This window comes from Microcaecilia unicolor, chromosome 10 (genome assembly GCF_901765095.1).
Source record: "Microcaecilia unicolor chromosome 10, aMicUni1.1, whole genome shotgun sequence".
Lineage (NCBI taxonomy): Eukaryota > Metazoa > Chordata > Amphibia > Gymnophiona > Siphonopidae > Microcaecilia > Microcaecilia unicolor.
In genome coordinates this window covers 77489720-77633898 of record NC_044040.1, presented here as the reverse complement: position 1 = coordinate 77633898, position 144179 = coordinate 77489720, and positions in this window count along the sequence as shown.

Here is a 144179-nt window from a genome sequence, read left to right as displayed (position 1 = left end):
CTGAGAGTTGGTGCCATGTTTCCACTTTAATACTGAATGATGTGAGTGCCCAGCTTGCTGACTTAGACACCAGTGTAGCACTTGTGGAGGCCTCCATTCTGCATCAGGATGTATTTCCAAGGGCAGTTGGGGCAAAGGGCAAGTTTTCAGACCCGTGGTGCCCTTCTCAATTGGCTTTCCTATCTAAAGCCCCATTTCCTTGTCTGCCAAGTGTACAGTGACTCTCTTACTTGTTAGGCATTTCAATGATAGGAACATGATGAATGTCATGCTGAAGCAGACTGATGTTCTCATGAGGTGAGCATCCTGTCTCTGACAGTCATTAATCCAGGTTATTTGGAAGAACCCAGCAGATCCTAACAGGAAAGTCCATTCCTTATTGGTTAGTCCTATAAGTGCAGATATCCAAGTCTCTGTTTAATAATACATTTTAAACTTGTCCTCCAAGAACTTGTCCCCTTTATATCTGGTACATATAGGACTAGATTCTATAAATGGTGCCTAAAAATCTACACCCAAAACTAATAGTGCTTGGCAGTATTCTATAAATCACATTTAAAGTTAGGCGTGGTTTATAGAATAGCACCTAGAGCTGGGAACCATGACTGTATGACCATTTACACCAATGAAAACATGGTGTAAATCTCCATGTTTAAACTAGGCTAATCCTATAACAGCACACTTAAATTTTAGGAATGCCCCTGACCCACCCATGCCCCTGCCATGGCCAGGCCCCCTTTGGATTCCATGCACTAGAATTTACATGCACCACTTTATAGAATACGCCTAAAAGGATGCATGCATAAATTCTAATTATTGCCAATCAGTGCCGATAATTGTTTGTCATTGCTCAATTATTGGCGCTGATTGGCTGGTTAATCAATTAAACTGCATGCACAAATTAGATGTGCATCCAAATTTGCATGCGCAGCTCAAAGCGCCATATATGGAATTTGGGGGATTGTACATTTTTCACGGGAATCTCATACCTGTCTCCAGCAATGGCAGTGCATCTTAGTCATCCTTGCCATTTTCACATTATAGTTATTGTGTTTCAGTCTACAAGGAAGACTTTGTCTCGCTGTATTCAATCTCTGTCCAGAATTCTTTATTGCATGTCATATGGCTGATTGCTCCTGTGTCAATACACCAGTTTTATGAGCTGTCTCTGTATATGATTTAAAAACTGCACTTCCACGGCACTTAAGTGTTTCTCTCAGCTTCTAACTGGTTATTTCTAATACTAATAGTTTCTTTTTTCTCAGGGGCTCTTATGTACTTCTTGGATTTCTACACTAGATGATTCCTTTTAAAATATCTTGCCTATTTAAGGGCCCTTTTATTAAAACTGGCTACAATATGGGCTTAGCGCATTTTAACGTAGGACTTTCCCACACGCTAAGCCCGTATTTAAGGCACCAGTATTGTTTAAAATGTTTTGCTTTGCTTTTCTTTTTATTGCAGGTCCCATATTAATTTTTCAATTAGCGTGGTGACTTGCAAAAAATTAATGAGGGAGCATTTAATGCCTCCTAAAGAGGAGATGGTAAATACTCATTAATTTTTGCATTTGTTGTAAGTCTTTTTCCCATATTAAGCATGTGTTAGTACTTAATGCAGTTTAGTAAAAGGGTCCCTTAGACTGCAAAGGCCCATTCACTCTACTTCCTGCTTTGAAAAGGAGAGAAGGTGATTGGTCGTTTCTTGCATTTGCCTGGCCAGATTATTGTAGTGTTGGAAAATATCAACCTGGTAAGAAAGTATTGCATGTTCTATATCAGCAAGAAGATTTCTGTATACAGATTCCTCTCAGTTCATTCAAATATGGTGAAATTTTTGATGGTAAAACAAATGCATGATAGTAAAGTCTAATGCTCTGCTCCCATCTCCTTAAACCACAAGAAGAAAAGGTGAGTTTTCCAAACATGTGTTTTTATGATGCTTTAAATCTCTGTTGTTCTTTCCAACACTAAAAAAAAATTATTCAGGTATTGATTTAGTCACGAATGATTCCAGGAGTGTGGAAAGGTAGGTAAGCAGCACATTAGCTTTCTGTTAGGATCTTGCCAGGTACTTGTGATCTGGATTGGCCACTGTTGGAAACAGGATGCTGGGCTTGATGGACCTCTTGTCTGTCCCAGTATGGCAACACTTAGGTTCTTATGTTACATAACAGCATAAGAAATACCAGGCTGGATCTGAAAAATAGTCAATTAAGCCCAGCACTTTGACAATTGAGGTCACCTGAAAGTAGCCAGCAGAGCATCTATTCCATGTTGCTGACTCCCAACAGTAAAAGGTAGAGACATCAGAGCCTATCAAGATAATACTCATGGATGTTAACAGATCTGTCCTCTAGAAACCTGTCCAAACCTTTCTTAAACTAGTCATAATATTAGCCTTGATCGCATTCTCTGACAGCAGATCCTGTACTTATGTATTGTATTCATTGAAATACACTTTCTTAAACATGTTTTAAATATTATACTAATTGATATCATTAAATAAACTTACGTCCAAGCACTATTTGAATTAGTAAGTAATCGTTCCCTTTAACTGGTTTCACATCACATATTGGGGCCTTTTTACAAAATGGCGGTAGAGCTACAGCTGCTTTGTTGCGCACCAATCCGGCACTACTGCTGGCCTAACATGAGAGCTGGTGGTAGTGCCACCCCCAGCACGTGCCATTTATGGCGCAACCTGAATTTTTTTTACAACTGCCAGTTGGTTACCGCTGGGTTAGTGCGGGATCCCTTATCGTCACCTAAATAGGTGGCAGTAAATGCTCCTCTCAGAAATGGTCATGTAGCAAGTGTTTACTTATCACATAGTCATTTCCTGTTTTGGCTTTTTACCCCCTGCGGTAAAAGGGGCCTCAGCATATGGCAAATCCATGCACCAATGGTACCGCAAGGCCCCTTTTACTGCAGCATGGTAAAAGGGTCCCATAATTATATAAATCTCTATCGATTTTTCTTCAAGCTGAAGAGCCCTAACCTGTGAAGTCTTTTTATTACAAGGCAAGGGAGCTATTACATCACCTTTATCATTCTAGTTGCCCTTCTCTGTTCTGCTGCATCTTTTTAAAATAAGGCAACAGAAATGTGCAAAGAAAAAATATCAGGTCATTTCTGAAAATTTCCCCTGATTTTCAGACAATTTTTATTTTGTTTTATGAACTAGGAATATGCATTCATTAGCATGCATTAAGTTTGCATGTTACCTCCCTGTTACAAAGCTGCGCTAGCAGCTGCTGGTGCAATAATTCCGACCCAGCCCATTCACTTTTAATGGATTGTGTTGGCATTGCAGCTAGCAATGACTTTGTAAACAGGGGGGATAGTGTGGGCAAACTCAGTTGTATACACATAGAACTGCTAATTAATATGCATGTAATCAATTTGTAGACACTAAAAAACAGTTTAATATGTGCAAAGAAAAGCTACAAAAATGGTATAGGATTTGTGTTACAAGATGTACGAGGAGAGACTAGCTGACCTGAACATGTATACCCTGGATGAAAGGAGAAACAGGGGTGGTATGATACAAACGTTCAAATATTTGAAAGGTATTAATCTGCAGACAAACCTTTTCCGGAAATGGGAAGGTAGTAGGACATGAATTGAGGTTGAAGGGGGGCAGACTGAGGAAAAATGTCAGGAAGTATTTTTCACAGAGTGTTGGATACTTGGAATGCCCTGCAGCGGGAGGTGGTGGAGATGAAAATGGTAACAGAATTCAAAAAATGCGTGGGATAAACACAAAGAAATCCTGTTCAGAAGGAATGGATCCACAGAAGTTTAGCAGAAATTGGGTGGCAACACCGATAATTGGGAAGCAAAGTTAGTGCTGGGCAAACTTCTACGGTGTGTGCCCTGAAAATGGCAAGGACAAATCAAGGTCAGGTATACATACAAAAAAACTCATACAAGTTTATCTTGTTGGGCAGCCTGGATGGACCGTACAGGTCTTTATCTGCCATCATCTACTATGTTACTATTAGGAGCTCATTTTCAAAAGAGAAAAATGTCCAAAAATGGTATAAATCTGCATTTGGACGTTTTTCTTACAAAAAAAGTCCAAATTGGTATTTTTAAAAACAATTTTTAGACATTTTTCTATGAAGTCCATCAGAAGTGCTTTCACATCACAAGGGCAAGATCTGGGCATTCCTAACACTTGGGACATTTTTCAGCCAAAATGGAACAAAACAAACCATCCAAGACTAAAACTAAGACGTTTTAAGCTAGACCTGTTTTTATAACGAATAAGGCACAAAAAGGTGTCCTAAATGACCAGATGACCACTGTAAGGAATCAGGGGTGACCTCTTCTTAGTCCTCCAGTGGTCACTAGCCCCCTCCCACCCCCAGAAAATGTGATTAAAAACATTACTTGCTAGCCTTTATGCCAGCCTCAGATGTTATACTCAGGTCCATTAGAACAGCATGCAGGTCCCTGGAGTAGTCTAGTGGTGGGTGCAGTGTACTGAAGACAGGTGGACCCATGCCAATACCTTCCCCTACCGGTCACACTTGCGAAGGAAACTGTGAGCCCTTCAATACTCACCAGAATCCCACTGTACCCAGATATAGGTGCCCCCTTCACCCATAAGAGCTATAGTAGTTGTGTACAGTTGGGGGTAGTGGGTTTTGGGTGGGTTTTGCGGGGCTTAGCAGACAAGATAAGGAGCAATGATGAGATGTGTGTCTGGGTGCATTTTATGAAGCCCACTGCAGTGACCCCTAGGGTGCCCTATTGCTTTCCTGGGATGTCTGGGGGACCAGTCTACTAAAATTCCTGGCTCCTCCTACATCCCAATGGCTTGATTTTATGCGTTTTGCACTTGGACATTTTTTGTTTGAAAATGAACCAAAAAAAACAAAATGTCCAAAGCACAAAACATTGTTAGACACAGTATTATCAAAAACAAAAGAAAGACGTTTTTCTTTTTTTGAAAATGAGCTTCTTTCCTATTCAGATTTTCGACATTTTTTGCAAAATGTCTAAAGTTAGACTTAGATGTCATATCGAAAATGCCCCTCCATATGTACAAAATAAGGGGCCTTCTTACTAAAGTGTGCTACAATCTGGTCTTAACATGTTGTAATGCAGGATTGTGTTGCGCACTAAGCCCATATATTCCCTATATGTTTTTATTGCAGGTCATGCATTAATGCTACTGTTGGTGCTTGGTATCTGCAGAACGTTAATATAGGAGCACTTACTGCCTTCTATTTAGGAGGAACTAGATGGTCCTGCATTAACAGTGCAATAGTTAGTTGGTGCACAGTACGAATAATGCACTAGCTGGCTAATGCTTCAACGGTCACTCTCCACCCATGCCACACCCCCTGAAAGAAACATTCTAAAAAATTCAACAATGCACGGTTTAAAATGCAAAAACAGGGGAACTGTTGCCAAATGTCTTAACACGGTCACACAATATTCTGTTTTTGCATGCTAACCACGAGTTAAGTGCATACCCACTTAGCCATCTCTCTCCTCTTCAATCTGTTCAAAATTCTGCTGCATGACTAATATTCCACCAGTGTCGTTATGCTCATATTAGCCCTCTCCTCAAGTCACTTCACTGGCTTCCTATCCATTTCCGCATACAGTTCAAATTCCTCTTATTGACCTATAAGTGCATTCACTCTGCAGCTCCTCAGTACCTCTCCACTCTCACTTCTCCCTACATTCCTCCCCGGGAACTCCATTCACTGGGTAAATCTCTCTTATCTGCACCCTTCTCCTCCACTGCTAACTCCAGACTCCGTTCCTTTTATCTTGCTGCACCATATGCCTGGAATAGACTTCCTGAGCCGGTACGTCAAGCTCCATCTCTGGCCGTTTTCAAATCTAAGCTAAAAGCCCTCCTTTTTGATCCTGCTTTTAATGCCTAACCTTATTCACTTTGTTCAGAACCCTTATTTTATCATCCTCACTTTAATATTCCCTTATCTCTTGTTTGTTCTGTCTGTCTGTCCTAATTAGATTGTAAGCTCTGTCGAGCAGGGACTGTCTCTTTATGTTCAAGTGTACAGCGCTGTGTACGTCTAGTAGCGCTTTAGAAACGATAAGTAGTAGTAGTCAACACAGGTCATATTTCAGCTCAATAGACCTGCCTCGGGAGTCTGAAAATGTTTGTCCAATAAGTGTGGCACTTGTTATTCTCAATGAACAGAATGTTCTCAACAAACAGAGATAAATCATCCAATAATATACTTTTCAGCAAAAATTGCTGTGATTTTTAATTCAAATGCTGCAAATCCACCACTGAACTGCTGCCACTGAGTGCGTACCATCAAAATTTGCAGTTCAGTGATAGATTTGCAGCATTGAATTAAAATTCACTATGAATTTTGTAATCTCCACTGTTTTTGTATTGCTTTGTGAAGTGTGGAGTTTTGCTTTGTTTTGGTTTTTTTTTAAATGTGATTGACAATATTTTCAGTTTTAGCCTCTATTCCCTTCTAAATAATTTCTAACATTCTATTTGCTTTTTGGCCACTGATACACCCCAAGCTGAGTTTTTCAGTATTGATCCCAATGATTTCAAAAACCTTTTACTCACCGATGATGGCATCCAATCTGGAATCTAGAATTGTCTGTGTACCGGAGGAAATATTCAGTGAACTGGTGTCAAAGTAAAGTTATTTGATAATTATCCAAACAACTTAAACCAATATTTGATCAGACTGCAAATGATTACAGTTATTTAGATATCTAAACATGGCTGGATAATTTTAGACAAGATATTTGTGCAGCCCACATACCAGATTCAGTTTAACTGAACAAAATTAATGTGTTCTCTAGGTGGGGAAGGTGGGTTTATGAAACATCAAGATTTGTCCAGGTAACTCCCCAAATCATCTGGACAAATTAGTTGAATATGAGCCTCATAGGTAGAATTATTTTTTACCTTGTGCATCACTTTGCACTTGTCCTCATTTGCTTTTGAAACTTGTATAGTACTGTGAGCTGCTGCGAGAGGTCATGGCAGGAATGAAAATGTTTCACTATTTTGTTAGAGTTATAAGAACAATTATTGATCTTAAATAAATCCTAGAAATCAATTACATACATAAAGTGCAGTCTGAAATACTCTGTTCTCCTTGATTGTGATAACGTTCCAACAGGACTTTGGCAATGTCTTTTCTAAAATCTTTCAGGACAATACTGTCATTCACAATAAAGAACTCTGGTGTCTTAAACTACTTTTTTTTCCTTAGTCATAGGGTGACCTTTTTGCTGCTTAAATTACATAGCATTGGCATCACTTGCCTTCATTCCATCATTCTAATAGTTATCTGCTATTTTTGAATGGCAACATTTATAGAAAAGGAAAAATAAGCATGTCAGTATGTAAAGGAATGTAACATTAATGAGTTACGGCTAAAATTAAACAATGACGATCCTGGCATGATACGTTTTTGTATAACTATAAATATGTGTTTAGTTTTTAAAAATCTTTCAGTCTAATATTCAAGTTTAGTGGCAGTTGCTAAGGGGGGGAAATTCTATAAGTGGGGGCCTCATTTCAGGCACCCTGATTATGTGTGGCAAGAGCCTAGTTCGCAACCACTGTTCCCTCTAAGCTAAGCGGGTGTCCTCCACCTATGGTTCTGCCAGTTGGGGGTGCTGTTTCACTATCACATTTCCAATAGTGAGGGACAAGAAAGCTCTCCAGGACTCTAGGAAACCTGCCTGTTCCTAGTCATTGAATACACAATATTGAAGCATCACTCCCTACAGACAGCAATATAGCTAGATTGCTCCCACTCAGCTTAGAGGGAACAATGTCCATAACAAAATCTGAGCACCCAGATTCTGTTATAATGTAACCTGGTATCAGCATAGCATATATTTACACTCCCACAGTTAGACCAGCCATAGAGCTGGCGTAACTGCAGTTGTATAAAAGTGGCAGTGATGCACGGAACATAGTATTCTATAACTTACAGCATGGGCGTAGCCAGACCTTGAGGTGGGAGGGGGCCATAACCCAAGGTGGGGGGCACACTTTGGTCTGCTGCCCTGCCACTGCCTCCTCGCCGCCCCCTCTGCTCCCCACCCATTGACACTGCTGCACATCTTGGCTGGTGAGGGTCCCCAACCCCCAATAGCTGGAGCACCGCCGCCGCAAATACCTTGGCTGGAGGGGGTCCCCAACCCCCACCGGACAAAGGCTTCAGCTGGCAGGGGTTGGGGACCCCCGCCAGCAAACCCAGATGCCCAGAACAAATTTGGGGGGGGGGGACCATGCCCCTGCGGCCCCATGTAGCTATGCCACTGACTTACAGTATTCTGTAAGTTATATACGTGAGTGGGATCACTGCCTATGCTCCATCAATGTGTACACTCCCTCTTTTGCACTTACGTGCTATGTCACTTATATGTGCCATCAACAATAAGGAAAAGCAGAAACAACCACTTATGTGTGCCATTACAGAATAGGACTTAAGCATCCTGCTGGCACTTTTACGGGTAAGTGTACACTTAAAACACATAAGTATTAGTTTTCTGAACATTTACCAGTTATTTCAGCAGCCCTGGGACCAGTAGCGTTCCTAGGGGGGCTGACACCCGGGGCGGATCGCCGATGTGCCCTGCCCCCCATGTGCAGCGCCCCCTCCCCGGATGCAGCACGGCCCCCCGGCAAAAGGACACCTCCCGCGAAGGAACCCCCCCAGGTGCACGCCACTGGGGAAGTGCCACGTGCGCCTGTCCTCCGCTGTTCCATGCTTCTTCTCTGCCCCAGAACAGGAAGTAACCTGTTCCGGGGCAGAGAAGAAGCATGGAACAACGGAAGACAGGCGCATGCGGCATCCCCCCAGCGGCGTGCACCTGGGGCAGACCGCACCCACCGCCCCCCCTAGGAACGCCACTGCCTGGGACTATCTAACAGGGAGGATGGGAGGGGGGGGGGTCCTAACTTTATCCAGACACTGAATATTGGCTGACACCTGAATAATTTCCAGCAGCTTTCAAAAACTGTATATTCAATACCAGTGCCTGGATTAGGACTGGCATTGAATATCTGAACCATTTTTGACCCATGGTGGTCAGCGTCTCTGTAATTGCTGACAACTACAGAATCAATATTGGATTGTTAAGTTTTCAGTCAAAAATTCATCTTACTTTCGGAGCTTAGGACTAGGTTCCATATATGGCACCTGAAAAATTGGCGCCAAAAATATTTCTGCCTAGGTATATTCTGTAAACTGTACCTAGATTTAGGCATGGCTTATAGAATACACCTAGCAGGCATGCCTGAACTTAACTCTAGGTGTGTCTATTTACACTAAGTAAAACTTGGAGTAAATACCAGTGCCTAAGTTAGGCATGGAGCAGGTGAATTCAATAACTTTGCGTGTACATTTTAAGAATGTCCATGATCCACATGATCGGCACCTGGCTGGTTAAATGCCACATAGCCAGCTATCTACCAATATTCAGCGGGACATGACTGGTTATATCACCTAGTATAACTGGCTCTCCAGCGATTATTGGTGCATCACTGCTGAACCTTAGCGTCCATATTTGGCCATGAGTAAGGCAGTCCTATCTTTGGTTGGTTTAACTTTGACCAGTCAGTGCTGAATATCGGCTTGGCCGGTCAAACTGGCCAAAAGTAAACTGGATATTCACTGCTGGTCACTGGAAATGGCTCGGCACTGAATATTCAGTTTTAGCACCAACCATGGGAGTTAACCTGGCTAAATCCCATTATCTGAATATTGGCCTCTTTGACTATAAATCTAGGCTCTCAGCTCTAATAGATTTTCAAAGAGGCCAGTTTAGCAATATAGGACAAGATTCTATATGTGGCGCCTGAAAAATCGGCACCAAAAATATTTCTGCCTAGGCGTATTCTGTAAACCATGCCTAGATTTAGATGTGGTTTATAGAATATGCCTAGGTGAGTTTATAGAATACACCTAGTGGCTATGCCTGTGCCTAACTCTACTGGCACCTAAGTTAGGTGTGGAGAAGGTATATTCTATAACCCTGCACATAGACTTTTGGAATGCCCATAGCCCACCCATACCATGCCCAATTTTTGGCAGCATGCATTAGAATTTATGTGCACCACTTTACAGAAAACGTCTAGCAATCTGTGCATGTAAATTCTAATTAATGCCAAATAGTGTCAATAATTTCTTGCTAAATTGCAATTATTGGCACTAATTGTCTTGTTAAGTAATTAAATTGTATGTCCAGAATGGGACTGAATTTGTGTGCGCAATTTTGGTTGCGCTATATAAAATCCATGGGATAACATTTAAAGATAGGAACATAAAACTTTTCAATATTGGGCCCCTTTTTTCCCCACAGTCATTTACACCAGTCTCTGACTGCTTCTATAATTTGATCCTGCATCAATACTAGGTCTCCTCTGATATCATCACTGAGTGAGTTAAAGTTGTATCTTTTCACTCACACTAATATTGTCAGCCAAACATAGCATGTTTGCAGTAATCTCTAAATAATTTACTAATCAAATACTCATCTCAGAAGAATTTCCAACATTTTCTCAGTCTCTCCATCACACACATTCATGTAAAGGGATCTCATTTTAAAAATCAAGTTAGAGTCTGCTAGGCAACTGTTCCAAAGTAACCAGAACAGAAAAGTTTTCATCTGCACTGACATTTCAGCTGTGCTCAGGATATTCCTCTTTGGTAATTTATCTGATCTTAAATTAATGGTTTGGCTAGTGCTTTGTCATTTTTCTCTCTGTTACACTTTCTTTCTCTCTCTGTTTTATCAAATATTTTTTAAATGCCTGTGTTCACAAATTCAATCACTCTCCCTAGAACACCAACACACCTATTATTGCTTATGTTTATTTTTAATGGCACTTCCAGTGAGAACAATCACAGCAGTTTAAGAAAACAAACAGAGAAAAGGAAAGGAACTATAAATAAGAACATAAGAATTGCCAAACTGCTTCAGGCTGAATGTCATCTAGCCTAGTATCCTGTTTCAAACAGATGTCAGTCCAGATCACAAGTACCTGGCAAAATCCTAAAGAGTTGCAAGTTTCTATACTACCAACTCAGGGGCCTTTTCCTGTGTCTACCTTAATAATAGTTTATGGAGTTTTCCTCCAGGAACAAGTCTAAACCTTTGATACACTAACTTGTTTAACCACATCCTCTGGCAAACAAGCTCCAGAGCTTAACTATTGATTGAGTGAACAAATATTTTCACCTATGTGTTAATTTTTTATTGCATTCAAAATTTAAAGTAGAAAAATAAACTATGGACAAGCAATTCAGGAATTAATACAGAGGAAATATTTTCCTATAATTCAGATGCATCCCATTATTATAGTCCACAATTAGGGAGGAAACCAAAAAAGAAAAATTCCATAGGAAGATGGAAATAGACAGAAAAAAAGCAAATTATAGGAAAAGGGAGGAAAATCCTTCATCAAAATTTAACAGACCAAAAATAACTAAGTAGAAGTGATAATTTCCATGGAAAGAGCTCCTTTGCCCTCAAGAAAAAAATTGCAATTGTGAAGGTTCAAAAAATATGTATTGATTATTTTGAAAGGAAACAAAACATTTACAAGGAATAAGTAATTTAAAGGATTCTCCCATAGAAACAATGGCTTGAAGTAAAGTCAAAAACTTTTTCCTTCTAAACTGCATCCATCTAGACATATATGTGAAAATGAAAACTTTTGCACCTAGGAAAGTAGTGTCTAAAGATCTATAATAAACTATCAAAACAGCTTCTTTGTCTTCTAAAAAAGCAAGTAATAGCAATGCACTCCTCCCAGAAATCTCAGTATCAGATGAGTATAGAATACGTGAGACAGCCAGTCCAGCTTGAGCTTCATCCTCCATATTTGTCCCGGCTTTACTTGTTGTTAAATAAGAAATCTTTTGCATTAGTGGTAAATTTGTTTCAGATAATTTTAACCAGATATATAAAAAAATGATTAGATAGATATTTAGGAGTAGCAAGCCAGGACACTGGGAAATTCAAGAGTCTTAAATTTAAATTTCTATTAGTTTTTTCCAAGTTCTCGATTTTTCTTACCAACATATTTGTATCCTGCGTACTTTGCACAGATACGTTTTTCATATCAGATATAGCCTTTTCCATAGTATCATAGTATGCAGATCACACAGCTATGGTGTTAGCCATGTGCAGCCTACCAAAAAAGTGTCAGGATAGTGAACCTATACCTAACCTCCTAGCAGAGACTTTACCGGGATGTACACAACAAGTTGTAGTGGGAGAGCAATTAACCCCCACTCAGATGACTAAGATCAATTAGAAATTATTCGGATAAAGAAGTAATACTTAATTACTTTTATGCCTTTGTGAACTCTAGATATGATTACTGTAACATTTATTTATACTGGCATATCCAAGGATAATCTTAAACATCTATAAACTCTCCAAAATACCATCAAATTATTTTTTTTAAATTATTTTTTACCACTAACACGTCGTATTTTAAGCCCGGTCCCATTTTATGCAATGATGCAATCATGCCAGAGTCTAAAAAGTATTATATTGCAGGAAAAAATATTTATGTGTAGCAACAATTTATATGGAACAACAGCATCAAAGGGAGCCTGTTTGTCATCTGGAGAAGCAGCTGGCATCAGGGAAAGTGAGGATGCTTTTTTGGAGAACTTGTGCTCTTGGAGGACTTTTGTGCACAAGCATGATGTCAATTGTAGGTGCTACCAAAACACCTTAAAACTGAGTGACCCCGTGGCCAAATGGGCATACTAAAAGGGCATGCCTTGCCCTTTGGAGCACTGAAGAGCACTGAGGCAGCAGTAACTATGAGTACTCCTCTTCAAGGTCCTATAGATAAACATATTACACATGCTGGTAGCTGAGTGGCTTTACTCTCCTTTCCTGAAGGAGCTTCTATTTGCTTGCCAGAGAGGACACCCTCCCCCCCAAAATGCCTAGCACCTCATTGCTTCCTCTAGTTTGTAATTCAGTTTCTGATGGGATTGTGATGACTGCAACTGATGGTCTGACCTTGCGTTCTTCTTCTGGAATTCCTATGCCCGTCAGTTTCCTTTGTGGGGGTTGGAGATATTGCTCCCCCAAGTCTGGACAAAATATTACCCTGCAAAATATGTGGACTGAGTTGGAGTGGAGGAGTGGCCTAGTGGTTAGGGTGGTGGACTTTGGTCCTGGGGAACTGAGGAACTGAGTTCAATTCCCGGCACAGGCAGCTCCTTGTGACTCTGGGCAAGTTGCTTAACCCTCCACTGCCTGCCACATAGAGCCTGCCATGAGTGGGAAAGCGTGGGGTACAAATGTAACAAAATCTCAGTTTCAGCAGTTATATACCTTCACTCATGAGACTGTTCAAAAGCTAGAGGATATGGACATTATGGGGTCCTTTTACTAAACTGCAGTAAAAGGGGCCATGCACCAGCATTGGTGGCCATTTTTGCCACATGCCAGGGCCCCTTTTACCACAGCAGGTGAAATGGCCAAAAATAAAATGGCCTTGCAGTAAGTTTGCACTTGCCACTTGGCCATTTTAGGGGGGAGCACTTATCGCCACCCAGAAATGGCACACACTGGGTGCGGAACTATTGCTGGCACCCGCATTAGGCCAGCAGTAGTTCCAGGATACCACGTAGGAAGCCCATTGCCATGCAGCAACCATTTAGTAAAAGGGCCCCTAAAGGTCTTTCAATGGATAAGAGACTCCAAGGATTGAAGCCGTAGATTTTCATTCTTCAGGTTTCAGGAGTTTCAGTGATTATAGTCTCACATTGCATTGTGCAATGGTGAGGCTAGAAAATTCATTGCATTCCAAAAACCTGAGATTTTTGAATTTTCCTCAAACAAGATTGCTCCCGTCTGAGATTCTTTAGGATAAATATTTTAAGAAAGGCTAGAAATTTCAACTTCTCAAGAAATATCAATTACTCAATGTTATATTTCTCAATGCTTCTGTGTGGAAAAACCTATTGAGGGTGGCCTTGACTCCCTTGGTGAAGCAAGTTTAGATTTGACTAAGTTCCTTGAAGATTTTAATGATGATATTAAAACTAGAGCTACCCTCTTTGTTATGTTTTCCTTGGAGAAGCATACATTGATAGTTCTTAAAGCTTACTTTAAAAATAGAAATTACTTTTTTTGTGGACAAAGAATTCAGGTCTTTCCTGATGTGACTAGATTCACTCAACTGAGAAGGAAGCAATTCCAGGAAGTACAAGTTCATATGTCTGCTTTGGGAGCAACCTTTTTGCGGTCCTCCTGGATGTGCTTAGTTGGTTGGCAGAGGAAGAATCATGTCTTCTTTGATCCTACACAAATTGAAACTTTTCTGAATAACAATAAAAGTCCTAAGGTTTTATTTTCCCTATTGGGTGAGGTTAGGTTCTCTGATAATTAATACTCCTGGTATAGTTTAAAATGGTCCTACTGTGGGGTGGGATTAATTCTATGTATGTTTTGGTTTTTTAGATTATTTTTCTTGGGTAAGGGGGCTCCTGTAATGCTTATTGTAGAGATATTTCTGTTAATTTCTATTTATTTTATGTAATGGAATATTTTCTTTGCATATTATGGCTATGTAAACTTTGAATTTTCCAATAAAAACATTAAAAAAGAACAACATGAAAAGGTCTATAAAGAATACGAATATAAGACCTAATTCATATAATTAATGCAGGGCAGATTAAAAATATAATGGAAAAACTTCAAAGCCCAAACTAGAAAAAATCTCTGACATCATTGGGTAAAAAAAAAAAATTGGAATCCATGCTATTAAAATGTTAATTACATTGTATTGGGTTTTAAAATTTTAGCAATTTAATTGAATTATTTAATTAATAAATTGTGGGGGTTAGAATGAGTACAAATAAAGAGAATTGGGGTTTATTCTAGTTGGAATAACAATTGATGAATTGAGGGATAATTTAAAAATTAATGATAGTTAAGGAATTTTAAACAGGTTCTATAATTGAAGCTTAGGGGGCGGGCCTTAGGGAGCACAAGGAATGCGATAGTTTTGGCGAGCAATGGGCTGTGGAGATTTGGATAGTGGGTGGGTACTTCTACCTTGCTTAGCAGCTACAGCACTGTCATTGGGGCTTGTGTGGGAAGGCTTGTTTCTTAAGTGTTGTCATTTGGGGCTTTGAAGTTTTGCCTGACTAGCAGTTGACAGAATTAATTAATTTGTAAATTTAAATGAATTTATTTCTTCAGTATGACGTGTAAAAAACAGCCTACGAAAAGATAGGGTGAAAATAGAGAAGTGCTGGAAAAGAAACTGCAAAGAGAAGTAAGGTACCTCTGAGGTCAGCTAAAATTGTTGCAGGAAAGGCTGTGCAGCAGTTGATTGCTAGTGGGGCTCAGAGGAATAAAAGGCAGGAAAGAACTATTGCTTTAGCTGCACCAAGGAAAAGTTGGAGATGGGTGGTAATCTCATCCTGTGGAAATGGGAGAAGCAGATGGGGAAGGTGCTGTTTCTTCTGGTATATCCATGTAAAGTTCTGTTGGTGAGCTGCAACATATGAGGGAAGGTTTGGGGAAAAGGAGGTTCATTAGGTGGGATTGCTGAGGATAGGGGAAGAGGTAAATCACTAAAAAAGAGATTGAAAGATACAAAAATTTTCCCCTCCGAAGGGACACCACCTTGTAGTGGTGGAGGGGCTTCAGTGTTTACATGACTCAGAGGGCTATGCTGAAGGGTTACCCATATCAGACAGGCCTCTGAGGAGAAACCAGACAAAGAGTGTCCCAAACTGGGAGAGTGGTAAGATAGTGACCTGAAATTCATATGCTCAGTGGCCCAGCTGCCCTCTGAAGTTTTGTCTTCTTTATGTAAATTCCCTCTCTGCAAATGCACTTTCCTTAACTGAGAGGAAGGGAACAACCGGCGGTCAGCCGCTGATGGTCAGTGTTTTGTCCCCTGAGCAGCAAGTGCGGGACCGCTGCGTGTCGAACTGTCCACAGATGAAAGGGTTGGCGAGTCCTTTGATTAGTGCCGGCAAAGGAGCGTCGAAGCTCTTGGACCTGGAAAAACAATTCCATCACTCCTGAATTATTCAACCACCATGTCCAAAGGAGTGGAGGAGTGAGTTAGAGGCATATGCTGAAATGGAGGACGTTTACAGCAGAACCCGAATCGGCAGATCCACTCCTAAACACCTCAAGAGAAATCACCTTGGAGTTTTTGGCTTCCGTGGAGGTTACATTGAATGCCATTTGGAAGGCGCTTCGGGATCTGACGGCGGTAGAAAAGAACTTTGTTTCAGATATAATCTTATTGGAGAGTTACATGGACAATTTGACTGAACCCTTTGAGAGTGAAACATTGATATAATAAATGAAGTTCTACACAAGCTAGAAGTGGTTATGATCCTGAAAATGATAATGGACCAGAAATTTTGAATGATAAGTTGGATGTAATTGTGGATGATTAATGTCGAGATTATTGTTTTTCCCAGAGTTCCAGGTATGACTCCTAAAAGTTTCCTCAGAAATATTTCCTTAATTATTACTTCGAAAGGAGTGAAGTCTGTGAAAACTGGGATTGCTTTAATCAGTGGGATTTGAATTAGAGACTTAAGCATATGTATTGTTAAATAATTTCTGGTTTTTAAAAGAGAATGTAATCAGATGTATTATTATTTTTTTTTTTATTAATTTCCAATAACATAACATATACAAGAAATCTTGTTTCAGAAAATCAGACAGAAAAATTCAATGGATTTACATCATCCCTTAGATACATTAATTAAGAAAACATAAATATCTTTTTTATATCACAAAAAGGAGGGAGGCATTACTAAAGTATATGGGGAATACATCAAGCAAAAATAACCGAAGAACAGGCTTCGCACGCAATATCTATCCTATAGTATTCAATTTGAACCAATTGCTAGAGCGTGGACTTTTATACCTTTCTTGAATCAATGAACACTCTTAACTGTTCCGGCTGGAAAAATATATATTTTAACCCTTCATATTTCACTACACATTTACTTGAATAGTTCAAAAAGAAAGAGGCTCCAAGCTCCTGGGTCTCTTTTCTCATAGTCAAAAACTTTTTCCTAATCTCATGTGTTTGTTTTGTAACGTCCTGAAATATACTTATTGTTTTACCATAAAATAAATCATTCATTTTCCGAAAATACAATCTTTTTATAGCTTCAAGATCTTGCTGAAATACAAACTGCACCATTAAAGTCATTCTTTCTGAGTGTTCTGATAATGTCACTTCCAGCAATTCGGATAAATTTAAAGTTGTTCTTCCCACCTCATTTATAGGTTTATCAGTTGTAGACACACCTTCAGGAAAACTTTTATTCCTTATATAATATATTTTATTAACTGGAGGCAATGACTCTGAAGAATATTTCAATATTTCAATTAGATATTTTTTAAAGGCATCCAGAGCTGATATCCCTATTTCTCTCGGAAAATTTAGTATTCGCAGGTTTAATCTTCGATTGTAGTTTTCGATTTGGTCAATTTTTCTAGATATAATAATTTTGTCTTTTATCATTTCTGAGGAAAGATCTTGTAACTTTTTTACATCTTGATTAGTCTTTGTTATTTGAGTAGTAAACTCTGTTTTTATACCAGTCAGAGATTCAGAAAAAGTGTTCATTGTACTTACTAACGATGAAAGTTCCTTAGAAGATTTTTCCACACTCACAGCCAGTTGTTGGAGAACAACCCATATGTTCTCCAATGATACCGTCCCAGGAGCAGAGTCTAATTGCTTCCAATCCATGCTTAGGCCCGCAGGCCCTTGCAAACCATCTGGCTTAGCCATTCCAGCAACCTCAATATGGGGCTCAATAGCGGCAACCTCTTCGGTTCCGGTAGAACCTCTCTGGAGTTGGCGTCCTTCTGGGTGGGGCGGAGGTTCAAGCGCCGGAGGAGAAAGCGTGACTTCAAGGCCCAAGTCCTCCAGAGTTTCCCCTATCTGGTGGACAGCGGGCTCACTCAGATGTATTATTTCTAACTAAAATCTGGACAATAAGTATGTTCACAAAGAAATGAATTGACTATACACCGTATTTGGTCTTGAAGAAGCCAACCAGATTATCAATGTGGAATAATGAATTAGATGAGTAATATCTGGGGATAATCAGGTTAATACCATGTTTTCTGTTTACTGTTTAATTTATCTCCTTGACTTATCTCACTCTCCCTATTTTTCTTCACTTTGTAGTCTAAGAAAGAGAAAGATTGTATATAATCAATATATCTAGTTGGGATTGTTTTTTTCTTATTTTGTATTAATTTGCAGTCATCTCTGTATTACTGTTTGCAAGTGACCCTTGTAAAATGAAAAATTATAAATAAATGATTAAAAAAAAAAGAAAGATACAAAAAGTTTTAAGGCAGCTCCAGCATGTAGTGAAAGGATATGGATATAGAAGAGAGTGAGGAGGAAAGTTCCAAGTGACTCTGTGACAGTATAGGAGTCATCTGAATCTTGGGACTCCTCTGTCTCATCTTCATCTGAACCCTCTTCAGATGATGAGAGATTACCTCAGAGAATATGTTTCATGGAATGGGATGCTGGGACTAGTAGTGAGGGTGTACATGTTTCAAGGAGAGGGCATACATTGAGTGAAATAGCTCCTTTGGATTGTCAATTATCTGCAAAAATGAGACAAAGAATCCTTAGAGGTAGACATGCTAATTTAGTATCATTATTGAAGAAAGAACGGGAGAGTGGGGACAAAAAGAAGAGTAGCAATGGAAGAATGAGGGTAAGAAGATAAAAATGAGAGTGTCAAGAGCAATTTTTAATTGGATTTTAGGGTTTAATATTTATTCTAGTATGCTGGAGCAGGCAAAATCAGCATTATATCCTGGTTTGTTACATTATCCTGATTCAATTTTAAGAGCTTATAGAAAACGTGGTAGGTGGGCATTGATTAATTATGATGAATAATATTCATGGTAGTTTAGTGAAAGATAAGGTAGATTGTTGGGGGTGGAGGGATGTTGACATGTTGCTGGCTGAAATGATGGGATCTAGAGCATCATTTTTTTTTAGCTGGCACCTCCTCAGGCATGGTCCTTGGGGGTACAGCTTTGGTCAAAGAGCAAGAAAAATTGGACAAGGTACAATGTGGGAGAGGCTATGGGAGTAGTAGCAGGCTGGTGGAGTGGATTGTCTAGTAATGCCTGCTTTCAATTTAATAATGGATGATGTGATCGATTGGGATGCAAGTTCCATCATTAATGTAGTCAATGCAATGGGGGACACCCAGCGATCCATTGCACTGCCTCTTGGAGAATAGGGCAGGGAGTGCACTCTTTTGGATCAAATGCTCCAGGTATGCAAGGTCAAGGCTCTCTGCCCCATTACTTTAGGTGGTATGTACCCTTGGTTGTCAATTTATTGTAAAAGGGATGATGCTGAATTATTATTGAATGGCTTGTCAGAAGGTTTTCCTATACCATATTCTGGCCCTGAGCTTTGGCACAGCTGCAAGAATGATTATTCGACTGTAACTCATGCAGAGATTATCCGGGTGAAATTACAAAAAGAACAGGATCTAGGCAGAATAGCAGGCCTGGTTTTGAACTCTCTATTTGATAATTTAATGGTATCGCCATTGGGAGAATTTCTAAAGAATTAATGCATAACTTGTCATTAATTAGATTATAAGCTCTGTCGAGCAGGGACTGTCTCTTCATGTTCAAGTGTACAGCACTATAGAAATGATAAGTAGTAGTAGTAATATCCTGAAGGATCTAGTGTTAACTCTTTTGTAGATCCTAGATTATGTTCGGTACAATATGCATCATTTGGTAGAGCAATCGAGATGTTACAGTAGCTTGGTCATGGGGCCTTAATGGCAAAACCTGACATAGAATCTGTGTTTCATCTGCTTCTGGTACATCTGAGATCTTTTCATCTATTGGGGTTTTGTTTTGAGCAGCAATACTACGTTGACAAATGTATGTCTTTTCTGTGGCCTTTTTTGGTGCAATGAGAATCAGTGAGCTAGTGGCACCATCAAAAACTTCAAAAGTGGGGCGTGGTGCTTGGTTATATGTACATACAATTGTTTTCCTGCCCACTCCAGTTGGCAAGGCATTACATGCAAATTTGCCCATAGGAAGATTTATTTTAGTTAATTCATGAGGACGGTTGTCCTTTGACTCATTTTCAATTTGCAGTTGTTTTGAAATCTGTCTTAGCTTATGTTTATTTATTTAACACATTTATAACCCAAATTTTCCCACTTAGTTGCAGGCTCAATGTGGTTTATACAACACCATAGCAGTAGGCTCTGGTTCAATAATATAAGTACATAGTAAATTCATAGGCATGTAATAACATTAGTATAGGCAACAAAGAGATAATGAGGGGATAGTGATAGAAGTCTAGTACAGTCCATATTTTCCTGTGTCGCGGAAGTAGAGGATTAGTTTGGGTCTTGGGGGTAGGCCTTCTTAAACAAGTTGGTTTTCAGTAATTTCCTGAAGTTAAGATGGTTGTGGATAGACCTTACGGTTTTGGGCAAAGCGTTCCACGGTTGTGTACTTATGTAAGAAAAGCTGGATGCATAAGTTGATTTGTATCTAATATATACTTGGCTTAGATCCCTCATTGTTTGGGACTCATTCTTTTAGAAGTGGTGCTGCCTCTTATTTAACTTCTCAGGGTGGGACCTCTGATTTGATTTTTCAGGTTGGGCATTGGGCTTCAAAGAGATACTTAGGATATGTTAGAAATATATATATATATATATATATATATATATATATATATATATATATATATATATATATATATATACTGTATATATATATATATATATATATATATATATATATATATATATATATATATATATATATATATATTCTAATTAACAGTAATCTGTGTTACTATTTTATCGTGTTCCTTTGTGCTAGGTACTTCAAGCCAAGAGATGTCTGCATTTGGTTATGTGGCCATTCTTATATATTTTGGGATGTAACGCAAGCTGAAGAAACCCATTGGGGAAGACATCTTAGCCTGATGAGTTATAGAATTAACGTTTGTTGGTTGGGACAGCGTGGAATGCAGTGGGACCAGTTATTACCCACATTATTTAAAGCCCAATGTAATTCTTATCCTGATTTGTTATTGATTCATTTGGGGAAGGGATGATTTGTTTTATGTTAAAGGTATAGAATTAATTAGTGCAATGAAACAGGTTTTTATGATTTTTAGCATGTCAATTTCCTGGCACTCGCTTTGTATGGTCTCAGATTATATCACTTTTAGTGTGGAGGGATTCTAGGCGAGTGAAGGCAATTGAATGTTTGAGAAAAAGGGCGAGAAGGGAAATTTCTAAATTTGTTTTATGTTTGGATGGTATGGGTCTCACACATGAACTATTAACATTGGATTCTCCTGGGCACTATCGTCCTGATGGGATACATTTATCCAACATTGGTTTGGATATATTCTTGAATTCATTACAGGAGTTATTAGAAAATTTTAATGCTTATTTAGCTGCAGCTCAGTTTGGGGGAAACGGTGATATGCTATAGACTATCATCACTTTGGTTGGAAAGTTTGACATGGATTTAAGTGACCTTCACTTAAGGACAATGGTTCAACTTGATTGGTGGATTGACATGAGGTAATCTGCTTATGTGCGGAACCGCCATAAGCAAAAGTGAGGTCTTGATGTCATCACAGGTCACACTATACAAGTGGAGTGTTGAGAATTAATCATTTGACGAAATATGTATGTAAAGCTAGGTCAGTACTGACTAGCTTTGGAAAGTCAAAGTTAAGTAAAGGTCGTATTAAGTTTGACAAGTTAATCTTATATGTTATGATTATAATATTGATTTGTTAATAAAGCTGCGGCCAGATTAATTTTCCAATAAAACAACTTGTCATTTGATTTACTCATGTGTGAACTCTGAACGGATGCAGTGCAAGTGTCAATGTTAAGAAAGCCCATAGATTTAACTATGGGCATACAACATTGGCATTGCTGAAGCAGTGCAATTAATATTACATTGCGGATGAAAGGGGGGGGGGGGGCTAGTGGTGATGGTTTGGGGGAGGTGGGAGAGAAATTAGTAATGATAAGAAGAGTTTATTGAATTTAAATAAAAAAATCCTTTTTAGCAAAAACTTTGTTTTCCCTCTGTCCATTGGTCCTGAAGGGAGAAGCCTATGAGGCAATGATTGTAGCAGGTCTTTAACTTTGCAAAAAACTAAAAAGAATGGGGGATGACCAATGGACATGTGGTAAAATAAAAATTGGCATGCATCCATTTTGGGCCTGAGACCTTACTGCCACCCATTGACTTAGCGGTAAGATCTTACGCGTTAACCGGGCGATAGTCATCAACGCACGTACACACTGAGTTCTGCCTAGTTAGCACCATGCAGTAGAAAATTAAAAATATTTTCTGCCATGCGTATCAGAAGGGTGTAAAAAATGGAATTACTGCACGGTGCACTCTGTAGTTGTGCGGTAGTTCCAAATTGACGCATGTTGGACGCACGTGGAGGGACATAATCGAACGAAAACGTCTATCTCCATGGGCGTTTATCTCCAAGAACGGGTCCGTGAAGGGGCGGACCGAACCATATTTTCAAAAAAAATAGACGTCCATGTTTTATTCGACAATTTGTGAGCTGGGCGTTTTTGTTTTTCAGTGATAATGGAAAATGAAAGCGCCCAGCTCAAAAACGAATAAATCCAAGGCATTTGTTCGTGGGAGGGGCCAGGATTCGTAGTGCACTGGTCCCCCTCACATGCCAGGACACCAACCGGGCACCCTAGGGGGCACTTTTACAAAAACAAAAAAAAGGTAAAAGAGCTCCCAGGTGCATAGCACCCTTCCCTTGTGTGTTGAGCCCCCCAAATCCCCCTCAAAACCCACTGCCCACAAGCCTACACCATTACTATAGCCCTAAAGGGTGAAGGGGGGCACCTACATGTGGGTACAGTGGGTTTGGGGGGGTTGGACGACTAAGCATTAAGCAGCACAATTGTAACAGGTGGGGGGGGGGATGGCCTGGGTCCACCTGCCTGAAGTCCACTGCACCCCCTAACAACTGCTCCAGGGACCTGCATACTGCTGCCAGGGAGGTGGGTATGACATTTGATGGTGAAAATAAAAAGTTGTGAAACATCATTATTTGTGGTGGGAGGGGGTTAGTGACCACTGGGGGAGTCAGGGGAGGTCATCCCCGATTCCCTCCGATGGTCATCTGGTCATTTAGAGCACTTCTTTGGGACCTGTTCATGTGAAAAAAGGGTCCAACAAAAGTGTCCTAAATGTTCGCTAAAAACGCCTTAATTTTTTCGATTATCACCCTAACGCGTACATCTCTCCTCGGCCGATAACCACGCCCCAGTTCCACCTTCGCCACACCTCTGACATGCCCCCATCAACTTTGTCCGCATCCGCGACGGAGTGCAGTTGAAAATGTCCAAAATCGGCTTTCGATTATACCGATTTATTCGTTTTTGTGAGATAAACGTCTATCTCCCGATTTGGGTCGAAATCTAGGCGTTTTTCTCTTTCGATTATAAGGTGGATAGGCGCCTACACACTTTAGTAAAAGGGCCCCTAAAAAGCCATGTCAGTTTTTCTGAAGTATGGATAGAGGACTATCCCCCCTTTTACAAAGTCGCATCAGAGAATGCCATGCGGTAGTGCCAACACAGTCATTCATGAATGGGCTGTGTCAGCATTACCGCATGGCAGCGTCTGGTGTGGCTTTGTAATGGGGGGATGGAGGTAAATTCCTATCATGCTAAACAACAAATGTAGCAATTAAAGTTATTTTTTCAGTCACAACTTCAAGAGAACTTTCTAGAAAAACCCTGTCAGTTCCGTAGTCTGTTGAGACTGTTCTGTCTTGTTAATTTTCCTCCCTTGAGGCAACTTAAAGGGGGCTGGTGCTTAGTAAAATAATGTACCCTGGACTCTATCTACCCCTGCTACCTAGAAGGGATTTCTTGACTCCTGATTCCTGAACCTTTAGGTGGTCTGACCCCCTAGTAGCACTGTCCATTTAGTAGTTGCAGGGCCGGTCTTAAGGCGAGGCGACCGAGGCGGCCGCATAGGGCCCCGCGCTCAGTGGGGCCCCGCGCGCGCCTCAGGTCGCCCCGCCTGCCAGAGCTCCAGTCCGTCCTTCCGTCCTCCCTCCCAACGAATCCGATGCGCGACGGCGGCATGGAGGGGGCGGTCCCCCCCCGATGTCAGCGGGTAGGGGGGGGGGGGTGCTCCGAGTCGCTGCTCCTGTCTCCTGCCTTTAAAAACGCAATTTGGAAGCGCCGAAGACAGTGTCAGGCAGCGCCTCGCGTCTGCCCGCCCTGCTACAAAAATCTGTTCGACGTCATTGGGCCTTCCCACATTGAGTCCCGCCCTCCTCTGAGGTAACTTCCAATTACCGCGAGGGCGGGCGGGACTCAATGTGGGGAAGGCCCGAACAACATCGAAGAGATTTTTAGTAGCAGGGCAGACGCGAGGCGCTGCCTGTCACTGTCTCTCCGATGCTTCCAAATTGTTTTTTTAAAGGCAATGAGGGTGGTGGGCGGCAGAATGGAGCTCAGCTTGTAGGTGGGTCGGGGGGGGGGGGAGGGACTCAGATGGGAGAAGGGTGGGGGTGGGTGTTCTCAGGTGGGGGAAGGGTAGGGTGGGGGTTCTCAAATGGGGAGGTGGAGAGGGGGGTCACGGGTGGGAGAAGGGGTGGGGAGGGGGTTCTTGGATGGTTGAAGGGGACAGGTGGGGAGGGGACTGGGGTTCTTGAATGGGATAAGGGGACTGAGGTGGGAGGGGTATTCACGGATGGGAGAAGGGGTGGGGAGGGGGTTATTGGATGGTTGAAGGGGACTGGGGTTGGGGAGGGGGTCACGGATGGGAGAAGGGGATGGGTGGGGAGGGGACTGGTGTTCTTGGATGGGATAAGGGGACTGAGGTGGGAGGAGTATTCGCGGATGGGAGAAGGGGGTGGAGTGGGGGTTCTTGTATGGTTGAAGGGGACTGCGGATGGGGAGGGGATCACGGATGGGAGAAGGGGGCAGGGAGGGGGTTCTTGGATGGTTGAAGGGGACGGGTGGGGAGGGGACTGGGGTTCTTGGATGGGAGAAGGGGACTGTCACTGGGGTCTGAGAAGGGGCCTGGGGCTGGTGGGAAAATGGGGCATGCGTGGGTCAGGTGGGATAATGGTTCTGAAAAGGGGGCCCTAATACAAGGCATGTGGATGAAGGGGGCTGGAACTGGGGGCTGAAAAGGAGGGTAGGTGGGATAAGGGGGCTAGTACTGGGACTGGAGGCTGAAACTGGGGGCTGAAAAGGGGACAGGGAGAAGTGGCTGGGGGGCTGAAGCTTGGGACTGGTGGGATAGTGGGGCTGGAACTGGGGGCTGAAAAAAAGGGGCGGAGAGAGTGGCATATCCTGGATGGGGAGCGAGAGGGAGGGCAAACCCTGGATGGATGGCAGAGGGAGGGCAAATTGTGGATTGAAGGAGCAGAGAGAAAGGGCAGACAGTGGATGGAAGGGATAGAAAGGGCAGACAGTGAATGGATGGGGGAGAGAGAGAGGGCAGACAGGGGCAGATGGTGGATGGATCATGGAAGGGGCAGAGATAGAGGGCAGATGTGGATGGAAGGAGCAGGGAGAGAGGGCAGACATTGGATGGTGACAGCAGAGAGGGCAGACACTGGATGGCAGAGAGAGACCGAAGACAGATGCTGGATGGAAGGAAGACAGTGAAAAGAAGATGAGGAAAGGAGAAACCTGAGACAACAAACTGTAAATAAAATATATATTTTTATTTTTTTGCTTTAGGATAAAGTAGTATTGTAGATGTGTTAATAAATGTTTATAATATAGAACATGTAAACAAGGTAATCTTTTGATTGGACTAATTTTAATACATTTTGTCTAACTTTCGGAGAACAAAACCCCCTTCCTCAGGTCAGGATAGGCTACTGTAACAGTACTATACTATATTGACCTGAGGAAGGATGTTTTGGCCTCTGAAAGCTAAATCTATTAGTCCAATAAAATGGTATTATTTTATTTTTTATATTTGTTTTATTTCTATTTGTTAATTTGTAAAGTGGTGATTGGTATTTGTTAGGTTTTTTTTTTCAAATTTACATCTGCTGTCTTTATATTTTGCACAGTACTAGGGGACATTTTCTGTTTCTGTGGTGTTGCATTGTATGCAGAGTCTGGCATCTTGGGGGTTCAGTTTAATTTTTGTCTAAATAGAAAGTTTTAATATTACTACTTATTCTATCGTGGATTAGGGTGTATCTGTGTTTGTGAAAAAGACATGGCTTTCACTTGGCATTGACTGTGTAGGATCGACGACGATCTGTACTATTCTGTCTGGTTTCATTTTACAATAGGTGAATTGATGCTCTAGTGCTCACTGTAGTGTTTTAAGATGTTTTCCTTTCCTTTGTGTGATTTAGTAGAAATGACTGCTTATGGTATGGTAGAATTGCTCTATAGGTCCTGAGTGTTTTGTATTCTCGGCATACCTAGTACTGGATTTTGGAGGGGGATGTTAAAAAATGACTGGGAGGGAGGGAGGGGGGCCTTGGAGCTGGGAGGGAGGGAGGCCCTGGAGCTGGGGGCCTTGGAGCTCGGAGGGAGCGGTCTGGGAGCTTGGAGGGAAGGGTGGCCGGCCCTGGAGCTAGGGAGGGGGCGGAGCTAGGGGCGGGGCTAGGGTGGGGCCCCATCAAATTGGTCTGCATAGGGCCCCGCACTTGCTAAGACCGGCCCTGAGTAGTTGACTATCACTGTTAAATGGGTAACATTTAGGGCTACCTTCAGCCTACTCCTAACCTCGCCCACAATAATAGATATAATCTGACTATTTAGAGATTTAATTGGCTGATTGTATACATATACTTTTTGTAAACCAAATCACTTGAAACATTCTGAATAATCAAATTAAATGTCAGCTGTTGTCAAGCATATATTTTTATTTAAATATTGAGTGGTTTATGTAAATTAATTTATACAATCAGGAAAAAAGAAAGCTAGATCTGTGCTGAAGGTATTTCAGTTTATATTAAATGGATGAAAAGCACTTTTTTCTTGAAGAGTGAATAGCAAAATGCAAACTATAATAGTTCACTTGTCAATTAATTTCACTATTTTCTTAACTAAATACATTATTGTTCAAATGTGATTGAGCACCACATGACGGGGGACTGCATTTGTAGAATTTCTCTTTTGTGTAGATTTGCACAGAAGTTTTTTCACGTGATTAAAAGCAATTATTCTCACAGTAAGGACACTATAGAAATTGTTGTAAGAAGTTTAGACATGTTCAAATACAGTCCTAAAAATATCTGGAAAATCACTTGAGTTTTCTGCTTTTCTGTACGGTTGTACAGAAGTAATATGCATTTTCATAGGAATATAACAACTGTAAAACTAAACATCCAACTAAGCCAGCATCTTCTGTTGACAATGGCAAGCAGCAGGTGCAAATATTTATTAAAAGGGCATGTATTGACAAGTCCAACCCCCATCATACTTCTTCAGTAGCAATGAAACCAGGGTACTGCAATGTGTAACAGTCTATTAAACTGCAATAAATATCATATCAAATGATTTGATATTGGAACAAAATAAAATTAATTAATTAAATTGAAAAAAAAAACCACAAAAATTAATGAAAGTCACATTTTGCATAGTGACTGTTTGTGGGAAATGAGATATCTTGGTTGGGAGGTTCACACTTTCCCAGTGTATATTATAAAAGGTTCTGCTGAATGTGGAGTATTATGGGAAACATGTATAAGGACATATAGGATTGTACACACATTTTCTGGTATGTATAATTGGAGCATCCATTTTACAAACCTTCACACAGAGAGTGTCATCATTTGGGGCTTTACATGTGCAAGTGCCAGTATCTACATCTGTAGGCGCTATCTTGCAACATACTCATGTATTTTTCAGTAACTACACATGTATGTGCTGGAGTTTACAAAGCTGAGGAGCCAATTAAAAAGTTGAGTGAAATAGTTCTTTTTAATGGGTTTTGAGATGGTGTTGCAGTTCACAAAGGTTAGAACAACTACTCCCTTAATCACTGGTAGATAATCAGGACTAAATGAGCAGATAGCTGACACTAGTGAATACCTCAGAGGAGATGCAAAAGTTGGCATACATTTTTTGAAAAAAAATATATAACATAGTAACATAGTAGATGACGGCAGAAAAAGACCATATATATTACTGTGGCACTCATTTTACAAGCCCTATTCGTATTTGATATGTGCATAAACTGGAACTTACATATACATCTAAGTCCCCATTTTAGAAAGATGAGATATATACATATCAAAACCAAATGCGTGCAAATGGCAAGGGAGCATTGTCTGGGCATGTTTTGAGTGAGTTCATAGATATTTATTTCCCATTTCAGAAAGAGATTAAATGTCTCTGTCCTAAAATATCAACGGCAGGAGTTAGCATGCTACCAAGCACATTTAGGAGTGGCCAATTTGTGTCGGAAGATGGCCGGCCATCTCCTTTGAAAATAAGCAGGATAGTTGAAAAGTGGGTATGGTTATGGGCGTGGAATGGACTGTTTGACGGTGTTTCTAAAATCTACCCACATAGTTATAAAATACACCTGCTCCATGCCTAATTTATGCATCGAGATTTACACCAGGATTTAGTTGGCATAAATTAGTCAGATTGACCAGCATTCAGCGTATTCTATAAAGTGCGCCAAATTTAAAGCATACTTTATAGAATACGTTTCAATTTCTACACTGAAATCTCAGCATGATATATAGAATCTAGTCCTTAGTGTTTATTTTGGACGTTCTTTTTTACATGCAGAGGATCCTTAAAAGGATAGAAATGAATCATTGGGTAATGTGCAGAAGCAGCCAATCTTTGTCTTAGTGGTGCTCCTTGAAATAGTTGAATAGAGCAGAGTGATGCAAAATAAAAGAAACCTGGCAAGAGCTTCTTTGAAATTCTCACGTGGGTATATTCAGCGAATCGTAAGACTTTCTTTTTTTGGTATCTACTATTACCCTTTAACGAAGTTGCATTAGAACTGTATGTGTGCAATCAATTGCTTTTGTTAGACAAACTTGGACTTGACATCCATTGAGATCCTCCTATTGCATCCATTATTAGAACGTAACTGCCTTTACAAGTTCTGAAAGACAGTGTATCAAATAATTAATAATAAACATATTTAATATGATTTAAAATTCATCTTTTTAGGTTTTAGTAGCTGACTGTAGCATCTAGAGTAGGTAGGTAACCCCATTAAACCAGATATAGCTACTGCGATTTGAAAAGATCCAGTGACTAGAATTTATAAATAAACCAGCAGCTTGACAATTCCAGTTATGTCAAGAAATCCGTCAAAGCATCAACATCATGTTTAATAATATTTTATTCCCTGAGCTCATACAACAATTGCAGACTGCTCCATTCAGAAGGAAGGGCATGGTGGCCTGTATGTTCTTTTCTGTCCTCTCTCTCTCTCTCCTTCCCTTTCTCTTACATTTCTTTTGTCTCCTTCATGCAGCATTTCCTGCTCTAGCAGCCACATGTGCCCACAAACTGTTTTCTGACAGCTGAGCACTTTTATAGTGCCAGCAATCAGCTTTTAATATGAAGTTGGTAGGTTATGATAAATGTTTAATGTTAGCACATTTCTGCACACTAAATAGCAATCTATATGGTGATTAGGGTGATAAATCAGAGACAGCTCATTCACTACTAATTTACATGATATTTTCCTTATTTAGATGCAGGCTAAATGTTTGCAGATGTATGCTAAAACTCTTTCATATATGCTAAGGGTTTAGAGGGCAAATCTCAATTAGCTTGTATAGCTGTAAGGTAGGCATTTAAATGTGTATACTTTACATTCATGTTCAAAGAAACACTATCTGGATTGTCTGTCTTCTAAAATTTGCATAAAGTATACCTTTACACATGAAGTTTTTAGGTGGCTAATGGGTAAAATAATGGGAATGATAGTTTATTAGTAGTCAGGCTTTATGGCTGGCAGCTGAGATATGTCATTAGCAGGATAGATGGGAAACAAAATGGGCAATCTGAATGGACCAATTTGAATTTTTCAGCAATTTGGATACATTAAGTTGAATGAGGAACATCTAAGGTACAAGGTCGCTAGATAAAACTTAGCAAAGAAATCTAAAGCCATGTTGAGTTGCAATAACTTGCAGCTGGAAAATTTACCCATATCTTGTCAGTAAAAATCTGCATGGTTAGATTTGGGATTATATTTCCATGGTTTAAATTGGCATCATAATTTACCCATTTATATACAGCTAGATTTAGGAACCCATTTATATACAGCTAGATTTAGGAACCTTGTGAATTTCAGTAGATAAATTTAACCACTCAGTAGGTGGACATTTCTAAAAGCAGTGGTCAAACTAATTCTATTAGGGATGTGCATTCATTAAAAACAGCATAAGAAATGCCAATGACATTTCAAATGTTGTTTCATGTCAGCAAACAAAACTGTCTGGTATTTGTGTGAGCAGTTAGAGTGAGCATTGAGAGGATTCAGCACAGCCAGAGTTACCTTGATTTGGGTTCCTTGAGACAGCTCCAGTGCGAAACATGGTCCATGTTGGGATCCAGGAAGCTTGGAAAATTAAATAAAGTAATTTACAGTTGATCTGTTTTTGGAAACATTGATTTTAGCACTAATGGTGAAGAACATAGTAACATAGTAGATGACAGCAGAGAAAGACCTATGCAGTCCATCCAGTCTGCCCAACAAGATAAACTCATATGTGCTACTTTATGTGTATAACAAGAAGTTTTATAAAAATAAAGTGTGCAATGATTAAAAAGATGGGGCGAAACGTTTAGACCTTTATGGTCTAAGAGAGTCCTTTGACGACATATGAGCACATAAAAAATATAGTTAAAAGATCTTTTTAATCAGATGACATGTATAGTTTGAAACCATTTCAGTGGAATTTTTTGCTTTATTGAGGGGCCCTTTTACAAAGATGCGTAGGCGTCTACATGCATCCAATACGTGTCAAATTGGCACTACCACCCGGCTACAGCATGCCTCGGGTGGTAATTTCATTTTTGGTGTATGCCCAAAATACGTGGTAGAAAATATTTTCTATTTTCTACCATGGGGCCCTTACTTGGCGGTAATTGGCAGTTGATGTGCACCTCAAATTTACTGCCTGGTTATCACATGAGACCTTACAGCTAAGTCGATGGGTGGTGTTAAGGTCTCAGGCCTCAAATGGATGCATGCTGGTTTTCATTTTGCCGCATGTCCATTTTCCGGCACATTAAAAAAATCCCCTTTTCTCCAGGCGTGCTCAAGAAATGGATCAGCGTGCATCCAAAACCCATGCAGGCCATTTTTAGGCGTGCCTTAGTAAAAGGGCCCCTAAATGTTGTAATTTTGTTCCCTGAGGTTAAATTAGATGTTTTCCTCTTATTTTTGGTTTGGTATCTCCAGCAAACAAAAGTGAGCAGAAAATAAACATGGGGGGATTTGTGTGCCATCAGTAGTGCACTATTAATAAAGGGGCCCTTTTACAAAGCAGTGCTAAAAAGTGGCCATTAAAAAAGATTGCAAATGAGTCCTTACTGCCACCTATGTTGTAAGCAGTAAGGGCTGTGACAAGGTAGTAGTCAGGGCTTGTCACAAGAGTGGGGAAAAAGCCTACTACATGTCCCAGAAGGCATTGAGAGCATGAGCTCAAAACCTGGAATGGTGCTGCCTTAATGGAATAGGAAACTGCACTTTCAAAGAGTTCCTCTAGAGGGCAGGGACCTGGTGGAATGGCCCTTGGGGATAAGATTCTACACCTAGGGTACATAGGGGGAAAGCTACCCATTTTGACAGCCAGGAGGAGTCCTAGGGACATATGCTAGTTCACATAGGGGAAAAGTCATACTGAAGCTCCTCACTGAAGAGGGTGGAGCATGCCCATTCCCAGCCAGCTGAAAGCACGCTGAGCTGAGCAGCAGAGATAAAGAGCCCCAACTCAGAGAAGGGGAGAGAGCCCCCAGACAGTGAAGCCCTCACACAAAAAGGCCAGCCCGAGAAGATGTGTTTTGCTGGAACATTGATGCACTGCCGGTGCAGTGAGAAGCTACAGGTGTGTGTTGGTGGAAGGTACAACTAGGAAAGGGGCCCACATGAGTGAATTTTTGGAAGCCTTGGGTAGGATACTGCAGAGCTAACCTAATGGTTCATGAGAAGAATGTGTTTTATTATGGGACACTGCAATAAATTTATGTTGAGCACTGAAATAAGTGACTTCTTCATACTCACGCTGGGGGAGATTAGGTGGAGCGGGCTGTTGGCCGAAGGGGCCCATCACAAGGGTCATGTGCTAATCACATGCTAATCAGTTAGCCCCCTGTTTATTAAGCCACATGGCAATGCCGACACAGCCCATTCAAAGTGAATGGGCTGTGTAGGCATTAGTGCACCACTAGCCAGCCGCTAGTGCAGCTGAGCAAATAGATGGATTAGTGTATGGCAGTGTAGCTGTGCCAACTGATTACCACAGAAATGCCAAATCTATATGATACATCTAGTCTACTCAATTTTGTTCCCAATGCAATGCCATATACTTTAATTGATCTCTGACTTTTCTCTCACTTCTTCACATTTAGGTATCCTCTATGCTTACTAGAAATGTATATTTATACCATAGACCCAATATAACGTAGATGACGGGGTTCAAATTTTTATACCGCGTTGTTAAACTGCACCAGCACCTGCATGCCAGTAAAAGGATGCACGTTTCATTGAAAAGTCAAAAGGACTTTATAGAACATCATATCCACACATTAAAAGTGAATGTGGATGCAACACAGAAAACATTGGCTAAAATTAACATCCTGCTTTAGTAAATGAGTGCAGAATTGACTGTTTTGAAGGTTTTCATTTCTTCAGTTTTGCAATTTCAATAATTGATTTCAAAAGAAGAATATGAATCATATCCCCATTTTCAGATTGCAGCCATTGAAGAATAGTATCCATTGCCGCTAAAGCCAATATAATTTTTGGTGGTGGAGGTGGAGACTCATCTTCATTACTGCTGTCCTGAGATTGATTTTAAGTATGCGCATGATTACTTAAATCATTCATTGCAATTGTCTGGTCATTTAGACGATCATATGTAGGGCACTTGTCATTAATATGAATACATTCCATACTGCCCTCGATACCACACTGTGTGAACCGTTCTTGACATAAAGTTTCCATCTTGTCTTTGGACTCCAGCTCACCTTCTGGTTCCCCTGTTTCTGGTGCAAACGCTTCATGAAACCCTCTCTCCCAGCACGTTTCAATTGTAGATGGTGTTATTACATCGCATGCCATTCCTGCTAGATTGAAAACACTGACAAGTGTTAGTTTTTTTCAGACATTCAGTTCTGGTTATTTCCTCATCAATGATCAGTTTTATTAAATTTCTGTGATAAATGCATCTAGAATGTTGAAATGGCACTTTGGTCCACAGGTTGAATCTTGGAGGTGGTGTTTTCTGGGAGGTAACTGACCTTAATTTTCCCATCATGGCTGATAAGGTATTCTTCCGAGCGATGGGCTGGGCAGTTGTCTAGTAGCATAAGTGTTTTAGGTTCTAACTTTTTGTTCCTTAAATGTGCATGCACAGATGGCACAACAAGTTTGTGAATCTACTTCTCAAAAATGTCAGCAGTCATCCATTTTTTGAAGTCATGCCTGTTTTTAAAGTGGGTAAGCCAACCCTTACTTGCTTTAAATTCCTTTTCATCTGCTTGTAGCCTACGCTGTTAGTCTAGTTCCTTTTTCAGTTTTTCTGCTTGACTCCTGGTTATTTCTCCGGAGACAGGTGTTCCTTCTGCTCATTCTTGGGTAAACCAAGTGAATACGGCTTTATTCGGTGAGCCATCGCTTGTTTGGTTTAGCTGTTTTTGTTGGAGACCCTCGTCTGTGTCAAAATTACTTCTGGCTTGCCATAAATTTGCTGCTTCGTTGATCCATCTCCGTAGAGTTCATTCACCGATGCCCATGTGATTTTAAAAGGTCTAAGACTTGTAGCTTTTCTTGTACTGACCAAGCTTTTCTTTTCCTTTTTTTTTTTTTTAGAAATTTCCATGCTAGCCAGTACTGCCTTGCACCAATTTGATGAACTAGATCAGAAATACTTAGTTCACACCTGAAACACATGAAAATTCTAGGGTCAAAGCTCTGACCACGTTGTAACTGTTCCCAGTTTATATCAAGCCACTTTATAATGGGTCTATGATGTATTTGAAAACAAATTATAAAATGAAATGAATAAGACCAATTATGGTTTGTTCCTTCTAAGTGAACCAATTGGTCATGAGTCCAAAATGGACCGAGAACTCATTTGAACTCAACACCATTATGGCCTAGGTGGACAGGAGAACAGAATTGATTTCAGCTTAGCCAGCAGAAGGCTCAACAAGGATTGAAGTCATGACCTTTGCAACTGAAAACTACATGTTTGCAGCTGAAGTCATAGGAGCTGCACCGTCAATGGTGATGCTAGTGAATACTTATCCTATAGGCAGCAGAAGGAGAGGCATGCCCCAGAAGGAGCCCATTGGACCACCACAATATCTAAGAATGCTCCCCATTCTGGTCCAATGATCATCTCCAGAGGCATGTCTTCCCTTCTGCTGTCCAGTGAATAACCATCCATTGGCATCACCATTGCATGTGCAGCTCCCATGGCTTCCAACTCTTGCATGTGAGAGTTATTTAATTTAAGTTAATGTCAACATTTATAATCCGCTTAACCTTTAAGTTCAAGGCAGAGTATAGACCAGTTTGAAACTACATTATACAGTGGAAAATTTTAACATATTCATACATAAGAAATGAAAGTACAATTAAACAGAATAAAGGCGATAAAAAACAAATGTGTTAACAATCAAATCAATCAAACAAGGGGGCTAAGAGTCTATATTCATAATCATATAAGACCTTAAGCATTTAAGTGACTCTGTGATTGTGGGTAGGAGATAATAGTGTCAATTGTATGGCAATTGTATTGCTTGTCTTAGGGGTCAGTGAGATTGCTCTCATTATTCCAACTGTTCTGTAGTTATGTCTTTAATCCCCAGTAAACTTGGCAGCCTGTCATGCTGGTCAGGAATAGTGAGCCCTTGGGCCACTGCCGAGGAGTGGCAGCGGCAGGCGAATCACCCAAACAGGAGGCAAGGCAGAACAAACTGGTACCACCAGAACTGGAACAGCCGGACTGAAGCTGCTGGACTGGAACAGAAGCAATACGCAGTAAGCAGGAGAATAGTTCACGAGCCAAGCAGAGTCTTACTGGCAGGCAGCAAAGCAGAAGGGAAACCAGGAACCAAACAGAGTCTATAGGCTGGCGGCAATCAGTAGTAAACCAGGAATCAAGCAGGGACTTAGGCAGGCAGCAAACAGGAGAATAAGCCAGGAAAAGAAGCAGGGTCAAGCTGACAAAGAAAGCTTTCAGGGTAGGAACCGCAACAGACCAACAGGGACAGGAACACAACTCAAGACCTCTGTTGGCAAGGCAAAGTAGAAAGTTTCCAGGTGGTTAATAAAGGCAACATACAAGAGAGGTCACCAGGTAAGGGCGCTGCTTAGTTCCAAAAATCCCAAGACAGTCTGGAAGGCTGGAAAATCTGGACCGGCATGACTTCTGGAACATGGGAAACAGCAAACAGTCCATCACAGCCACCAGGTCTAACCACCAGGTGGCGAGATGCATGAGAGCATGAAACATGGGCACAATCGTGACAGTACCTCCCCCTCAAGGCTCCCCCGGTCTCCACGGGTGATTCAGGTCTCCATGGGTAAGAATGATGAAACCTACGGAGGAGTTCCAAAGCATGACCAGGGGTAGCTGGGCTGGAACTTGAACAGGAATCAGGACTGGAACCCAGAGTGAACTCAGCATCTTGAATGGACTCAGAACTCGACCTGGATTCAGCATCTTGGCTGGAGCTAGAACTCGGACTGGACTCAGCATCTGGGCTGGAACTCAGCTTGGACTCATCATCTTGGCCGGAACTGGAACTCGGCGTGAACTCAGCATCTGGGATGGAACTGGAACTCGGACTGGACTCAACGTCTGGGCTAGAACTGGAACTCGGTCTGGACTCAGCATCTTGGCTGGAACTGGAAATAGGAGTGGACTCCGTATCTGGTCTGGAACTGGATCTCGGTCTGGACTCAGCCTCCTGGCTGGACCTGGAACTCGAAGTAGACTCAGCATCTTTGCTGGACTTGGAACTCAACCTGGACTCAGCATCTTGGCTGGAACTGGAAATAGGAGTGGACTCCGTATCTGGTCTGGAACTGGAACTCGGTCTGGACTCAGCCTCTTGGTTGGATCTGGAACTCAGGTTGGACTGCAGGTAAGCCCGGAGCCTGGAATTCTCAAGACGCTTTATTCAATGGCAGCCTCCTGATTATCCCGCAGGGCTGGATAGGAGACAAGTAGGCGGCGGTATTCGCAGAGCAGGGTCAAAGGATCAATGGCAGAAACTGGGTTTTCAGCAATCATAAGCTCCCAGACACGCTTTCTCTCTGTTGCCGCTTAATGAAAGCTTCTTCAAGGCTGGATCAGACAAAAGCATTCCATGATACTTAAGTGTCATGAAAGGATCAAAAACCATAATTAACCCTAGTAGCGCTTTAGAAATGTTTGTTAGTAATAATTAAACTGGAACCGAACTTCACCTGAGAAACAGGAGCTACACCCGGGCAGTGACCCGGATTGCCAACAGGCGAAACAATCCTAGGCTGGAAGGGTGATTTTACCGAGCTCATGGCCTTGGCAATCTGTCACGCTGGTCAGGAATAGTGAGTCCTTGGGCCACTGCTGAGAAGCGGCAGCGGCAGGTGAATCACCCAAACAAGAGGCAAGGCAGAACAGACTGGTACCAGCAGAACTGGAACAGCCGGACTGAAGCTGCTGGACTGGAACAGAAGCAATAAGTAGTAAGCAGGAGAATAGTCCACGAGCCAAGCAGAGTCTTACTGGCAGGCAGCAAAGCAGAAGGGAAACCAGGAATCAAACAGAGTCTATAGACTGGCGGCAATCAGTAGTAAACCAGGAATCAAGCAGGGACTTAGGCAGGCAGCAAACAGGAGAATAAGCCAGGAATCAAGCAGGGTCTTGGACAGGCAGCAGACAGTAGAATAAACCAGGAAACAGCAGGGTCTTGGGCAGGCAGCAGACAGTAGAATAATCCAGGAAAACAAGCAGGGTCAAGCTGACAAATTAAGCTTTCAGGGCAGGAACCACAACAGACAAACAGGGACAGGAACACAACTCAAGACCTCTGTTGCCAAGGCAAAGTAGAAAGTTTCCATGTGGTTAATAAAGGCAACATACAAGAGAGGTCACCAGGTAAGGGTGCTGCTTAGTTCCAAAAATCCCAAGACAGTCTGGAAGGCTGGAAAATCCGGACCGGACCGGCATGACTTCTGGAACATGGGAAACAGCAAACAGACAGTCCATCGCAGCCACCATGTCTAACCACCAGGTGGCGAGATGCATGAGAGCATGAAACATGGGCACAATCGTGACACAGCCAGACAAAAAGAAGTCCCATTGGGAAGGGATAAGGAAAAAGCAAGAGTCACATGACCCACCATGTTAAAGTTTTTTTTTAAAAACAAGCCTATCCTAAACTCATTTCTTACTACTCTAATGGCTGACGTCATCATGAATCTGAGACTAGCACCATTTTCTTGCTATTTCTCTGTTGTAAAGAAGCTTGTGTAAGAATAAAAAAGCCTTCAGAAGGAAAAGGAATGAAAATTATCAGGCATAGATATAGAGAGAAATCACATACCAGGCTCAGATACAGAGGGTAGACATTGATTGAGTTTGAATGTCAAAGAAAAATGAGGCTCTGTGGTGCAGAGCAGACAGAATCCTTTGTGATAAACTTGAGAGAATACATACTGAAACGAATACAGCAGAAATGGGGATGCACAATTGGTTTGTGTGAGTCACTTCACTTTGAAAAGCCTTGGCTGAAGAATTCGCTGTTGTGCTACTCTAATACTGGGTATGGTATGTGCACTGTATGGAGACACCCCCCCCAGGTTAGACTGGGGGGGGTGATAACATTGACTGAGACAGTCAAATAAAGATAGTTTAGGGGAAGTTGTGGGAGCGGGGTGGGGGAATGAAGGTTTATTTCAAGGGTAGAGGTGGGATATGAGGATCTGAGGATTCAAGGGAACTATGGGGAAGCTCTTAGAGTTGTAGGATAGGGGATAAGATAGCAACAATAAAAAGTGTGATTGGTGGTAATGTGAGGTTTGTGATTGGCTGAATAGGGTAAGGATGGGAGAATGGATAGGGGAGATTTTGGTGGGCATTGGCCATTTTGTAGGAGGGTAGGAGCGGGTTTGGGTGATGAGGGTAGATTGGGAACTTTTTTGTCCCTCCCTCCCCCCTATTTATTTTATTTTGTTTTGGGGTTGTTTTATTTTTCTGCTTATTTAGTATGTTGTTACTGTTGTTCTTTCTTAGCTGACTGGTTGACTGTTTTTGTGGATGCAGTTGGGGGTGGGGGTCGGTCGCAACTTTTGGACATCGGCCGGGGATATAAAGATAAAGAGGCACCATTTGAGGCTAATATAACTGTTTATGGGAATGAGATTTAATGGATAAGGGTAACTCATGAGCAGCACCACCATCGGTGAAGGGTAATGTTTTGATGATAACAGTAACTCGTGGACAACACCGCCATGAGTGAAGTGTGGCTTAACTGTTCCGTAAGTCACAGGGATAGAAGAGGGGTGGAATTTTGGCAAAGGAAGGGAGCTAGTTTCGCTACCGATTGGCTCTGAATTATTGTAAGTCACTCCGGATGCTAGTAGACTATTGTAAATAATTTGTATTGGTTTAATAATTTATTGGATATAAGCGTGTTTATATATTTAATAAAGCTGCGGCCAAATTCCATTCTAATCTGAGATGAGTTTGGAAGATTTATTTATAAACTTAAAGTTGAAAGTATGATTGTATTACTGGCTGTGTATATGCATGTCAATGTTATGTACATTATCAGCAAAATCCATGACTGTCATTTTCAAAAGAGAAAAACGTCTCAAAAGTGGCACAGAGCAGCTGATGAATGTTTTTCTCGTGATTTTCTCGAAACTCAGAATTGATACATTTTATGCTGCAGTTCATCTAAATTGCAAAGTGGGCATGCCAGAGGCGTGTTTTGGGCGGGACTTGGGCAGCCTTAAAATCTGGATGTTTTTCAGCAAAAATAGAACAGAAAAAAAGGTCCAGGTCAAAAAAGTATATGTTTATCTAGACCTGTTTCAGTCACGACTAAGTCACAAGAAGGTGCCCTAACTGACCAGCTGACTACTGGAAGATTTAAGACATGACCCTACCTTAATCCTCCAGTGGTCACTGACACCCTTCTACCACAGATGTGACAGTGACAGTAGATAACCAGGCTCTATGACAGTTCCAGATATTATGGGCATTCCCACAAATGCAGGAAGCAAGTGGATGGAGTAGCCTAGTGGTCAGTGTAGTGGACAGTGAACAAAGGGACCATGGTTCAATTCTCACTTTAGCTTTTAATTTCAGTTCTCATATGTGAACCTTCCTGGAATATAAAAATACCTCCTTTACCTAAATATTTAAGTGACTTGCAAGAGTAAATTCTAAGTCGCATAGTTGAAAAGGGGGCATGGCCATGGGCGTGGAATGAGCGGGTTGTGGGCATTTCTAAAATCTATGTGCGTGGTTATAGAATACACCCAGGTTGTTGGAACTGCCCGCTACTAAATTTAGTCATATGTGGACAGGCGCTCGGCGTACTCTATAAACCATGTGGAAATTTAGGCTTTCTCTGTTCCTGGAGGGTTCACAATATAATATGAAGAGGGTTAGGTGCAGGGGCGTAACTGCGTGGGGCCTTGGGGGCCAAGGCCCCCAAATTCCTCTCTCAGGCCCCCTCTACTGTGGTGGCCAGTCAGGTGCCTGATTTTAGGCACCATGTCAAGAAAATTTAATTTGCTGCCGCTGCTGCTGTTTTAAACTAAGGACATAATTTCTCGTGTGGTCCAGCTTCACAACAACACTAGCAATTACCTTTGTGGCCCCCACACACCGGCTCCTGCACCCCTGTGACTCAGAACGTCACTCACAGCCACTGTGCTTCCTGAGCTACAAGCAACCTCGAGTGATCCACGAAGAGCCCTGCCCCCACAGCACGATCGGACGCAGGCACAACACTACTCACGAGGCATGCGGAGCTGTTAATTACGAAGGAAGTCTCTCCTGTGCGGTGCTGCCTGCCAGCGCTGTGAGTTGAGACCGCTTGAAGAAGAAGTAGGACTGCCCTGCCGCAAGACCCGCAATTCCGCAAATCTTCTTCAGATCGCCGACGGCAGCAGCGTATCACTTAGGCTGTCTCTGGCCAATCTGCGTTTCTTCTGCAAGATCCTGCCCGCCGAAAAGAAGGGCGGGAACTGGAAGAGAAAAGGCCCCATGGGTCAGCCGGAGACAGCCTGAGTGAAACGCTGCCACCATCGTCGGCAATTAATCTAAGGCAGGTTTGGAGGGCAGAGGCTCAGATGGGGTAAGAGATGACTGGACCACGGTAGGGGGTGGCAGAGTAAAGTAAAATGAAGGAATAGTGAGGAGGGAAAGAGAAGATCTTCAAAATGAGGGTCAGGGATGGAGGAGATTGATGAGATAAGGTGCAGGAGAGACAGATATACCTTCTGGATTCTTAGAGAGGTGGGCAGGAAGAAGAGAAGAGAGACAGCGAGCTGCTGAACCTAAGAGAGAGGGACACATGCTGGCCCTGAGGTTGGGAGAGGGGTACAAGAGGGAAGGAAGAGAGAGTGAGAGATGCTGACCCCAGGGGTAGTAAAAGAAGAAAGAAAAAGACATGTGGCCCAGGGGAGGAGAAGAAGATAGAGACAGATATGCTGGCACTGGAAGGGGGCGGTAGTGTTGGAGAATATGGAAAAAGCAAGAGGAGAAGGTGACTATAAGGAGGGATAAGGGACATGTTTGATGTGGGGGGGGGGGGGGACATTGAGACACAGAGGAGGGTAATGGCCATGTGAAGGGGACAGAGACACAGAAGAGCAATGCTGGACAAGACAAGAATAGGAACAGAGAGAGTGGAGATGCTGAACATGGTGGAAGGATGGGGCAAAGAGACAGGGGAGATACTGAACAGGGCAGATAGGAACGCAGAGGGAAGATGGATGGTGAACATGGAGAAAGAAATGTCAAAATGGACAAGAAGACCATGGTAACAGAGTTAAAATTTAAAAAAGCAGAAACCAGTGGCTGAGACAACACAAATAGAAAAATAAAATGACAGACAACAAAGGTAGAACAAACAATTCTATTTTCTATTTATTTATTAGAATATGTTCGTTTTTGGAATGTATATCTGCCATATCTGGTGTAAGACAATCCTGGGACCTCTGAAAAAAAATACTCACTTATTGGCCTGAAATCTCCAGCATAGCAGTGACAAATCTTCAGCTTTGTCATGGGCTACCCTTGTCATCTCTGCTCCCCCTCCATTGGCAGCAGGAGAGCCATTAATAAGATGTCATCTCCTGCTCCTGCAGGACCAGTTTCATAATAGAAGCTGCAAAATCTCACAGCTCTTATCGTGAGACTAGTTCTGTGCCTTTTTATTTTTATTTCTCCTGTGTTGTTCTGCTTATAGAGAATGTGATTTCTCAGTGTTTCCTGTTCTAAATTTTAGTCTTTTATTCTGTAATTAGTGAGGGTTAATCTGTGTTCTGCATGTGACCAAGGTGAGAGATTTGCTGGTATATAGTTTGTGTGTGGATCCATAAGAGTCTGACTTGTTTGGTTTTTCCAATAGGAAGCATATTGATGTTCTGTATTTTTACTGCTGCCTTTGTAAAAGTACAGTTATTAGTATTTGTGTGTTTCAGAATTGGTGTTGTTTAGTTTGCTACATGGGCTCTGAGAAGCATCTTTGCAGGATTTACTGTTATTTCATAAAGTATGTGGCATTGAAGAGTTTTTGTGTTGCTATTATTGAGGTGCTGCCAGAATTTCTGGTGAGTGATGGGTAGCGGAAGCATTGATAGGGTCAAAACTGCTGCTTTGTGCATGTGACTTCTGCTGCACATGGTGTCATTATATTATGCTTCCACTACCCACTTTTTAGCAGGTAAGGATCTTCTGTGTTTATCACAAAATTTATGGAAGTTGATTATGATTTTAGCTTCCAAGAGAGACAAAGTTCCTGACAGTGCTCCCAAGAAAACATCTAGTCACCCAGTCTGCCCAGTTATGTTGTCCACACTGCTATGAACACTTCTCAGCTGCTATCACAGTGAGACCATTTCAAAGAATTTCCCTATTTTATATTTGTTATAAAGCAAAGTAGAGGGATATGTCCCACTGCAGTAATTATTTATGATCTGTGTTGAGAAGGTGACCAGACTCAGGTCTGCTATAATGGCAAAGTTTAAGTTATGGGATAATGCAGCTTTATTTTAAAATGTCAGTTTCCAAAGTTTCCATGTGTGTATGTGGTTTATGTTGATTGATGTAGGACAGATTGTTTACTTAGAAATCCGTTATCAAGTGCACTCTAAGGCATTATTTAGGAGTATACCAAGGACTACTCACACTTATATGCCTAGTGCCCCCTCAAGTTAACTCTGCCCACCCCCCCAAAATGTCAATTCTGCATACGCCCCTGGTTAGGTGAGGTTTGTATCTGAGTCCCTTTATGTGAAGTCCAGTGCACTGATCACTAGGCTGCCCCTCTGCACTGCTGGGATGTCTGTATGACCAGTTTACTAGGAATGCTGCCAGGCAGATGTGATGTTTTATTCAAACATTTTTGGCAAAATGTCTCAATTCAGACTTAGATGTCATATATGTATTCCACAATCAGTGTTAGGCAAGTTACTTTGTAAAAACAAAATTTGTGTAACTACTAGAATTTAAAAAGAGAGAGAGAGAGAGAGAGAGAGAGAGAGAGAGAATTATGCTGTAGAGTTTGTTAGCAACCACATTAAATATTTTAATATATTGGGTCCAATATTTTCAATCATGTAAATACCTTTGTTGCTCGACATAGTACTTTTGCATAGTGTTCATCAGATTATTTTAATGAACTTGTTAAACACACCGTAGCATATTAATAGGTAATTTATTAGCCATTATGTTTCTCAATTGCATGTCACAGTCTGTAAATGATCTGTCACTGGGTGTCACCAAAATGATTTAGTTTTGATGTGCTCCATCTAACTTTTCATGTTTCTGATATCTCATTAACATAGCTTTCCAGGTACATTTTGTACATCTTTCTCTTCAAATTATAAAGTTGCCACCTCATTAAATACTAGCAGGAGTGCAGAGGTCAATCTCTTCCTTTTAACAAGTCAGTAGTGTGAGACCAAATGCTAAAGCCTTCTTTCTTAAATTACTCTACAAGTGCCCTGTAGAGTGGGAAAAAGGAGTTAGAAGCCTAGAACATGATTTTTAAATCAATGCTGATATTGTGTCTGTAGTTCTTTGATTGTTTTGATCTTAAGCATTTATTACATTTTAATAATTGTACCTTTTCAAATCAAATGTTTGAATTAAAAAAGAATATGCTTACAAAGATTCATAGTCTGCACAGAAGTCTGCTGTGTGTTGAGGTCAAAAGCTGATCAATAACTGGATAAGGCTGTGCTTTTGTTGGTTTCAGAGTAAGAGGTTTCTCACAGAATGCAGACAGTATATTGATTAACTAGTTCTCTTGCTACAGAAAGATTATGAAAATACCAACACCTGTATTGCTGAAATAAAGCATATAGGACTAGATTTTATATATAAATATCACGCTGTTACGGAACACCTAGCACGCACCTGGGGTTAACCCTGTGGCCACCTGGAGGGTCTGTCCCCAGCACTGCTCAGTACCCACCTGCACCTGGGCATGTGCTCCAAACTGAACTCTCCTCCCACCAACTGGGTCCCGCTTGCCTCTGGGCTAGAATACCACTCTCAAGTTATTCCCTGGTGATTTCTAGATAAACTGGAACGCAAGTTCAAATAAACAATATGTCCTCGAATGAAGTCGGCTATCACAGCCAAGCTAGGAAGAAATGCAGAATCCATATTGTTGCAGAAAAGATGATTCATGGCCTAACCAGGCCTCAGGCCTAACAAAGATTAGAAACAAGGAAATACTCATATAGACCAGTGCACTGACCACTAGGCTACTGCAGGGACCTGCTTGCTGCTATAATAGGACTGGCCATAACATCTGAAGCTGCCATAGAAGCTGGTATATACTGTTTATTTCACATTTTGGGGGTGGGTAGGATGGGGTCAGTGGGAGTAAAGGAGGTTATCTTTAATCCCTCCAGTAGTCATTTGGTCATTTGGGGCACCTTTTGATTACTTAATTGTGATTGAAACAAGTCTAGCCAAAAATATCTTAATTTTCACCCTAGAAGTTTTCATTTTGTTCCATTATTGTAGAAAAATGTCCATCTTTTGGTGCCACCCTTGTTCCGCCTAAAACATGCCCCCAATATGCCCTCTTAAAACTCAGATGAACTGTGCAGCAAAATAAAATCATGGTGTTAAATATCACAATTTGGATGTTTTTAAGAGTAAAACGTTCTTCTGCCACCTCATGATGTTTGTTTGTTTTTAAATAAACCCCTTAATCTTAGTTGTCAAATTCTGTATCATTCTTCTGGCTTAGCTAGGTCCTTCCTTATGTTATCCACACCATCAGGGTGTCTACCTTTTTGCAGATTTTGGTATCATCCACAAGTTAGTTATAAAGTTATACATAGATTCGGTTATTGAACATAAGTAAATAAATAAATAAATAAATAACTTACTTTAAGTGGATTATGCAGTTCGTACCATGAGATCTGACCCAAAGACCGCAGGAAATGATGTGACATAAGTGTTTCTCCTGCTTCTGGTGCTACTAGGGCAATTGAAAAGGAAGCATACAGCAGGGCAACAATATGGAAGTAAGACTAGTGTCTATCCTACTTACCTCTTCCCAGTGTGCTGCCACCACTAAGACCATCTGGATGGCGAAAGAAAGAAAGCCTTACTAACCTTGTGATGCACTTGGGTCTTTACAGCACACTAATGTATTGCCATACCCCATCTGAGAACCACTGTTTTAAATTGATAATGTTTTCTATGTAAAATTATGTGGTACCCATTCCACTGATTATATACATGTACTCTAAAGGCCTAAAAATTTCTCTTAAGCCTTCTCATCTTAGATTAAGGAATATGCACATACAACCAAGATGCATGATATTAGGAGGTGAATAACTTTTGTGCATGAAAAAGGAGCAGGACTTGGATTTGATCATATGTGATAATCTTAAGGTGGCCAAACTGGTAGAAAAGATAATAGCAAAAGCTTGGGTGCATAGGGAGATGAATAGCCTTCAGTGTTTGGTGTCAGAAATGCTATTTAATGGTGATAAGATGGAGGAACTGAAACAAATCTCCGCCATGCGGTGCATGGGAACCAATTAGCAAGACTTTCTCAGATGAGTTACCCATAATTTGTTTTGGGTTCCAACGAGTCCCTCTAGGAGCAACAGACTTGCTTCACTCTTCCTATCACACACTTCTGGCAATTCTGAATCTTGGTTTCAGTGTACTGATTCCTACAATCAGATCACTTTCTGGATACAAGCGGTTTCTTATTTAATATTTGAGAACTGTTAGATGAGAGAAGCTGGTTTCACATAAGTGTGCTGAAGCAAAAGGAAGAAATTCTGTAAGAGTAATTTTTCTTAGCGTATTCCCTTTTCTGCCTCTGCCAAAATGCAGCAACATTTCCCAAACCCTCAATTTGCAGTATTTTCAGCACACTATCAGAAGAAAGTTTAAACAGTTTTTCTTTTGTATCATCTGGAATCCCTGCTTCCTCAATAGCATGGTCGTAAAAGGATTCAGAATCCAAAGTTTGTGTGTGTCTTCTTTCTCATCAACACTTGGAAAGTAATATATAAAATTTGATTCCAAATTTGTCAAAATGCTCCCTGATGCTGTCTTTAACACTAAATAGAGGTCATTCTCTTCACAAAATTCTGTGAGCTGTGGGAAAGAAATACAATTTCCAGATAAATCCCTGGTTTTCCAAAACTTCAGCTTTTTTTTTTTAAGGCTTTCACCTTATTTTGCAATGTGAACGTATTTGTGGAAAACCCCTGCAGTTGCAGGTTCAGGTCATTGATTTTATAAAAAATGTCAGCAAGGTGAGCAAGTTTGTAAATCCACAGTTCATCTTCAAAATGAATTGAGTTCACTTCTCACATCTCTCAGGAAAATGATCACTTCATTCCTTAACTCAGTGGGTCAATTCAGAAGCCATCCACGTGATAACCGGCAAGCTTTCATTAGCCATCAGAGAACCTGAACCCTGCTCCATCAGCATCCTGATTGCCTGATTAAAAGAGACATACTGAACAGAGTACTACCTCAGATTGATAAAAATCATTTCACTCTCCTACCTTCTGAGAATGAGATATTATAAATATAGTAGTTTTTACATGTTCCTAAGCACAAAACCCAGAAGAGACACTGCCAGTTTCTCAAAAGGTGCAATAACAAGCAGGTCCACAATCCTGTCCTAACACACTTTTTTTCACCAACTTCTCTTGTGTGAGTAGGGTTGCCATATTTGTGGAAACAAAAGAGAGGACAGAAAAAAAATGAACACACATCGAAGTGACTTGCTTACAATACAGCAGTAGACATTCTACTTTTCAAGAACTTCTGGATTTGAGTACGACTGAGTCTGAACCTAATTGTACTTATCATAAGAGTGCATATCCCTTTGTCTGGCTTCTGAGATACGTGTGCAAGTCTTTGCATGACATATGCTTAAAATCATGCTGCACGAACAAAATTCCTTTTTAAAGATTCAACCAGCAGGGGATCAGCAATGCCTTTTTCTCTCTGTAGCACCCCATTGTGTCCAGATTGACTAATAAGCCAGAGATGGTTTCTCTCATTATGTGGGTAGGTGTGTTGGTCATAGGCACATAAAAGAAAAAGAGGACATTTCCCTAAAAATTAAAAATCCTGGAGGACATAGCTGAAGATGTCCAAAAAGAGGGCATGTCCTCTTAAAAGAGGACATATGGCAGGGCTTTTTTTGAGGGGGTACTCGGAGGTACTGAGTACCAGCACCTTTTCCAGTGTCTTCTAAAATTGACCCATGGACCACAAGTTTTAATGAAAGAGCTCAGGCTCAAGACACCAATTCTGCCTTGTCATAGATTCTGTGACTGGTTGCAGGGGCCTGGCTATTGTGGAGTAAGTCCCTCAGTGATCACCCCCACCCCTGAAGGGTGGCCTAGCATTTGAGTACCGGCACCTTTTTTGCTAGAAAAATTGCACTGACATATGGTAACCCTACTTGTGAGCATTCATCAAAGATGCAGTATTAGAGCTTCAAATGGTATAACAAAGCCCTTATAATCAAGTCTTCTCCCTAGCAGAGTGCACCTGCAGCCAATTGCTCTATCACCCTCAGCTTAATGGATAATGAAGCTTTAAGCAGGCACTCTGATGGCCACCAGCAAGGAGGCCCTACCTCTCTGAACCTCTTCCCAGATCTGCTAGTGGGGAAAAACACATGAAGGAAGAGTATGATCCTCCACATAAGGAGCTTCTGTTCATAAAATGACTGGGTGAGCCCAAGAGCCTTGGCAACCCAGAACCCATGTTTGAGCTGGTGTCATCTCAAATCAATAACATTCTTTGTATCCATAGGCGCCCGGTATGAGAGGCTTGGGGAGGCTAAGCCTCCCAAGCTCAGGTCCGCTCACTTGCAAAATCTTTTACCTGAAGTTGTGATTTTCCTCTCTCCCCTGCAGCACAGCAATGCTCACTGAGGCAGGCATGCTCTGCTGAAGTTGCTTAAAAGAATACAACCAGTGCTACATATGTCTTTGGTGTAGGAAGAACTCATTCGGGGTGAGCTTGAAGTGAACAACATTCAAATTAAAGAGAACAGGTTTGGAGGGAGGTGTGCAAGTGAGACTGGGGAAAAATAAAAAATAAATAGTGTAATTGTTAAAATCTTTAAATGGTTCAAAGTTTTTGTTTTTTTTCTGAGCATGTACACCGAGAGGAGGGCATGACTGCAATGATGTGTGCATAATTATCAGGTAACCTGGGATAGCTACAGCTAAAAGCCATTTCATTGGCTGATGGTTCCAACAGTATGTTCAAAGAGGAAGTTTAGCTGACATATAGTGTTGACAGAGCCGGTAAGTGAAAATCTGATTGCTTTTTTTGGATAGGAAGAGTTTGTGATATGTGAAAATACATTTTGTTTTAATGAAATTGCTAAACTTTAGAGTCAGAGACTTATCAATGAGGGATACATACAGTGCTTTGTTTGTGCCCTTACTGAGTAGGGAAGGCTCAAGGCTGGTTAAGAGTGGCTGTCTGAGGTGTTCCCACTTCCTTCCCAGACCCAGACCATAATAATTTGAGGAAATTGTGGGACACAGCGCACGTTGGATTTCAGGAGAGGTAGGTGCTGACTCTGAAGGGTTTAAGTCAAAATAACAAAATTAATATTTTGTTTCATGCAGATCTCTTTTGTTTAAACATAACTAAATGGGCTATAAGCCCCTAATGCTTTTGGTTTTCCTATATTTTGTTTGTGATGACTTATACTATGCCAAAATTGAAATTTGAAAACTCTTATCTCTATCTGGTCATTAATAAAAGGAGCTCATTGTGAACACTATCCACCCTAAACGGGTTTTTTGTGGCTCTACATGACAATTGTGATATTATGATCCCTTGTTTCATATTGTTGATGGTCTGCATTTTCAGTGTGAGTAGTATATTCGTTGCCAGAGAATGTGGTAAAGGCAGTTAGCTTAGCAGTGTTTAAAAAATGTTTGGACGGCTTCCTAAAGGAAAAGTCCATAGACCATTATTAAATGGACTTGGGGAGAATCCACTATTTCTGGGATTAGCAGTATAGAATGTTTTGTATTTTTTGGGATCTTGCCAGGTATTTGTGACCTGGTTTGGCCACTGTTGGAAACAGGATGCTGGGCTTGATGGACCTTTGGTCTTTCCCAGTATGGTAATACTTATGTACTTATATTAGGTGTAGGTTGGATGAATTCTGTATTTACATGTGTAAAATTTTAGAACACCCCTTTAATGGCCCTAGCCACGCCCCCCCCCATTTGCACACATTAGGAATTTACGTGCAGATTGTTATAGAATACGATCTGTTTATAAATCCTAATTAAGGCTGATTAACATCAATAATTGGTTGTTAGCAGCCAATTACTGGCACTGATTGGATTGTTAAGCAATGAACTGTTCAAGCAAATCAGCTACACATGCTAATTTTGAGCACAACTTTAATCACTGTTTGCAGAATCCAGGGGATAACACAGAGAACTGTAAGATACGCATTTTTTTGCTGCATTTAGTGCCCGTAGTTATTACAAATCTATGGCTGGTGTAACTGCAGGTGCCTAAATATAAGGTGGAGCAATGCCAAGTTATGTTAGCATTCTATAACAGCATCTGGGTGCCCAGATGCCATTATACAATGGATTCTCGATGTGTGCTATTGGGGTGCCTACTTATAGAATTGCCCCCCTAAGGGGATAATTCAATAACAGTGCATCAATATGTAGGTGCATATTCTATAAAGGTAAAAATGCATCTACTTTCCTTTACAGAATACTATCTTATCCAGATATATATGTACAGTACAAGCACCACTGCAATATGTGCACTTATGTTCCATAGATATGAATGTAACTTATAGTATTCAATAAGTTATGTGTGTGTAGGTTCTGCCCATCCTCTGCCCATGTGTACACCCTCCTGCAAACTATGCACTTCCAAAGATACACATGGTAGATACTTACAGTTGTGCTTAAGATTATCAAAGGTATTGTACCATTTTATTTGTACGACTTTGTGCAGTTTTTGCATGGTAATCTGACCATCAACAGGAAGACTTGTAATCACATGTTATTAAATTTTCCATCAGTCTGTTCAACAAGGTTTAAGAAGTTGTTTAATTCTTCTCTTCATTATTTGGTTGCTTCTTGTTGGAATTCTTTACTCTTAGAAATGTGTATGCTTAGGAATTACCAAATATTTCGTAAAGTTTTCAAAAAAGACTCTTTTTCATGAATATCTGGATTAATTAGGTATACTTCTGTTATGTTTTTTTAATATTATGATTATTTTGTTTTCTTTTTGATAGCATGTAATTCTGAGATTATGCCTTGTTTATTGATTGTGATCCTCAATGAACTATGTCCTGGTATTTGCGGACAACAAGTCATGTATAACATAACAAGATTACCACTTAAGCACACTTTTGACATGTACATGTCTACATGCACACATACATGCATTTAAGCTAGTTCTCTAAACATATGCATATAACTGGCGCATAAATGTTAGCCCCTACTTTATAGAATTATATCCTTGGCAAAAAATACATTATTCCTTAATGCACATTAGTAACATCCTCATTTAATATATGCATTTCATCAGTTAAATTTTGCTAGTAAAGGGGGGTTCTTTATAGTTTCGCTAGTAAAGGGGAGGTTTAAATGCTTAACTTCCAAAGTTAAACTTTTAGGAGAGAATTCTATAAAGAATGCTAAAAGTTAGGCACCCAAAAAAACTGGGTGATAAGCTAGTATTCTACAGTGGTAGAGTAGGATGCCAAATCTGTTATAGAGTACTAGCATAAGTCCACAGTTACATGCCGTATTTTAGTTAGGCATAACCACTTACACCATGTCTATGGTTAGCATAAATCCTTGTGCCAAAAAGGAGCAGTTGGTGTATAAATGAATCTATTTCATTTATACACCCAACTGCTCCTTTTTGGCACAAGGATAAAGTTCTATAAGGTACACTCAGGAATAGTCAAAAGGCTCCGACACGCCCATGCCCCTTCCACATTAATGCTTCCTTTGCAGTTTCATGAGAGAGGAGTTAAGTGCTGAGTTTACAGAATAGAGACTTAAGTCAGTTACACACAACTGCCGAATAGTTCTTGTTAATGCCAGTTATTGGTACTTACCTGAAATTCAGTGGCAATAGCTAATTATGGGGGTCTTTTACTAAAGCTGAGCTCGAGTTATTTGTAGCAGGGCCCATTTTATTCCTATGGGCCCTGCTGCAGATAACTCGAACTAGGTTTTAGTAAAAGACCTCCTATGTTACCAAGGGTAGTATTCCGAGCTTGGTACAATCAATTGTATTAAGCCACCTAGATTAATGCAACACAATATATGCTGGATGCAAAGAACAAATCATCAAGAAACTCCAAACTGCCCAAAACACAGCAGCCAGACTCATATTCGGAAAAACTAAATTCGAAAATGCCAAGCCCCTAAGAGAAAAACTACACTGGCTCCCACTCAAAGAACGTGTCACATTCAAAATCTGTACTCTAGTTCACAAAATCATTCACGGCGAGGCTCCGGTCTACATGTCAGACCTCATAGACTTACCACCCAGGAATACAATAAGTTCTTCACGCACATTCCTGAATCTCCATTACCCCAGCTGCAAAGGACTAAAATATAAATCAACATATGCATCCAGCTTCTCCTACATAAGTACGCAACTATGGAATGCACTCCCACATGCTATAAAAACAATGCATGACCTAACAAACTTCCAAAAATCACTAAAAACCAACCTATTCAAGAAGGCATACCACAATAATCCATCCTAAATTTCAGTTAGTGAATCCTATACCAGAACTGGACATAACCGAACTCTCTATACCTGATTGCCTCATCAACTTGTCACGAATGAACTGTAACACTACATCACTCTATTTCTTATCCCGATAATGAATACTCTATACTTGAATACTAATCTACTTGTTCACTTATGAACATTTAAAGCAAGACCAAGTTGTATTTCCTCATGCAGGAATAGCGATTGCCATTATGGAATGTTGTAAACCACATTGAGCCTGCAAATAGGTGGGGAAAATGTGGGATATAAATGCAACAAATAAATAAATAAATAAATATATGTAACTGATCATATTCTATAATTGGGCATGCATTTTAGGCACCATTTCTAGAATTTGGGAGGTTATTGATTTGAAAATGGACCTCAATGAAGATGAAAAACTTAAAAAAAATATTCAACATACTTTGGCCTTAAATGTAAGCACTTCCTCATATGTCCACTTGCTGAGGCATAAGCAGCTTGTATTCTTATTCTAATATGCATTTCTTTCTATAAAAGTAAGAAATGGAGTTCTATGAGCAGGCATTTTTGCTCTCTACCATTTAGCTTGTGGTGACATCATTGCCAAATTCAGTGCACTTTCTCTGCCATTTTTTAAAGGGGTTGACATCACCCAAGGGACTTTGCATGTCTGAAATGGTACAATGAGGTGTATGCAAAAGGAAATGAGGCAGCTAATATATTCCATGTCTTGGAGAAAGGCAGGCATGAAATGCTTCATTATGCATCTATTAGCATTGCTGATATTTGGCCTCCCGTGCAGCCTGTACTCCAGCTTTGAATACAGTTATTTTTTATTTGACAGGTATTTCAACTAGGCATTCACCTCATCTTCTCTTACAGTCTCAAAACTGGTGACTCTAACCTTTTTCTTAGATGACAGATGTCAAATGCTGACAGAGAAGTAATAAAGGAGGCATGTTCTTCCAATGTTTGCAATTTTTTTTACTGATCAAACCTTTTTGGATAGCTTTTACATTTCTATTTTAAACATGAGAAGGATTTTCATTCCTAGCATCAATTTTGGGGCCACTAATGTGGAATATTCACTTTAGCAACTTCTATAAAAAAACATTATTTAATGTTGTTAGAGATTGCTAGACACTGAAGGAAAATGCAGCTGCCCTCATTCTTTTAACAGGTTCTGAGATTCCTGGAATCTTGCGAATATGACAATAACGAAAAAAAACATTTTAAAAAGAGAACTCAAAAAGTCATGCATTTAGGAGACCTTTTTTAAAATTCAGAATTCTAATAGGTGTGGGCAGAAAAATAATGTATTAGTACAAGTTTAAACATGTGATTGATTCCCCTGCGGCAAATGAGAGGAAGCCCGTAGGAACAAAATGGGCTTCCTCTCATTTGCCATGCCGGGAATCGCTAGTGCTGCTTAGTAAAAGAAGCCCTAAGTGACTACCTGACAATAGTAGTATTATTTAACAAAATGTTTCTGTTTTAATTTATATAAAATCAGTCTGTTTTGTTTTTGTATGTGGTGTCCACATTTACAAACAAGGCAACAGAGGTAACAATCAGACAAGAGATGAAACAGCCCACTGAGGCCCAGATGCATTAACCCTTCATAAAAAATCTCGAAACGTAAAACTGCTTACCAATTTCGAAAGTACGAGCATTGCAGGAAAAACGCACCGTAGAAAATTTGGGAACGGTACTCAGAAGTCGGATGCATGAAAATTTCGGAAATCCGTTCGAAAATGCATACGCACGGATCAACGTGGCTAACCTACGTGTATGTAACGTCATAGGCGTGCGTCCACGGTGTGTAATAGTTGAGTCGCAGCTTTTTAAAATCACAACTACCGAGCGCTGCGACTTGATTGTTGTGTGTTGTTCTCTGTGCTTGCAATATTTAATTGGTAAGAAAGACGTTTACAAAGTTAAAATTTTGATTTTTAGTAAATTGCGTTGTTTTCCACATGTTTGGGTTTTTTTTGCTTTCGCTGTGTACCGTGTGGTTTCAGGCACTCTGCTTTTTTATGGGTAGCATTCCTACTAAACAGATGATAAGTTTGCAGCCATGCTCCTGTTGTTTCATTTCACATTTTCTTGCTTCGAAGGTGCTGCCATGTTATTGTTCCTTTATGCTGCATTTTATTATTGTCCAAGGTGTGTGGCGTGTAACATATGGTTCCCACAATTTTTGGTCCATAAGTGTTCCTAGGTGATTAAATTGTTTTGGGGTGTATTTTTGTGCCATTTTGTGTGCATTGACGTGTTACGATGGATTTGTCTGACAGCTGTGGCCTGAAAGACAGCTTCAACTCCTCGTTAAATCTTTTGCGGTAAATGAATCGTTGTAAGCGTCGGTATGGTTGGTGCATTGCGATTTGTTCATATTCAATTGGAAGTGACTCGTTTGCATCTCGTTTTCGTTGTCTGCTATCGGCTTCGGAAAAGGGCCCTTAATGCATGAGATGGTGGGAAATTTAATCGTTCAGCGGCCGTTAAAGGGTCATTACAGTTTTGTGCATCTAGGCCTGAGTTCCAATCAGTGTGATCCAAAGTCCACATTTATGCCAGCCATAGATCTAGTATAAATGTGAGCACTTAAATGTGGCAGCAATGCTTGTAACTTACATTATTCTATAAGTTACCCATCTAAGTGGGAGCCTCACCAGTGCCCTACTCTGCCCATGTAAGTGGGAGTCTCTGCTCCGTCCATGTGAATGCCTCCTTGCAACATAAGAACATAGACTGGCTAACTCCTGCGGTCGGTGCTGATCCCAGATATTCAATGCCAGGCTGTTTCCTGAATATCCAGTTTATTTTTGGCCGGTTTAAAGATAACCCGCTAAGCCGATATTCAGATTTAACTGGTTATCTTTAAACCAGCCAAAGATATCCCATGTTTTTATGCGACCAAACATGGCAGCTAAACCGGCTTTAAAAATTGACGGATAGCTGGTTATATCGGCTGATATAACCAGCTATCTGTTAGCTGCTAACTAGGGATATTCAGCGGGGGATAGCCAGTTAAGCGCTATTTAACTGGTCAGCCGCCATTCTGGCTGGATAAATAATGCTGAATATTGGGGGGCAAGGTTACTATGAAGGTTATTTTTGATATGACATCTTAGTTGGACTTTGGACGTTTTGTGCTAAACTTCCCAAATCCGAATAAGAAATATGGCCATTTTGAAACTGCAAAACATCTATTTTTTTATTTTTATTTTTTAAATACCATTTGTAGTAAGGTTTTGTGCTCTGTGCATTTCTTTTCAGGCTATTTTCAAAAAAGAAAACCATCCAAGTGAAAATGTAGAAAATCAAGCCATTGAGGTATGGGAGGGGCCAGCATTTTTGCAGACTGATCACCCAGACATCCCAGGAGAAAAATGGGGCACCCTAGGGGCCACTGCTGTGGACTTCATACAAATGCTCCCAGGCACACATCTCACCATTGCTCTCTTACTTTTTTTTTAATATCTTTATTGAAGAATGACACACCAAACAAGTAGTTAGGTACACAATACCATGAATCTCCGAGGAGTAAACTAAGAAAACAAACAAACAAATAAAAAAACTACAGTCACATTACCACTCACATTTTCATGTTATAACTTTGTCTGCTGAGCCCTCCAAAACCCACCCAAAACTCATTACTTCCAACTGTATACCACTACAATACCCATATGGGTGAAGGGGGCATCTATATATGGGTACAGTGGGTTCCTGGTGAATTTTGGATGGTTCACAGTTTCCACCACAAGTGTAACAGATGGGGGAGGTATGGGCCTGGGTCCACTTGTCTACAGTGCACTGCATCCACCACTACACTACTCCAGGGACCTGCCTGCTGCTCTACTGGAACTGGCTATAACATCTGAGGCTGTCATAGAGGCTGGAAAGTACTATTTTTATTCACATTTTTGGAGCGTGTGATGGGGTCAATTACCACTGGGGCAGTAAGGGGGGGATCATCCCTGATTCCATCCAATGGTCATCTGGTCATTTAGGATACCTTTTTGTGCCTTATATATTATTAAATCAGGTGTAGACCAAATTTTTTAGATGTTCACTCTGGTTGTTTTGTTTTGTTTCATTATGGCTGTAAAACATCCGTTAGGCATGCCCTAAGACCACCCTAATCCTACCTTCAGAATGCCCCCCCCCCCCCCCCCCCGGTGTTATTTAGACACACTGCTGTTGAATTGTATAGACATTTACAAAACAGGTTTCGAAAATACTTATTTGGATGTTTTGAGAAGAAAGTCCTCCAAATGGTGCTCTATGACACTTCTTCAATGTTTTTCTCTTTTGAAAATGAGCCCCTATGTAACATTGTAAGTCTAAGTGCTTTGAAATGAGCACATGAAAGTGTTATCAGATAATGCTCCAAAACAGTTGAATGTGCTTGGAGGAGTACAGTAAGTCCCTCAATGGCATTGCAGTCTTCAGAATAATTTGTTAGATGTACCAGATGTTGCAGCGTAAGGTTACCAAATGAGCTTTGTAGAAATTTAACATTATAGCAATTTCCTAGGGGACTTAAATGTTATTTATACCCATCTGGGATAGCTGAGTAGTTTGAAGCTGAGACAGAGAGGGGCATAATTAAACGGGGTGTCCAAGTTTTCCTGAGGGCGTCCCCGCAGGATGGCCCCGTGAAAGGGGGGGGGGAAATGCTATTATCGAAACAAGATGGGCATCCATCTTTCGTTTCGATAATATGGTCGGGGACGCCCAAATCTCAACATTTAGGTCGACCTTAGAGACGGTCGACCTAAATGTTGAGATGGTCGACCTTAGAGATGATCGTCCCCGGTTTTCGGTGATAATGGAAACCGAGGATGCCCATCTCAAAAATGACCAAATCCAAGCCATCGTGGAAGGAGCAAGAATTCGTACTGCACTGGTCCCCCTCACATGCCAGGACACCAACCGGGCACCCTAGGGGGCACTGCAGTGCACTTCACAAATTGCTCCCAGGTGCATAGCTCCCTTACCTTGGGTGCTGAGCCCCCAACCCCCCCCCAAAAAAAAACCCACTCCCCACAACTGTACACCACTACCATAGCCCTAAGGCGTGAATGGGGGCACCTAGATGTGGGTATAGTGGGTTTCGGGTGGGTTTTGAAAGACTCACATTTACCAGCACAAGTGTAACAGGTAAGGGGGTGAGCCTGGGTCCACCTGCCTGAAGTGCACTGCACTCACTAAAACTGCTCCAGGGACCTGCAGACTGCTGTCATGAAGCTGGGTATGACATTTGAGGCTGACATAGAGGCTGGCAAAAAAAAAAAAATATTTTTATTTTTTTAAAGTGGGAGCGGGTTGGTGATCACTGGGGGAGTAAGTGGAGATCATCCCCGATTCCTTCTGGTGGTTATCTGGTCAATTCAGGCACCTTTTTGAGGCTTGGTCGTGAAAAGATATGGACCAAGTAAATTCAACCAAATGCTCAACAGGGATGCTCTTCTTTTTTTCCATTATTGGCCGAGGATGCCCATCTCTTAAGCATGCCCCAGTCCCACCTTCGCTACGCCTCGAACACGCCCCTATGAACTTTGGTCATGGACTGCAGTTGAGGGCGCCCAAAATCTGCTTTCAACTATGCCAATTTGGGCAACCCCTAGAGAAAGATGCCTATCTCCCGATTTGTGTCGGAAGATGGGCGCCCTTCTCTTCGAAAATGCCCTTGAGAGTGATCCAGGTCATATTATTTGAGATTTCAGGTTAGTAAATGTGTTTCTATTGTACTGTTACTTTGCATTACTTTTAATAAGTGGTTTTATTATTTTGTGCACCATCTAAAATGGAATTTTCCAAGGAAACAGTATTAACAGTTTATAAATAAATACAGTGACACTGAATATAAAAGTTAATTTAAATGCTACAGTTAGTAAGTAGGTTCCACGACATACACTGGGACCTGTGGTAAATAAGCAAATAATACACATTAATATAGAATTATACAGAAACAAAGGAAATTTATGACAGAAATAGACCATGTGCCCTATCCAGTCTGTCCATCCATACCAAGTAATAAGCCATACAATCTCTTCCCCAACTGTAAAAGCTTGACTGATTAATATAGATCTGAGAGCAGGAGGGGCTTGATTGGGAAGGACAGGGGGTTGAGTCTAGAAGTGGGGGTGCAAATTTCTAAGATGCTTCTAGGACACTCAAAGATGGTATAATCTTTTCATGAAAAATACAGCATTCAAAATTCAATATAAGCTGCATTATACATGTTGCATAATATTGGCAAAAATCATGTATTTTCCCTTAACACACATTAATGCCTACCCTTCTTAAGTGATATATGCATGTCCTTTCAAACTGGATCTTCGGAAGGAAGCAAGAGAATTAAACTATCTTTCTATGTTCATGCTTAAACCTCTTCCTGTATGGATAAAGGATTCTTGTTCTTCACTGAAGCAATTCAGGTGAGAAAAGGAAAAAAAAACCTTTTCATGGGAGTCAACCCCTTTTAATGGTACAGAAAGTCTACACTATCTTACTCACACATCTTATCTCACATATGTTATATCACTCACTCTTCTAATCCTTTCAACCAAACTTGCTGACTTTTCTCTATCTCCTCCTCCTATATCAGGCAGCTTTAACTTGTTTTTCTTTTTCTCTCCATCTCCATTCTGTTCCTGTTCTGGGAACACTGTGTTTTGTTTCACTAGTGATCTCTCTCTCTCTCTCTCTCTCTCTCTCTCCCTCTCTCTCTCTCTCTCTCTCTCCCTCTCTCTCTCTCTCTCCCTTTCCTTCTTGATGCGAGGAGATCCTTAGCATTAAATGTCAGTCCCAGATTGCATAAATAGGTAACGCAGTCTACCATTGAATAGTTTTATTCATAAGGCTGTCTGTTACAGTCTATTAACTTTATATACAAAGCTGTTTCTCAATGAACTTTATTTGCAGTGCATTTTTTCTAGCAGTATCTAACCTTTAACTTTTGAATCTTGAATCCAAAGAGGAATGCAGTACACAATGCCCATGCTGATGTTGTTTTGAGGCAGTGATTATGTATGCACATAATTCATTTATTTTTTTTTATTATTTATTTAATCAGACCTGAATGGAGGTACTCCTGGGAGTAAGTGTGGGTATTAGTTTGGTCATGCACACATACTTTTAAAATTAAATTTGTGTGTACCAAAGAGCCAGATGCAAATGTTTGTATGTAATTTGTATAGGACAAGTTTCAAAAAGAAAGTATGCGCATACTTTCTTTAAAAAAATAGTATAATTTATGTGAACCACTTATCCTGTATTAAAATTACACTCCCTAATATTTTTGTAAACCACTTTGTTTTGTAATAGTTAAGTGGTATATTAAGTTTTAATAAACATAAGCATAATGTCTATTTAGATGCCTCACTTCATTTAACAGTCCTTCAAACATGTTTTAAAATACATTCCATTTGGGGTTTAATTCTCAATTTGCATTCCTTCCATAGGCTTTAAAGTGTATTTCCTTATGAATTTCCAAAAAATGCAAGGCGATCTCTATGAATTTGAAACACATTTTTGTTTTATAGCTCATTTCATCAGAAAAGAAGTGGAAAGTGCACAGTACATTGAAAGATGTTTAGGGCAAGGAGATATTTCTTCCTCAGTATACTGATATGAGTTTTATTAATCATTTATTGTATCCCTCTTGGACCCTGTATTGATTTATCAGTATAAACCTTATATATCACTGCAATGTTTATCAGTCCCACATTACAAATAACAAGGAATAAGACTGTGACACAGTTCAGATACACAATGATACTTCAGAGCAGATCAATGAACTCTTAATCCACTGAGACAAAGAAGCTATACTGTACATGATCCTGAACAGCTACATTTTAGATGCATTTTACAACAAGATATAGCACCTGTTGGCAAAGGTGCCGTCTGTCTGTCATCCATTCCTAGATATGTTTACAATTGTGCCTTGGTTTCCTTTTGAATATCCAGCTGGTAGGAGAGAGACAGCAGTTACTAAGTAATCACATATGTTTGTATTATACAGAATGTACTTTCCTTCCACTAATCTTACCTCAACCTTCCAATATTCCTTTTTGGATGGAGATAAAAGTGGTCACACTGTCCACAGCCTAGGCATGTATAACCACAATAAGTGGGGGTGATTTTCAGCAAGTCTGTTTTAAGGAGTAAGTAGCAGCTTACAAATCACTGCACTGCAAAGTACCTTTTATATGTAGATACTTTGTGGAGAACAAATTTTTGTTCCATGTACTGCAACAGTTAATATGAGGCAATAATAGCAAAGTGAATCCAATTACTAAATGCATGTTTTTCTATCATACCTTCCACACTGCTGTTCTAATCTGCTTTGGTTTCATTGAAGGGCATAATTGAAAGGGGCGCCCAAGTTTTCCTGAGGACATCCTCACAGGACGTCCCGGCGAAGGGGTGAGGAAACCCGTATTATCGAAACAAGATGGACATCCATCTTTTGTTTTGATAATACAGTTGGGGATGCCCAAATCTTGACATTTAGGTCGTCCCTAGAGATGGTTGTCCTTAGACTTGCTCGTTTCTGATTTTCGGCGACAATGGAAACTAAGGACACCCATCTCAGAAACGACCAAATGCAAGCCCTTTGGTCATGGGAGGAGCCAGCATTCGTAGTGCACTGCTCCCCCTGACATGCCAGGACACCAACCGGGCACCCTAGGGGGCACAATGACCAAGGCACAAAAAGGTGCCTGAAATGACCAGATGACCACCGAAGAGAATCGAGGATGACCTCCTGTTACTCCCCGAGTGGTCACTAACCCTCAAAAAAGATCTTTCAATATATTGATTGCCAGCCTCAGATTTCATACTGAGGTCCATGACAGCAGTATGCAGGTCCCTGGAGCAGTTTTAGTGGGTTCAGTGCACTTCAAGCAGGCGGACCCAGGCCCATAACCCCCTTACCTTACGTTAGTGGAGGAAATAGCGAGCCTTCCAAACCCACCACAAACCCATTGAACCCACATCTAGGTGCCCCCCTTCACCCATAAGGGCTATGGTAGTGGTGTACAGTTGGGGGTAGTGGGTTTTAGAGGGGGGGGGGTTGTGGGCTCAGCACACAAGGTAAGGGAGCTATGTACCTGGGAGCAGTTTCTGAAGTCCACTGCAGTGCCCCCTAGGGTGCCCAGTTGGTGTCCTGGCACAGGGCCGCTGAGAGACTAAGCCAGGCCTGGGGCAAAGCTGCCCCCCGCCACTCCCCCTGCCGCTGCTGTCCCCTGTCACTCCCCCCACCGCTGCCGCCCCTGTCACTCCCCCCTCCTCTGTAGTCCCTGGTCTCACCTGCCTGCTTCCATGGCTCTGGGCCCCCTGCATGCGAAGCAGCAGTCGCAGATCGCCTCTCTTCTGGCCTTCCCTCCCTGTGACCCGCCCTCATCTGATGTAACTTCCAGTTTCCACGAGGGCTGGACACAGGGAGGGAAGGCCCGAAGGGAGGTGATCTGTGACTGCCACTTCGAATGCAGGAGGCCCGGAGCCGAGAGGGCAGGCAGGTGAGACCGGGGACTGCAGCACCGGCGGCCTGACCCCGGCGTCGGGCCCCCCTTGGAGGCCCAGGCTCGGGGAATTTTGTCCCCCCTGCACCCCCCTCTCGGCGGCCCTGTCCTGGCATGTCAGGGGGACCAGTGCACTAGAAATGCTGGCTCCTCCCACGACCAAATGGCTTGGATTTGGTCATTTCTGAGATGGACGTCCTTGGTTTCCATTATCGCCAAAAATCAGAAACAACCAAGTTTAGGGACGACCATCTCTAAGGATGACCAAATGTCAGAATTTGGGTGTCCTGGACCGTATTATCAAAACAAAAGATAGACGTCCATCTTGTTTTGAAAATATGGGTTTCCCCACCCCTGGATCGGGACATTTTGCGAGGATGTCCCTTTTGATTATGCCCCTCTTTGATGTGCTCAAGCTTATAGAATTATCCCATAAGTGAAAACACTAACTGGAGAGTTGATATCACAACTTGCTATAAGCAAACTGGACCTGATTCTCTGAGCTATTTTTTTAACACATACGGCTTGATATTCACCCACTGCTGATCGCTGTGTGCGTCTGGTAGCGCTATATAAATGCTAATAGTAGTAGTAGTATATTGGTCCTTTTCTTCCCCCTAAATATTACTGGATAAACATCCATTTAGAGAAAGGCAGAGTTAAGGCTGGAATAGAAGTTTAGGGATAGGGAAAATAGATAGCATGGATGGGCAGACTAGAAAAGCCATATGTTCTCTGCCTATATTTTTTGATGTTTAGCTAAATGAGAGGAAATATTCAGATGCTGAATATCCATCCGAGCAGAACCAGACAAATTGCAGGTCTGTCTTTAAATGGGTAAGATACCCATTTAAATTTATACATGGATTTCATTGATTCTAATCTGAGCTGCAGAAAATCTGCATAACTTTAAATGAATATCCTATATGTTTAAAGCTAAGCTGAGGCTACAGAGCTGAAAAATTCTCATAGAGGGAAATTTGATAAAAGGTCACATAAATGGGGAAGTTCCATGAATGGTGCTGAAAATTAGGCACCAATAAAAATCAGTGCTCATTGTTATTCTGCAAAGGGTCCACTGGGATGAGCACCACATTCCATGTTCAAATTTGGGCAAAAGGATTTATACCAGCTGAAAACTAGCACACAAGTTGGACATAGATCCCTGCTGTTCTGCGACACTACATGCATCTTTTGTGAACTCCTGTGACCCACCCATGCCCCTCCCATGGCGAAGCCACCTTTTGAGTTGCATGCTATCCAATTTAGGTGCCCATTGTTACAGAATAGTATGAAGCCAGACTTGTAAAGGATTCATAATTAGTGCCAATTAAGTGCTTATTAACTCCAATAATTAAATCTTTGGAGCCCATTAGGTAATTATTTGGGCAACCCAATTTGGGCACCCTTTATAGAATCCAGGGGAAATTGGGCAGTAGATATATGCATCGTTATGCCTATTTTATAAAGGGTCAATTTGAGATAAATTTTCAATAAATTTTTGAATATTATGGAACATCAAATTTAAACAGGTCTTCTGCTATTTTCAAAAGCATGTATGAACTCCCCCTTTATATCATCATGGGTCCATAACTGCCCTCAGGCTGATACTTATGTGTCAATAACAAAAAACAATTTGTGCAAAAATATCTACATAGCTTCTGTGAGGGGGTTTATAGAACACTGCACCTCACCCTTAGGAAAATTTCCTCTGATAGCCTGGGCCACCTTAGGAGAAAGTAAGCTGGGGGGGGGGGGGGGGGGGGGGGGGAGCCTATACCAGAGAGTATGTAAGACAGGGCCAGGCTGAGGTTAAGAAGATCCAAACAGGGAAGAACTGAAGCCCAAGTTGATGCCCTTACTGTAACCCTATGGGTTAAATTTGAAAAGATTACCTGGCTCCTTCTAGATCTGGTGTAGAGACAGTGAGCAGTGCAGTGAAACTGAGTAGTCTGTGTGCATGCGCTGAGTGTTCCGCATGCTTATGGAACTCTCAGGAGAGTGACAAACAGCTCAGGCTGGCAGTTGGGAGAGAGCTCTATTGGTGAGAACATGTTACTAGGGAAATACTGGAAGAAAGTTGATGCTGGAGATCATCACCTGAAAGAAAAGTCGCCCACCGTTCAAGAGAGCCAGAGAGAGAAAACAAAGAGAGCAGCTAAGTGACTGAAACTATTTAAAAAAGTGCACATAAGAGAAAATAGTAAAGGAAACCTGAACAATAAGTGAGAGATAACTAAAAGAAGAAAAAAAGAGTAGAGGAAAACTTACATGTTGGGATCCTTGGGGGTCTCCGGGGGTCTGAGGGACAGGAGAGGGGAGACTTTGAAGAGTCTGGTGTTTTGAGGAATTGAATGTACCTAAATGATTTATGTAACTAATATTTATACTTATCTTCACTTGACCCTACCTGTCCCTCCAGCTACCGCCCCATCTCCCTCCTACCCTTCCTCTCCAAAATACTTGAACGCGCTGTTCACAGCCGTTGCATTGATTTTCTCGCCCCTCATACCATCCTCGATCCGCTTCAATCTGGCTTTCGCCCACTTCACTCGACAGAAACGGCACTATCCAAAGTCTATTATGACCTGTTCCTTGCTAAATCCAAAGGTCATTACTCCATCCTCATTCTCCTCGACCTATCCGCCGCTTTTGACACTGTCAATCACAACTTACTTCTTGACACACTGTCCTCTTTTGGGTTCCAGGGCTCTGTCCTCTCCTGGTTCTCCTCTTATCTCTCCTATTGTACCTTCAGAGTACACTCTCATGGTTCTTCCTCCACCCCTATCCCGCTCTCTGTTGGAGTTCCTCAGGGTTCTGTCCTTGGACCCCTTCTTTTCTCTATCTACACCTCTTCCCTGGGCTCCCTGATCTCGTCTCATGGCTTCCAGTATAATCTCTATGCTGACGACACCCAGCTTTATCTCTCCACACCTAACATCACTGCAGACACCCAGGTCAAAGTATCGGCCTGCTTATCCGACATTGCTGCCTGGATGTCCAACAGCCACACCTGAAACTGAACATGGCCAAGACCAAACTTCTTGTCTTCCCACCCAAACCTACTTCTCCTCTACCTCCACTCTCTATTTCGGTTGATAACACCCTCATCGTCCCCGTCTCTTTTGCCCGCAACCTCGGTGTCATCTTCGACTCCTCCCTCTCCTTCTCTGCGCATATCCAGCAGATAGCCAAGACCTGTCGCTTCTTCCTCTATAACATTAGCAAAATCTGCCCTTTCCTCTCTGAGCACACCACCCAAACTCTCATCCACTCTCTCGTTACTTCTCGCCTTGACTACTGCAACCTACTCCTCACTGGTCTCCCACTTAGCCACCTATCCCCCCTTCAGTCCGTTCAGAACTCTGCTGCACGTCTTATCTTCTGCCTGAACCGATACACTCATATCACCCCTCTCCTCAAGTCACTTCATTGGCTTCCGATCAGTTACCGCATTCAAGTCAAGCTTCTGCTACTAACCTACAAATGTACTCGATCTTCAGCCCCTCCTTACCTCTCAACCCTCATCTCCCCTTACGTTCCTACCCGTAACCTCCGCTCTCAAGACAAATCCCTCCTTTCAGTACCCTTCTCTACCATCGCCTCACCCCACTCATGGAACAAACTCCCCGAGCCCATACGCCAGGCCCCCTCCCTGCCCATCTTCAAATCTCTGCTTAAAGCCCACCTCTTCAAGGTCGCCTTCAGCACCTAACCTCTACACCTCTACCCAAGAAATCTAGACTGCCCCAACTTGACATTTCATTCTTTAGATTGTAAGCTCCTTTGAGCAGGGACCATCCTTTTTGTTTATTTTGTACAGTGCTGCATAACCCTATTAGCGCTCTAGAAATGTTAAGTAGTAGTAGTAGTAATCTGAGGATGCTCTCAATGTTTCTAGAGACTAAACTGATTTGTGTTGCAAACCTGTAAATGAAATACATATGTTAAATTTGCAAGTTGGTAAAATTTCATTAGCATTTAAATATAATTCAAATAATAAAAACATATTTTCTTTTTATTGTTAAACTCCCTGGTTGGTGTTGAGTCATTTTGGGGAAACACTGTGACATATTTGGTACCATCATTTAATACCTTGCTCTGCCACCAGGGGGTTTACATTACTACTACTGTGACCTGGCTGAAGTAAGCCATTGCTACTACTGGACTGAATATTGCAAGTATTGCCTTGAGATCTGGCTGAAGCCAGACCTGGATCTCTGAGGGAAACCAAGAACTATAGGCTATGTTTGGACCGTGGCAACCTTGGCAGTCACAAACTGTGTTAGACCTGCCGCTAGAGGCCTGCTTAACAACTGTGTTCTCTGAACTACAGAGGTTTGCCCACACTATGCCTCAGGCCCCGTGAAGGAACAGGCCTGGGGGATTCATTTAAATAAATACTTATTTTCTGTACATCCCTTTTGTCCAGCTGCGTTATTTCACTGGCCCACTCCTAGCCCTCGCTCAGGATCTCATACTTCAAAAGTGGAGATTTTCTGAAAGAACAAGCACTCTTTTGAAGGAATGTGTACTATTTGCAAAAAGGCTTATAGAATTCTGGCTGGCTTAGCTCCACCTTATTTAAATTGTTTATGCTTTCTTCAGAAAAGGAAATCTGTAAATCTGCCACAAATTCTTTTAGGCTTTTTTTTTCTAGCCCAAAACCTTATCGTTCAAAAAGAGCTTATTGAACTGCTACTATTCATTATCAAGTTGTACATACAGTATTTGTGTGAGTAGACCAATGTTAGTTGGTACACCGGTTAATTGGGGTAGCTGTTTATTATTTGGTCCAAACCTGAGAGAACAAAAACAGTATCATGTTAAGAGCAAACCACTCTTCTTCAGGAAAAAAACCCCCTTTCAAACCATTTTAAACAGAGCTTCAAAAATTGTCTATTGCACCATCCAATAGTCTTCTATGCTTCTGAGGGGCGATATGATAGAGGTTTATAACATAATGAGTGGAGTGGAATGGGTAGACGTGAATCGCTTGTTTACTCTTTCCAAAAATATTAGGACTAGGGGGCATGCAATGAAGCTACAAAGCAGTAGCCTCTATGCCAGCCTCAAATGTCATACCCAGCTCCATCACAGCAGTATGCAGGTCCCTGGAGCAGTTTTTAGTGGGTGCAGTGCACTTCAGACAGGCGGACCCAGGCCCATCCCCACCTACCTGTTACACTTGTGGTGGTAAATAGGAACCCTCCAAAACCCACCACAAACCCATTGTACCCACATCTAGATGCCCCCCTTCATCCCTAAGGGCTAAGGTAGTGGTGTACAGTTGTGGGGAGTGGATTTGGGGGGGGGGGGGTGGGGGGCTCAGCACACAAGGTAAGGGAGCTATGCAACCGGGAGCAATTTTTGAAGTCCACTGCAGTGCCCCCTAGGGTGCCCGGTTGGTATCTTGGCATGTGAGGGGGACCAGTGCACTAGGAATGCTGGCTCCTCCCATGACCAAATGGCTTGGATTTGGTCATTTTTGAGATGGCGTCCTCGTTTTCCATTATCGGCGAAAACTGAGGTCGCCCATCTCTAAGGTTGGCGATCTCAACATTTAGGTCAACCTAAATGTTGAGATTTGGGTGTCCACGACCGTATTATCGAAACGAAAGATGGACACCCATCTTGTTTCAATAATACGGAATGCCACGCCCCTTCACCGGGACATCATTAGAGATGGGCGCCCTTAAAGATTGGCGCCCAGATCAATTATGCCCCTTCACATATCAAGTATTTTAATAAACTATAAGATTCAGTGACTTGCCCAGAGTCAGAAAAGGCTGCAGTGGGAATTGAACCCAGTTCACAGGCCAATGCACTAACCATTAGTCTACTCTTACACTCTACATTTAACATATTTACACATATACACATTTAACAGCACTGTAGAACAATAACAGAAATATTGATAAATGTCAGTAAAATACAAACAGTACCATAATAGCATAAAAGTAAATTCAATTACAAAGGGACATCTTACTTTGTAGCCATGGCCAAGTACAGATATATAGAGGGGCATTTTCGAAATAAATATCTAAGTTGGGATTTGGACGTCTTTGTAAAGCATCCAAATCCGGAGGCGGGGAAAAGCTCATTTTCAAAAAAAGATGGACGTGTACTTGCCTCTTTTCAAAAATAAATCATGTTGGTAATTGATCGCTGAAAATGTAGGCAAGATGGTGCCAATTCTATAAGGGGGTATTTCATTGTAGGTTCCCTAATGCCATGCAGTGAGAGCCTATTCTATAATGACATTTGTGGTAATGTGAATGAGGGCAGTTTGGCTGCTGTCAGTTAGCAAGTTTCCCAAATATGTAGTCCACATATAGCCTCCGGCCAGCTAGCCATGCAAGCAGTCCTCTCAAAATTTACCAGAAAATGATCCAGTTCTTCTGTGGCTATTTTAGGCAACACTGGGACAGATGTTCATATAGAATGCAGGTTTTTGTAGTGTTGGAGATCTCTGTCGCAGATCTACCAACTTCTGTGAAACTTATTGCTGTAGCTACTGCTGTTGTCGCTCCACTAATGCCTGGATCTTCTCCATGGTGGCATGCAGCCCTAGCATGCACTTAGTGGGAGGAACAAACCAAAACAAAGCCTTCCTGCAAGGTGCCAAAATTGGACAGAAACAGAATATCTGTGTGAAAGCACACGTATGCACCTATTTATAGAAGTGTTTTTGTGCAGGTCTGTAGAGAGATCGTGGTCATGGGCATTCCCTTAAAGTACACACAGTGTGATAGAATAGTGCAGAGCCATGCTCAGCATGCATGCTGGGATTTACACCTGGTTTCAGTTAGTGTAGCTCCTCACCACCAAATTTGGGTGCAGATCCTGGCATTACTCGCTATTCTATAAAGGACACCAATTCTGGAATGCCATTATAGAATATCATTTGGTGTCAATTTTTTTGTTGATGAATTTTAAGCCCCATTTACTGAATCCAGCTTATAGTGCTATTCCCTTTAGATGCAGCTGCATTATTCTGATATTACCTGAGCAGAGTCAGCATTCCATCTAACTATACATACATATGGCTGAATTCAGCTGGTGTCCATACTGCTACACAAACGATCTTAGGCAAGTAAAAAGGCAGTCCTAAATAACACCTATCCATATAGCAATATTGAATATGCATATTTTAACATAGTCTGGTAAAGCATCATACAAACTTTGCTGGAGTAAGAAATTCCAAATACCACCCCACTCCCAAAACAAACAAACAATCAAACAAACAAAAAACACAGTGTTCCCTTTGCAAACAACTCATAAATATGCACATTTACATTTATTGTTATAAAATTATGAATGTGTTCATACTCAATGAGAGTCTGGCAGAGTAGTGCAGATCAAAGGTACCAACAGTACTAATCATAGCACTTCGAAAAGCCAAATATTGAAAATTATCTGCATTAATAAACAGAAAAATGGTTAGAATGTTTTTTTAAGCCCACTTATATGTTTTCTGTTCAACATACGCCAAATCGCTTCCAGATTAATCTCCGCTGGTTGATCCGGGGTAACTGTCCCTGCTCCCAACGCTCTCTCCGACAGTTGCAGACCCATGCTGGGAGAGAGGCCCACAACACTTCCGGTATGGCCTCGATCTCCCTCCTGAACTGCCATCAGCGCTGGACACGGAGGAATGTTTGATGTAGATGGTGGAGAAAGGGAAGTTTCATCTCCCAATAGGGTCTCCGTTTCCCCGGTAGACCACAAAACGGGATCCGGTCCCTTTGTAGTTTGAGAGGGAGATACAAAAAAGCACTCCAGGCTCAGCTGAGTAGGGGCAGAGGTTGAGACAGGCGGGGGAACTGATCTCACTGCTCCCTTTCTCTTAGAATGTGGCTACCTTTACAGTGTCTTCAACCCCTGATTGCTGTGTGGAATTTGAAGATTTAGCTCAAGAATTAAACCAAGGTTCACTGCATGGTACTGTGTAGCACAGACACTGAGAACTAGATTCAGTAAATGGTTACATTTGGGTGCAGAAAAAAATGAGCACTGGGCACTTTTCTATAAATGGCACTGCAAGTTGGGCACCGTTTATAGAATAGCTTTTAGCACCAGGATCCATGCCCAGTTTGGGGCATGAGGCTTTACACTAACTGAAACTTGGTGTGAATTCTCACATCTAAAGTAGGCACAGATCTCCAGTATTCTATAATATTGTGTGCATCATTAGTGAATGCCCCTGACCAACCCATGCCCACCCCATGGCCATGCTCCCTTTTCAGTTGTGTGCTAATAAATTTAAGAGTACATCTTTATATAATAGCACTTAGGAAGATGCTTGCATAAATTCAAATTGTTGCCAATTAACACTAAGAAGTGATTGTTAATGCCCAATTATTGATGCTAATTAGCTCGTTGCTCAATTAATTTGCATACACAAATGTGTGCACACAATTTTGAGCATCATTTATAGAATTTGGGGGTAAGCCACTGGGTCAAACTCAAAAAACAAATCTTATTTGACATATCAGCATTTATTATTGCTTGTTTCATGCAAAAGATTTACTCTTGCAGCATGTGTATACAAACCAGACACATAGTACAAGACTAAAGTTAACATATTTACCAGGTATTCTTCCTACTACGAGGAAATTCCTAACAAGCTGTATACATTCTTTTATTTGATTCTTTTTTCCTGCTGTTTACCAATTGCAAAATGTTTTATTATATCTTGTGGAACTAATTGTGTTCTTTTTGTGGTGAAGAGGGGCTTTCAACTTCTTATTGGTAGCTCTAAAAACAAGCTAATGAATAGCACCTGGGAGCAGGTGTTATTTTGGTGAGTTATTGCCACCATTGTTCCACTTTAAGAGCTTTCACTGAAACTTTGATTAGAGGCTATTGTTTGTTAGCTACTGCAGGTTAAATTGGCAATAAGCCTATTTTATTCAATTTATGCCAAGAAAACTGCCCATCAAAATGCACTCCCACCTAACAATTTTATTTACACTGGAAGTAGATGTGATTATTCATTTGTGCTGCCAAATAACACTTTTCATTACTGTTTTTGTTCTCTTAGTCCCTCTCTGTGAAATATTCTTCCTTTGATATAATTTCAGATTGGGAAAGGTTGTTTACAAGATATTTCTATTTGTCACAAAAACATTTCAACAGGTAAATTCATTATGGGAGGGGGGATTCATCAAGGTGCTGTAAAAGATGGCCTCTTTCCACACCTTGATTCTCTGCTGGATTCAGCAACCTGTGGGATTTCAAGTAGTAGTATTCCCTTGGCCTGGGAGCATCAAGCCCCAAAGCTGTGGCCCAATTCTCCTGGACCAGCAGAGTAGGGACCCTAGCTGAAGCTCCTCCCTCCTGAAGCCCCATTCCCAAGATACCAGCCCCCAGCTGTCAACTCCCCAAGATACTAGCACCCACCATCTGACTCCCCACATCTGAACCCCCCCTAGAGTGGTTACCTGTAAACTCATTCATGGTCTGGGGGGGGGGGGGTCCTCAGGCAGGAGCAAATCTCAACCTACCCCCACATGTGAAAGACCCCTAAAAGGGTTACCTGTAGTACCATTGGTGGTCTAGTTCCAAGGAATCCTCATCTGACTGCTGCTAGGGGTCATGTTTCCATATAAGGTAATATGACCCATAGAAATAGTTGTACTTGACTACCAGTATGGGCACCATTTTGAGAAAGGCGCTGGACTGGGCAGGAATGACTTGGCATCACTCCTGCCCAAGGATCCCCTGGACCACAATTGAGTTTATGGGGAATGGGGAATGGGGGGTAGATACTGGTAACTTGGGGGACTGGGGGTTGGGGGTGGGCAGGGCTTTAGGTGGGGGTGCCTCAGTCAGGGGGTGCCTCAGTCAGAGGACCCTGCTTGGCCCAAAAGATGGGGTTATTTTACCTGATTTTATGGCTCTCATCCAACAGTGACCAAAATAATAAAGGGGATGGAATGCCTCTCTAGGAGTATAGGCTAGGGGCTCTTCAGCTTGGAAAAGAGATGGATGAGGGGAGATATAAGACTACAAAATCCTGAGTGGGGTAGAACAAATAGAAGTAAATCAATTTTTCACTTGTTCCAAAAGTACAAAGACTAGGGGACACTCAAGGAAGTTACATGGAAATACTTTTAAAACAAACAGGAAATATTTTTTCACTCAACAAATAGTTAAGTTCTGGAACTCTGCTGGAGGATGTGGTAACGGTGGTTAGCATATCTGGGTAAAAGGTTTGGACAAATTCTTGGAGGAAAAGTCTATAGTCTGCTATTGAGACAGACATGGGGAAGCAACTGCTTGGCAGGGATTGATAGCATGGAATGTTGCTGCTAATTAGGTTTCTGCCAGGTACTTTTGACCTAGCTTGGCCACTGTTTGGAAAACAGGATACTGGGCTAGATGGACCATTGGTCTGACCCCGTATGGCTACTCTTCTGTTCTAACTTGCTGTGTTTCTTTTTAAAATTATTTTATGTATAGAATTATATATTACAAACCAAGGAAAACAGTTGCACAACAAAGCCAAATAAGAAATTAAAGGAGAAAGAAAAATTATCTTCTTCCTTCAACAGGAAATTATTAACTAAGGAAACTTGAATTAAATTATCATAGTTTACAGTCCACAGAATATAGTTTGCCAAATGCAGATGGCTAAATCAATTGTAAGGGCTATAATAATCTTTTTTAAATAAAAAAAAAGGCCTCAAACTCAACGAGCATACAACTGGCCAACTCAGGTCAGTGTCTCTACATAGAGTCCCAGATTATAATCATTGGCCTTATCAATTGAACTCCAGAGAAAAAAAGGGGCAACCAAAAAAAACTCAACTAACTGGAGACAAAATTGTTGCTCTCCCCCCCCCCCCACCACCCCCCAATGGAGAAAAATAGCCAAAACTCTCACAATCTGAATCAGTCTTCAAAAACGCCCCCAAAATTCCAAACCCTACCATGATCATTTCCAAACAGAGCTGGTAATCATCAAATTGTAATAGAATACAGTTCCATAAGTACTTAGCATTAATTGAAAGAAGTCAATTTTATCATGTTGACACATATCCGATTCTCCAAAACATTACAATCTTCCAGCACTACAGCTCCCAAAATGGGTGCTTCTTCAATGTGTTGTTTAGATTTAAATAAAAGTAAGTAGAGAATATCATAGTTTCAGTCCACCATATATCTATTTCTGTGCATAGAGGAGGTAATTTATTCAGAATACCAGCACATACATGTGCACACGGTTTATGGTTTATTGTGTTTAACTTTCTGCCTTTCTCTCAGTAGAGCAGAACAGTTTATAATAAAATAAAAAGTGAAATGGATAGGAGCACCATTAATAATAGGAAAGAGGAAAATATAGCAGAGAAGAGTACAAACACTCAAGGTAAAAGAAGCAAGCTAATCATCACTCATTAGATTAATCAATTGTCTAGTCTCTTTCAGCTATTCCCCTTCTGGGTTAATGCCAATATTCTTGCTACAACACTGTTCGATAAAATGGGCTCCTATATGCAATGGTGCATAGTTTGAAAGAATTGAAAGAATTGACAGTGTGCTTTACCAAAAGACAGATACACTCATTGTTTCATATCTTAAGTTAAAGCATTACTTTACTATTACACAAATCCTGTCAAACAGTGCACGCTTAATAACGCAAGAAGAGACCATCATAAATCAAATCAGGCCATCAATACAACCATATGCGTAGCTGTTATATAAGCTAGATCAAACTTTAAATCCCTGTACTCTCCTAGGATTAGTATAATTTAAAATCATGTCTATACAAATGAAAGTGTCCATATAAAACACTATCTCAAGAATTATAACTAACAATCCTTGCAAAAAAACTTATCATATGCAGCTGTGACCGTGGCGTGTGCAATCAGGGGGGAGTTACCAAGATGCAGAGTAAGCCTGTCAGTGTTTGTAGGGTTTCTTACCTGCGGTTTCAGCATTTGCTTCTTTTTTCAATATGTCCCATACTAAAGGAAAGGGGTGGAAAAAGCTGTTCCCCAGGACTGGCAGATCCGTTTCATCAGTACAGCAGTCGATTGCACGATACGCAGCCAAGACCCCCATTCTGCAACCTGAAGGTGAATACCTTTCGATGTCTTTAGGTGAAGAAGAGCCCTTAGCCCTTAGGTTGGATGTGTCACTTTCCTTTCCAGTGTTCAATCCATTGCCATGTCCTTCTGACTTCACGGAGGTAGGGGTGTCTGACCTCTGCAGAAGTTGCTTAAGTTTAGGCCCCAGTAAGGGGCAATTCTGCCACGGATCTTAGTAAGAGAGAGAAGCTTGTAGCAGTGAGTCACTGGAGGTAGTACCTGCAGCTGAGGCTCCCATGGTGGTGTTGTAGGAAGGTATTATGAATGCTTTCTAGAAGCTGGACGCTACAGTTGAAAAATGCTCAAAGGAAGCATCTGCACTTCTGAGTAAATCTGATGACTTATCTAAGAACTTGGAAGGGGCAAAAAAAAAAAAGTTTTCTGCATTTATTGACTCTCAACGATTAAATTAAATCTATAACTAAAGAAGGAAAGGAAAATTGAACAGATAGAAAGTTATAATAGGAGATGTGGAAAGGCATTTTCGATATCACTTCTAAATCTGATTTTGGACAGTTTGCTGAAAATAGAGGGCTCACACTTTCCATCACAATCATAACAGGCCTCGGTCTCCTTTTCTACAGTGCACTGCACTGCCAGGTCCCTGCTATTCCGAGTCCAGGGCCCTGCTTGCTTCTCTAATAGAACTGGCCATAACATCTGATGGTATGTACTGTTTCTTTCACATCTTTGTGGTGTGTGCGTGGAGGGGTGGTCAATGACCACTAGGGGAGTAAGGGAGCCATACTTTAATCCCTTAAGTAGTCATCTGGTCATTTATTGTGATTGAAACAGGGCCAGACCAAAATGTCCAAGTTCTATCCCTGGACGTTTTTGCTTTATTTCCATTATGGCAAAAAAAAAAATCCAAATTGTGGGAAAGCCCAAATCCTGCTCCCGACATGCCACCTTGTGAATTGGATGCACTGTCGATGAACTACATAGAAAAACATCTTTGAAATGTGTTTCAAAATGAGTGATTTGCACATTTTTGCAAGAAAAATGTCCATCTGCTGCTTTGTGCTGCTTTTTGGATGCTTTTCTGTTTTGAAAATGAGCCCCTAAATCTGAGTCTCATGAACTTGGGGATTTCATCAGTAGATGTTTAAAGAAAATATTTTATTGAAGTTCTATAATTTTCCCCATTAAATATTTCCCCTTTGAATAAGTTGTATCATTATTTCTTCAACAAATTAGATGGCCTCATAGACCCCCCCCCTTTTTTTTTCACAAAGCCATGCAGTAATGCTGACATATCTCATTCACTTTGAATAGGCTGTGTTGGCATTACCACATTGGCAGCCACTAGCGCAGCTTTGTAAAAGGGGGAGAGACTTTAGTTCAAGAGGAGAAATTGGGGAGTAAAATATGTATTTTTTTCAACCAGAACAACTAGAGCTTTCTTGTACTAAAAGAAGATCTCAACTGCAACAATTGTTCCAGTTTAATTTGATCAAGAATATTGTAATTGATGGGGGATTAACTTACATTAATGGCCTTGTGATTGTTTAGTTTTTGTATATTTTCTCCTTATCTTATTGCTGCAAAATTCTGAGTGGTGTACAATGAGTATAAGTAAATTGATTTTTTACTTGTTTCAAAATTACAAAGACTAGGGGACACTCAAGAAAGTTGCATGGAATACTTTTAAAAACAAATAGGGGGACATATTTTTTACTCAATGAATAATTAAGCTCTGGAACTTATTGCTGGAGGATGTAGTAACAGTGGTAAGCATATCTGGGTTTAAAAAAGGTTTGGACAAGTTCATGGAGGAAAAGTCCATAGTCTGCTATTGAGACAGACATGGGGAAGCAACAGTTTGCCCTGGGATTGGTAGCATGGAGTGCTGCCACAATTTGGATTTTGCCACGTACTTGTGACCTGGCTTGGCCACTGTTAGAAAAAGGATACTGGTCTAGATGGCCATTGGTCGTGACCCAGTATGGCTACTCATATGTTCTTATGCTGTGGAGGACTTGTAGCCCATCCCATATCCTCCCATCCTTCTCTGGGCTGACTCCCAGGTTTACTCCGAATCACCCAGGGCCTCTGCTCCAGGTGCGAGTGCTTCCACCAGCTGCCTTCCAGGTGCTGTGGAGGACTTGCAGCCCATGTGAACATCCTCCCAGCTTTCCTCCGGTGTGATTCCAGGGTCTCCTCTTCAGGTGTCAAGCGCTCTACTAGCTGCTTTCCAGATGCTGCATGCTGAATATTTTCTCTCTACAGGGTTTGATTTTTTACTGCTATTCCAATGACTCCATTACAATTTGTTTTCTTGATACTGTCTATTCCCAATGTCTTTCTCCATCTGAAACAACTGTTTATCTCAGGACCACTTGCCCACCTTCTGCTTTCATCACCCCCACCATCCTTTGTCTTCTCCCTTCTTCTCAGCTCACAAGCTTCAAGTTTTTTTTCTTTCATTCAACAATTTCCATTCTGTCTGAGTACATCCTCATCTTCGTCATTGTAATCATGCCTCTCCTCTTTTCCATACTCTCCTACTCCTCCTGCTCTCTGCTGGGTATATAAATCCCAATCCGGTCCTACAAATAAGCTCTCACACTACTCGTGCAGTCACACCTCAATGTCTCTATCTGATTTCCGTCCTCTCCTCTCCCCTTCTTTTCTGCCTTTCTCATGTGCCCTTTGAAATGCCTGCTCTGTCCTCTAACAAGCTTTCTATATCCACAACCTTTTATCTCTCATATTCTCCATCTGCTTGCACTAACTGAGACCAGGCTTTGCCCTGAAGACTCTGCTCCAGCTACCTTTTCTCCCATATACCTCGTCAGGTTGGCCACCCGAGGTGGTGTCAGGCTACTACTCCTCACCTCTTGTAGATTTCACCCTTTCTTCCACCTCAGTCTCACTGCTACTCCATCGTCTATTCACATCCTCTACCTCTCCAAGTAGCAGTCATTTATCAACTCCCTTATAAGGCCCTTTCTTTTTTCTCACTGACTTTGACTCTTGGCTTTCCTTCTTTCTCGAACCCTCATCTCCTTCCCTCATTCTTGGAGATTTAACATTCATGCTAACGATCCCTCTAACTCTAATGCCTCTCAGTTTCTTGCTTTAACATCCTCCTTCAGTCTTCAGTTGTGCTCCACTACCCCTACTCACCAGAATGATCACTGTCTTGATCTTGTTTTCTTTTCCAACTGCTCAATCTCCAGTTTCGTACCTCAGTTCTTCCTCTCTCTGACCATCATCTGTTTGTCTTCACACTTAAACACCCTCTTCCCCCCCCCGCCCACCGTCCCATCCAATCTCCACCTATACATTTAGGAATCTTCAGGCAAATGGTGCCACTTCCCCCCTCCGGAGTCCATGCAGGGTCCCAGGGTCTACCTTAATCCTTGTTGGTCCAGTGCCACTTGGCATGCCATAAATAAAATTACCGCAAGAGCCACATGGTAGCCTGGCATTACTCCATTTTGCTGTGCATTGGGCGCATGTAGATGCTTACGCGGCTTAGTAAAAGGGCCCCCTAAATGAATTCCTAAATTTATAGAGTCTCATCCATCCTCCCACAACCTCCTTTCAATACAAATGACATAACTCAGGCATATTTACTATTAGATTCCCTATCCATAAATTCACACTTCATTGGCAATTATATCTGGGGAACAATACCCTGGTCAGACCACAAAAAATCATATTCACACTGAACTGGGAGGGGAAAGTCTCAGAAAGTTACTTCTCCCCAACCCCTATCTACTTATATTCAGAATTTTGGATCAATCACAAGATAGCTCTTGAATATTATTTGATAACCTAAGCAACTTCACCCAGTACTGGGATGAAACAACAATAAAGACACTAGATCAAATAGCCCCGGAACAATCAAAGATAAACAGGAAGTCAAAAACATCTCCTTGGTTAACACTAACATCCTAAATGCAAAAAGACTTTGCAGGAAACTTGAAAGGAAATGGTGTAAACATAATACAGAGGAAAACAAAATCAAATGGAGGAAAACCATCAGGAATATAATTACTTATAAAACAAGCCAGATACAAATACTATGAAATATATTGGTGATGGTCAAAATCCACAACTAAACTATTTAAATTAGTTAGTAACCTAAATAACACTGAAGACCTTCAATCATCAAATGAACCTGTTCCTTCAGCCGAGGACTTAGCAAAGTTCTTTGAACAAAAATTACCAAAATAAGAGCTAATCTGATTGGACCTAATCATTGTTATAACTTTGATCAATCTCAGAACATCATACTTCAGCAAAATGAAGTCATAACAGCTGATAAGATCTGGTCTTGTTTTAACCTTCCTTCCACTATGGAAGTTAAAACTTTCCTACATAAATATTCACATTCTCATTGCACATTAGACATATGCCCCAGCTATATCCTATCAAAAGCTCCAGACTTTTTCATCAGTATCTTCCATAAATATATATGTTTTATGCTACAGAATGGTTCCTTCCCTACAGAGAAAGAATATGTAATTCTGACTCATATTACAAAAAAATCCTTTGGAGAAGAGGAATGATGTAACAAATTACAGACTGGTGGCCTCTTTAACCCCTGTTCATAAAGGTCATGGATGATCTGGTAGCTAAACAACTAATAGTCTATCACACTTTCCTTGCTTTATTACTCCCAATCTGTGCTTATCACATTATTATCCAAATTCAGATGATTACTAAGCACAGGAAGAAAAATCATCCTATTACAATTCGATACCCAATGCTTTTGACATGGTAGATCATATATATCATCTATACTACTTGATAAGATGGGCATATGTGGAAATATTCACAAACGGTTTATGGGTTTTCTCAAATCCAGAACATGTGGAGGGGCATAATTGAATGGGGCACCCAAGTTTTCCTGAGGGCGTCCTCGCAGGATGGCCCCGCAAAGGGGCGTGGAAACCCATATTATCGAAACAAGATGGGTGTTGATCTTTTGTTTCAATAATACGGTCAGGGATGCCCAAATCTCAACATTTAGGTCGACCTTAGAGATGGACGCCCATCTCAAAAATGACCAAATCCAAGCCCTTTGGTCATGAGAGGAGCGAGAGTTCATAGTGCACTGGTCCCCTTGACATGCCAGGACACCAACCGGACACCCTAGGGGCACTGCAGTGGACTTCACAAATTTCTCCCAGGTGCATAGCTCCCTTACCTTGGGTGCTGAGCCCCCCACAACTGTACAACACTACCATAGCCCTAAGGGGTGAAGGGGGGCACCTACATGTGGGTACAGTGGGTTTTGAAGGACTCACATTTACCACCACAAGTGTAACAGGTAGGGGGATGGGCCTGGGTCCACCTGGCTGAAGTGCACTGCACCCACTAAAACTTCTCCAGAGACCTGCATACTGCTGTCATGGAGCTGGATATGACATTTGAGGCTGGCATAGAGACTGGCAGAAAAAAATTAAGTATTTTTTAGGGTGGGAGGGGATTGGTGACCAATGGGGGAGTAAGGGGAGGTCATCCCCGATTCCCTCCAGTGGTCATCTAGTCAGTTCGGGCACCTTTTCACGGCGTGGTCGCAAGAAAAAATGGACCAAGTAAAGTCAGCCAAGTGCTCGTCAGGGACACCCTTCTTTTTTCCATTATCAGCCGAGGATGCCCATCTTCTTAATCATGCCCCAGTCCCACCTTTGCTACATTGCCGACACGCCCCCATGAACTTTGGTCATCCCCGCGACGGGAAGCAGTTGAGGATGCCCAAAATCGGCTTTCGATTCTGCCGATTTGGGCGACCCTAAGAGAAGGACCCTTATCTCCCGATTTGTGTTGGAAGATGGGCACCCTTCTCTTTCGAAAATAAGCCTGATAAAGTCAGTGGAGGAGTGGCCTAGTGGTTAGGGTGGTGGACTTTGGTTCTGAGGAACTGAGTTTGATTTCCACTTCAGGCAAGTCACTTAACTCTCCATTGCCCCATGTAAGCCACATTGAGCCTGCCATGAGTGCAAAAGTGCAGGGTACAATGTAACAAAAAAATGTCTGGACCCACTTCCTCTGCTTGGTCCCCAAATTGTGGAATTCCCCAAGGTTCTCCCATGTCTCCTATTCTCTTTAATATCATGATGGAACCTATAAGACATCTCCTGGAACACAAGGATTGCAGTCTTTTATTTATGCAGATGATGTGACCATCTACATACTTTTCAATACTCAGTTACGAGATATCCTACATATAATTCAGACCACCTTAGACCTGATGGAGAACTGGGCATACTCTTTCATCCTAAAACTAAATGGGGAGAAAAACCAAATTTCTTATAATCCATAATCCAATAAATTCCCATCCCAGTCTAGCTTCACCATCAACCAAATAATCTACCCACTGGAAACATCTCTGAAAATTCTCAGAATCATTATAGATCAACAATTAACAGGAGAAGACCAAGTTAACACTGTGCTATCCAAGTCCTTCACATCGTTATGGAAGCTAAAAAGAATTAGATCCTTTTTCCTATCCAATTCCTTCTGAATAATTGTGCAAGCATTGGTCCCATCACAACTGAACTACTGCAGTGCATATTACCTAGGGAATATAGAATCTTTAATCAAAAAAATGCAAACTACCTTAAACACAGCCAAGAGGCTTGTATTGAGAGCTTCAAAATTCAACAGAACTTCTTCCGTACTTTCCAAACTACACTGGCTTCTAATCAAACAGAACATACGAGTAGCCATATTGGGTCAGACCAATGGTCTATCTAGCCCACTATCCTGTTTCCAACAGTGGCCAAACCAGGTTACAAGTACCTGACAGAAACCCAAATCTTGGCAACATTACTTTTAAACCCAGATAGGCTAACCGCTGTTACCCTCCGACAACAAGTTCCAGAGCTTATCTATTCATTGAGTGAAAAATAGTTCCCCTTATTTGTTTTAAAACTATTTCCATAAAACTTCATTGGGTGTCCCCTTGTCTTTGTACTTTTGAAACGAGTAAAAAATCGATTCACTTCTACTCATTCTACAACACTCATGATTTTGTAGATCTCAAGCATATCCCCCCTCGGCCATCTATTTTTCAAGCTAAAGAGCTCTAACCTCTTATCTTTTCCTCATACGAGAGCAGTTCCATCCCCTTTATCATTTTGGTCACTCTTCTTCAATGACACCTAGATCTTTTTCTTGAGTGCTGACCCCCAAGGTGGACTCTAGCATCAGTTAACTATGATTCATTTTATTCTTTCCAATGTACATCACCTTGTATTTGTCCACATTAAATTCATCTGCCATTTGGATGCCCAGTCTTCCAATTTTCTAAGGTCTCCTGCAATTTTCACATCCGCACGTGCTTTAACAACCTTGAATAGTTTTGTGTCATCTGCAAATTTAATCACCTCACTTGTCGTTCCACTTTCCTTATCATTTATAAATATGTTAAATAGCACCGGTGCCAGTACTAATCCATGCAGCACTCCACTGTGCATCCTCCTCCATTGAGAGAAATGATCATTTAACCCTACCCTCTGTTTTCTCTCCAATAACCAATTCCCAATCCACACCAGAACCTTGCCTCCTATTCCATGACTCTTTAATTTTCTCAGGAAAAACTTTATGAGAAACTTTATCAAAAGCTTTCTGAAAATCTAGATACACTACATCAACTAGCTCACCTTTATGCACATGTTTAGTCACACCTTCAAAAAAATTAAGCAAATTGTTAAGGCAAGACTTCCTTGGCTGAACCCATTCTGACTCTGTCTCATGAAACCATGTTTGTCTATGGGCAGCACTCTGATTTTAGCATTTTGCATTGTTAGTTGTTTTTACTTTAACTTTTTAACATGGTGATTCATTAGCTCTTCTGAGATGTCATTTTGACTTTTTTAAAACATTTTTATGTCTTTTAAAAATTTTTTAGGTTCTCTTGCTTTTAGTACCCATCTAGCCTTCTAACAGTGGGTCTACTGCAGAATGTCTATCATGGCATTTTTTGGTGTCTTTTGGTTTTTTCCGCCTCTTTGGGATTGCATCATCTCTGTACTTTCTTATTGTGTTATCTCCGCCTCATTCACAGTCTTTTCATACTCCTGTTTTTCATACACTATGTGTGTTGATTTATTTTTAATAGGTTTTTATTTTCAACACACTTCCTTTAGTAGTGCGTGTGAGTAGAACAGAAGTATTATATTTGAAATGCCTTGAGGGGCATTTTCGAAAGAAACTTCTAAATCAGAATTTGGACGTTTTACAAAGATGTCCAAATTCTGAACAGGAAAGAAAGTCATTTTCGGAAAAGATGGATGTCTATGTTTTATGTACGAAAATACTATGAATGTCGTGTGATTTGGATGTCCCTTTTTTTAGTCCATTTTTGAATAAAAAACGTCCAAATGCAAGATGTCCAAAACGGAGGATGAGAGGCTTAATGGTTAGTGCAGCAGGCTTTGATCCTGACAACATCCCACTACTGCTCCTTGTGACTTTGAGCAAGTCAAATGCACAAGGGGCTTTTTTGTATGTGACATCTAAGTGTGAATTTGGACGTTTTTTTATAAAAGGTCCAAAATCAGAACAGGAAAGGTCATTTTGAAAATGCTGTTTGGAAAAATGTTTGTGATTTGGATGTTTTATTTTTTGGTCCATTTCAAACAAATACATCCAACTGCAAACATACAAAAACACATGAAAAGCCACAATAAAGTGAAACCAGTTCACATGTTCTAAGTGTAGTAAAAACTTGTTTGTAATGTAAATCTCAAAGTGCATCAGAAAGTCCACATGGGACAGAAACCATTTGTATGTATAGAGTCTGGTAAAAGCTTTGGTCAGAAGCACCAGAGAATACACACAGAAGTGAAACCATTTACATGTCCTGAGTGTGGTAAAAGCTTTGGTTGGAAAGAAAGCCTCACATGGTATCAGAGAATCCACACAGGGATGAAACCATTTACATGCATGGGGGAGGTAAAAGCTTCAGTTGCATTGGGATAGGTAATTAGGGAATGTACACTCTTGTTATTAAATATGGAAAAATAGCACTCTGGTATTTAGATATATGTAATGAAACCTCCTTTTCATCTATAGATCTGAACTCAAATCCCAAATCTACTGATAAACAAAAGACACAAGGCTCAGATGTTAAAAAAAAATAGAAAGCTTGGCATCAGGTAGAATAGTGGAAAAGTGACATCCCAGGAAAGCAATAGGGCTCCAGTGACAAATGGTTCTTTTTCTTTTCCTTTTCTTTCTCATTTCCTTTTCACTGTGGTTTCTATGCAATAAATGTTTGAAGTATATTTGTTCCTATTGCTCCTGATGGTCCATTGATAATTTTGTCAATAGTGTTTTATGATTTTATTATATTGTATTCAGTATTGTCAACTAAAATGATTCTTTTATTATGTATGACTTTTTTTATTGTGCTTACTGTGTATTGTGCTTATGCATTTTATATTTCTGATTGAGTTCATATACCCATTGTGTCTTTTGTACTTCTATATAAATGTATGGTTTATGTATGATATATATATATATATATATATATATATATATATATATATATATATATATATATATATATATATATCTTTATAGAGTACTTTTGTGACCCCTGAAGCAGGCATCCTGTGACGCAAAACAAGGACCATGTTGGGTCCTTCTGTATTCAGCTACTATAAAGCATCCTTCAAGCATCATTTCCTGGTTTGGATTGTCCTTTGACCAATCTCTACTTATTGTTGCTCATACTGTCATAGTAACATAGTAACGATAGTAACATAGTAGGTGACGGCAGAAAAAGACCTGTATGGTCCATCCAGTCTGCCCAACAAGATAAACTCATATACGCTACTTTATATGTATACCTGACCTTGATTTGTATCTACCATTTTTAGGGCACAGACCGTAGAAGCCTGCCCAGTACTAGCCCCACCTCCCAACCACTAGCCCTGCCTCCCAACCACCGGTGCTGCCACCCAATCTCCGCTAAGCTTCTGAGGATCCATTCCTTCTGAACAGGATTCCTTTATGTTTATCCCACGCATTTTTGAATTTCCGTTACCGTTTTCTAACTATTTAATATTCAAAACATTTCTGAAAACTTTGAAAAATTCCTGAATATGTATGTTATTTATCTAATTCTAATAGTTATGTAAAAACCTATGAACTCTAGCTAAATTGCTCTAACGGATCAATCGTTACATCAATATTTGTACCTGCCTTACTTAACTGTTGTAAGCCACATAGAGCTGAATAATTGGTATTCGGATTATGTGGGATGTAAGACCCCAAATAAATAAAATAATAATACAGCTTAGTAAATAGGTCTCTAAATTGTGCTTTGCTTTGACAGCTCACCCATCTTGTGCATTAACTTTGAGAATGGCACATATACTGCTTAAATCAGGTTGGCACACAACTAATGGTAGCTGGGCACCTAAATGACTCCTTTCCATAGCATTGTGCCTAATTTATGGGAATGCCCTTGACTCGCCCATGCCCCTCCCACACCCATTTTGAGCTGTATGCTATAAAATTTAGGCATGCATTTTATAGAACAGGGCGCAGGGCAGATACATGCATAAACTCAAATGACTGCCTATTAACACCAATTATTGACTGTTAATAGCTCATTTAGTAATTAGTTTAGACACAGATCTGGGATCCACACCTAAATTTGCACTCTCAACTTTGAGTGACATATATAGAATCCAGGAGTAAGTTCTTAATGGGATTTGGTTTGTGTACTGCCAGGAACCAGTGGATTGGAAGGGGAGAGAGATGCCATTCAGAATTTAGTCTTCAGTCTGGTTGCAGGATGGAAGTGGAATGGCTGGTACTACTGAAGGGTTTGGTTTTGTTTCACAGGGGTCAATAGGGGAGGTAAAGGATTGAAGTTGTGCTATTTTTTTCTTTTACTATAGAGAATTACCAGGAAAAGGTAGACACTGCAAGGTTTGATCTAAGAAAGGGAGGGAGGGTTGGTTTCTCCTGGGTATGGGGAAATATTTGGTGAGTAGGAAGGACACTCAACAATGCCTCCCTCCCTCCCTCCCTCCCTTTGGTATATGAATAATTAGGTCATTACCATGTTATTTGAATATTTTGCATATGCAGGCACATCATTTTTTTTAAATATGCCACCGTATATAACAAATAATAATAGCTGTGAATGGCACTTGGGACTTTGCTCATCAAGCATTATAAACCGCTGAATGATAGCAGTTATTTGGATATAGCAGCTGAATTAAATATATTTTTCCTTTTGTAGAGATGGATATTATAGGTAGGATTTCCAGATATAAGGTAGTGATTTGGTATGCAAAAAGCTCTGTACCATTAAGGTGGGGGGGGGGGGGATGAACTTTTAAAGTAAATATTTGTGGATACAAAGGACTACATTTTAGAAATATGTACTAGCTGAGAGGAGTTCAGCTTGACTTTGATATTTGAATCAACTAAGTTGATATACCATTTTATTTTAAAATTGCTTACTGAAATAACTTAATAATTGTCTCAGCTGGCATAAAGTTCCATAGCTTAACCGTGTATAGTACAAAGCAACCATTGCTATGAATGAGCTTAAACCTCCTCCATCCTGTCTCTGGGCTTGATTTTTTTTCCACTATAGAGTAAGAGAAATGCTTATTAAATCAAGCTTTCAATTTATAAGACCTTTTTCCATAGATAAGCAAGACTGAAACAAGCACGCAAGTGGGTAATGTCATCTGAGACTTTTGGGACAGAAGAGCCTCTCCCCAAAATTCAGAATTAGTGTAAAGTTTAAGGGTGTACTGTTTATTTAAAGATGTTAAATCCTTAAATGCATAGAAAGAGGCTACCATTTTATAGAGTTACAGAGTGTTGCAGTAGTTTGCCTGTTTCCATGAGTTAAATCACACATTACTGCACTTTTTAGATTTCTTTCAGATATCTTTCTTCTCTGGATTTTTGGCTTTCGTCTCATAAATTAGTTCTAAATCCAGACACAACAATTATGTGCTGGTGACAGGTTTATTATCGAAATCTGATCTTGCACCAATTCTTTTTGACTACTCATTACTCCAGTTTCTAATTTTAAATATCTAGTAATCTAGTTTGACTCACAAATAGCATTCAAACAAATTTCTGAAGTTAACAATTCAGTTTTGTAACATTATGTACACTCTGTTACATGATTTCTTAGTTTTCCATTGTTACTTATAGCCTGTCATTTTTGTTTGACTTCATGAATTGGACTTTTCTAGTTCAGTTTATGCAGGTCTACCCAAATTCCACATTAAATCTCTTCAAACCCTTCAAAAACACAGCAGTTAGACTGCTCTGTAGAGCTACGGAATTTGACCACATAACACCACTCTTCATCCATCTTCATTGGTTTCCCATCAGTTTTCAATCCTTTTCAAATTTTTTATTCTTAAAGTGATTATTCTCTATAATCCTATGTGTGCTCTCTGTTTTCTAGATTCTCATTACTTAGTTTTACCTAATCTCAAAATGGCCCGCTAAGATACTATTAGGCATACAGCTTTCTTTTTTATTTCTCCTTAATTGTGGAATGACCTTCCCCTTTCTGTTCATAATGAACAATCCTTTGGCCTAAATTCTCCCTATATCACCTGGATAATTTGGCAGCTCTGTTTATTAGGTCTATACTGCACAGCTAAAATCCATTAGCCAAATTCAGACTTATTTTTCTTGTAGTGTAGTAATTCTCAACCCAGTCCTTAGAGCACATCCATCTAGTTAGTTTTTAGGATATCCACAATGAATATTCTCAGATAAATTTGCATGCCCTGCTTCCTTGATATGCAAATCTATCTCATGCATATTCAAATGAATATCCCAAAAATGTATTTGGCTGGGTGTGTTCAAATGAGTAAGTTGATAACCACTACTATAGTACCCAACCCTCACGGCGGATACACTACTGATTAATAGATTAATACAAGGGGCAGAGTGGGGCTATATTTTTTTCTGTTAGTACCTAGATTATATATATATATATATATATATATATATATATATATATATATATATATATATATATATATATATAGTCAGTCTCTATAATTAGCTGCATTTAAAAATTGAACACTTCTTGTACAGTTAATTGTTTTTAAAACACATCTCTGGGTGTCAAATGTAATCTGACACCTACTAACAAGGCTCAGAGGAGGAAAGCTAGCCTAAGAAGGTGAATTCCACCCAGGGAGAAGTTTGATTCCTGAACAGGGAGGTGAGGAGGCACTACAATATGCTCTATGCAGGTTGATGAGACCCAGGTCAGCACCAGTGGCATGTCATTTGCAAGTGTCTAATGCCATATTCCACCAGAACTGTGATGTCGAGGACCTCAAAAGAAATGGGGGAGATATGTGATGCAGAGCCCATGAAAAAGAGGCCAGTCAACATCAGAAGTGCCCACATTCACTCTTCTTGAGGGAGACATATTGACCACCGTGATCAGGCCACTGTTACAGAGGTCAGCAAGCATGGACACGTACCCAAAACAGCATATAGAATTAACCCATTGGTACATTCCATGGTGCACACATGCTATATGGTTATGCTTATCCCTGTGTCTTCCTTTGGGCACCAACCCATCCCTCCCCTCCATGCCTTCACATGTTCCCCAATCCCTCATCCTACCAACCTTGCCTCCCTCTATCTGGGCTGTACTAAAATGCTAAGATGTGAAGACTGCATAAAAAATGTGATTATAATCATTCTGTCAGATTAACTGAGAATCATAATCACCATGTCTTGGCAAAAGGACAATAATATGGGAGGAAAATGTAGGGTTAGTCTTCTCGCTGCTGGAAAGATCTTGTAGAGACTGAAGCAATGCAATGAGGTCTATTGTTTCCCTGGAGACTGTCGATGCCATGACTGATGAGGAAGACATGATGAAGATAGAACAGAAGAAGACATTGTTCATGATATAAAGATGTGTAGAAATTCATTATAGCAACATGACTACAGATCAATCTGTTTTCCAGCTTTGATGAGAACATTCCAAACCATTCTAATGAGGTCTAGATAGGTATTGTGCAAGGATCTGGTGCAAAGGGAGGCCACACAGAGGTGAAGGTGCGCTGGTTCCCCCACGTAATAACAATCAAAGCAGAAAGGGAGTAGGGAGAATTGGCTCTTCTCAAACACCGAAGGAGACTTATAGGTGGATAAGAGTCTTTATTACAAAACATCAAGAACGACTCAACACAGCAGCTGTGTTTCAGCGCCTAAGCGCCTACCTCAAGAGTCTTATGATGTAATGTCGATATTAAGAACGTTATTCTTATCAAATGTTGTATGTGAAATAGGTATCAACATAACCCGTAATCAAAGAGAAAATCTTTGTGGACTGTCAATGCCATAATTGACAATGCTATAGCCAATGTCTGTGATGTGCTGCTGAGATTCCATTCAAGGCCATTCCTTGCCCAGATGACCATTACTTAGTCACAGCTCTGTTCTTTCAAATGTTCTAATGTTCTTTTTCCTGTAGAGGCTGCAGTGGTACTTCCCACAGGGAAGGAGGGCAAACAGGCATGAGGAGGATAGCCCCTCATCCTATACAGACAGGTCCAGCAGACATCAGTCACCATCATCAACTGGTAATATCCAGGACCCAAGGCTAGAGGAACTGGCATCTGATATCCCTATATATTTCTTGAAATATCTATAATCATACAATAGAGCAATAAAAGATTTTACAAATCAACAATATTTTCAGCACTACATATATTTTGTTGATAATTATGCTAACAAAACTCATATAAGCTTTCCTTATTAAATACTTTTATACACTTAAAATTTTGATTATGGAGGAAGTGACGTCAATGATGGAAATGGCAGCCTGATTCCTTAGCTCCGCTGTAGCGGGAGCAGAAATCACTGGCAAACCCGATAATCTTGATTGAAAACCCTCACTGTTAACTTTTGAATTGCTGGAGAGATGGTAGCGCGGAAAAAACTGGATAAATTAAATTCACAGCTGCAAAGAGAGTGAGCAGCTCAACTCCCTGCAGAAGGCGGCGGTACTCCGGGAGATTGGGACCCACCTCGAGCAGACGGAGGAGCGGGTGGATGGTTTAACAGATGATTGGCAAAAGCTGCAATCAGAGCTGAAAGTGGAACATAAAAGCAGATCAGAGTTACAGCTGGCTCTAGAGGATTTGGAGAACAGATCCAGGCGCTGCAATCTACGCTTTAAGGGGGTGCCCGAGGCGGCCTCATATAAGGATTGCATGCAGGCGATTAAAGAGATCAGTGCCCTCATCCTCAGTGCAGGAGAAAGTGCACCAGGAGAGCTGGAGAAAGTATCTATTACTTTAGATAGGGCTCACAGAAGTCTGGGGCCCCAGAGAGATTCAATGCCTAGGCTTATCATCGCGTGCTTTCATGACTACAGCGTGAAGGAGAAGGTATGGAGAAAGGTGAGAACTCTAGGCGAAGTGAAGTGGAATAACTGCAAAGTCAAGGTCTTCCAAGACCTAGCTAAGGCAACTTTACAGCGTCGGAGAGACATGCGGGAGGTCACTACCTATTTACAGCAAAATGGTTTGAGATACAGATGGTTATATCCTTTTGGATTACAATTTACTGTGGGAACCCAGACGCACAGAGTTCGAACAACAGCAGAGGCTTGGAGTGTCCTTTTGGAGATGGGCCACTTGGATCTTCCAGCATCAGCAGTAACGGGCCGAGTCCTGAGGTTGCCCACCAATTTGAAATCAACGTGGCAGAAGGCTCGAGGCGGTGGGGGCAGAGGGCCTCAGCTGGAGACAAATACTGCTACATGATTACTACTACTACTACTTATCATTTCTAAAGCGCTACTAGACGTACGCAGTGCTGTACACTTGAACATGAAGAGACAGTCCCTGCTCGACAGAGCTTACAATCTAATTAGGACAGACAGATAGAACAAACAAGAGATAAGGGAATATTAAACTGAGGATAATAAAATATGACTAGAGTTCTGGACTATTTCATGCTACAGTGATCCTGAGGGGTACCGCGGTGCCTAGCAGGTGAGATGGAGCTGATATGAACTCAGGTTGGGGGGGTCTGATGTTTTATTGAACGTGTAGAGAATCAATTTAAGGTGAGAATGTGAGTGTATGAGATGATCTACACAGTGTGGCTATATTATGGAATAAATGAAGATCGGGGTGAATATTAGCTAACAGTTGGAGAGCTGTCCTCTGGCGATGGTGCACTTCCTCAGGGAGCTTACTGGCTGGCTCTAGCAGTGGTCAGTTGACCAGGAATACAGGGTGGGGGGAAGGTGGGGGTAGAGGGGGGAGTGGGGAAGGGAGGTAGGATGGAATTGCGAGTGGGTTCATGGAATGTTAACGGTTTGAATGACCCAGGGAAAAGAAGTATTATTTTTAGAGAGTTGCAGCATCTCAAATGGGACATGGTTATGCTCCAGGAAACTCATGTGAGGAAGCAAGACACACTATTGACATGCATAGGAAGTACGGTGAATGTTTTACACATGCTGACCCCAGAGGGGGGAAAATGGGAGGCTTGGCAACTTATTTAAGATCAGGGATACCTTTCACCAAAGAGAGTACTTTTTTGGATGATGATGGGCAGTGTCTGGCAGTCAAAGGCCGCCTGTATGATGAACCAGTTTCTTTTGTTAATCTATATACTCCTAATGTAAGGCAGGGGGGATTTTTTGAGAACTTACGGGAGGATCTTTCACATTTTGTATCAGGGAGGGTGATTCTTGGGGGGGGGGGGACTTCAATCTAACCTTGACTTCTTTAGACCACTCCAGGGAGGGGGAGAGTGCGACCCTGGCTCATAGAAAGAAATTGTTGCATTTGATTAAAGATCTAGATCTGCTTGGTGTATGGAGACTTCAACACCTGGGCCAGCACTCGTATTCCTTCTACACCCTTGCACAACAGACTTATATGAGAATAGATGCCCTCTGGTGTGACCGAGCCCTGTGGGGTCAGGTACAGGACACGGAGATTGGAAGTATACATGCTTCTCATCATGCTCCAGTGTGGGTTAATTTACATGGTTTGCATGGGGAGATACGTCAAACCCTTTGGAGGCTAAATGAGTCAGTGCTGGGGGATACAAAGATTTGCCAGGAAATTTGTGAGGTAATAAAAAATTATTTAGAAATTAATGATACAGGGGAAGTTTCCGATGGCATCCTCTGGGATGCCCTTAAGGTGGAAGTTCGAGGGCACCTTGTAAAGTGGGGGGGGTGAGGCGCAAGAGGGAGAGAAATATTAAAGAGCTGGGGCTTCGTATGAAATTAGTGCAGCTGGAGTCTAAGCATCAGGAGAGAGGAGAAACTGAGATATTATCTCAGCTCTTGGCCTGTCGCCTAGAACTGCAAAAATTGCAGGTAGATCAAATGGAATTTCATAGACGGCTAGCCCAACAGAGATTCTATGAATTCAGTAATAAGGCGGGAAGAATGTTGGCCTGACATCTTAAAAAGTGCCAGACACAGCATACCATTACTAAAATTAAGGGGCCAAGGGAATGATTTGTACTATAAAGATAGGGAGATAAGAGAACAGTTCACGCAGTTTTATACTAATCTGTATGCTAAAGGAGAGGAGGCTCCATATTCAAAGATTCAAGATTATTTAAGTAGGGATGAGCTGAGGGGCCTAGTGGAAGCTGAGAGGGACAGAATGGAGGCCCCAATAACTGCTGATGAGATCTTGGGAGTGATTAGAGGCCTATGCAGCGCTGCGTACGCCTTGTAGCGCTATAGAAATGCTAAATAGTAGTAGTAGTTGTAGAAGAAGGCCCTGGGGATAGATAGGTATACCGCAAAGTTTTATAAGATTTATTCGGCTGAATTAGCCCCTCTTCTGCAGAGAGTGGGCAATTCCTTTTTTGCAGGTCACTCACTCCCCCCTAGTATGAATGAGGCGTGGATCTCGGTAATTTTGAAGCCTGGGAAGGATTTCACAGTGTGTGGCTCCTGTCGTCCGATTTCCCTGCTTAATATGGATGTCAAGATTTTAGCAAAGATCATGGCCGATAGGCCATGCAAGGTACTCCCACAGCTCATCCACACAGATCAGTCAGGTTTCGTACCATGATATTAGGCGTACACCAACAGGCTTATTTTCGAACGAGAAGGGCGCCCATCTTCCAACACAAATCGGGAGATGGGCGTCCTTCTCTCAGGGTCACCCAAATCGGCATAATCGAAAGCCAATTTTGGGCACCCTCAACTGCTTTCCATCACAGGGATGACCAAATTTCACGGGGGGGGGGGGGGGGGTGTCGGCAGCGTAGCAAAGGTGGGACTGGGGCATGCTTAAGAGAAGGGCATCCTCGGCCGATAATGGAAAAAAGAAGGGCGTCCCTGACAAGCACTTGGCCGACTTTACTTGATCCATTTTTTCTTGCGACCAAGCCGTGAAAAGGTGCCCAAACTCACCAGATGACCACCGGAGGTAATTGGGGATGACCTCCCCTTACTCCCCCAGTGGTCACAACCCCCTCCCACCCTAAAAAAAACTTTAAATTTTTTTTTTTTGCCAGCCTCTATGCCAGCCTCAAATGTCATACCTAGCTCCATGACAGCAGTATGCAGGTCCCTGGAGCAGTTTTAGTGGGTGCAGTGCACTTCAGGCAGGCGGACCCAGGTCCATCCCCCCCACACCTGTTACACTTGTGGTGGTAAATGTGAGCCCTTCAAAACCCACCCAAAACCCACTGTACCCACATGTAGGTGCCCCCCTTCACCCGTTAGGGCTATGGTAGTGTTGTACAGTTGTGGGGAGTGGGTTTTTTGGGGGGTTGGGGGGCTCAGCACCCAAGGTAAGGGAGCTATGCACCTGGGAGCAATTTCTGAAGTCCACTGCAGTGCCCCCTAGGGTGCCCGGTTGGTGTTCTGGCATGTGAGGGGGACCAGTGCACTACAAATGCTGACTCCTCCCATGACCAAATGGCTTGGATTTGGTCATTTCTGAGATGGGTGTCCTCGGTTTCCATTATCACCAAAAACCGGGGACGACCATCTCTAAGGATGACCATCTCTAAGGTCGACCTTAATGTTGAGATTTGGGCGTCCCCAACCGTATTATCAAAACGAAAGATGGACGCCCAACTTGTTTCCATAATACGGGTTTCCCTGCCCGTTCACAGAGCCATCCTGCGAGAATGGCCCCAGGAAAACTTGGTTGCCCCATTCAATTATGTCCCTCCACTTGTTCTTTGCGAGGCAGGGGTGCAGGGGGCCCCATTTGCCCTGCTAACAACAGATGCTGAGAAAGCGTTCGACAGGGCTGAGTGGCCTTACTTGTGGGAGGTTCTGAGTGTTATGGGATTTAGCCCCAAATGTATTGGTTGGCTGAAGAGTCTTTATGAAGCCCTTGCTGCTCGAGTCAAAGTGCATGGGGGATATTCACCAGCATTTCCCATCATGCGGGACACTAGGCAGGGATGCCCACTCTCTCCTCTTTTATTTGCGCTATCTATAGAACTCTTTGCTCAACAGGTTTGGCCGTTGACCGACATCAAGGGGATTAAGATTGAAGTGGAACATAAAATAGCTCTCTTTGCAGATGACATTTTATTTTATGTTGAGGCACCCCAATTAACTCTACTTGTAACTGTGAGAGAACTTAGCAGTTTTAGGAAGTTGTCGGAATTCAAGGTTAATTACAATAAATCCAAGTTCATGGGTATCACCCTTACTGAAAGTCAGAAGGAGGAGATATTATCATCTTTTGTCTTTCGCAGGGCGCGGACCAGTTTTCGCTATTTGAGTATACAGATCCCCAGGGACATCTTTAAGCTCTATGACCTGAACTATACTCCATTGTTTCAACAACTGTGGAGAGACTTGAGCAATGGGAAAGATGGGTGGCTATCATGGTGGGGGTCGGATTTTGGAACTTAAAATGAATCTATTGCCTCGTTTACTGTTCTTGTTTCAAACACTTCCCATATCTGTGCCACAAATATAATTAACGAGCTTACAGTCTGAAATATCTAGATTTATGTGGGGTGGGCGCCCTACGAGATTGGCTAAGACAGTGATGTGGGGGTCGGTGGAGGGAGGTGGCAGGGGAATGCCCAACCTTGTGTAGTACTACTGGGTGGCTCAACTGAAGCTTATCTCTTGTTGGAGCCGGGGGGGGGGGGGGGGGGCAGTCCCATACAGCCAAACTCGAGCAACATTTTGTGCATAAATATTCTTTGGACGCAGCACTCTGGGCCTCCCTTACTAAAAGAACCTCCATGCAAATGGCGACTAACCCGTATGTGTCACACTTATGATCATTTTGGGGCTTTTTGAAATATAGACTGAGGGGCATTTGGGCACCCTCATCGTTGGCGTATGTCACCCAGAAGCAGGATTTTTGATTGGTCTTAGGCAAGCCACATATGTTAATTTGTCTCATCGTGGCCTATCCAGGTTTTCACGATTTTTTGGATGTGGGGGAGGTGCATCCCTTTGAGGAACTGCAGGAGTCCCACAGCCTATCCTCATTGGACTTCTTCCCATACCTGCAGGTTAAGCACTACATTTCTAGTCAGGGTTGGCTGAGGGAGGATTCTGATGAAACTGAGCATTTTTGAAAATCTGTGGGTATTGATCGGGAAGCTTAGGGGCACTATCACCCATGTATACCAGTTTATTAAGGGGATGGCCTTTGTTAAACACCCCTACATGAAGGCATGGGAGGAGGACTTTGTCACGTCTGTGGCCATGACCACCCTCAGGCTTACCGTATTTCTGGGGGTCAGCTTCTAAGCTGGCTTCTGCCTATCCTTTCTGGAGTAGTTTTCCTTTTGTGTGCTGGCTGCTTCCAGCATGGCTCTAATTACTCCACTCTACTGCACCTGGGGGTGCTGCCTGAGTTAGCTCTACCTCTGTCTCCAGGTTGGCTCTGTTTGCTCCTCTGTGCTGCACCTAGGTATTCTAAGTCTATGTTCTGTGTGAGCTCTGCCTGCTCCTTGGTTTGTGCTCCTCTCACCCGCTGGTGGCCAGAGCTAGTGGCTGCCATAGTTTGTCTTCCTGTTCCTACCCGTTCCGGACTTAGCCCAGTCCGGTCCGGTGCTTCCAGGCTGCCGGACTTGCCTCTCATGTTTGTGCCTGGACAGTCTCCGTAGTTGCTTACTGATGGCTGCAGTTGCTCCTCAGGTGTTGAAGGGCTTTATTAATCACTTAGAGACTGCAGCCTTTGCCTTTGCATCGTTTAAGGTCCCTGGTATGTTAGAGTGCTCTGTGCACTGCTACCTTGTCCAGTTCAGTGTGAGTTTCTAGCTTGCTACTAGTAGCTTGGGCATAGCTTTTCTTGTTGGCTTGTGTACAGCTTTACTAGTTCTCCTGTGTGTTGTGTTGTGTTGTGTTGTGTTGTGTGAGTTCCTAGCGTGTGACTAGTTAGCTTGGGCATAGCTTTGCTTGTTAGCTTGTGTACAGCTTTACTAGTTCTCCTGTGTTTTGCTTAGTGTGAGTTTCTAGCTTGTGACTAGTTAGCTTGGGCATAGCTTTCTTGTTAGCTTGTGTACAGCTTTACTAGTTTTCTTGTGTTTAGCTTTCTGGTTTTCCCGTGTGTGTTTTTCTTTGCTTCTGGAGCTTCAGCCCTAGTCCTGTCTGCTGCCAGTACTCCTTGCTACTGGAGCTCCAGCCATAGTCTTGCTACTTGACCTGACCATTGCCTGTATCTGACTACTCTCTGCCTGCTGCCTGACCCGACTACTGCCTGTACCTAGATATTCTCTACTCATTGCCTGCTGCCTAACCCGACTACTGCCTGAACCCGGATATTCTCTGCCTGTGGCCAGACCTGACTATTGCCAGAACCCGGACATTCCCTGCCTGTCTGCCTTGCTTTCACCTAGGTGCCTGGGGGCACTTCTGTATCCTGATTCATGTTGTTCCTGCTTGCTAGTTTCAGTTCTGGTTTTCCTGTAAGCCCTGCCGGCTGCCCGAATCTGAGGGCTCAACCCTCGGGGAACGGTGGCTAAGCTTAGGTGAAGCCTAGGTCCAGTGTGTTCCTGTCCAGCGGGTTCCGGTCCCGTGTGTTCCAGTCCAGTGGGCTCCACTGCAGTGTGTACCAGTCCAGTGGGTTCCAGTCCAGTGCGCACCCATCTGGTGCGTTCCAGTCCTGTGTATTCCAGTGCAGAACTCCAGTCCGGGTTCCAGTCCAGTCCAGCCTTGCCTTGTCTCTACTTTGAAGGTGACCTTGCCTGCCACTGCCGCTCCACAGTAGTGGTCCAAAGGCTTACAAACCCAGTGCTTTCAGGGAAGAAGCCTGACAGACTTAGGGAGTGAGTTAAGTGTGAATGAATGGAAAAGGATGTGTCTGGAGGTGAAGAAAGCTTCTTTATGTGTTTTGATTAAAGAAAATGCAAAGTTCTAAGTAGATGGTATTATAGTCCGGCCAGGCTTAAATTATGTTCCCTGGGACTACAGACATATGATGGAGGTGTGGCAAGGACATGGGGACTTTTTACCATATTTGGTGGTCTTGTGAATGCCTGCAGGGGTATTGGTAGGGAGTCACACAAAGCCTATCTGCAAACCTGGAGATCCTGTTCCCATGTGATCCGAAGTGGTGCCTGCTCAGATGGGGCAATTGTACAGGATTGAAATGGCAACGCCGCCTCAAAAGACTTTGTTTAGCAGCGGCAAACACTGTTATTGTTGCCCACTGGAAGTGGAACATTGGACTGACTTTAGTTAACTGGCATTCCAAACTTGAGTTGCTGGGTGAGTTGAAAAAATTGACCAAACGCCATTTGGGGAGATATAACTCTACGGCTGAGGAATGGGTACATCTGGACCAATTATTGGGTAAAGATGCAGCAGTTGGGGGGTGGGGGTAGGGTTCTAGGGGGTAGTGTGGAAAGAGGCGTTATAATGGGAGCCTGGTTCTAGGGAATGGGGAGTATGGGGGTGGGTGCGTGGCGGGGGGGAGGATACATTGGATTTCATTAGGATTAATGTTATACATCACTGAGTATGAACAGTTTGCTGTTTTTCAAATTTCAAATGTCAATAAAAATTTATTGTTGAAAAAAACGTTTTTTTTGATCACACGTAACCTCCAGAACATGCATAAATGTTAAAACTATCCCCAAAGTCAAAGAACAGTTCTGATGCAGGATCTTTAATACCAACTCAAGTTGCTCCGTTTAAATGTTGGAATCCTCTTTAGTGAATCCATGTATCTTGAGTGAACCTCCAAAAAGAATTGCTGATGACACAAAGTTATTCAAAGTTGTTAACTCGCGACAGGATTGTGAAAAATTACAGAAGGACCTTACGAGACTGGGAGACTGGGCGGCTAAATGGCAGATGACATTTAATGTGAGCAAGTGCAAGGTGATGCATGTGGGAAAAAAGAACCCGAATTATAGCTACGTTATGCAAGGTTCCACGTTAGGAGTTACGGACCAAGAAAGGGATCTGGGTGTCGTCGTCAATAATACACTGAAACCTTCTGCTCAGTGTGCAGCTGCGGCTAGGAAAGTGAATAGAATGTTGGGTATTATTAGGAAAGGTATGGAAAACAGGTGTGAGGATGTTATAATGCCGTTGTATCGCTCCATGATGCGACCGCACCTTGAGTATTTTATTCAATTCTGGTCGTCGCATCTCAAGAAAGATATAGTAGAATTGGAAAAGGTGCAGCGAAGGGCGACTAAAATGATAGCGGGGATGGGACGACTTCCCTATGAAGAAAGACTAAGGAAGCTAGGGCTTTTCAGCTTGGAGAAAAGACGGCTGAGGGGAGACAAGATAGAGGTATATAAAATAATAAGTGGAGTGGAACAGGTGGATGTGAAGCGTCTGTTTGCGCTTTCCAAAAATACTAGGACTAGAGGGCATGTGATGAAACTACAGTGTAGTAAATTTAAAACAAATCTGAGAAAAATTTTCTTCACCCAACGCATAATTAAACTCTGGAATTCGTTGCTGGAGAACGTGGTGAAGGCGGTTAGCTTGGCGGAGTTTAAAAAGGAGTTAGACGATTTCCTAAAGGACAAGTCCATATACCACTACTAAATGGACTTGGGAAAAATCCACAATTCCAGGAATAGCATGTATAGAATGTTTGTACGTTTGGGAAGCTTGCCAGGTGCCCTTGGCCTGGATTGGCCGCTGTCGTGGACAGGATGCTGGGCTCGGTGGACCCTTGGCCTTTTCCCAGTGTGGCATTACTTATGTACTAATTCAAACAACAGTATTACTTTCCTGATGTAATATCAAATTGTTCTTCTAATATCCAGCCTTCGGGTGTCCTTGGAGTAGATATCAAACAGTATTCTTCCTTTCAAAATATATGAATCGCTAAATCGATATCACTAGAAACATTTCGCTCAGGTTATATAATTTTCAAAGTGAACTTGGTCTCTACATGGACCATGTTTATTTATTGCATTTGTATCCCACATTTTCCCACCTATTTGCAGGCTCAATGTGGCTTACAGAGTTTTGTTATTACATAGTCATTTCAGGATATCAGATACAATTAGTAATGTACAACGATTAAGTAAGGGAAGAGAGAAGGAAGGTGTTAGGCAGGATAGTATAGAAGGTGGGCTTTGATAACTGGGTAGATTGGTGAGGTAGTTTTGTAAGGTTATGGGTTCTCTTTGTAGGATTGTTGAAGAGATGTGTTTTCAGAGATTTGGAAAGTTAGTTATTTCGTCAATGGTTTTCAGGGCTGTAGGTAGTGCATTCCACAACTGCGTGCTCATGTAAGAGAAGCGCTTCACAACGCTTCATCAGGAGACCAAACCATCTGCTATCACAGAGTAGGAACTTGCAGATGCCTCTGCAATGGTGTCCTACTGTGAAAAGGACAGGAGAGAAGGAGATGACCAAGATGACACAGTGGAGGAAATGGAGGATATGTAACATTATAAAATAAGTTGGAGGACTATGAATACTATGTTTGGTAGATGAGCAAAAAGGAGGTGACTAGGTGATAATGGGGCTGTAGAGTTAGGTGAGGGCAAAGAATTGGATAAATAGTAGATAAGTGATGACTGACCATGCAATGAGATAACAACCAAAAGTACAATGCAGCAACCAATGCTCCAGGTCAAAAGAGACATTTTCTCTGCCATTTAGGGGGTTATATTCAGCACACGGTGATAAATGGCTTGTAAGCCGCTCACAGCCACAGGCTGAACTAAACTCAGATACTCAATGTCAGGACATGCACAGTTCCCAGCATTGAATATCCAGATATATGCACTGACCCGGAATTTAACTGGGCTCCAATCGATATCCAGACTGGTGCCTGGTTGACTTTGTGCATAAAGATAGTACAGACTTTTTGCTGTCTTAGCATTTTACACTTAGCTGGTAAGCAACTAAATAAGGCTGCAAACTAGCTAAGTTGTGGCTCAGCTCAAACTCTGCCTACAGATCACCCCTAACCTAACCAGTTAGGGAACAATTAGTTAGAAGAGACATTCAGTGGGCCTACCTGATTATGTGCTGCTGATTATTGACATCCAGCCAGCTCAGCAAGGTTTAACTGGGTGAGTTAAACCTCTTTGAATATTACCCCTTAGTTGCTTATATATAGCTGGTGCTCATTTCAGAATGTTCTTTGGATGTCATCTGTGTGCTAACGTTTATAGAAGAAGAAACAAATAGGAAAGCATTGGGGTGGTAGTTAGTAGAAGTTTTAGGCAATTTGCCTACCTTAAAAAAGGGGAAGGGAAATGGACTTGATTATACCGCCTTTCTGAGGTTTTTTGCATCTACATTCAAAGCAGTTACATATATTCAGGTACTTATTTTGTACCAGGGACAATGGAGGGTTAAGTGACTGTCCAGAGTCACACAGGAGCTGCAGTGGGAATCGAACTCAGTTCCCCAGGATCAAAGTCCACTGCACTAACCACTAGGCTACTCCAAAAAAGGAACTGTGAGTGAGTTTAGCAGGTGGGGTTAAGTGGATAAGGGGTATATGAGGTAGGAATTGGTGGTGGTGGGAAGTTTGGGTGCCACAGCGATAGTGGTAGTTTCCTAAGTTTAAGAGGAATTGGCAAACCTTTGACTCCCAGATTGGTAGGCTGAAGTGTTAAAGGGGTACATGAGGTAAACCTGTATAGCTGCCAGGAATGGGTCCTGGAAGATTCATGGGTTATCCCCTGTAATATGTGGCCATCTGGAAACACTATCAGTCAGGCTGTTATGAGAGACAAAGATTAGGTTTGCACTATCTACTCTCACTTTGAAGCCAAGTGGTTGATTTTGAAGTTTAAACCAATGCTATGCTTTAATGTAATGAAGTTATAGCCTGTTTTCTGTACCACCTTAAGAAAGAGTTGTGTTAAATTATTTGAAGTGGGATTGAGAGTGTATAAAAGTTGTAGTGGTGGAGGCAATGGTGTGAATGCCAGTATTACATTCTGTAAATTACATCTAAATTTTGCTAAATCTGCTGCTGATGCTTCTTCAAAAACAATGCTATTTTAAGTCATTTAAATGGAAAACACTTTTTTTTTTTATTTTTTATTGAAGCTTCTGTAACACCAGTCTTTAATCTTTTGAACCTTCCTGGTAAGATTGAAGGATGTGCCTTTAATATGGTAAGATTACTTGTACCATACTAAGGCAGAATTTCTTTTTGAGTCTAATGCCTAGAACCACATACTGATAGCTCTAAAATAAGTTTAAGGTGCTAATGCTCATAGGCTGACTTCGAAAATCTAGTCAGTCATCAGCCCTGGGCAGTGTCTATTGATCTTCTAGGGTGACATTGTTTAATTCCCCATAGTCCATATAAAATCATTCAGCAGAGAAAATTTATTATTACAAGTAAAAATGCCCACAAACCACAAGGAGAGATAATTTCCTATTTCAACACTTCATTCCATTGATCCTCTTCACTTGTTTCCAGGCAAGTGGAGCGCTGTAAGGCATTTGGGCAGAATGATCATTATTGCTATTGTCAGTATGACATTTGATTAAGCCAGTCATCCCAGGCCTACCCTTAAAAGCACTAGATTCTTGTGTTAAGAACTTAATCCATCTGTTTCTGATTCAATTACATTTACAGATTCAATGAGAATATTTAATTTTCTCTCACCTTTTCAAGGTGTTTATTCCATGCATCCAATTTTATTTCTGTAGACAGGTTGATGAAATAGCGTTAAACAACAAATTAATAACAGAAGTTATATTTTATTAACAGTAGAGAACTATTCTTTTATTAACTTTATGGCTTTTGCAGTTAAGATTTAATTTAGGGATCTTTTTACCAAGCTTGGTAAAAGAACCCCTGCAGGTTTGCCATATGCCGAGGCCTACTTTTGCCACAGGAGGTAAAAGGCCTTTAAAAAAAAAAAATGAATTTGCAGTAACTTAACCACTTGCTGCACAGCTCTTACTGCCACCTATTTTAGAGACAGTAAGGGCTCCCGCGCTAACCTGGCGCTAACTCCCTAAAAATTTATACGTGCCGGAAATGACATGCGGTGGGGGCAGATAATACCGCTGGATTCCTGCAGTAGCCTGGTGGTAGTGCCGGATCGCTGTGCAGCAATGCCGGGGTGGGTTTGCTGCGCTTTAGTAAAAGGGCCTCTTAGTAATGTTATGGATATAATCTGCATTACAATATCTGTACCTCTTAGCAGTAGCAGAGTTCCCCTTCTGTGAAAATAGAAACTAATCTTGACCCATATAAAGGCCACCATCATATATATATAGATTATGCCATATGATTTATCTGGGTGCAGAATTTAATTCCTTAATCTATATATATAAAGCATACGCGTGTGTGTGTTTGTCCATGTAGGAACTCCTCCAGCACCTGAAGAGCTATGGCCACCCCAAACCTGGCATGCAGACTCTACCTAGGGTTACCATATGTCCGGATTTACCCGGACATGTCCTCTTTATACATATACTAGTAAAAAGGCCCCGTTTCTGATGCAAATGAAACGGGGGCTAGCAATGTTTTCTTCTGTGTGCATGTGGGAGTGTGTGTGTCCCTGCCCTCTGGCCTCTCTCCCCTCCCCCCTCTGAGTCCTTCACTGTTACAGAGCCAGCGATTTGATTTCGTGCTCTGCTGTTTTCCTTCACTGACTGTGTTACAGAGAGGGCGGGGCAGACACTCATAGGGAAACCGGATATCTCGCCCCCTTCACACTTCCGGCTGGAGGCTTCATAGAACATTGGTGTTGCTTTTTATATAGAGAGATGCTCCAAATTGAAAAACAAAAAATGTTGCCTATCAAAATGCGCTTGAATGAGAATTTATTACAAATTATATTAAAATGTATCTACTCCTATGTGTTCTATTTCTGTTTGTATAAATAAAACTTTATCTATATACATATCTATACCTATTCTTTGTTTCATTTCTCACATTAAAAATACATTCTACAGTGTTATTGCATACAAATAAACCTTGCTTTTTTCAGTTACAAAGTACTAACCTATTGCTGAGCAACGCCAGTGGGCACAGGTAGTTTGTACTATACTAAAGATTTGAAGACGTGATGGCATATGTGTTTTCCAATATAGACATTTGTTCATATTTGTTATCTTTTAATTGTAAAGTGTTGTTTTTGCGCAGATACTTTCCTAAAATTGACAAGCTGATGTTCTTGGCTTACAATTTGTCCAAGTATCATTTTATACAAATAAAGTACTGATGTAGTTAGTAGATGTGTACAGTTGTCAAAATGCATAATACTTGTGCCAATTTTGGAATTTGCAGGACTTGATTCATTGCACAATCTTTATATAGCTTGGTGGCAGCAAACGGTACTAGTACATTGCTGTATATAGGCTTACTCAGTCTACACCAAAGTACATGCAGGGCTGCTTTTACCAATGAGCAAAAGGGCAGCTTCCTTAGGCCCCTGTATAAAGGGCATCCAACTGCCCACTGTTAAATTCAGGCCTGAGCCCAAAACCTCTCCTGCCTTCCCACCACAGGTGCTACATCTCTCCCTCTATCTTCCTCCCTTTTCCTCATGGTCTTTTGTCCTTGTCCCCAGTTCTCCTATGTGTAAACAGGAAGTTGTGTCATAGTAGGCAGAGCCCTGCAGGAAGAAGGTCCCGACACTGGCTGAACACGGCTTGAGGTAATCACTACTGGAGACAAGGACAGTAGACAATGGGGAAGGGGAATGGAAGAGATAGGGTGAAAGAGATATGCAGGATTCATGGGGGTGGGGCGTGGGGGAGAAAACAGGTTTGAGTAGAGGGAAAATACTGGACTGGACTGGAGAGGATGCAGGGGAAAGAGATACTGACCCTATGGTAGGGGGAAGGAAGAGGGAGAAGTTGAACATGGGGAGAGACGAGGACACAGAGGGCAGGGTTCTAAGGAAGCTGTGCCACTCCACAGGGGAGAGGGTGGGAGGAAGAGTGCTACTAGACTGGGGGAGGGGCATCCACAGTAGCTGTCCCAGGGCCCCATAGGTGGTTAAAGTGGCCCTGAATACATACACATACACACACACACACACACGCACACCTGCTGTATGTGGGAAAGAGCGGGTACAAATGTAATAAATAAAAATAAATAAATAAAAACAGTTTAGCCAGCTATGAGATCTCTTATGACTCACATCCATTCCAGATCTGCAACACTATTGAGTTTTTTAATCATCTGCCTCTTGACATTAACCTTCATTATGTTATACAAAAACAACTTTATTGTACTTTTTTTAAAAAACAACTTCTACCAACAAAAATTAAAAATTAAAATAATTCCTATTTGTGGAGTGAATGTAGTAATTATTGAAGCAATGTGTGTGCCATTTAAGAAACCCAATTAGTAGCAACATTCCATGCCACCATTCCCAGGGCAAGCAGTGACTTCCCCACGTCTGTCTCTATTGCAGACTATATACTTTTCCTCCAGAAACTTGTTCAAAACTTTTTAAATTTCAGATTTGTTAAATGCTGTTACCACATCCTCCGGCAATGAGTTCCAGAGCTTTGAGTGAAAAAAATATTTCCTCTTTTTTGATTTAAAAGTATTTCAAAGTAATTTCATTGAGTGTCCCCTGCTCTTTATACTTTTTGAAAGAGTGAAAATTTGATTCCCTTTTACCTGTTCTACCCTACTCAGGATTTTGTAGAACATAATCATATCCCCCCCTTAGGTGTCTCTTTTCCAAGTTGAAGAGTCCTAACCTCTTTAGCCTTTCCACATATGGAACGAGTTATATTGCCTTATCATTTGTTTGCTCTTGTTTGAAACTTTTCTAATTCTACCATATCTTTTTTGAGATATGGTGACCAGAATTGAACACAATACTCAAGGTGAGGTTGCACCATGGAACGATACAGAGGCATAATATTCTTGGGCCCATTTTGCATCCATTACCTAATAATTCCTAGCATCTTGTCTGCTTTTTTTGGCCGCTGCCACACACTGGGCTGAAGATTTCAGCATATTGTCTACAATGATGCCTAGATCTTTTTCTTGAGTTCTGACTTCTAAGGTGGACCCCAGCATCATGTAACTTTGATTTGGATTATTATTCCCAATGTGCATCACTTTGCATTTGTACACATTAAATTTCATCTGCCATTTGGACTCCTTTCTTACTTTTAAACTTCAGGTGGTGAATTTATGGAAGAAACCCATCTTCCAATTAAAACAATTATGTTTAATTAGAACTTATTTTCATGATCATCACTTTGCCCTATTGGTTGAAATGTTGATTTTGTCCCAGTTGGACTAATACAACTCAGTCTATATGGGTCTAAATTCTGTATTGATAAGAAAACTCCAGTTGATATAGAATACAGTGGCTTGATTATAATCTTTTGGATTAAGAAATATGATAGCATTTCTGGATATCTCAACAAGCTTCACTGGTTTTCTTTAAAAGCTTGAATTATTTTTAAAATTGCATGTTCTGCTTTACAGGTATTATTAATTCAATTATTATCTCATTCAATGTTCTCTTCACCTTGCATATATAATACCTTTTTACTAAGATTTCCTGCTTAGAAGATTGTGTTATAAGCATCACCTAGATTCAATGTTTTCTTATCATGCTATTGTTATATGGAATGACCTGCCTCAATGTAATAGAACTAAGTTGAATTGTCTTCAGTTTCGCAGGAAACTAAAAACCTTTTTATTTGATAAGGTTTAGAGTATCTTGAACCTTGATGTTATTTTAAATATTCTAATATACTGTTTTGAGATTTTATGTCTGATGTAATTCCCCATATGTATTGTTTGGGCTTCTTGTGTTGTAAGGCGCCTTGGTCCACTGGTTGGGATTTGTGCGGTAAATAAGTTCTGTATTAAATTAGAGAAAAGAAGATGGGCATTTGATAGGAAGCTGAAAAGTAAAAAGGAGGTGAAGGATGAGAAAGAGGGTGAAATGTGAATTGACAGGCAGAAAATAAAATAAAACAAAGAGCTCAAAAGGAATTATCAATATGTCAGAGTCATGAGGGAATAGACAGAACAGAAGACAAATGGACAGCAGCTGCTTGAAGGAGAATTGTGAAATGGAAATATAGGAATGATAGTGGAACTACCCTAAATAATGTACTGGGTTAGCACAGGGGCCCTTACCACCACCCCAATGGGTGGCTGTAAGTGCTCCCCCCTGAAATGGCTGCACAGCAATTGGGAATTTACTGCACGGCCATTTCTTTTTTCAACCTCTTTACCCGCTGCAGTAAAAGGGGCTCTGGCGCATGGTAAAAATGGCTGCTGCCGCACAGGGCCTCTTTTACCACAGCTTAGTAAAAGGACCACATAAGTAATAAGGGTGAACCCTGGGGTACTCCATAAGATGAATACCAACTTTGAGAAAAATTGCCATTTTTCCAAACATAGTAACATCGAATGAGCAGGAAATCCCTAAACCATCTCAAAACAGATCCTACCATACCTAATTCACTCAATCTCTACAAAATCCATGGGGTCAAATATAGCTGATATAACATATTTTAATGTAAAAAACAACAACTGATTTTTCTGACTTACAGATTTCCTTATTTCTAAGATCATTGATAACAGCAAGGTTTAGTTGCTATATTTTGTTCTAAAATCAAATTGTGAATACTGTAAACATGAAAATGTTTCTATGTACTCAGATAGTGACCTGCTTATATATGCCTCCAAATGTTAGGGCCTGTTTACTAAGGTGTGCTAGCATTTTTAGCACGCTGTAAAAATTAGCGTTCGGTAACGCTAGAGACACCCATATATTCCTATGGATGTCTCTAGCATTAGTGCATGCTAAACGCACTAGCGTGCCTATAGCGCAGCTTAGTAAACATGGCCCTTAGTAAATAATAGAATGCTTGCAATTGGTCTAAAATTAGAAGGTGAAGATAAATCTAAACCCTATGATTTATGAATGGGAGTAAATGCTATATGACCCATATCAGGTAGTAATATGCCTTGTTCCAAAATAAGTTTATTAAAAAACAGAACTAACCAAGAAATAATTGAAAGTGGAGGATTAAAAAATAAGCTTGAAGAACATCTGTCCAGTACACATTGCCTAGACCAGTGGTTCCCAAACTGTGTGCCGCGGCACCCTGGTGCACTGCAGCAAACTCTCAGGGGTGCTGCAGCAAATCCTGACCTCCCTCCCGCCACCACCCAAACCGAGATGGGGACCCCCAGCCACCCATAATCCAGCATCGCTCCCTACTTTCCTCTTCAGTAGATCTGAAATCTGCCTCTTCCTCCTTCTTCCCCCGCCACCCCTGCAGTACTTGCAGCTTATGTTTTTAGGCTGTCCACGATTGCATAGGCACAGCGGGGACTTTCCTCTCCCAAGTCCGGTCCTTGCAACAGGAATTTGGATCAGGGAGGGCTGGATTTGTTAGAAGGAAGGCCCCAAAGTGCCTGTGTGAATCACGGATGGCCCAAAAATGTAAGCTGCAAACACTGCAACGGGAGGAGAGGGAAGGAAAGTAGTGAGCGATGCTGGATTTGGGGAAGGCAGAGGTGTGCTGGACTTATGGGAGGAGAGGGGCTGCAGGAAATGGTGTGCTGGACTTTCTGGGAGGAAAGGTGTGCTGGAGTGAGAGGAGGGACCTGCAGGGAATGGGAGACCTATGTGGCCGGGGGGGGGGGGGGGTGCCATGAAAAATTGCTCGAACATTAAGGTTGTGGTGAACTGAAAATGATTGGGAACCACTGGCCTAGACAAATGTTTCTGTAACAGGGAGGACTCCTCATTTGGAGTGATAGGAACAAATATATCCCACAATTGGTCTGGTCTGATATCTGATCTAAATTCTGTTGAGGATTGACTAGTTGGAGAGAACAAAAATTGGTCTCTTTTGAGATAAGCAGAAATGTTAGAAAAAACTGGCTAAATCCTGAACAGAAGGTTGAGAATTAACAGACAAGATTCCAAGAGCTGATGGAGCTGTTAAATTGTCTACAAGCTGGAACAATGTTTTAGTACTCTGTAAACTGTTATGAATTTTGTTAGAATAATATATATTTTTTTTAGCTCCAGCAACATTATACTTATAGGTCTTTACTGCCATTTCACCCACTAGCTCTCCCATTCCTCATCTTACTCCTTCTTCAGCATTCCTTTTCCTTTCATCTTTAATGTACTCCTCATTACCATATTTTTACCCTCTCTAATCACTATCCTTTCATACAATTCCTTGCCATCTCCTTCCCCTATTGGCCTCTCCCACATGTTTCTACCATTCTCAGAGTCTTCCTCCCTCCACCCTTCTAGCCCAGTATCTGCTCCCTCATTCTCCCCTCCCCATACTCTTAGCCTGACATCTCCATGTCCTGTCTCTCTTCCCTCCTGCCGTCACCCCTATGGTCCAGCATTTCTCTCTCTCTTTTCCCTCACTTCCATTGTCTGGCACCACCCTATCACTTCCTTCTGCTCCTGGACCTAACATCTCCCTCTTCCCCTCTCCATCTCCTGTGCATCTCTTGTTCCCTTACATCCATCTTCCATGTCCAACATATCTCCCTCTTTCCAATTGTACATCATCTCTGTTTCTCCCTCCCTTGTGCCCCAGGGCCAACATCTCTCTTCCACCTCCCCTCATTCAGCATTATCTCCCTTCCACTCTTCTACCACCATGTCCAAATTTTCAGCCTCTCTCCCACTGTCCACCATCTCTCTATCCCCTTTCCTTGTGCCCTAGGTCCAACATCTCTCTCTCCTGCCCAAGCAGCATCTCTCCCTTCCTCCCCTACACCATCATGTCCAACATTTCTCCCTCTCTTCTCCTTCTCTAACAGGGCAGTCAATAGACAGAGTTAAGTGCTGCTAAATGTCAGTAGTTAGTGGCCACAAGTGATTTAACTGGACAGGAGGCTCTCCTGCCTGGTTAAATTGCTTTGAATATTGTACAGATAGTTCTTAATCATGAGGATGCCCCTGTGCAATAGCAACTTTTTTGTATATATATACATGGCCCCAATTGTCAACCCCTACTGATTTAGGCAAATTTTTATATACATATGAACCAATAAGAAGTCTCTGAGCATGACCATGCTACTCGCACAGCCGATCCTGCTTACTCGTTTCTTCTTCTTCTTTCTAACCAGTTCTGAACTATCAGTTTGATGCATGAGAAGAAAGGATGTAAGAAGGCTGAGGACCCACCAATGGTTTTCTTAGTCCATAACTGATTCACTAGGAGTTGCTTTGATTCATGGGAAAGAACATGGAGGTTTTTCACCACAGTCATAGTACAGTTGGCTCACTAGATAATGACAAATTTTTGAAGTTCACACTGAGTAAAAGCACTTCTTTTTTTTTTTGTACCAGTGGCCACGGTTCAATAACAAGTCATTATTTACTCACACTTTATCAAAACAATGCTAATAAAATACAGAATGTTTTGTGCCACTTTCACTTTTTGACATAAATGAAAATATGCTCAATAATTTCAGGGGAGCAATTTTCAGCAGAGCAGGTAGTTTGAATGCCCACAAGTGCTTTAGTAGTCTTAATATAACCAATAGAAAAAAAATATATGTATTCTAAAATTTTACCTGAGGCCCAGGGTTGAGCCCTGGGTCGTCTTCAGGATGCTGTTAATATTGGTGGGCAGTGGAAGACCCTTTCTGGGATCCAGGGTAGCTCCGGGGTTCTTTGGGCCTGGAGACATAGCAAGTTGAGTGGTCTGGACCAAGAATGAGACAGGCAGACAGATGAATGCAAGAAAATGCCCTGATTGAGGTATATGTATCAGAGCTCTGGCACATGTGTGAGTTTCTGCTCATGCATGATGGCAGTGGTGGCCCTACCATTGGGCTAACTGAGACAGGAGCCTCAGGCGGCACTCTTCATGGAGGGTATCACTTTTTTCTAACCCCCACACCAGCCACAGTCTGGATTCTCCCCCTTCCTTTCTCAACGCCTCTCTGATGTAACTTCCTGTTCCCTCAGAAGCAGGCCACAGAACAGAGAAGAAGCCGCTGCCAACTATTGGAAAACAAAAAGGGAAGGTAGACTTGGGGAAGGGGGTTGGGAAAGGAAGGGGGTAGATGCCTGACTGTGGCCAGGGGGAGGGAGTTGGGAGAGAGTGTGTGAAGGGAGAGACATTGGTCTCAGGAGAGGTGGGGGGCCAAGAGGCAGAGGGCATCTAATCCCTTACCTCAGGAGGCAGATTGCCTTGAGCCACCCCTGCATGATGTCATCTGAAGCTTTGACTACGCCTTTGATGAAGCAGGAACCTAAATTAATGTGTATATCTGGTGGTCTGCCACTTCAAATTGTAGCTAGACCCTGGCAGCGAGAGGTGTACTCCCAAACCAGATCTAAGGGCTGAGGCAGCTTGAGAAGCATTATAAACTAGGCCACAGAAAGATACCTTCTTGCCCTTTGAAACTAGGTGACCTGTTTTAAAATTATCTTCTATTCATATAAATGTTGACAGTTATATAAGGGAGTTGTGAAATCACCGCAGTCATGTAAAATCGCTGGCAGTTAGATGTGGAAGCTATTGATGCTGCTCTGTTTTGGTTCTTGTAGTTTTGTAAAATTACTGCTTCTTTGTATGTGCCAGCAAATATCCTGAATTTGCTGGCATTCGTATGCATATTTTATTTTAAAAGACCCTCCATGGGCTCCTTTTAGCTGAAATTGGGTGGCGGAGCAGTTGGGGGGAAGAGGGGGTGGTGGTTGGGAGGCGAGGATAGGGGAGGGCAGACTTATACGGTCTGTACCAGAGCCGGTGATGGGAGGCGGGACTGGTGGTTGGGAGGCGGGAAATACTGCTGGGCAGACTTATATGGTCTGTGCCCTGAAAAGGACAGGTACAAATTCAAGGTAAGGTATACACATATGAGTTTGTCTTGGGCAGACTGGATGGACCATGCAGGTCTTTTTCTGCCGTCATCTACTATGTTACTATGTTTTTTACAAAGTGGTGCTACCAATTAGCATGCACTGAATGCAAAGAAGCCCATGGAAAATGACTGTGCTTCTTTGCATTGAGCCCCATGTTCGGCAAAACCCTTTGTAAAATACTGGGGAAATATAAATGCTTTAGTCTAGTTATTCCATTTCCCATATAGAGCCCTTGTATAAAATGGGGCCTATAGTTTTACTTGTAATTGTTTGAACTATTCTAGGCCATTTTCTTTTAGATCTGAAATTTTCAGTATATGACTTTATTTTCCTGTTGATCATGAAAACTTGCTAATATTATATGCTGAAGTAAGTTATTAAGAAGTAGAATTCTTAAGAGTATTTTGTTTCTAAACAAACCCCTGATTTATTCTAGAACATTCTGTGAATGAAGGCCTGGGAAAAAGCATTAGGCATGCTTCTCTCTATATAAGAGATGTTCACAAAATTGCTCCTTTGTCTCTTTCTCTGACATGAATTTGAACATTATGAATAGTCTAGATTAGCAATGAAAAATAGATGAAAAATAATTGGTTCTACCAATCCTACTGAAATGTGACTGCCCTGATATGAATGCATTTCTTATTGATATGTTGGAATTAAATTAGATATATGATATGCCCAGCAGGAGCTATAGTCATTTAATTTCACACCATATTACCTGTACTTACTGTGGTTATGGGTCACACATATAGGAACAGAACAGATGCAGATAGAACCTTGCATTATTATGTGAATAATATGAGGTTCAGTGCTCTGTTCATAATCTATTTCATTAGGACTAAATAATATTTTAACAATATTATTTTGATTTTTGTAGTATTTATATATGTTCATTAGGAGTATGCATTTATTAGCACACATTCAGTTCGTTAATGTTCTTTACACATTTTAGTGCTCACAAATTGATTTAATGTGCATTAATTAATGAATTAACATGCTTGCAATGTTCATGCATTAGAAAACTATAATAGTGTACATATTAAAATGTATTGACATGAATGTGTGAAACAAACCAAAAATTATAACAGTCATATTTTCTGAAAATGGACCAATTATGTTGTTGTGTACACATCCCTAATGCATATTTTCAGTCAAATCAGTTTAAATATATATTTCTTCTCAATTTTAAGAAAATCTCAGTAAAATACATTTCAGATGGGATGAATTTATTTAGGTAATATGAAGTTCTACTGATAGTATTAATCATAGGAAACTATATTGTTTGCTAGTTACACTACACTTAATAAGATTAACATGAAATTTATTAAAATACTAGTAAAAAAGGCCAGTTTCTGACACAAATGAAACGGGCGCTAGCAAGGTTTTCCTCGGAGTGTGTATGTTTGGGAGAGTGTATGTGAGAGTGACTGTTTGAGAGTCAGAGTGAAAGTGTGAGTGTGTGAGAGAGAGAGTGAGTCTGGGTGTGAGTGTGTTTGTGAGAGAGTGTGTGTGTGAGAATGAGAGTGTGTGCAAGTGTGTATGTGAGACACAGTGTGATAGAGAGTGTGTGTGTGTGGCCATCCATGCTCCTCTGTCCCCTGCCCCCTCCATTCATCCCTTTCCAGCATTTCCCCTCTTTGCCCGAGGCCTGCCCTGCAATCCATATCCATCCATGCCCATCTGTCCCCTCCATTCATCCCTATCCAGCAATTCCCCTTTCCCTGAGCCCTGCCGTCTCAATCCATGGCCATCCATGTTACTCTGTCACCTGCCCCCTCCATTCATCCCTATCCAGCATTTCCCCTCTCTGCCTGAGGCCTGCCCTGCAATCCATGCTCCTCTGTCCCCTGCCCCCTGCATTCATCCCTTTCCAGCAAGTCCCCTCTCTGCCTGAGGCCTGTCCTGCAATCCATATCCATCCATGCCCATCTGTCCCCTTCATTCCTCCCTATCCAGCAATTCCCCTTTCCCTGAGCCCTGCCCTCCCAATCCATGGCCATCCATGTTACTCTGTCCCCTGCCCCCTCCATTCATCCCTTTCCAGCATTTCCCCTCTGTGCCTGAGGCCTGCCCTGCAATCCATATCCATCCATGCCCATCTGTCCCCTCCATTCATCCCTATCCAGCAATTCCCCTTTCCCTGAGCCCTGCCGTCCCAATCCATGGCCATACATGTTACTCTGTCACCTGCCCCCTCCATTCATCCCTATCCAGCATTTCCCCTCTCTGCCTGAGGCCTGCCCTGCAATCCATGCTCCTCTGTCCCCTGCCCCCTCCATTCATCCCTTTCCAGCATTTCCCCTCTCTGCCTGAGGCCTGTCCTGCAATCCATATCCATCCATGCCCATCTGTCCCCTTCATTCCTCCCTATCCAGCAATTCCCCTTTCCCTGAGCCGTGCCCTCCCAATCCATGGCCATCCATGTTACTCTGTCCCCTGCCCCCTCCATTCATCCCTTTCCAGCATTTCCCCTCTGTGCCTGAGGCCTGCCCTGCAATCCATATCCATCCATGCCCATCTGTCCCCTCCATTCATCCCTATCCAGCAATTCCCCTTTCCCTGAGCCCTGCCCTCCCAATCCATGGCCATACATGTTACTCTGTCCCCTGCCCCCTCCATTCATCCCTATCCAGCATTTCCCCTCTCTGCCTGAGGCCTGCCCTGCAATCCATGCTCCTCTGTCCCCTGCCCCCTCCATTCATCCCTTTCCAGCATTTCCCCTCTCTGCCTGAGGCCTGTCCTGCAATCCATATCCATCCATGCCCATCTGTCCCCTTCATTCCTCCCTATCCAGCAATTCCCCTTTCCCTGAGCCGTGCCCTCCCAATCCATGGCCATCCATGTTACTCTGTCCCCTGCCCCCTCCATTCATCCCTTTCCAGCATTTCCCCTCTGTGCCTGAGGCCTGCCCTGCAATCCATATCCATCCATGCCCATCTGTCCCCTCCATTCATCCCTATCCAGCAATTCCCCTTTCCCTGAGCCCTGCCGTCCCAATCCATGGCCATCCATGTTACTCTGTCACCTGCCCCCTCCATTCATCCCTATCCAGCATTTCCCCTCTCTGCCTGAGGCCTGCCCTGCAATCCATGCTCCTCTGTCCCCTGCCCCCTGCATTCATCCCTTTCCAGCATTTCCCCTCTCTGCCTGAGGCCTGTCCTGCAATCCATATCCATCCATGCCCATCTGTCCCCTTCATTCCTCCCTATCCAGCAATTCCCCTTTCCCTGAGCCGTGCCCTCCCAATCCATGGCCATCCATGTTACTCTGTCCCCTGCCCCCTCCATTCATCCCTTTCCAGCATTTCCCCTCTCTGCCTGAGGCCTGCCCTGCAATCCATATCCATCCATGCCCATCTGTCCCCTCCATTCATCCCTATCCAGCAATTCCCCTTTCCCTGAGCCCTGCCGTCCCAATCCATGGCCATCCATGATACTCTGTCCCCTGCCCCCTCCATTCATCCCTTTCCAGCATTTCCCCTCTCTGCCTGAGGCCTGCCCTGCAATCCATATCCATCCATGCCCATCTGTCCCCTCCATTCATCCCTATCCAGCAATTCCCCTTTCCCTGAGCCCTGCCGTCCCAATCCATGGCCATACATGTTACTCTGTCACCTGCCCCCTCCATTCATCCCTATCCAGCATTTCCCCTCTCTGCCTGAGGCCTGCCCTGCAATCCATGCTCCTCTGTCCCCTGCCCCCTCCATTCATCCCTTTCCAGCATTTCCCCTCTCTGCCTGAGGCCTGTCCTGCAATCCATATCCATCCATGCCCATCTGTCCCCTCCATTCATCCCTATCCAGCAATTCCCCTTTCCCTGAGCCCTGCCGTCCCAATCCATGGCCATCCATGCTCCTCTGTCCCCTGCCCCCTCCATTCATCCTTTTCCAGCAAGTCCCCTCTCTCCCTTCCATGACCCCCCCCCCCTCGCATCCATGCTCCTCTCTCTCCCATGTCCCAGCCTGGCCCGCCCTCTTCTCCTCCCCCCCTTCGCATCCATGCCCCCCCCCTTCGCATCCATGCATGCGTTTTTGTTTTTTTTTTCTTCTTTTAAAATTTACCTCCGTGGCGGTTCCGGCAGTGAAGCGTCAGGGAAGGAGGCGGCGCTCCCCGACGTCTAGGTTTCCCTTCGCTGTGTTCCGCCTTCTTCTGACGTCAAAAGAAGGCGGAACACAGCGAAGGGAAGGCTAGACGTCGAGAGCGCCGCCTCCTTCCCTGACGCTTCGCTGCCGAGCGATGCGATTGGTTGAGTGTCATTGCTCCGCCCTCGACGTCATCACGTTTGACGCGTGGGCGGGGCAGACACAATGCGATCTCACCCCCTTCACTTTTGGCTAAAAGAGGCTTCATAGAACGTTGAGGGTGCGTTTTATATAGAGAGATGCTTCTACATGATGAATTTGAGATGTACATTCATTTTTATATTAATAGTAGCATGCAATAAACAGTGTAATATTCAGTTTGTTTCAATGTCATTCAATTATATGGGTGGGATCATAGGTTTGGACAAACTGTAAATTGTCCCATTTGTATTCAGAGCTTCTTTTACGAAGATGCACTAGTGATTCCTGCGCAGCAAATGAGAAGAAGCCCATAAGAAATGAATGGGCTTCCTATCATTTGCTGTATGGGAATCACTAGCACGGATTTGTAAAAGAAGCCCTAAGATCACACGTGCACATACAGCACAGACACAGCGGTGCCACTCTGAGAGGGAAAAATGGAAGGGGTACAGGACAAGCCAAATAAATGAGACATTTCAGCCAATCTGGTTCAAAATCTAAAAGCAGCTAAAAAAGCCTGCCAGACATCCAGATTCCATAGATGATGATGTCAGCAGCTGGGCTGGAGGAGACAGAGCAGGACCAATACAGGGGACCATTTTCTCTTTTCAGAGAGGAGATCCAGGTTGCTTTCTGTACTGCTTCAGAAAACAATTGCTGAAGTTTAGAATGTGTTAAAAAAATCATTAAAAGAATACACATATTTATGTTAGCAACAGAGAAAAATGTACATTTGTACAAGTTTTTCAGGGTTGCTGGGTGTTGCAGAATAACACTGTGGGGTCCTTTTACTAAGATGCGGCAAATTAGGGCCTGTGTTGGCATCAGTGCACTGAGGTCCCCTTTTACTGTAGTGGGGAAAAAGGCTGTTTTTTTGAAACACTTGCCGCACAGCCATTTCGGGGGGGGGGGGGGGAAGCACTTACCACCACCCATTGAGGTGGCGGTAAGGGCTCCCGCGCTAACCTGGTGGTAACCGGGCAGCACACAGCACTGCCCGATTGCCACTGGGTAAACACTGCTGTAACAAAAATAAAATTATTTTTGTAGCTCAGGAAATGGTGCATACTGGGGGTGGGAACTACTGCCGGGCTGCTGAGGTAGCCTGGCGATACTTCCGGTTTAGTGAGCAGTAATCCTGCATTGCACTTACTGCGCTTACCGCCACTTAATAAAAGACCCCCTGTGTTTGTGTCTGCCAACTGGATAGTAACAGGGTCATTGAGAGACAGAACTACCGTGTTTCCCCGAAAATAAGACACTGTCTTATATTAATTTTTGCCCCCAAAAATGCGCTAGGTCTTATTTTCAGGGGCTGTCTTATTTTTCGGGGAAACATCGGGGTTGGATCGGGGTTGGCCCGCCCGCCCTCCGTCGCTCCCGGAACTAACCTTAAACGCCTCCTTTCACCTTCGCAGCAGCAGGGCAGGCCACTCTTTCCTGCCATGTCCCGCCCTCGCCTGATGTAACATCCGCGAGGGCGGGGCACGGAAGGAAGGAGAGGTCTGTCCTGCTGCTGCGAAGGTGAAAGGAGGCGTTTAAGGTTAGTTCCAGGAGCGACGGAGGGTGGGTGGAGGGGGGGCCCAGCGATCTCGGGTGGGGGGCGGCCCGGGGGCGGCCTTGCTTTCAAACAAAAATTTGCTAGGTCTTACTTTCGGGGGAGGCCTTATATCTACCAATTCAGGAAAACCTCTACTAGGTCTTATTTTCGAGGGATGTCTTACTTTCGGGGAAACAGGGTAGTTGCTGTTAGTGAGTAGCAAAGATTAGAGAAAAGTGTGCCAAGTTTTTCAGAGATGCTGGCTTGTGCAGACACAAGTGCAATATTGTATGTTGTGTGTCTGCCAGCTGGAAAGCTGAATAGCATTCAGAGTAATATATAGAGGACATAGAGGGTTGAGTGACAACAATTAGTGTATCTGTCTGTAAATCAGGGCTCTATTGAAAATGAACATCTAATAGGACCATAAATACTACCACTTATCATTTCAAAAGCTCTGTTGGGTTGCTCTGCACTGTAAAGACACAAATATGAGAGGCAGTCCATGTTTCATACAGTTTACAATTTAGAGTGATCTCATCCTAATACTAGCAAAGGGTTGGTATGAAAATGGTCATAGAAGGAAAGGAGTGAAGGCAGGAGACATATGTGGTCGTCAGTGTCAGAAGTGCAGATGAACTGAAAAGGTGTTCTAGACATATGTAAATGCACCCTTGCAAGCTATCAACCTAGCTAAAGAGACATTTTTCTAAGAGAAGAGTTACCAACAGCTTCACATTCCAATATAACTGTGAAAGATCAGAGGCCAGCTATGGTGCAGGGTTGGGGAACAGGAGACAAACAGCAGGTAAAGGCAACAGAGCACAAATACAAGTGTATCCTATTTCCTACTAAACAATGTATACAACTATTTTTGGCAGACACAACATCTGATGAATCCTCATGAATGAGATTTGCATTCAAAGCATCACATATTGAAAGTTTCATGGCTGAAGACTGTCTAGAGTTTGTTAATGAGCTAAGCTGTGATAAGGTAGGAAAGTAAAGTAGCATTGCCAGAGCCAAGAGCAATCTACAAGTAGAGTGGATGGTAGAGAGTGAGTAGAGCACCCCTTGCTTTTCATCCTGTCCTCCATCTCTACCCCAGGACTAGCAGCAGCAGTAGTAGTAATAGTCCCCCCCCCAAAAGAAGAAAGGAAGTCTCATAAAACTATCAGTTTGGATATATTTTAAAGTGATTTGGGGGTCTGTGGAATACAGAATATAATTACTGTAGGAAGGTCATTATTAGAACTGATGGGCCATCTTAGCTACAGTAGTAATCAGCATCATTGGTAGAAACAGCACCCTCTCCACCAAGTTCAAGGGAAGGTGCTTATCTGAGGCCGGGGACTCCAACAGGAAGTAAAAATAACAGTGAAAGAAAAACTACACAAGAAATGGAATCCGTTTACCATGTGTAGTCTCCAGCCTCTTCCCCTGTGAAGTGCCATGTCAGCAGCCTGAGGCACATCAAAGGTGATTGAAAAATTAGTTCTTAAACAACTGGTGGAATTTGTAGACAGTGTGGAGCATGTGGATAAATATCAGTATGATTTTCGAATGGGTTATAGTGTGGAGATTCTACTCTTGTCAACTTTGAATGTGATTACAAGAGGAAATGATAAAGGTCTGACATATTATTTTGTATCCTTGGATGTGTCAGCAGCTTTTGATACACTAGATGTTGATCTACTGTTGTCACAATTGAACATAATTGGTGCATCACATATTGGCATCACATGAGATTCCACTTATCAGATGTAGGAGAGGTTAATGGCAAAATTAGCAGTCCTCCATCAGATGCATTGAAGGCCAAGGTCAGTTTCAAAAGGCCATTGGGGTGTCAGAATTGGACAAACATGCCTGCAGCGACATTTCCTATGTACTGTGGGCCATCTGTCTAACATAAATTCCTATATTCTCAGCGATGGGCCACAGTACAGAGGAGATTTCAGTGCTGTCGGCAGAGCAGCATATGGGGATTGCTGTCACTAACTACTTGAAAACAACAACAAAAAGAAGGAAGACAGGGTGGAGGTTGAGGAAGGAAGGAAAGAAGGGGGAGATGCCAGATAACGGATGGGGGGAGGGAGTTGGCAGAGAGCATGTGGAAAGAATTTGGACTCGGGGGGGGGGGGGGATGCGATGCCGGCGTCATCTCATCCCTGCCTCAAGCGGCCGATTGCCTTGGGTTGCCCCTGATCTGACATTAATGATGAATAATTTATAGATCATGTTAGAGGATTTTGAGCAGTGACAGGGATTTAAATTTGGAATCTTAGTGCTGATAGACTTCTTGCATATTCAAGTGGAAAAAATACTTAAGTCCGCTCATGAAAGAGGACACTTATATTCCTGTGTTCCGTGGATGAAAGGAAAAACTGCTGCATGAAAACACAGAGTATGCCAAAGAGAGTGTAAAGGAAAAGAATGTTCCTCCAAACATCTTCCAGCAGAAGGCTCACTGTTGCATGTAGTACAAACTCAAGAGATAACAGCCAAGTAAACCTCTTTCTATTCCCAGAGAGATATGCATGCATGAGTCAAATAGCTAGTTCTACAGATGTTGAGAGAGACAGACTAAATTATAGCATTTCAGAGAAGGGCTCAGTTGACTAATTCCAAAATACTGGATAAATATTTTCCTTGAAGAGTCTATTCCTCTTTTTTGAATATATATATATTTTGCTGTTTGTATTTCATTTAAAGTTTTGGGGTATAATTTTGTTTGATTCCTATGGATTTTAGGTTGCTGTGTTCTTCTCCTAGAGCCTTGATATGGGTAAATGGGTTTTAAACATAGGGCTTCCTGTTGCAGAGATGTACTTGTCAGAGGTGTACCTTGTCATCTTCTGTATTTTTCTTGAGCTATTCCTGCAATAGATGAGGCAGCAGGAGAAGATTTCAGGTGTATTCCTTGAGGGCACAGGTTTAAGATTGCTACCTTTGTGGACGATATTCTGGTTTCTTTGATAGAATTTCAGCTATCATTATCGGAGAAAATGTTTCTTCTTCACTCAACGTGTAATTGAACTCTGGAATTTGTTGCTAGAGAATGTGGTAAAGGTGATTAGCTTAGCAGAGTTTAAAAAAGGTTTGGCCGGCTTCCTAAAGGAAAAGTCCATAGACCATTATTAAATTGGACTTGGGGAAAATCCACTATTTCTGAGATAAGCAGTATAAGATGTATTGTACTTTTTGGGGATCTTGCCAGGTATTTATGACCTGGATTGGCCACTGTTGGAGACAGGATGCTGGGCTTGATGGACCTTTGGTCTGTCCCAGAATGGCAATACTTATGTACTTATGTACTAGAACTAATTAGGGAGTTTGAGATTTTTGGGGTATTTAGGGGCCCTTTTACAAAGCGGCGGTAGAGCTAATAGCGCTTTGTCACAAACCAGTCCAGAATTACTGCAGGCCTAACGGCGCCAGTGGTAGTGCAGCCCCCAGCGTGCAACATTTCCAGTGCAACAGGATTTTTTTTTTACTGCAGGGTTAACACAGAAGTGGTAAGGGCTCCACCCCTGGAAATGGCCGCACAACTTGTTTACTTAATGCAGAGCTATTTCCTTTTCTTGGCCTTTTACCCGTTGCAGTAAAAGAGGCCTCAGCACGTGGCAAATCCATGCACTGATGCTACCACAGGGCCCCTTTTACAGCAGCTTGGTAAAAGGGTCCCTTAAACAAAAACCCTTCATAACTTGAAATATGTATTCTAAAACAGAACAGTCTTCAAACAATCTTGGTAAACTGTAAGTTCTGATTTTACCTCCTTTTTTCTGTTTTACCTTTATAAAATAAGCTTAAAGTAGATGCTTTTTTAAAAAATTCTCTATCAGATCATTCTTATTAGGTAGCATAGAGAGAAAATGCCTACATGGAATTATTGGAAGAAATATAATTTTACTTCTAGTGTCTTGTGAATCTCTTCCAATGTTTGCAAATTGCCATCTTTAAATAATGCATTAAAACAAATAGGGTGTACATTATATTTGCCCCCATAATTTCATAAAAATAGCCATACTGGATCAGACCAATGGTCCATCTAGCTGAGTATCCTGCATCCAACAGTGGCCAATCCAGGTCACAAGTACTTGGCAGAAACCCAATTAGTTTCAACATTCTATGCTACCAATCCCAGGGCAAGCAGTGGCTTTCCCCATGTCCATCGCAATAGCAGACTATGGACTTTTCCTCCAGGAACTTGTTCAAACCTTTTTTAAACCCAGATACATTAACCACTGTTACCACATCCTCCAGAAATGAATCCCAGAGCTTAACTCTTCTTTGAGTGAAAAAATATTTCCTCCTAATTGTTTTAAAAGTATTTCCATGTAATTTCATTGAGTGTCCCTTGTTCTTTGTACTTTTTGAAAGCGTGAAAAATCGATTCAATTTTACCTGTTCTACACCACTCAGAATTTTATAGATCTCAAGCATATCCCCCCCTCAGCCTTCTTTTTTCTAAGTTGAAGAGCCCTAACCTCTAGTCTTTCCTCATATGGGAGGAGTTCCATCCCCTTTATCATTTTGGTCACTCTTCTTTGAACTTTTTCTAATTTTGCTATATCTTTTTTGAGTTACGGCAACTAGAATTGAACGCAATTCTGAAGGTGAGGTCTCACCATGGAGTGATATAGAGGCATTATAATATTCTTGTTCTTATTTTGTATCCATTTCCTAATAATTCCTAGCACCCTTTGGAGGAGTAGCCTAGTGGTCAGTGCAGCAGACTTTGATCCTGGGGAACTGGATTCAATTCCCACTGCAGCTCCTTGTGACTGTGGGCAAGTCACTTAACCCTCCATTGCCCCAGGTACAAAATAAGTACCTGTATATATGTAAACCACTTTGAATGTAGTTGCAAAATACCACAGAAAGGTGGTATATCAAGTCCCATTTCCCTTCCCTTTCCCCTTTACTTTTTTGACCACTGCTGCACACTGGGAAGATTTCAACATATCTACCCAGGCACTTCTCACTCCCTAGGTCCCCTCCCATTCAGTCTGTGCCAGCATGTATGTGCAAGTGAAGTGGTGTCTATGAATGGTGGCCTATTATCTGTCAGTGTATGTGCTGTTACACTGTGTCACAGTCTGGATGTTAGTGGTGGGGAGCATTCTGTGTGTTGTGGTGGGTGTTGGTGGAGGGCAGCACTCTGAATGTTGGTTGTGTGAGTTGTAAATCATGAGCTGCCACAAAGTCTGGGCCATGCTGCATGAGACACACTAGGAGAAGAGGACGACCAACAGGCCACATCCCTACTATAGTATATATAAGCCTAAGAGACAGTTCCTTGACCCTACTGAAGAGCAGTGCATAGGGCACTTCCACTTTGACAAGCAAGCCATTCACTATCTCTGCCAACAGTTGGAGCTACTCCTCTGCACCTCCACTCACAGGAAAACCCCATGTCCATTCACTTCAAAGTCACCTCTGCACTCATCTTTCTTGCCACTGGCAGTTTCCAAACTGTCCTGTGAGCCACTACAGGCCTCCACAGGCTTCAGCTAATCATCCATCTCCCAGTGCATCACACAGTTCCTTACATCACATCTCACACACACTGCTGACTGTATAGCATTTCCCAGACTCAGTAGCAGAGATAACACACAATGATCCAATTCTATGAGATTGCCTGCTTCTCCTTTATGCTCGGGGTCATTGACTGCACTCATGTGGCCCCCAGGCCCCCTAAAGAGAGAGATCCCCACCTACTGTAACAGAAAGGCCTTCCATTATCTCACTATGTAAATAGTGTGCCTCACATAGGGGGAGATCATTGATGTCTTTTCACAGTTCCCCAGATATTGCCATGACTCATACATCCTGGAACACTTGGGGATTTATGATCACTTTGAGAGTGGAGATCACTGGAGGCTGGCTCAAAGGTAAAAAAGTGCACACACTAACATCATCACAACTCCAAACATCCTTATGACAGAGCCTGGCTTACCTCACTAACATGCAGGCAGCTAGGACATTACCCCACCACATGGTCCACTTCTCCCACTCACCCCATGTTCATTCTTTCACTCTCCTCATCTCACACAGATGATTGGGGCTATCTGCAGAGGAGGTGGCTGATGACCCCCATTGAGGAGCGCTACAAAAGGGCACACCAGCAAACCAGGGCCATCATCGAAAACACCTTTGAACTCTTTTGTTGAGTGTCTCCTGGTCTTTGTACTTTTATCTGTTCTGCACCACTCAAGATTTTGTAGACCTCAATCATATCCCACTTCAGCTGTCTCTTTTCCAAGCTAAAAGCCCTAACTTCTTTAGCCTTTCCTCATATGAGAGGAGTTCCATCCCCTTTATCATTTTGATCACTCTTCTTTGAACAAAGATACATGTACAAAGACAGAAAGACACAAACACATACAGACACACACATACATGCACTTGCACATATATACATAAAGATACATACACACACAAAATGGCACTTATGTACACATGTATACACCCACACCGACATACACCCAACCTTCCCCCCATACACACAAATGCACAGACACAGAGACACACACACACACGCAAAGATACATGCCCCATTCAGCTCCTCTCACCCTAATGAGACACACTTTACCATACCACATCTAGTTCCTGAACAGACTTGCATAAGTTTGCAAATGGATAAAGGGGAAATGTCATTTTGTCACACCATAAGTATTCACTTTCCAACTTGTTATTGTTCTTATGTCTTACAAAGCAGCAGAATTATATTAGCAATTTGTTATGATAATGTTTGAAACATTTTATAGGATATACATAACATTCTACTCTGTCTCTTTGATTCCAGTGGAGTAGGACTGCATAAATATTTCAGAAGGTATTTGAATTAGTGAAGCAAATGAAATGTGGTAAGATTTTCTGGATTTTTGCTATTACTTTGTATTGACATCATATTGCAATAATGTTGATGGATTCAGAAGAATGATTCTGCACATCTGAGAAAGAATAATGAGATTCCTGTATATAATAAGGACATAGAAAAAACACTGAAACTACTGAGGGAGCAGCACAACTGGAGCTTCAATGGACTTACTGAGGGGCCCTTTTACTAAGCTGTGGTACAAAGGGCTTTGCACAAGTGAATGGACTGTGTCGATATTAGAGCACCACAGCCTCTAGCACAGTTTAATAAACAGGGAGGATAGTTAGGGCTTCTATTCTTAGGTATTTATACATTATAAATTTAGGGTCTTGTTTACTAAGGTGCTTGCACTAAAATTAGCACTTGCTACATGCTAGAGACACCCATACATTCCTAAGGGTGTCTCTAGCATTTAGCGTGCACTAAAAATGCTAGTTTGCCTATAGTGTGGCTTAGAAGGCCCATAGGTATTTATTGTTCAGTTTTGATTGGTGTTTTTGTGCCACAGGTACTATTGCTGGATACATTCAATTAAAAATATGCATGTTTGTGTCATTTAGGATTTGCCAGCACAGAAAATCTTAGTTGAGTATACAAGTCAAACCAAAGTAGGGGTGACAGGGTACTAGGGGATGTGGTATTTTCCCAGTGTTTATCCAATAAATATTTACTTGGATTTCAATTTGTCTTCATTGTTTTTATTTTTTATCATCGTATCACTTAAACCTAAAATCAGAAACATCATACATAATGCAATATATATTGACTGTGATTCTCAATTTAAATTAAATTTTAATTTACCTAAATGTAAAGGTTTTTACACTTCTTTAATAAGAACTGCTTGAGAAATCTAGGAGCTAAATATATTCTAATCAAGTCTGTTTTTCAGTAACTATTTCCTTTTTGTTAGGTAATACCGTTTACAGCAGAAATGAAAACGATGAAATTTGCACAAACACTGAAAGTAAGAGTGAATTTGTCAATTGCTTTACAGTTATGAACATATTTTTCAAAGGATTTCAGTGAACTAATGTCTTGGTTCAAATTGCAATATATATTGTCTGTTAAATGTCATCCGAGAACTAAGAACTATGTATCAAGCAAGACTTGCAATCAAATATGAATTCATGCTTGAATTCTTTCATAAATAAGCACGAGTAGCTTGGGCCATTAAAGATCCCATTACTCATTCAGATATTAGAAAAATTCAATTGTATTTCCATCTTGACCAATTGAAAAACAACTGTTGTTCATGCATTCATTTCCTCAGGTCTTTTAGATGAATAATGAGTTATGAAGTTGGTCTCATTAAAAACATTAGTGCAAACAATGACTATACATTCTGAATGATAGGTCAGTTGCTTTAATGGACATCAATTAATTTTGCAGCAGGTCAATGATTTACTTAATATACTATTACAAGTAATGGATGTCTGTACATACTACTTTCTTTATAGTATAAAAATCACAGAAAATACTTGAGCTCTGATGATAAGTCTTCTGGGCAGCATGTCTGCTGTAAGTTTGTCTCAATATACTTATATAAGTCTAACAAGGGATCCTTTTACTAAGCGGTGGTAAGAACTATCGCTTGCTTCTCACCAAAATGCACTATCATGGGGTGTACTCAGGTGCCCTGCAGTAGTTCAGGCATCTGCGCACGCTTCCCTGCTGTTTTTTTTGGGGGGTGGGGGTGCAGAGTAGGTGTCCACAGCGCTAATCGATTAACGCAGATACTTTGCCACACACCAACCTTTCTGCCTACTAAATAGTGTCAGTAAGGGCTCACATGCTAATAGCCAAATGCTAATTTAGAAATTTGCACCTAGGCATTAATTGGAAAAATAGAAATGCAGCCATTTTACAGCCTTGCTAAAGGTGGCCTCAGTGCATGGGGAAACCCCATGTGACAATCATTACGCATAGCCCCTTTTAGTGCAGCTAAGTAAAAGGACCCGAAATAAGTTGTAATGAATGCATATTCCTAGCCTACATGGAAGAGAGAAGGGTAAGAGATGAGAAACTATAAGATCAATATAAAAATGTCACTCATTACAATGATGTGCTAAGCTTCAGTATGTTGACGGCAACTTCATGGCCCATGTTTAAGTGCCTATTTGGAGCCTATTCTATAAAGGAAAGTAGGTACCTATTTTCCTTTATAGAATACTAGCAAAACCAGGTATATATGTGCACATATGGATAGCCATAGAGCTGGTGTAAAAGCATGCCCCTAGATTCAAAAAATGTGTGTAATATAGAGGGGCATAATCGAACGTCGCCGGCAAAATAGATCGCCAGCGATCTATTTTGGCGGCAGCACAACAGCTGGCCGGAACCGTATTATCAAAAAAAATGGCCGGCCATCTTTTTTTTTCGATAATACGGTTTAGCCCGGCCAAATGCCAGAGTTCGCCGGGTTTGAGATCGCCGGTTTTGTTTTTCAGGGATAATGGAAAAAAATGCCGGCCAACTCAAACCCGGCAAAATACAAGGCAGTTGGTCGTGGGAGGAGCCAGCATTTTTAGTGCACTGGTCCCCCTCACATGCCAGGGCACCCTAGGGGGCACTTCTAAAAATGTTTAAAAAATACAAAAAAAGCTCCCAGGTGCATAGCTCCCTTACCTTGGGTGCTGAGCCCCCCTAAACCCACTCCCCACACCTCTACTCCATTACTATAGCCCTTATGGGTACATGTGGGTATAGTGGGTTTGGGGGGGGGGGGGGGTTGGAGGGCTCAGCACTTAGCACCACAAGTGTAACAGGTGGGGGGGGGGGGGAATGGACCTGGGTCTGCCTACCTGAAGTGCACTGCACCCATTAAAAACTGCTCCAGGGACTTGCATACTGCTGTCAGGGACCTGGGTATGACATTTGAGGCTGGCATAGAGGCTGGCAAAAAAGTGCTTTATTTTTATTTTTTTTGTGTGGGAGAGGTTGGTGACCACTGGGGGAGTAGGAGGAGGTCATCCCCCATTCCCTCCAGTGGTCATCTGGTCAGTTGGGGCACCTTTTTGAGGCTTGGTTGTGAAAATAAAAGGACCAAGTAAACCCAGTGAAATACTGCTTAATGCCGCTTTTTTTTCCATTATCCGCGAAAGCCGGCCATCTGGTAGCCACGCCCATGCCCGCCCATGTCCCTCCTTCACTTCGCTGGTGACTCGCCCCTTTGAACTTTCGCTGATGAGGCGACGGGAAAACGGCGATGCTGTCAAAAAAGCAGCTTTCGATTATACCGATTTCGCCGCTTTTCCGAGATCGCCAGCCATCTCCCGATTTATGTCGGAAGATGGCCGGCGATCACTTTCGAAAATAAGCCCGATAGTAATCTGTAAGTTATATGCATGTGCACCTTGTTCATTCTCTGCATATGTGGTGAAAGCCCACCTGTAAGGAATGCATGTGGTTAAAGAATAGTGTGTAGCTAGATTACTGTTTACATATACTTGTATTCACCTATGCTCATACATAAGAATATAAGAATAGCCATACTGGGTCAGAAGAATGATCCATCCAGCCAGTATCCTGTTTCCAGCAGTGGCCAATCCAGTTCACAAGTACATTCCATGCTACCAATCCCAGGGCAAGCAGTGACTTCCCTCTTATCTATCTCCAGAAACTTGTCCAAACCTTTTTTTTAAACCCAGATTCGCTAACTGCAGTTACCACATCCTCCTGCAACAAGTTCTAGAGCTTCAATAGGTCCTTTTACAAAGGTGCACTAGCATTTATATTGGGTACATTAAATATGTGTGCACTAAAAAAAAGATGTTTCATTCAATCTGAAAACTAAAAAGAGTCAGACCATTTTTTCTAAGGAGTGTCTTCTGCAACCTGGTACAATCATTGGTACTTAGTCATTTGGACTATTGTAACTAACTCTACGCTGGCTGCAAAGAATAAATACGTTAAAAACTCCAGACAGCCCAGAACACGGCAGCCAGACTAATATTCGTCAAATCAAAATACGAAAGCGCAAAACCCCTACGTGAAAAACTACACTGGCTCCCACTCAAAGAATGCATCACGTTCAAAATTTGTACCCTAGTCCATAAAATCATCCATGGTGACGCCCCAGCATATATGTCACACCTAATAGAACTACCACCCAGAAACGCAAAAAAATCTTCTCGCACATTCCTCAATCTTCATCCTCCCAAGTGCAAAGGCTTGAAATATAAATTAATGCATGCATCAACCTTTTCCTATACAAGCACACAGCTCTGGAACGCGTTGCCACGCAACCTGAAAACGGTCTATGAATTGACCAACTTCCGCAAACTATTGAAAACTTATCTCTTTGATAAAATATATCACAAAGATCAACACGTGCAACTGCACTATCTTTAATATATCCAGAAATGTTCTTTAATGTCTTTTGCTTTAAAACTATCATGTATTTCACCACCATGTAACCCCAAACTCTCTGTAAAACCAATTGTATATTCTCTTCTACCTCCAGCATCCATGAGGAATTGTAAGCCACATTGAGCCTGCAAAGAGGTGGGATAATGTGGGATACAAATGCAATAAATAAATAAATAATAAAATAAACGCTAGAGATGCCCATATATTCCTATGGATGTCTCTAGTGTTTAACGCACACTATTCATTAGTGGATGCTAAAAACACTAGCATGCTTTTGTAAATGGCCCCCTGAGTAAAAAAATATTTCCCCCCATTTGTTTTAAAAGTATTTCCGTTTAAATTTATTGACTGGCCCCTGGTCCTTGTACTTTCTGAAAGAGTGAAAAATTCACATTTACCCATTCTACTCTACTCAGAATTTTGTAGGCCTCAATCGTATCCCCCCTCAGCCATCGTTTTTCCAAGCTGAAAAGCCTAACCTCTCTAGCCTTTCCTGATATGAGAGGAGTTCCATCCCCTTTATCATTTTGGTTGCTCTTCTTTGAACCTTTTCTAAATCTGCTATATCTTTTTTGAGATATGGAGGGGCATAATCGAATGGGGGCGCCCATCTATAAGGGCGGCCATCTCTAATGACGGCCCCGTTAAGTGGCGCACCTGACTGTATTATCGAAACAAGATGGCCGGCCATCTTTCGTTTCGATAATACGATTGGAGCCGGCCAAATCTCAACATTTGGGCCGCCCTTAGAGATCACCGGCGTTAGAGATGGCGGCCATCTCAAACCTGGCCAAATCCAAGCCATTTGGTCATGGGAGGAGCCAGCATTTGTAGTGCACTGGTCCCCCTCTTATGACAGGACACCAACTGGGCACCCTAGGGGGCACTGCAGTGGACTTCACAAATTGATCCCAGGTACATAGCTCCCTTACCTTGGGTGCTGAGCCCCCCAACCCCCCCCCCAAACCCACTACCTACAACTGTACAACACTACCATAGCCCTTAAAGGGTAACGGGGGGGGGGGGCACCTAGATGTGGGTACAGTGGGTTTCGGGTGGGTTTTGGAGGGCTCCCATTTACCACCACAAGTGTAACAGGTAGAGGGGATGGGCCTGGGTTCACCTGCCTGAAGTGCACTGTAGTACCCACTAAAAACTGCTCCAGGGACCTGCATAGAGCTGTGATGGAGCTGGGTATGACATTTGAGGCTGGCATACAGGCTGGCAAAAAAATGTTTTTTATTTTTTTGGGGGGTGGGAAGGGGTTGATGAACACTGGGGGAGTAAGGGGAGGTCATCCCGATTTCCTCCGGTGGTCATCTGATCAGTTCGGGCACCTTTTTGAGGCTTGGTCGTGAACAAAAAGGGACCAAGTAAAGTCGGCCAAATGCTCGTCAGGGCCGGCCTTCTTTTTTCCATTTTCGGCTGAGGCTGGCCATCTCTTAACCACGCCCCCGTCCTGCCTTCTGTACACTGCTGACACGCCCCCTTGAACTTTGGCTGGCCCTGAGATGGAAAACAGTTGAAGCCGGCCAAAATCGGCTTTCGATTATACCGATTTGGCCGGCCTTAGGAGAAGGTCGGCCATCTCCCGATTTGTGTCGGTAGATGGCCGCCCTTCTCCTTTGAAAATAAGCAGGATGGTGACTAGAACTGAATGCAGTACTCAAGATGAGGTTGCACCATAGAGCGATACAGCGGCATTACAATTATACTTGGTCTTATTTTTCCATCTCTTTCCTAATAATTCCTAGTATCCTGTTTGCTTTTTCTGCTGCTGCTGCACACTGGGCAGAAGATTTTAACATATTGTCTACAATGACACTTAGACTTGAATACCAACATTTATGTGCATATTTTCTGCCTAACTTTAAGTGGCTCCTTATAGAATTATTTCCAAAGTCTTGTAAGCATGCACTAAAAAATTATTTTTTTTACTCCCAATACAATAAACTAATGTTATACAAATTACTATGGAATTAAAAAGTGTGTGCTGACAGAAACAAATAGGTCACATCATCATGATAATATGCAAGGTTTTGATGCATCTTGAGTGGATGATTGTCAGTGGATGATTGGGGGTTAGCTCACATACTGATAGAAGGGGAGACGTTAAAAAAAAAGGCTGACTGGACTCCTAGGTTCATTCCCTCTACCCCTTATGCAAAAATTCCCGGACCTGTGACCTTCCCTGGATGCCCCAAGACCCCTTAACTTTCTCAAACTCCCACTGCTGGTCTATCAAGTCCAATACTCCCATGAGCTGAGTACCCTGGGTCATGACACCCTGACCTGGGCACTGGCAAATGGAATCACTTGACCAGAGTGTCACCAAGTTATTTGGCCCCCCTCTTGGCTAGTAATACTTACGTGATCTATGAAGGCATCCAGTGGGATCCTCCTTGTCTTGGTGATTTATGGAAAAATGGCAGCATGGAAGTGTTTTATAAAATTCCCCCTAAGATTACTTATATTAGTGGTCCTAAATAGCAAACTGTACATCTGAGTGTACTCAGACTTAATTCACCTCTATATATTATTAACACGCTAATTTCTATGCAGATGAGAATTCTCATTTACTACAATTTGGTAAAACAGCCTACTTTTTAGCCACAAATTTAACCTTGCCTCTGAACTTGCTGTTTCCAGGTTGTGGGGAAGGCCGATCCAGACAGAGAGCAATTTCCAAATGATTTTACAAGGTGTAAAATCAGCAGGTATTCTGTATTTATGTGATTTCTCTTTAAACTTACTATGGATGCAATATGCCCAGGAAATTTTGCAACAGGTTTTTTTGAAGGTGAATATTGTATGAAAGACTAGTAGAAGTCCAATGGCATTAAAATGGATGGGAATTTTCCAGCATGCTGTATGTCATCAGGCCACCACCAGCTGATGAAAACTGTACCTATGTTGGAATGCCCTCCTTCTTTTTATTCAATGACTCCATTACTGACTATGTCCTGCTCTGCCTCCTTTCCTCTGTCCTTTCTGCCACTGTATATTCTTTTCTTCCCTCTTCCCATATTCATTATCTTATAACTTTATTGGTTTTATGCTTATCTTACTCTCTTTTCACTCCCATTTCCATAGGATGGCTGTTAAAATAATCATTGATCTTCCTCAAAAAGCATATGGGGAAGGACTTAAAGATTTCAATGTGTATGCTTTGCATGAAAGGTGGGGGAATGGAGATATGATAGATACATTTAAATACCTCCATAACATAAATGCAAGGAGGTGGGCCTCTCTTAGTTGAAAGGAAGCTCTGAATGAGGGGGCATAGGATAAAGGTGAAAAGGGATAAACTCAGGAGTAATCTAAGGAAATACTTGTATATGGAAAGGGTGGTGGATATATGGATCATCCTCCCAGCAGAGGTGGTGGAGATGAAGACTGTACAGTATCTGAATTCAAGAAAGTATGGGACAAGGACAGACAATCTCTAAGGGAGAAGAAAGGGCTTGTAGCTTACTAGTTGGTATGGATGGGCAGACTTGATAGGCCATATGGTCTTTATCTGCTGTCATTTTCTATGTTTCTATGTATGTATGGGACAGCAAAATGTAAGTGTTTAGTGGTGTGAAAGGTGGCATCTCATGCTCTTGCACTACCTCTCCCCTCAGCATTGCAGAGTTCTAGTCCTCTCCCTCAGATCTAGTCATTATTCTGTCCCAATCCCACACCTTTTCTGCCTTACTTTATCCCAGACTCATGTGTGTGTGTGTGTGTGTGTGTGGGGGGGGGGGGGGGATAAGTGGAATAAGTAAGGAGGGAGAATGAGATCGTAGTATGTGTGAGGAGTGAGAATGTGTGTGAGGGTGAGGGACCGTTGTGTGTATAAGGGATGAAAAAGGAGTGTGTAAAAAAGCAAACAGTGCAGTGTAGTAGAGCAAGTAGCATTATTATGGAGCATATATTAAAGTCAATTATATAACTGGATTCTCTAAATGACATGCAAATTTCCATGCATAAAATTGTCCATTATTCTGAGATACACACACTAATTACCCAATTAGCACCAATAATTGGGTGCTAAGAATTGGCATTAATTGGCTACAATTTGGATTTGGGCACGCAAATCTGATAGCGTGTAATTCAAAAGGAATGCATGCCCATGGGTGAGTCTGGGGCATTCACTAAAGATGTGCACATTATTACTGAATATCTGGGATCCACACCTAATTTGTACCAAGATTTACACCAGGTTTCAGTTGGTATAAATCCTTGCACCCAAAGTTTGATGCCGAAAATTGGCCCAGTGTGCTACTCTATAAACAGTGCCTAACTTGGAGTGTCGTTTATAGAATAGCATTCTGTGAAGATTTTTTTTCAGTGTTGTTTTTTGAGCTCCATTTACTGACTCTTCTCCTGTGTGTACAGAAAAGTGGCACTTGCATAAGTGCACTATGTGCTATTCTCTAAGATGGCATGTAAGTGCCATAGTGCATAACTGGAAAGGGGTGCACAAGTCATAGTAACATAGTAACATAGTAGATGACGGCAGAAAAAGACCTGCACGGTCTATCCAGTCTGCCCAACAAGATAAACTCACATGTGCTACTTTTTGTGTATACCTTACCTTGATTTGTACCTGTCCTTTTCAGGGCGCAGACTGTATAAGTCTGCCCAGCACTATCCCCGCCTCCCAACCACCAGCCCCGCCTCCCACCACCGGTTCTGACACAGACCGTATAAGTCTGCCCAGCACCATCTCCGCCTCCCGCCACCGGCTCTACCACCCAATCTCGGCTAAAGTCGGTGAAGCATGGGAGGTATATATGCATGTTTCCAATTTTCATGTGCAACTTATAGAATACTAAGTTATGCACATGGCCTGGCACTCATAGGCACGCCCATTTACATCAGCCATAGACCTGTCCCCGATATTCAAAGCTATTTAACAGGCCAGATTTAGCCGCTGACCAGTTAAATAGCACATCGGTGCCTAATTGCTAATATTCCGTGGAAGATCTCAACCGAATATGGCCAGTTAGCACCTATCACATAACTAGCTACATCTCTTGACTTACCTGGTTAGGCGCCGATATTCAGCGTCTAAGCGTATAAGTTTAGCGGTCAAATAGCTATCCTATCTTTAACCACTGTAAAGTTAATCAGTTAGTGCTGAATATCAGCATAACCGGTAAACTTTTTAGGGGTTAAAAAAAAGCCTGGATATCAATGTTGGTTGCCGGAAATGGCCTGGCATTGAATATCCAGATTTAACGTCGGCAGCGGTCAGCAAAAGCGCTGCTCACCATTGGCTAAATATCGGGACCCTGTTGCACCTAGTATTCTATAATAGAATTGAGGAGTCCAGATGTTATTTTAGAACAGATGCTCCTTGTACTACAATGAGGAGTCTAAATGAAGGCACTCGGTTATAGAACTGCTCCCATTATGTAAAGTATGTGGATGAGGATTTTCTGTGTGTGGGAGGTGACTAAGGGGTATGGAGGAATTATGAACTCTGTCTGCAGCAGGTGAGTGGTAGGAGTAAGCAAGGAGTGTATATCATGTGGAGTGCTGGTGAGAAATATATGTTTGAAGATGAAAATGAAGTGTGCAAGGTGATGTGTAAAGGGTTGACAGGGCTTTTTTTTTTTAAGAAAGGGCTTACCTGGGCCCCAAAGTGAAGCTGGCAGCTCCAGGTCGGTTTGTGCCATTTTTGTGCCATTCTGGGGCTGTCCTGAACTTGTCTTGGTCTTGTGGGACCCATTATGGATCCAGATTGTGTCCCTGGGCTTCAGGGTTCTAAAACGCAGCAGGCATGATTAGGCATGCTACTGCGAAATGTTGCTAGTAGGGAGAGATCTGGCAGGAAAATGTCCGGCTTTGGACTTGGCCTGCCAGAGCTCCCACACATGCGTGGTGGTTCGCACATGTGCAATTGTGTGAAAGGTAAAGAGCAGGTATAACTTTAAACAAATAAGAAATCCATTTAGAGTTGTACCTGGATGTACTTGGGGAAAATCCACTATTTCTGGGATAAGCAGTATAAAATGTTTTGCACTCTTTTGGGATCTTGCCAGGTATTTGTGACCTGGATTAGCCACTGTTGGAAACAGGATGCTGGGCTTGATGGACCTTTGGTCTTTTCCAGCATGGCAATACTTATGCACTTATGGATTTACTGTCATTGCACTTGCATATTTTCTTCTACTGAAAATCTTCATACATTTAAACAGATTTCTTTTTCATTTAAATTTAGGTGGGGCCCTGTATTGAGGAGTGGCCTAGTGGTTAGGGTGGTGGACTTTGGTCCTGGGGAACTGAGGACCTGAGTTCAATTCCCACTTCAGGCACAGGCAGCTCCTTGTGACTCTGGGCAAGTCACTTAACCCTCCATTGCCCCATGTAAGCTGCATTGATCCTGCCATGAGTGGGAAAGTGCAGGGTACAAATGTAACAAAAAAAAAACAGCCTCAAAGGATCTACAGAAAAAAACTAAATTATTTTGTTTAGAAATAGAAATATATATATATATAAAAATAAGAACATTGATATGGTTTTTGGAAAAAAAAAAAGTGATCAATAAAGTAAGGGGAAAATTAGCATTTGAAACATACAAGGGATCACAGAAGAAGGAACACAGGGAATAATATCTGGTTAATCTGAAATAGGCAGGAAATTGATTAGAGTGGCTAAGGTGTGAGCAGAACAAAGAAAGCTAAAGATGTAAAGTGATTCTGTCTGCTGCCACTTTCAGAGGGATTTGAAAGAGCTCTTCAGCCTACTAAATTTTCTGGTCATATCTTTTCAACACTCCTTGCTGGTTAACCTTCTCAGTTCTTTTTAAATTGCACTAGTCTGGATCTTTTAAAAACTACATATGATGAGCACTTTTTATAATTAACTCAGTTTTGACTCTATGGAATCTGTTGCTTTGAAATTTAATCTCGGTTTGTATTACCAAACAACTTACACCACCACCACTACTACTAATCATTTCTATAGTGCTATTAGATGTACGCAGCACTGTACACATTATATGCAGGTATTTTTCCGTCCCTAGAGGGCTCACAATCACTTCATGTTTCTTCAATATATGGTTTCCTAAATTTGTACGAAGCAGATTTTCATTTTTGAAAGGGTACTCATTTACATAAAGTCAAATCTCTATAGTTTTGCTTTGAGAAATGTAAGTAAAAATCTTCTGCCTGATATTCAAAGCAATTTTAACCTTGAAGATCATTTTCCTGATCCAACTGCTAGTATGATCTGAAGCTGCTACACTGATTGAGCCTGACCTGCTACCTAGTATTGTTCTATGAAATACATTTGGGGTTCTGATCACACAATCACAAACTGTCACCCATAAAGAGTATGTATCACTAGATCCTCACAAAATATACAAGGTGACAATATATCAATCTTACATAAACTTCACATACACATGAATTGTTTTTTTTAAATATAATAATAACAAGTGCTCAAAAACTTAACGTGCAATCTCTGTCAACTGATGTGGAGGGGCATTTTCGAAAGAAACGTCCAAGTTGCCATTTGGATGTCCTTGCAAAATGGCGAAATCCAAGGGTGGGGAAACCCGTATTTTCGAAACAAGATGGACATCCATCTTTCGTTTCAAAAATACCATCAGAGACGTCCAAATACTTAAATTTGGACGTTCCTAGACATGGACGTTTCTGACTTTCAGCGATTTTCGAAGCCAAAGACGTTCATGTCAAAAACATCCTAATGCAAGCCATTCGGTCATGGAAGGAGCCAGCATTTGTAGTGCACTGGTCCCCCTGACATGCCAGGACACCAATCAGGCACCCTAGGGGGCACAGCAGTGGACTTCATAAAATGCTCCTAGGAACATAGCTCCCTTACATTGTGTGCGGAGCCCCCCCAAACCCAGTACCCACCACTGTACACCACTACCATAGCCCTTACGGGGGAAGGGGGGCACCTAGATGTGGGTACAGTGGGTTTGTGGTGGGTTTTGGAGAGCTCGCCGTTTCCTCCACCACAGGTAAGGGGGTATGGGCCTGGGTCTGCCTGTCTGAAGTGCACTGCAGTACCCACTAAAACTGCTCCTGGGACCTTCATGTGCTGTCATGGACCTGAGTATGACATCTGAGGCTGGCACAAAATATTTTTAAAGATGTTTTTGAGGGTGGGAGGGGGTTAGTGATCAATGGAGGAGTAATGGGAGGTCATCCCCGATTCTCTCCGGTGGTCATCTGGTCATTTCAGGCACCTTTTTGTGCCTTATTCATTAAAAAAACAGGTCCGGGTGAAAACGTTGAAGTGTTCGTCAGGGACGTCCTTTTTTTTCGATTATGGTTTAAAGACGTCCAAGTGTCAGGCACACCCAGGTCCCGCCTTCGCTATGCCTTCACCATGCCCCCTTGAACTTTGGACGTCCTTGCGACGGACTGCAGTTGGAGACGTCCAAAATTGGGTTTTGATATGCCAATTTGGACGTCTCTGTGAGAAGGACGTCCATCTTCCGATTTATGTCTAAAGATAGTCATCCTTCTCTTTCAAAAATGAGCCCAATATGCACCCATTTTTATCACTGCACTTGGCTTGATCTTATGTTATCAAAACACATGTCAAAAACCATAGTCTCAAAATCAAAAACAGGGAAGGTGATAAACACACACTGGACAAAATCATGGTGTGGTGGAAAAACTTTGTTGGTTGGTAAATAAAACTCAACCAATAAAGTCTTTGCATCACACCATGATTTTGTCCAGTGTGTGTTCGTTATCTTTGCTGTTTTTGGTATTACATAGTGTGGAGGACTTTTGTGTCCCCTGTTTTCCTGTCCAAAATCATAGTTCACCATCTAACAGATATAGACTCTGCGTGTAAATATAGCATCAATCTGCTTTGGAGAATCTATTGTAGTCCAACGATTCAAAAGGATAATAAAATCAAATAATTATCTATTAGAGACAGGGTGCTTGATCCTTTCACTTAGAAATGTGCAAAGCCTCGACAAGGATCCCAGTTTCATTGAAAGTTTCATCAGGGGGAATTAAGCATTTGCATCAAAGGCAGGGCCAGTGCTTGGGTCTCTGGTGCCCCCTGCAAACTATCAGTCGGCACCCCCCTCCCCAGTCCAGCATCTCCTTTCTCTCTTCTCCCTCCCTCCTTCTCCCACCTCACACCCTTTTTCAGCCCAGTGCCTTAAAAGGTGAAGAACAAAAGTTTTTTTTTTATTTGACAGCTTTTTTAATTTATTTGAAAGCTTCCCATATGTAGATATAAATATCATGAAATAAAATTGAATATCACTAAAATTGCTTTAAAATATTATTGTAGTTGGTAGAAACAGCATGTGCTCCTTTTTCTACACTGTTGTATAAATACAGTAATATATGGCCAAATTTCAGTGAGGATATCCTGTTTACTGATGGGTTCAACTTAACTTGTTGTAACTTGCCTTGAGAAGCCTGGTGTTATATAGATTGGAAGTAAAAATAAACTCTTCTTTCATTGGGGCACATGGAATCACATCTTCATCTCATCTCTTTTGTAGAAATGGATTACTCTGTTTTGAGCTTGTTTTAGGGACAAGTGGTTTTCATAAGTCAAAATAATAAAAAAAATATTTTCTTTCATGCAGATCTCTCATTTGTTTTAACCAGGACTTTTTTAAGGGGGTACTTGGGGGTACTGAGTACCGGCACCTTTTCCATTGTCTGCTAAAATTGACCCATGGTCCCCAAGTTTTAATGAAAGAGCTCAGGCTGTACACACAAATTCTGCCTTGTCATAGATTCTGTGACTGGTTGCAGGGGGCCTGACTATTGTGGGGTGGGTCCCTCAGTGATCACCCCACCCCTGAAGGATGGCCTGGTATTCGAGTACCGGCACCTTTTTTGCTAGACAAAATGCACTGGTTTTAACATAACTAAATGAGCTTTAAGCCCCTAATGCAGTCCATTGGTTTCCTTATATTTTCTCCTTGTGATGACTTGTGTGCCAAAACCTGCCCCTCCCCGTAATGCCGCCATCTGCCTCCAGCGTACTAGAGTCCTACCTTGCCGCCTACCCTGGTGGTGTAGTGGCCTCTGCGGCTTCAGGGGCAGGAAAGAATTCCACTTTTTCCTGCCTACTGCTACTACTCCATTTTCAGTGCTCTCAGTTTTTCTCTTCTGTGCTGTGGGCGCCATCGCCATGTTTCCCAAAATGGCCACTGAAACTTCAGCGGCAGTCTCGGCAGCCATTTTAAAATATGGTGGGGCCATCCGTGGCACAGAAAAGAAAAGTGAAGAGTGCCGGAGACATAGTAGCAGCAGCAGGCGGCAGGAAAGAGTGGGATTCTTTCCTGCCCCCCCACAGCTGCAGAGGCCACCACACAACCAGGGTGGGCAGCAAGGTAGGACTCTAGTACGCTGGAGGCAGATGACAGCATTACGAGGGGGGGTAGGTTTTGGTACAGTATAAGTCATCACAAGGACAAAATATAAGGAAACCACTGGACTGTATTAGGGGCTTTAAAGCCCATTTAGTTATGTTAAAACAAATGAGAGATCTGGTAAGCAAGGGTTAGCATGGCAGTCTCTGACACCCCCCTGCAGTGCACACCCTACTTACCGAGTTCCACCGGCCCTGATCAAAGGCAGCTTTAGGTTCCTTATATAGTTCTACCATGTCAATTGAAAATGCTGTATTTGCAAGTAAACTACAGACTTGTGTTCACGAGTTACATGCAGATCTGAAACATAAAGCTCCGATTCATTCTTAGCAAAAAAACAATTAATTTCACATGACAAGATCCAGTATAATACAGTCGTAGACAATCTCCTTCAGAGAAAACTGAGCAGAACAAAGCAGAAGGGTTCATTATTGGTTTGTTGAATAAACAACAACTTCCATGCAACCAATATGCAAAATCACCTATGGTTTCTTCAGGGTACTAGACAATAATATTAGTGATTCTCACCTAAGCTGAGCAGAAGTCCTTCAGCTGCATTGCTGCCAGTTTGGGGGGGGGTGTCCATACTGTGTTTTCAATGGCAAGGAACAGGCAGGTTTCCTAGAGTCCTGCAGAGCTTGCCTGTCCCTCACTATTGGAAATAGCATGAGGTGGCAGTAAGGGTTTCCACGCTAACCCATGGTAACCGGGTAGTGATCACCTGTGGGTACACATCGACGCTACAAAAATAAATATATTTTTGTAGCAAAGGATATGACAGCACACTGGGAGTGGGATCTACCGCTGGGCTGGTGAGGTAGTCCAGCAGTAGTTCCTTTTTAGCGAGTGGCCCCAAATGCATAAGCTTTAACCTCACCATACATGCATTCAAAATTCTTATGGACCAGACAGAATTGGCAGTTATAGCTTCTTCCATTATTTCATGGAGTAAATGCTTATCACATTTTCTGATCAGTCTTCAAACTTTTTTTAAAGATTTTTTTAGTGCTTAACTTCTGATCTAAATCTTATTTTTGTTTATCTCGTTCAAAATCATTAAAAAAAAGTTATAACTTGTCTTAACAGCATAGATCAGGAAGACCAGCCTTAGACATGTTTCATCACAATCTTCGAAAGAGGAAAGAACTGTTGCAGACCATTTCAAATTACTGTTGAAATCTAACCCAGTTTACTAAGCCATGCTAACCTCTTCTGTGCACAAATGCTGACACAGCCCATTCATTTTGAATGGGCTGAGTTGGCATTACTGCACGGCAACCGCTAGTGTGGCTTAGTAAACAGGGGGGGTAAGTGATGGCGTGAATGCCGATGCCTTAATGTACGCACATGTTCAACCATTTGTGTTAATATTCTACGAAGAAAAGTAAGTTCCCACTTTTCCTTATAGAATAGACTTAAAATAGGGGCCATAACCAGTGTCTAAAAAATTACACTCCACCTATCTTATGTTCTTATATTTTTATCTACAATCTACATTAAAGTGTTTATCTTTTTTATGAAAGACAGTTTAAAAGCTTTCACAGTTTGTGGTTTTCAAATGAAATTTTAACTTCCTCTGTGTTTCACTGTTTTTATCAATTTGCAATGTTAATTTGATATCCCATTTTTTTCTGACTAAGCCTTTCCAGAAAGGAGAGTGAACTTTGTAAGTAACAAATAATAATTGAATCCATACCAGATGACATGGTGAGGAGAAACTGTTTTAAAACTGGCATTTTATGCTCCTTCTTCCTCCTAATGCCATTTTTCTGTTTTATATATTTATTTTTGGTAATGAGATTTTGGGTATAACTGCAAGCTCAGTTTAATTTTTTGCTGCTCAAAGCTCTGCATATAGTTGATTCATCTTATTTTTTCTAATGTAATGTGCTATTTCATATGAAAGGCACTGGACAGAATATTTGCAATTATTTTCTGTTTTATTTTTCCATTAACCTTCTATGTATATCAGCCACAATTTACACATTTTATCATTGTAATGATATTGCATGGAAATAAAGAGAGAAAACATTACTACATTGACCTCAATATAAGATGACCTCAAATATATAAATAATTCTTGTTTCTGAAGAAAGGAAATCAGAATAATATGAATACTGGTTTAGCATCATAATGGAGAAGACTTGCTTGTTGGTTCTTCTTACTGTTGCTTTCCCTTTCTTTAGCTTTAAATATAATTATTGATCTTTTTTCAATCCATGTTCAAGCTGCGCTATAAGAGGATGCACAAGCTATTTCCCTGTCCAAGTGGAACTGCAACCTATATTATATATTGGCACCCGGTAAACAGCCCAAACTGTGACTTTTCCCACTTGCTGCCTTCCCAGCACTGCTCCTATTTCTCTTCCTCTCACTAAGCTGCCCAAGTTTTTGTTCCTTCAATGCCATTACCATTTCTGCTGGGCAACAAAGCCGATGGGATTGCAATGGGTGGTGGTAAGTGCTCCCTGCTGCATGGCTACGTGGTAAGAGTGATCTTACCGTGTGGCCATTTTTTGGGGAGGGGGCTTTTTACCTGCTGAAGTAAAGGCCCTGGTGTGTGGGGAAAATGGCCCCCAATGCTACAGCAGGGCCCTTTTTCCCACAGCTTGGAAAAAGGACCCCTTAAAAAAGGGTGGAGACAGCGAAGATCCCTGAGAGACCCTACAACTTGATCTCCAATGATCGGACCTATCACTTTGAAATTCTACACTGTATGCAATCTGAGGGTTAGAAATTTCTTAAACCAGCTTAGGAGATTTCCTGAAATACCAATTTAATTTAGAATTAGTAACAAATCACGATCGACCAGATCAAAGGTACTTGATAAATCAAACAGCATCAGAATAGCTTTGTGTTCCTTGTTTAATAATGATCTTCCTTCTGCCAATAGGGTACCCAATACTGTTTTGGTACTATAATGTTTATGAAATCCTGATTGTGTAAAATGGCGAATGTAAAAATGAATCTAAATATAATTTAAATTACTTTTCAATTAAGCCTTCTTTAGTTTTAGTGAAGTTATTGAAGGCTCTGGTCTATAGTTTGTAACATCATGCAATCCTGCTTTTACATTTTTGGGAATTGAAGTCAGCATTATATCACCACCATTTAAAAGAAACTGACCCTGTAAAAATAACAAAGTTACCAAGTTCTTTAACGTGCAAATAAAAATTGGGGAGCTTTTTCCATAAGATACAGAGGACAAATATCCAACGCACAAAAAGTAATATAGTTTAAAAGCCCTAGGTAATTCATCAGTCAAACATAAATATAACTTTTTCCATATTCTATTTACTGGAATGGCCTTGGCCTCAATAGATCTATCCTCTAGTTCCTTTATATAAGGGCTACTTATTTATTCCTGCTGAAGATTTTGTATATTTTCTCTAGTAAAATATAAAGCTAATGCATCTGCAGAAGGAATATCAGTCTTTGTTGTTTGAAAAGATCACTTGGATATTTAAGATTTAAGATTAGTTTAAACTAATTTTTTAGGTCTATTTTATCTGTGCTTACCTCCGGAGAATAATATTTTTCTTCTTATCTTTCAATAGGGATTTATATTGTTTTATGGAAATCTTCCAATTAGTTCTATTTATATCTGAAGTCTCTTTTCTCCATTTCCTTTCTATTTTTTTTTTTTTTTGCAAACACACACACAGAGGAGCTACTGGAAGGTGGGGAGAAGATATAGAGAGGAGTTGCTGGATGACAGGTAGTAGAGAGAGAGAGAGAGAGAGAGATAAATGGGATGGTGGAGGCATGAAGGGGGAGAGAGGAAAGAGTTAGTGAAAGATTGGGGAGTAAGAGGAAGGAGAATGGGAGGGCCTGGGTGAGGGAAAGAGATGGAAAGCTGCAGGTAGATGAAGTAAGAAGAGAGAGAGAGAGAGATGTAATTGGAAGAAAGCTGAAAGGAACAGGTTAGTGTTGGAGCTGGATGCAGTAGATATGGTGCAGAAAAAAATGACAAATGGACAGGAGCTCTTTGGACAGAGAATACAAAAGAAGACAGAAAGCAGTAACCAGAGACTTGGGTCAACACAATTAGAAAAAATAAATATCCGGACAACAAAGGTACAAAGGTAGAAAAAGAATTTTAAATATATATATATATATATATATATATATATATATATATAAAGAGAGAGAAAGAGAGAGAGAGAGAGAGAGAGAGAAGCAAAAAAGCCCACTTCTCCAAAATGAAATGGGCCCTAGGAAGGCTATCATCTAAGCGATTTCTCCTCTCTCCCCTGCCCTCCCTTCCAGCCTTCCCTCTCAGTGTCCCGCCCTCCTCTGATGTAATTTCCTCTTTTCACGATTACGTAGTAGCTCATTTGCATACGGTTACAAACCCAGCCAGCCAGCCATCCAGGGATGCAGATTGACAAATTATTATATAAGGATATATATATATATATATATATATATATATATATATATATATATATATATATATATATATATATATATAGAAAGAGAGTAAAGATTAATAAAAAAGAAAAATTGGAAAATAAGATGGTACCCTTTTTATTAGGCTAAATATATTTTGGACTAATTTTCTATCTTTTGGAGGCCAAAGCCTCCTTCCTCAAGTTGGGACAGTATACTGCTGTTATGATATCCTGTTCTGACCTATGGAAAGAGGTGTTGGCCTTCAAAAGCTAGTCAAAATTGTATTGTTAGTACAATAAAAGAGGTATCATATTATTTTCCATTTATATTTTATTTATTTTAATTTATAATGTAATGCTTGGAATATGCCAGTTTTTTTAAATTTATATCTGCTATCTTTATATTTTGCACAGCAGAGAGGGGCATGCCTCACTGCTTCTCTTTCCCTGGTTGATGCATTATATGTAGAGTCAGGCTTTTGGGGGGTTCAATTTCATTTTTGTGTATTATAACCAGGTACCTCTAAGTGCAGCCAAGGATAGAACAATCTCCTCCAGCCACAGGCTCCCGGTACAGACAAGAAATAAATGTCCACCAGCAACTTCAATCTTAAGGACTTTATTCCATGCAGGTTTCAAGTAGACCTGATACATAGTTCCAACAGCAGCATTCACCTTCCATCTTATGCACATATAAGCCACCTAAAAGTGTGTGGCAAATAGTCCCGTTTAAGCAGAAGGCTATCAGCACATACCAGGATTCAATACAGGCTCACAGTCAGCTCCAGTCTGGGCTCTTTATCCAGGGCACAGTAACAGTAGTTCAACTCCAAATAAAAGCAGTTCATTCAGTTCATCATCACAGTTAAACCACCAAGCAGACGTTTCTACCTTCTACTCTCTTTACCTTCATAATGGATTCAATACTTTAGGGACCTCTCTTAACCAAGGGTTTTCAGCCTGCATCTGCTTCACTCTACTCTCCTCTCATTAGCTTCCCCCACACCCATACCAGCTGAGTTAAGCATTAGACTAATGATGAGCTCCTGAACACAGGGTTTCCTATCTCTCTTTCCCCCTAGTGGCAGCCAATCTACACGTCCTGCCAGCTTACACCCATATCTTCCCTACTGCAGCTAGGAGTCCAGTCCGGGTTCTTCATCTTACTCCCTGGCTCTTTGCCTGCAGTGCCTTCTGGGACTTGTATTTCAGACTGAAACTGCCTTAACCCAACTATCCTGGATGTGACTCCTATTTTTAGTTTGTGATTACTTGATTTTTACTTGGTAGTAGTCTGTATCTGTTCTGCATATGTGAAAGAGGTGGGATTCCCTGATAGCACTGAATATCTATGTAGGATCAATCCATGCTAATCAGGCTTGTTCAGCTTTCCAATAGGAAAACTGATGTTCAAATCCCCAATGCCTTTGCCTAGGTAGGCCCTTGTTGTGTGACTCCTGGAAGTTAGTGCAATTATGGTACGGTAGAATTGCTTCATAGGTTCTGAGTGACTTTTGAAGGGCCTTTTATTACTTTACAATTTACTACTTTACAATATGCCTGGTACAGGATTTTGGATTCGGATCCTGTTCACTTTTTTGTCAGTTGTAGCTCAATGTAAGTTACTTTCAGGAACAGAAGGTATTTTCTTATCCCTGGAGGGATTACAGTCTGTTTATACCTGAAGTAATGGAGGGATAAGTGACTTGTTGTTATAGTGCTGTTGAACACCACTGTTCACATGGCTAATGGGAAGATGGTGGACTGCGATGCTAGGGCTGACTGGGATTCAAGTGTTAAAGTGCCTGTGTATATTTCCAGAATACTGCAAATATTGTTCTATTTAATATATAGTATCACTTTGGTGCATTATTTTGATTTTTTTGGTATATAATTCCTGGATTGTATTCAGTTTGCAAATTGTTATCAGTAATGGGGGGAAGGGGGGGAGATAGCTGGTATAGCCGCACCAGAGCCACTCAATGAGAGATTCCTTCCTTGCAGTGTTCAAAAGTGCTGCAGTTCTTTTCTAGCAGACATATGTATTGCCCCCGCCCCAAGGATTTTAATTTGCTCTGTTCTGCTAGTTCCACCCACTTTAGCCTCCCCAAACAGTTGAGTCACCAACTGCCTATGAAGTTATACCTGTAGCATTGGGGAGAGATTTGCCTAAGACAGGGATAAGCAACAATAGTCCTCGAGGGCCACAACCCTGTTGGGTTTTCAAAATTTCCACAATGAATATGCATGAAATCTATTTGCATTCAATGGGAAGCACTACATGCAAATCAATATCATGCCTATTCATGGTGAAAATCTTGAAAGTCTTCTGAGTTATGACTTTTGAGGACCATGGTTACTAACCCATAGCCTAAGGTCACAAGGAATGCCAAAGATAGAAGCAGGGTTTGAACCCTGGTGTCCTTGGATCCTCAATTTGTTGCCTTAGCCTCTAGGCTACTCTTCTTTTTTTCTCTGCCATCTGTGCTACCAGACTTGCTTCTCTGGTCAGGATTTCTTGACTTGACTTACTCAGTTTAATTGGTTCTGCATGCACTACCTCAATTGTATTCAAATTTCTTTCATATTCATTTTCATTGTGGACATCTTGAAACCCAACTCACTGTGGGGTCCACTGGACATTGTTTGGTAAAACCTGCATGAGATCTACTTAGTGAAGCTTGGTTCT